The sequence below is a fragment of the Schistocerca nitens genome, chromosome 5 (assembly GCF_023898315.1).
Source record: "Schistocerca nitens isolate TAMUIC-IGC-003100 chromosome 5, iqSchNite1.1, whole genome shotgun sequence".
NCBI lineage: Eukaryota > Metazoa > Arthropoda > Insecta > Orthoptera > Acrididae > Schistocerca > Schistocerca nitens.
In genome coordinates, this window is record NC_064618.1 from 282,716,027 (window position 1) to 282,860,205 (window position 144,179).

Below are 144,179 nucleotides of genomic sequence, written 5' to 3' on the forward strand. Positions count from 1 at the left end.
TCAGACTGGAAAATTACAGTTTTAAGACACCCCAATCCTAAAATTAATAGCTGTGATCGAGGTTATTTTCAACAAGTTCCTTCACTTCCTACATCATCATGGATCAGTCCAATATAATATTGTTACTAGACTTAACTTCCAAATGATACAAGTCATGCATTTAAGAGGAGCCTTAACGTTGGGCTTTGTGTTTGTCTCATTTAAATGTATTTCTGGTCTCGTATCAAAGACTGAAGCACTGTTAAAAACTGGTCCTTCTACCATATCACTCAGTTTAAATACACCGTGTCATGTACAGGCGTAAATAAAATTTTGGCATTTAAATTACTGATCAAAGAGAGAGCCAAATTCGTAAGTCCATGTTGCAATTACAGTGTCAGCATATATGCAGATCGGTAATGCATCACTTCAGATAAAGAAAAAATAACGATTTTTTCCATTTATGTGTAAATAATACTTTAATAGTTCAGTTGTAATTACTGTTTTCAGTAAAGATACCCCTAAGCAAACGATGTCAACTTTTTTTAAAGAGACTTCTTCACTGTTGTCCACACTTGATTTTCCGAATTATACCTGTAGTTAAAAGCTTCGGCAAGTAAGGTAATTTGTTGATCTCCATTGAATCTTAAATAGTGTTTTAAAATGGGCAAATAAGTAAAGCACTCATAAAATAGTAAACAATTTATAGGTCAGCTTGTCAAACTTTCAAAACACACTCGAATTTAGGAATTTCATAGCAGAACTGTCATTGTTTTTTCTCGCTAAATTAGAAACACTTCATTATGTTGATGTGTAGATATCTAGAACATCCAATATAAAATACTTATGAGAGCGCAGAAGGAAAAACATTTTCATCCGTGTTTTGACACTTCGTTTTTTGCCAAATTCAGATATGGCGAACACTAAATGATATGATCTCTTGCCGGCACCCGCTAGAGCCATCTATCGGTAGGTCCGGTAGTTGAGCATCCCTCATTTCGCTAGCTTTAGACGCCTGTACCACGCAGCCCCAGAGGAAACACACAACCCAGCAAAGATAATACGACGAGGGCCAGAGTCGATGCAACGCGCGTAATCGTGGAAGGCGCCACGGGTCATATACTACACAGACTGTCGTAAACATTTACGAAAACTGTCATAGGAATAGGGTGTTGTGCTGGACGATAGTTTACATAGTAACACATTGTGTTTTTCCCTGGTAGGTGTTTCAATCTAGTGACTCATTTTAGAACCACACAAAGTAATGTACACTAGAAACAGTCTTAAGCAGTTTCCATTGTTTCCTACTTTTCTTGTTGTTGTGAGACGTGGTTGCATTTTGTGCTGCAAAGGCGTCGGCGTGTTACGACTGGTTATGCTGTGGCGGGAAGTTCTTTCCCTGAATGATTGCCGTTTGTGCCAGGCGCCAGGCTGGTCACGTCGGAGATGATTACGGATACATGTTGTTCAACGGGCTAGATGCAGCTTAAGTCCGCAAAAATTTCACAACATTCAACAATTTTTTCCATCTAGCATACAAAACTCACTAGAATAAAAGTTGTCACTATCAAACAAATGATTTTTGCTCAACAATGGTATTGTAGTACTTCCCTCATATATGGAATAATTTTAGACTTTTTAATGTTGTGTTCAGTTTACTTTATTGGCAAAATATATATTTACAAAACACAGCTCTTTTACTTGCATACTACATGAAATAATATCTGAAATTGCGTTTCAAATTACGAATTTAGTTTTTTAAACTTTTTAAACCTTATGTTTTTAACTGAGAAGCTGTTGGAGAGAATGGCCTGATTTTGCTTCATCCTGTTGATATTATGTAGTCACATATACTCAAAGAATTTGAAAGCTTTATGTTATTTAGTTTTTGAGTTATGGAGGAAACGTTTCAAGAAAACATGAAGTGTGGGAAAAGAGCGATAAATATTGTTAATACATTTTTATTACCTTTGTTGTTGTATCAACGTAAATCAAAAGCTACCAGTAGAGAAGGTTGTCCCTTCTTGCTTTCTTTTCTCTGCTGATTTCATTAACACTGTATGCACTTGGTCCAATGCCAGTTTGCAAAAGCTCCCAACTTCAACTCCTAATTGTTTAATTACTTCATTGACTGTAGTTACTGCATCTCTGGTTGCAATTTTAATAATAATTTTTCCAATAAATCCAATTTTGGCTCAAACTTTCTAAATTTTGCTGTTCAGTGACTCATTAACACTTGTATATTAGCTCCAACACATCTTTTTAAGAGCTCTGTGGCAACTAAATTTTTAAACACAGGCCTTTTACTTTCCATCACTGCAGTTAGTTAAGTACTTTTGTGCCTACAGCTATTAAAATTCCCTCATAAACTAAATGTTAATACGCACACCATGACTCATTTTCTTTGGGACAAAAATAATCCATTGACTTTGAATCAGAAAATAATTTGTGGTACAATATAGCCCATATAGCTGCTCTTATTTTAATAGCAGAAACATAATTTTCCGTGATTGTATTTCCGTAACATCAGATTATTGTATTAATTATAGCGTCTGTCAGTCTCTTTTTACCTCACAGAAGTGTTCCATCGCAAAGCTTTCTGCCCTTGTACAGTTTACTTCACACAAAATGGCTGTAAATATGAGATATTTTCCTTACAAACTGATGACTACTAGAATGAGAAATCTAGTTTCTAGACTGTATACAACGATACGACAAACTTTGTGAAACTCAAGGAAAATTAACAGTTACTCTGGAGGGACATGGCTCTCGACAGACAGATCGGAGGGCACTTCTTTTCTGTTTAATCAGTAACTCATAAAATATTGAGAGATTGCAACAATTTTTTCACCAAGAGTTCCTAAACTTTTGGAGCATAAGAAAAAAAATAATCTTGAAAAATCGACATTTTGAAAATCTGAAGCTGTGCATGTCCCCTTAAAAAACGCAAATTTCTCTACAATGTTTGGAGTGATGGTGTGGCCTAGTGCTGGACAGACATGTAGAGCTCTCTTGTTCACGGCCAAGGCTTTGGTAGTGTTCACAGCTGCGCGTAGAGTTCCATACCCTGAAGGTGTCTCACCTGGTTCGCTCGCGCTGCGTTATCCTGTGAATGAAGGGGGGGGGGGGGGACTTCCCCGTAGTCTATACGTGTCTTTGGAGCAGTCTCTCGTATTTCCGCGACATGTTGGGATCTGTTTGCCATTATTACCGTGGGCATTAGATCCCTCTGCCCGAACTGATACAGCAGCAGTGTCTTTTTATGTAGCAATCAGATACGAGAGGATTACCCCAGTTCTAAAGCAACTTTCCTGGTTGTTGACTGCATGCGTGTGGAAAACGGTCGGGGGGCGGGGGGGGGGGGGCAGGGGCAGTGTTCGCTGCTATACACAACACGACGAAGTTCAAGGGAGTTTGCTGTCCTGCCGCCTACTTGGAGGGTTATTTGAGACATTCTTCACTTCTCTAGCTGCGTGTTTTTGTAGCATTGTGCTACACACACAGTATCTTTGGTTGCAGGCATCAGAATTTCACTATCATGTCGTTATTCCCAATAATGTCATAACTAGTTCGCTTTAACACGTCCCAGCCCTATTTTTGTGGGGACGACTTTGCACGAGTTTATATGCTGTATTTCTGCTAGGAGTTCTCAACACGCTAACTTCTCCGAGATGATAGATGCACACAGTTCACCTAGATGTGTGGGTTGATTAACATTTTACGATACATCTAACAACTCACAAGAATGAGATTTAGAAATACTGGTCAGCTGACTCTCTAGGTTTTTTTATAGTGCTATGCTAAAAACAAAGTTTCTTTGGGTGCAAGCATCAGAATTTCGCTACGACGTCACACAATTTAGTAATGTAGTGATGACTCCGTTAGTCAATCGCTGTGTGCTATTTCTTATACACAGAGTACCTTGGTTGGAAGCTGGTAGTGCTTGTAGAATGTGGTGTGACGACATTATTTCTACAAACGTGATCGTTTCTAACAGATACACTCTAAGACAAAAGTAAAATAAAAATAAAACGGCGCACCACGAAGGAGTTATGCACATTGGTCACAATTCCAAATTCATACAGGTATCGACGGAAAACGCAAAATTTTAAACTCTGGCGGCTGATGGATGAATGAATAACGCTGCAGCAGAGTTTCACCAGGCAGCTGGCAAAGATAATAAACAGGGGCATGTCGATACCATTGCATGAAGTATTTCCGAATTTCATTCCGTGTACTCTGGCTTCCATGTTGAAGCTGTACTTCAGTCGCTAGCGTCGCGAGCTGTGAAACACAAGGTAGTAAGTTTGCATTCACCTTCTAGTAGTAGTAGTAGTAGTAGTAGTAGTGGTAGTAATAGCTTTATTCATCCACAGATCTCCTTTTACAAGGATATTGGACATGTCAAAGTATTTACAAGTTAAGATCAATTTAAAGTGAGCTAATTCTTATGCACATATATTTACAGACTTCTAGTTAGAGGCAATCATTAGATTTACTCCTGGTGTATAATACTATTTTACAAACAACTTATTAAATAATGTAATGCCACACTGTTCACTCATATCTCACTATCAGTCACTGGACACACTATTACACATTGTTTCATAACACTTCACTCACTACACACACACACACACACACACACACACACACACACACACAGTGGTGATCTCTGAGCCATTTTCTGTACCGCAATTTCCCATTTGCTATCCTGAAAAACTGAGTCAGCATCCCTCCATAATGAGTGAGATGTTGAGTTCATAGAGAGAAAGAGGTGTTAGTATTGTGCTATGCGTAGCTTGGGGGTAAGTATTTCTAGAAAGGAAAAAAGAAGACAAGAAACATGAAGGTCAAGGTGTTGTGTGAAATGTTGGATGTTTTATAATTATTTCTGTTATTATTATTTATTTGTATAATTTTTTTTATCAAATTCCTACTCTGTTTTATCTAAGTAATCCTTCAATGTATAAAATGTATTGCGTAACAGGTACTTTTTAGCTGCCTTTTTAAATAAGCGTATTTTTGCAATTTCTTTAATCCCTTTTGGTAATTTATTGTACAGTTTTATACCGTGGTAGAAAATGCTGTTTTTAGTTTTATGTTTATTTTTTCATAGTAAATGTAAGTTGAGTCTATCTCTTGTTGCATGGTCATGGACAGAGCTGTTTGTGCAGTAATTACCATTGTTATTTTTTATGTGTACAACTGACTGGTAAATGTATTCACATGGAGCAGGTAAAATGCCCTGTGTTTTGAGCAGATCTGTACAATGAGCTCGACTAGTATTTTTGGTTATTATTCTTGTGGCTCTTTTCTGGAATATGAAAACTGTATTCATTCTTTGGGCATTTGCTCCCCAAAAAAGAATGCCATAGCTAATAATTGAGTGTACATATGAATAATAAGTAACTAAAAGACACTGCATGTTACACACTGATCATAGGCTTCTATGGGCATAACATGCTGATGACATTGTGTTTGCAAGTACCTTTGTGTGTTCACACCGCTGCAACTGAGAATCAATGTTAATTCCTAGAAATTTTGCATTTGTTACACAGCCTATAGAGGTGCCATCTACATTTAATTTAACATTGTCATTTTTCCTTTTCAAACTGAAATTCATGACATTAGTTTTCTTTATGTTAAATGTCACTTTATTGCTTATTGACCAATCATAAACTTCATTGAGAGTTTCATTTACTTTCTTGGCAAGGAATTCTCTTGTTTTCTCAGTGACTGTAATATTGCTGCCATCAGCAAAGAGAATTTTTTCACCATGAGTAACACTACTGGGAAAGTCATTGATGTATATCGGGAGCAGTATAGGCCCTAATATGCTACCGTGCAGAACCCCTACATTAATGTATTTTGGTTCTGATAAGTGTTTTACTAAATGTTTAGATCTATTTGAAGTGTATGTTATCTCTACTCTTTGTACCCTATGTGTTAGGTATGATTGAAACCAGTCGTTAGCTACCCCTCTTATTCCTAATGCTTCTAATTTATTTAATATAATCTTGTAGTCGACTGTATCAAACGCCTTAGAAAGATGCAAAAATATGCCTGTGACACACTCATCTTTATCAAGAACATCAAGTACAACATTTGTGAATTCTATTACGGCTCACAAACTGTGATTCGCTTAAAAGATTGTATTTATTCAGGTAATTCATTAATCTGTCTTTCGTAATTGCTTCTATTATTTTTGATAATGCTGACAACAGGGAAATGGGCGTAGTTTAGGGAATGATTCGACGCCTGATTTTACTATTGTTATTTGACAGAGATGGTCTGATAATCCGAGATTTTTTACAGCTACATCACATTTTTCCCTGTCCATATTTGTGGCCACATGGTCAATTACTGATGCAGTCGTTGTAGTAACCCTTGTTGCACTATTGACCAATAGGGACATGCCAAAACTTTTCCTCCCACATTTTTTTCGCCTTTTGTTTTCTTCAAGATTCTCGGTCTTTCCTATTAATTTAAAATAAGCATTACCTACAGCAATCGATGTTATTTACTATAAATAATGTATTTCCTGCAATTTTTGTTGCAAAGGCCAATGACTGGAATGTGTTCCTACTAGCCAGAACTCTTAATGTAACTGCCACTCTATGTCAGAAGTTACACACTGAAAGTTTTTGCTGTAATGAAACGTTGTGTAATATTATATTCCTATCTTTTGTTTTTATGGACTTCCTCGTATTTGTATACTGTTAGTAAATACACTCTAAGCCAAAAAAAAAAAGCCATGCACAACAAAGTATCAGAATGGGACGGAAATCGGCAGATGTGAAGTACATGCACGGACAAACAAATGATTAAAATTTCAGAAAAAATAGTATGATTTATTCAAAAGAAAGAGCGTCACAAAGTGAGCAAGTCAATTACGCTTTTGGTCCATCTCTAGCCCTTATTCAAGCAGTTATTCAGCTTGCCATAGATTGTTAGAATTATTGAATGTCTTCCTGACGGATATCGAGCAAAATTCTGTCCAATTGGCGCGTTAGATCATCAGAATCCCGAGATGCTTGCAGACACTGCCCAAATGCTGTAAACTTTATTAACAGGGGAGAGGTTCAGTGACAGTGCCAAAAAGGTGATGTTGACACGAACGAAAACAAGCAGTAGAAACTCTCACCGTGTGTGGGCGGCCATTATCTTGCTGAAATGTAAGCCCATTCGGGTTGCAGAATACCGTCGATGTACCTCTATGCTGCAGATGACAACCAAATGAGTGCCGCTATGATGACAAATGGCGCCCACGACCATCACTCCCGGTTGTCAGACTGTATGGTGGGCGACAGTCTCTGGTTGGTATCGCGCCGCTGGCCAGGACGTCTCCACACACGTCTTTGCTGGCCATTGGGGCTCACTTCGAAGCGACACCCATCACTGAGACAATTATACTCTAGGCAATGAGATCCCAGGACGGATGTGCCTGTCACCACTGCACCGGGCTTGTTGGTGTACAGAGGTCAATGGCAGTTAGCGCAAGAGGCGCCTTGAGCTCGGCCCATTTATGTGAGACGTCTGTTGGTGGTCCTTCTAGTAAATGAAGTACTATTTGCACGTTGGATCGATGATAATGATGTATCCGGTGCTCTGAGTGCTTCTCTGACGATTGCTCCGTCCTCAGGTTCTGTCGTCTCTCTCTCTCTCTCTCTTTCTCTCTCTCTCTCTCTCTCTCTCTCTAAGTCGACCGCTTTCTTCTTGCCGCTTTTTTTGGCCATGGTTCATCCACTCTCGCCAACGTCGTCAAATAGCGGCATCGCTCCTATTCAAATGCTGAGCAATTGGACGATTACTCCAAACGGCTTTATTGGACACAACTATACGCCCTCTCTGTCACATATACTGTTCACGTGCCTGTCTGCGAGGCATAGTTACTGTCCAACAGTACGTTATACGCTGCAAAAACTGTATCTTCAACTGTCACTTTTTGCTGTTTAACTATGACGAAATGTACCAAAATGACACACTTTTGACAGATCAGCGTTGTAACGTAGCATTGGAGCAGTGTACTTTTATAGCATACTAGTTATATAAAAACATCAACTACAAGAAGCCTTCACCTACGGATATGTAGTGATAAGTCTCTTCATTATAGTAAGCCGTAGCTAAAATGATGGATCTTCGAGAGATCCTCAATTTGCTTATGCTTTGAAACATCTTAAATTCATACGACGTACTCTAAGACACAGGAATCCGACAAAATACATAGTATAACCTATACAATACGGCAGTTCCTCAGTTCTGCTTGTGAGGTAAAACCAAGTCACGTCTCGTTGCCCATGTTCCTCTCACGAGGAAATAATTTGACATGCCAGTTTCTTCATTTCGCGCTCCGCAATATGCTAGAACGTGGAATTCCAGGTAGTGACGTCACCAGTTCCTCGTCCAAGTACATACTGAATTCACGTGAGAGGAAGGTTTAAGTATACCTGCTAGTTCCATTCGTCTCATAGCAACAATGATCGAAACGCTCTGGTAACGATGCTGGGAATTTTGTAATTGATAATGGGCAAATTACTATTTTATTTTCTTATAAATAATAATGTAAATCTATGTTCAGTAATGGGTACCTAATATTTTATAATCATGTGCAATATGGTTCCGACCTACTGTAAGAGAGAAAGGGAAGACGGCATTCTATGACGTGGCATTTCCGGCGTGGCACTTGGGTGACGCCGCTTGTCGTCAACCACGTAAGATAACAGTATTGGCTGAACTAGGCAGCAATAAATAGGTCGGTCAGAAACAGTCTGGAAAGCTTGTAAAGGCGTTTCAGGGTAGGTTGTGCTGAGAAATAATATTTAAGAAAAAATTCCAGACAGTGCGCCGTTTTCGAGTTAATTAGCGTCAAAGCTAGCCAACCAGGCCACTGTGCATGCAAATCCAAGCAGCCCACCGGGGTCGGTGCCACCAAACGTGTTCTTCGTTTAGTTTCCTAAAACTGATCAACAGAGTCAAACAAAAACTGGACATTGGATCGAACTCGAGCTAAAGGCTGAGCAGGCTCGTGCACTATCATCTATGCTAAGAGAATAACTGACACTCTTGTATCTGGCGGTCCGTTCGAATTTACGAGTGCAACGGCCTGATTGGCTCACTTCAGCGTAAATTAACAATTATTTCTCAATACAACCTAACCTTCACCACCATTACAAGATTTTCAGACTGTTTCTGGCAACCCTGTGTGTAGTCAAACAAAATTTCTCGGGCGCTGCTTGGCCTAAAGACAAGGCGGCAGATCCCTACATAGTTTCGCAGCTTGACGAACAAAGCTGGAAAGCTATTAATTGAGGGGGGGGGGGCATTAGGAGCAAACACGTGTAGGTTGTACCTCCAGCTCTTTACATTAGTTGTTGCAATAAAAGCAGAATCCGTATCGGTATCCTCAATGATTAACATATCGGAAATGGCTCTCGTTAATTACAGTCAGTCCTAGTTTTTATACAGGATGTTTCAGAAGTGATGGTAAATAAATCACACAGGGAAAGTACAGACCAATAGTGGCTAAAAAGCTCCAATAAACATAGGTCCACAAATCAAACGTTGCGGTTCATCAGTGTCTAGGAACACATGTCATCTCTTAACGTTAAAGTAGGTGTTCGAATGTTGTCCATGCGTCTCAATGCAATATTGAACCCGTCTCTGAAATGAGTTGCGAATCTTCTCAGGCAGTCCTGGGGAATTCTATAAAAACTGGAAGGCTGCTTCAATCCGCAAGCGCAATTTCTCGAGAGAGTTGGGCCGTCATGCATGAACCACGTGTTCAGGTGTTGGTTCAGTGGGACTTCATCATGTACATCTAGAGGTACAATCGGCAGAAATCACATGTACTGCTGTCCTGTTAGTCTGTGTGGTAGGAAGTGTGATCCAATTATGCCGTATTCGAGCAGTCCTGCCCAGACTTACTACGAATAACACTTCTGATGTCGTGATATGTGTGTTGCATTATGATTGACATCGACCCAAATGTGACCGTTATTGTAGGTAAAAATACCACCACAGATAAATCCAGCCCCACCCGTGAACAAAATACTGCTTACAAACAGAGGATTCAGGTTACACTGTTGATGCACCCACTGGCAGAAATATTCTCTAGGAGGGAAGACCGCATTGTTGAGAGCTTGCACTAAATGGTTCAAATGGCTCTGAGCATTATGGGACTTAACATCTGTGGTCATCAGTCCCCCAGAACGTAGAACTACTTAAACCTAAATAACCTAAGGACATCACACACATCCATGCCCGAGGCAGGATTCGAACCTGCGACCGTAGCGGTCACGCGGTTCCAGTCTGAAGCGCCTAGAACCAACGGCCACACCGGCCGGCAGCTTGCACTAGCTAGAGATGATATGGATAGAGTAATTGCCGATGTAAAATCTGCCACACACGGCTATGACTCTGGAGACGCACTTGGTAGCAATCCTCCTTGTTGAAGTACTCGGACGTTTGTGTACAATGCACCCTTTCCTCAACATCGGGTGTTACGGATTTGTGTCGACCTTCTCGTACATGATGTGCGAAACTCCCGGTTTCTCTAAGGCGCTGACGTAACCGGCTAAATTTACGCCTGTCGAGCTGCCTGCGGAGAGGAAAAGCTTCTTCATACAATCGTGCAGCGTCAAGAGCAATACCATTTGCTTTGCTATACATGAAGAGCATATCAGTAGACTCTTCATTGGTGTAGCCTCAGTCCATTGTTCCCTCACGTTCGTAATTGATTGTGAGGGCGGTACGGAAGTAGTTGTGCATGCGTCAACAGATAGTCGATCCCAAACCTTGAGATACCAACGTACATACCGCGGTGTGCAGGAGCTTTTATAGCGGGTTCCAAACTCCAATTAATGCGATACCTCGACAGTTGTTCATTTGTGGACCCCTGTTTGTTGGAGCTGTTTAGCTAACTTTGACCTGTAGCTCCCACGTGTGAATTATTGACTATCGCTTCTGAAACACCCTGTATTTATATATTGTCGATCCGTTATTGTGAGGTCGCGTATGTGCGTAATACAGGTGTCTTCTCTGTTATCTCCACCACAGTTGGAGAGTAGAATATTAATATCTAACGAATTAAGAATAAAGTACAGTGTATTTGACGACGCTAGAAGATAAGTGAATAATTATATGGAATCTATTTTTTAAATCGTTATACGCTCTTTAATGCCAAAATCAGTAGTTGAGAAATCCTTTCACAGTTCACCATTGCAGCTATACATCTGCACCCAGATCCGACGAGCCCACGAGCAGCACTTCCACTGCAGCGAAAGGGACATCATCTGAAAGAAGTAGGTTAGTGGGTTTCAGATCGACAACCGGGAGAGGTGACGAACTTCTCCAAGGACCGCCTCGCTGTGTACAGTTGATCTAGTACAGTGGCATATAATGACCATTCAGATAGCCAAAGCACCGAAAATTAAAATGATAGAATCATATGATTAATTACATTATTACAGGCCCCGCGGGGTAGCCGCGCGTCTAAGGCGTCTTTTCACGGTCCGCGCGTCGCCCCCTGTCTCAGATTCGAGTCCTCCCTCGGGCATGGGTGTGCGTGTTGTTCATAGAGTAAGTTAGTTTAAGTTAGATTAAGTAGTGTGTAATCGTAGGGACCGATGACCCAAGCAGTTTGGTCCCATAAGATCTTACGACAATTTTTTTATTTTCTACAAAATCATCTACATTGAAATTCCATTCTTCTCTCCTGGAAAGCGAATTTGGTAACTATCTCCTTGAAATAAATGTTCGTTCTTTCTGAGTTCTCCTAGCAGGTGAGTGCCTAGAATCGCTCGGTCACAGCGGCCGGCCCACAAACGGGTGCTAAAATATCGATATCAGTTTTTTTTAAGGATGTTCTACCATGGCGCTAACCACATCACAAAGTTTAGTTCTGTTCCTGCGCACAGTGTTTACTAATTATAATAAGTAATTCCATCGTGTTGAACAGACGTCTGGAAGACAACTTTGAAAAATTTATGCAAAGATTTAACATATCTAGCAGATCCTGGAAAACAGCTACAAGTCCAGTTTACACTCCGGTATTTGGTTGTAAATTTGAGATAAAACGAGTTTTAGAACATGGGCGTAACCGTGAAAAGTTATGGCTTCAGGATGTGTGACTTTGATCAATGCCTGAGCACCATTAAGGTTTCTCGCCATCGTTGCTGCACCGTCAAAGTTTGTGTAATCAGTTTTTTATTACATCCCAAATCTAACAAGAAGTGGCAGATAAGTTCTGCAATTGCCTGGGCATGTTTGTCACAAGTTATATCACAGAACCCCAGGAATATCACCTTTACCTCTCTTCCATGTACATAACGAAGGACAATAAAAAACTATGCTTTATTTTCCATGTTTCAGGTCTAGTCAACCATAAGGGTTACAAAATAAACATCCGCAATTTCCCGGTTTTTTGGGGGATAAAGCGGTCGAAACTATGCTTGTATTGTATCATTCTGAATCCGTTTATAAATTGCTTTAAACTGAGTAAAGATTTCTATGTACTCAGCTAAAAGATTACCATACCCTGCAATGTACTTCAGTAGTACCACATAATTTCCATGATTAATAGAATCTGTTGTTTCGTAGTGTCATCGAAATGCCTACTCTTGTTTTCCCAGAAAAAAAGCGTTTTGAGGGTATCTCTGTTCAGACCTACCTTTTGATTGTGTCGCAATATTTCATTTTTAAGCTGTTCTCAAACGCAATTCCTATTCTATTTTCCCCTGAAACTGCTGTAGGGTCAAGTGGTCGTAGATGATTAACAGTCCATGCTCGGTTTTCGACCTCACTAAATTTCACAGATGCGTGAATCAAGTTTTTACCCAACTAGCGTTGTGGCCGAGCGGTTCTAGGCGCCTCAGTCCGGAACAGCGCTGCTGCTACGGACGCAGGTTCGAATCCTGCCTCGGGTATGGATGTGTGTGTTGTCCTTAGTTAGGTTTAACTAGTTCGAAGTCTAGGGGCTGATGACCTCAGATGTTAAGTCCCATAGTGCTCAGAGCCATTTGATCCAACTAGTATTACCATAATTTCCAGACAACATACATTACCGCTGCCGGTTAACCAGTCATATTTGGCATAAATAAACACTGAAAATGTTTAGTGATTTTATTGGTATTTTGAACCATGTTGACTAGTTATGGTGTTGGCCGTCCAGTTTCAGTTATTTCCTCCTTTTCTGAGAAAGGAAACGGCTTGGAGAAAAGATGTTTTATAATTCATGTATACATAGTTCTATATTCTGTTACTAGATACTATCTAGCGTCTTGGCATCATGACATACTTTCATACAGATTCGGCGAACATGCAAACTGAACAAAACAATGCTCAACTATTATTGATTCATTCCGTTACTCTCTTCTCTCTCTGTATTCTATGTTAGTAGCGCTTTTATCCGAAAACCACGCATGCGACCCAAAGCCAACAGAGGTGCGTACGCAAGTCTCTCGCTGCCTGAAGCTGTTCAAAAATGTGTGAATTCCTAAGGGCCCGAACTGCTGAGGTCATCAGTCCCCAGACTTACATTCTTCTTAAACTAACATGCTAAGAATTAAAAAAAAACACACACACACACACATATGCATGCACGAGTGAAGACTCGCACCTCCGGCGGGAGGGGCTGCGCAATCCGTGACATGGCGCCTCAAACCACACGGCTTGCCGGAACTACCTATGGTTGTGGCAGGGAAACGCGCACACGGCCCATGGCCAACAGAGCTGTGCAAGCAACTCTCTCGCTCCTCAGCTAACAAGGGAAACTTCCCATCGTTCACCTCTCAGATGTAGCCGTAAGATGGCCCACTGGATAGCCCGTCAAAGACTGAACACAGATCAAGCATGAAAACAGGAAGAAGGAACAGCTAAATAGAAACAGTGAGTGGTCCAAGCTCATGAAGAGTAATATAGAGGTAACCGGAGCAATCAGCTCGTCGTGGTTGTGTGGCTGTGGCGTTAGACTGAGGAGCGAGAGATTGGGAGTTCAAATCTCGCTCGTACACCAGTCTTTTTTTCTTCATAAAGTTATGAACTTTCCGTCCCGTTATTGACGTGTCAGTTCTCCTACAGTCTTGGCAACTGTCGCACTATACATTGCTTAAAGAATATGACTCATGTGGAAATAACATATTACCGTCGCAAGTAAATGTGGTGAATTGTGAGAGCAGGCGAGATAGTGCATATACCTCCCACAGAAATGAAAACAACAAACAAACGATTGTGAACTGTGTTACAAAAAGGAATTGAAGAGGCAAAACTTCCAAAACGGGGCGCAAGTCGTAACATGTGGTACTTGTGTAGAACAAATAGGAGGTACGTACGTCTTGAGGTCCCTTCCATAGACCTCACTGTAGCAAACGGACGTTAAACCACGACACAGACATACAATTGCGTACAGGGAACGGACCCGTCAGTGACCGGATGACCGTACCGACAGTTCATAATTCTGTAAAGAAAAAAATTTGGTGCACGACTGAGATAAGAACACGGATCTCCCCCTTTCAGTCCAACACCATAACCCCACAGACATAACGCCATGGTTACGAAAGTATACTCAATAAAGCACATCTTCAGCTTGGGCCGTTCAGTGTTTCCATTTTGCTTCTTTTTTCACAGTTCAGTACACCTTCTTGCTGTTTTCATGCCTGACCTGTGTTCAAATTTTGACTTGCTATCCACTGGGCCGTGTTACGACTAAATCTGAGGGTGCGATGGGTAGCTTCCCTTGTAAGCTACATGGACGTTGCTTCGGCGTTGCTCTCAGTGCTGTCATTAATGTAATGAACGTATGGCTTCTATGTGTTTCGAGTAAATGTGATGTTTGTATCAAGATACTGTTGAATAAACATGTGGTTGTAATACATAATATATGGTCACACTTATTGCTACCGAAGCAGTGCTTCATCACTTCCCCTGAATGCACCCCTCGGCTTTAGTACAAATAGTTGCTGACACCAGTCTTGCCAACGCAAGGAGGTTGTTGTTAGCATAGTTTGTAAATTCAGTTTAATCACGGTGCTTCAAAGGCATTTTGCTTCTGCAAATAAATATTAGGTTCGTGCATAAGTTCGTAGCGTTTTTCCATAAGTTTAATGAAAACAGATACACACAACGGGGACGTCAGTCATCACTGATATATTCTCCTTCAATATTTGCAGCACTGTACCAACGCTGGGATAACTCTTCGATTCCGCAACTGTAGAAATCACATGGTTTTGAAGCGAAGAACTGGTCTAGCCATGTTCGGAGCGCATATTCATCCGAAAAGGAAATTCCTTGAAGGTTGTTTGAAAGAGAGCGGATAAGGTGAATAAATGAGGGCGCAATTTCAGGTAAATAAGGTGGGTGCGGAAATGACTTCCCAAAACAACGCCTATATAGTGTTATCTATCAGCCTAGCAGAATGCGAGCGGCCTTTATCGTGAATTAGCATCATTTCCCGCAGCCTTCCTAGTCGTTGTTCTTGGACTGCGTCTGCAAGACGTCTAAGCTGTTGACAATAAATGTCAGCAGTGATGGTTACTCATCGGGGAAGCAATTCGCAGTAGGCCACACCGTCGCCGTTCCGCCAGATGTATAACATTATCTTTTGTGGATGCGCGCAAGTGTTTGTATGGGGCGTTGCTGCTTTGTATGGCAGTAACGATACAGGATAGGAACGGTCGGTGTTGTTCACGAGGCAATTGATGACGAGCGAGTTTTTTGTGACTTTGCCTTAGAGCATACGGTACCCATGCACGCGATTTTTGAACCTTCGCCATTGCACGCAAAGGTCGCACGACGGCGGAATGATCACGGTTCATCACAATTGCAAGTTCTCGCGTATACTGAGGCGGATCATTCTGGGTTAATGGGTTTAAACTATCTTTATCAAACACCGAAGGTCTTCCTAAATGCGGAGAGTCACTAATGTGAAAAGTATCTTTCTTAAAACGAGAAAACCATTTGCTTGACATGCTGTGTACAATGGCATTATCCGCATACACGGCGCGAATGTTTCTGGCTGCCTGCCTTCCTGTCACCCCGCTACAGCACTCAGACAGAAGAAAACGTCGAAAATGTCCCGATTTCTCCACTTAGCACTACTCCATTTTCTAGCGCCCACTGCTACATTCACTGCCTAAAAACGACTAAATGACAATACGTAAACTGAAATAGCAACTGTGAGGTGCAAATAAAAAATGATAATCGATAAATAAACCCAAAGTAACCGGAATATCAACATGCAAAACAAAAACGCTACGAACTTACGCACCAAACTGATAGTATGGCTAATGTCTTTAAATTCTTCCCGCTGACGCTCCTAATCATTTTAGTAACTATGCAAATGCCTCACTCAAGAACAATTTTAGGTATATTTCAATGGTCTTAATCTTTCGATCACTAAATTGTCTGGCTTGCTCAATATCTTTTTTTAAATGCCGATTTATTTCTGTTTAGGGATATTGTTTTTCTACATTTCTTGTTTAACATCAACTTAAACTAACGAAATAGCATGGCAAGTAGTTAGCAGAGATTTACAAACGGAATGAATGAGTGTGTGCTGTATGTTGTCTGATTGTGGCTACAATTTAAAGTATTGTTTCAATTGTGAGCTCATGTGTTTCATTTACTGTATCATTTGTGTCGTCTGCCTGCGTTGCCTAGCTACGTTGTATTGATCTTGTTGTTGTGTATTTTGAAGGAGGTTAGTGTAAGTGTGTTTTTAGCTCGACAGTGTAGTGGAATTAACGAGTGAATGTAGTTGGTTTTTTGAACTCAGTAGTGAAATGAAGATGAGTGCAGAAGAAACTAGGCTCTAAATTCATTGTACAGTGGGGACTTTAGAAAGAAATGTGACTGAGACAGATCATAGCGAGAGAAGTAAATATAGAGGAAACAAGTCACTCGAAAAATCTATTGGGAAACGATATGTTAATGCAATTGTATGCGAACGCTGAAGGACGATGCAGACCACAGAAACGTACATCTAATACATAACATGAATTCAGAACTTCAAGAGGCACAAAAAGCTTCATCTAATGATTTCAAACCGATGCGAGAAGAATTTAAGCTTAGATAATCAGTGGTTATCAAACTGTGAGACGCAACCCTACACAAATATATCATTGTGCGGCGCATGTTTCAAGAGATATGACGTCATAAATATGAGATTAGTAAAAAATACGCATCATACATGAAGTTTTAATTACTAAGACACTCCTACAGTTGAGCGCAAATATCTGTAGGCGAAAACAATGGCTGCCTGTAGAGCTATGAAGAGGCGTGGCGATAGAGACATTTACTGAATCGTGTTGGAGCTGCACCCAGTGTGCAGAAACTGCCCGGATTACTGGACTTACATATTTGTAAGTCAAGCATATATCTTTGTACGTTTGCTTCGTGATTTTTTCAAAGGTGTTTTCACGAATACAAAGAAATTAATTTTTTTCGATATTGCACCACAAACAGTTCATTTTTTTTGTATTCGTTTCTAATAGAAAATTGGCAAAATGAATACCAGGGCAAAGTAGGGTTTGTCAGCAGATAATTAATAAAAGGGACGGGGGAAAGCTATAGTAAATGAAAAATCTTTATTGAAGTTAAACATGAAATTGTATTGTAAACTATAAGGAACATTAATGTAGGTAGTCCTGTCACACAATTACATTTAACCATTCACAGTTACAAGTGATTTCACGAGCTGCCTTCCTGCAGTAGGCAAGGTATTACACATAACGAACGCGTGAAGAAGTTAAATAAACACAACTAAATTAAAAACCAGCCCCTAGAGAGAAAGCAAGAGATAGCTGAGAGATAAACCTCAGAAACAGAAAATGTGAGATACGGGAATCGAGATGCCTTAGCAGAAACAGCGTTGGCCCACTGCAGCTTATTGCATTACTGCCGTCGGATTCGTGGTGGTAAAGAGAGATGGGGCCCCTCCACGCCCGCACCAACGTGGTGACCAAACCAAAAGTTCTACTGTCACCTCCGTAAACATGTTAGTTATCTAGTAAGTGGATCACAGGATGCTGGGCTGTGAAGTTGTCCGTGCGTCTGGGTAAGGCTACGCGTTAACACGGTCCATCAGGTGATAGATAGTGGACGAAACGCGAGTGAGGGTAGCGATTTGAAGAGCAGAGGGAAAAAAGTGCCATGGATCGTGCCGTGGGAAAAAAACCTCTGCGACAGTGGGATGGGTAGTAAGAGGCTTACTAGCTGCGATAGCTCATGCAAGATTGGATTTGTTAGTATAGGTATCATGCATCATTACCGTGACAAGCGATGGCGATGTGTCCCAGTTGCTGCAGCTGCTACATTCCTGGAACAATCAAGATCGTTATACAGTAGTGGGAGATCGGCCATAGATCATCTCACTGTGTGGGGGATGTGTGCAGCTTGTTTGCATGCAGTGTACGGTACGGCTTCCCTGTGTGGTGCCAGTTATTCGGCAGTGTATTTCAGCTGGATATCCAGTAAATGCGTCTGATTAACAGGGGCTCGCCTGTGCCGTTATGTTTGCGTATACTTGGCCATAGATGTTATGTCCTTGCAAGTATGTCTTTTGGTCTTTTATGTTTCCATCTATGGTTGTGGTCGTAGTTCCCCAGATTCAGAATAAACGGGTTCTGCGAATGTCTGGAGTTTCCGTATAGTCTTGTGGTGAGTTTGTGGATTACCTCCGTGAGAGTCTCAAGTCGGTATTCCCGGTGAAGGTCCGCGATGCGTGTGTATCGTGGAGCATTGCTTGTGATTTTGAGTACTTTGTTTTGTATGAGCTGCAGACTGCGCAGGCGTGTAGGCGCAGCGTATCCCCAGACGGGAGCTGCGTACGTCATCAGGGGTCGGATAAGTGTCATGTACATGGACCTCGACACCCTTCTGTTCAGTGTGCTACGCCTGTTGAGCATAGGATATAGTTGTTTGAGCCTCGCGCTAGCTCGGTTGGTCATGTGTTGTATGTGGTCCCCCCAGAGTAATTTCCGGTCCAGCCAGACACCGAGGTATTTGACTTTCTCGCGGAAACGTGTTGGACGTGCATGTAGAGTTACTGGTCTGCAGTAGCGGTGTTTGCGCAGTTGCTTCGGTCTTTTAGTGAACAGAACGGCTTCGCACTTGTCGACGTTTACTCTAACACGCCATTTCTCCAACCAAGGCTCGACCACTCTGAGTGCAGTCTGTAGGCGTGACGTAATGTTTGATGGTTTCCAATCTTGCGCAAGGATGGCTGTGTCATCCGCGTAGATTGCCATCATTGTTTTGTGTGTGGTTGGGAGATCGTTTATGTAGAGGTTAAACAGTAGGGGCCCTAGGATGCTTCCCTGGGGTACTCCCGCGTGTATACCGTGTCGTGTTGATTGTTTTCCCTGCACGTCAGTGTTGAAACTCCTGTCTGTGAGGTATGAGTGTATTAGACGCAGCAGCTCGTCGGGGAATCCCGCGTCGCTTAGTTTGCGGATGAGGCCGTTGTGCCATAGACGGTCGAAAGCCTTTTCGATGTCCAGGAACACTGCCCCTGTAGCTTTGTTTATGTTGAAGCCATGTGTTATATGTTCAACGACCCGTAGGAGTTGTTGTGATGTGGAGTGGTGATCCCTGAAGCCGAATTGCTCCGGTCTCAGGATGTCATTTGTTATGCAGTGCCTAGTGATGTGTTTGAGAATCACCTTCTCAACAACCTTACTGAGCGAGCTCAGAAGGCTGATGGGTCGGTAATTTTGTGGGAGGCTGTGGTCTTTCCCCGGCTTCCTGAACATCAGGACCTTGGCCGTCTTCCAAAAGGCGGAGAAGTGTTGGTGTTTTAGTATGGCATTCGTTATGTGTGTTAGGTACTCAGTTGCTTTATCCGTGAACTCCTGGAGGACACGGTTTTGAATGCCATCATGACCAGGGGCTTTCCTAGCAGCGGAATGCATTATAGCCCAGGAGACTTCGGCTGTGCTAGCATGTCGAATATCGTCGCGCGATGGTTGGGCTAGAATGCGTGTAACCTCTTGGTCAGTAGCAAGTGTGAACGCTGGTTCTGATGGTACCAGGTTCGGTGTGAATGACGCTGCGAGTGTGCGGGCCATTAGTTCTGCTTTCTCTTCCGCTGAGTATGCAGGTCCGTCAGGCCCTTGAAGCGTTGGGGTGTATATTTTCTCCCTGGTGAAGTGTCGGGCTAGTTGCCACACGCCAGGTCGTTTGGTGTCCAGCCCTTCGAGTTTTTGGTTCCACTGTTGTGTTCTGTGTGTTTGTATTTTATCGTGTATGATGCCCTGTAGTCTGTTAATGTGCCGTTTGAAGTACGGGCGCCTGGTGCGCTGCCATTGTCTCCTGAGGCGATTCCTCATTGAGATTAGGCCCAGGATTTCCTGGGGCAGGGCCGCACTGCGTTGTTGTGAGGTGCGATCAGGTATGGTGCCTGCCATTGCGTCCTGGACGGCGTTGGTGAGGGTTTCTACTGCCTCGTCAATTTGTGCTGTTTCGTTAATTTCGTGTATAGGTGGGATGTGGCTATCAAGCGTTTGCTTGAACAATGTCCAATTCGCACGCCCATAGTCCAACATCTTGCGTTGTTCCGTGTGCTGCAGTGTTTCCTCAATGTATAGTATTACAGGTTGGTGGTTTGAGGGCAGATCGTTTTCAACGGCGACGTTGAGTGTCGCTGTAATGGCCTTGATGAGGGCCATGTCTATCACGTCTGGCCTGTGTCCCCTCTGATAGGGAATGAGCGTCGGTTCAGTCGGCGCTAGTAAAATGTAGTTTCTGCCTAGTGAATGTTCGTACAGTTTTTTGCCGTTGGGATTTCGTATGCGTGAATTCCATTCTGGGTGTTTTGCGTTCAAATCTCCAGCGACTATTACTCGCGGTGAAATGTTGAGTAATGTGCTGATATCGCGTGTTGAGATGCCTACAGGGCTGTTGTATACCGATATCAGTGTGGTGTAGGCTCCGTTGAACTTGACTCTGACGGCCGTAGCCTCGATTTTTTCCAGTTCAGGGAGCTCTATGTTTGTGTGCTCAATGTCTTTATGTATAACGATTGCAGTTCCACCTGCCACGGCGTCGCCCGGTCGGTCGATACGATAGACACAATAGCCAGGAAAGTTTAATTGTTTGTGCGGTTTAAGTTTAGTCTCGCTCAGTAGCGCGACAAGGATTCCCTTGCGCTCCATGAACGCGGCAAGTTCTGCCCTTTTGTTGTGGATCGAGTCTGCATTCCAGAACAGGATCTCTGATAGTGTGTGCGGGTCTGCGTTATGGGCCGGGTGTGGCATATTATTCATGTAAGAGTGTGAAAGAGTGTTGTGATGGCAGTGTGTATGACAGCCCAGTATTGCCCGGGTTCGGCGCTCATGAGCTGGGTGATGAAGTGTAACAACGGCCGTCAGCACCTTGGTAAGGATTTGAACGGTCGTGTGTCGGGGGAATAGTGTTTCCAGTATTCCCCCAGGTGGTGTGTTGGTGTTGGGTGTGGCAGCCTGAGGTGCTGTTGTGGAGTTAGCGGCCGCTTGTGCGGGTATTGGCGTGTTGTTAGGAGCGGCATTTATGCTTTGTGACAGAGGTTGTGGCGCCTGTGTTACTTCTGTGGTGAGGGGGATGGTAGTGTGAGTTACAGTCTCGGTGTCTTGTTGACCATTTTCCTGTGTGTTGCTGTTCTGTTGTTGTTGCGTGGCCTGTTGTGGTGATTTCGTGTTCCCCGCCCTGTGTTTGCTTGTACGTCTATTCCTCCTCTGGGCTTGGGGTTCGGGGGGTTCTTGTGTGGATGTGTTTTCCTGTAAATGGTGCGTTTCTTCGCAGCACGTGATTTCCGGGAGTGGGGTCGTGTTGTTTGGGGGCATAGGTGTTGGTACCGATGCTTGTTGGGTTTCAGGTGTTGCCTGTGGCTGTTGTGTGGCTGTTGCAGCGGTTGTTTCACGTATGTGTGTAGGGCGCTGAGGTTCCGCAGCCTGTGCCGTTCCGCCAGGGCGGGCAACCGTGGCAAACGTTACGCCGTTCCTTAGTGGGTTCGGCGCTGGCCTTGAACGTGGTATGTCGTACAGTACACTGCTTTTGTCTTGTTTTCTCTTCAGCGCCTGTTTGTGTGAGTTGCACTGTCTGAAGTTTGCCGCATGGGGCCCACCGCAGTTGGCACAGCGTCGCTGGTTTGGCTGTATTTGTGTGTACGTGTTGGATCTGTGATTGCCAGCGCATCCGCGGCAGCGATTTGCCAGGCCACAGCGGAGGGCCGAGCGGCCGAACCGCTGGCAGTTGTTGCATTGTTGGGGGACGTTGGGTGGTTCATAAAGTTTTACACGTACGTCCATCCGCAGAAAGCTCTTTATCTGCAGGATGGCGCGGGAATCAGCCGTGTCGGCTAACTCAACCATGTAGTGTGGTAACGGTGCGTGTGTACGGAACCCTGTCATCCGGGAGGCACTTTTACAGTCGAATCCCAGATAACAAAGGGCCGCATGTACTGTCTCGTTGGGGGTGCTGGGGTCCACTCCCTTGCTCACGTACTGCTGGGTTCTCTCGTCCAGCGTTCTGTACGTGTAATGTTCGATCTTCCGATCTTTGAGGAAGGTCAGAAGATCTTTATATTCGTTGTCTGTGGCAACGTACAGTGAGGCCCTATCCCCCGAGTACTTTGCATGTAATATGCTGTTTATGTGCCTTGCCGCGAATGCAGTGTTAAGGGCACTAAGGTTCCCATAGTTTTGTATAACAACTGGGGGGAAACCAGTCTTGTGTTGTGTCGGCACCGTTGTGGCTTTGTGTGCTTTGTTGTTGTTCGCCACAACTGTGTTTGCGTTTTGTTTTGTGTTAATGCTGCTAGCCTGAGATAAGCTAGTGGGTGTAGGCAACAGCGCCTTTCGGTTGCCTAGCGAGTTTGGTTGCTCGCTTGTTTGTGCTGGTGTTTTCTTGGGTCTGCGTTTTGGGCCCTCCACCTGCCAGGGCTCTGTGTAGTAGTTTTCTGTGTCCACATCCGCCGCCGCTGCCTCGATCTCTTGAGGCTGCGGCGTCGGTGGGAGAATGGTACATGACTGTCCAGTGACAGGTGAGTGTAACGTGATGTTGAGTGTAGTTGCTTTGGTGGGAGAGACGTCCGCCCCCAGTTACAGTAGCTCAGCTGTGCGGCTCGGTCGTTTGAAGTTTAGGTTGTAGGACCTGTTGAGGCGCATGGGCAAATGGTATCCCTACGTTGCAGCTTGCCCTCTGATCAAGCATCAAAGTAACGTCTCCAACCATAAGACAACTCTGTGTTTTGCTTTAAAATCTATGTTGAAAGCTCCAACAGCAAGTAGACGAGAAAAATAATCGTTACCGTAGTTATCGTATAAAGCTGTTATCGTATAAAGCCGTCTCTCTGCATTGTACTGTAAAACAACTTTGGTTAGACGTTGTGGTGACCTGTAAACAGCAGTCAATCAGAGTCGAACATTTCACGCCTGCAACGCAGTAAATTATTGCGAGTTGTCACCTTACATTGATGGGGCCGGAAGGAGAGCAGGTTTTTGTTCTCACACTCGCACAGCTGACGGTGGCTACTGGGCCGAGCGACTATTGCTGCGTGCTATACCAGTGAGTTACAATGCTCTCTACGAATCTGAAGTAGTATTAAAGATTAATCGATCTTTTCATGTTTTGTAAACCAAATTCCGTGGATAACACAACCACACTGTTAAAATTTCAAATCAATAACTTCAGTACTCCCGGAGATATAAATTTTTACGTATAACACATAGTAACCGTGCCGGCATTGTGAAACTGAGTTCCAACTGTAATGTATTCATCCTTTGTATCAACTTAAATTACTACGAAGAGGATAGGTTCATATAATCTAATTTTTTGAAATTTTCTTTAGTTTCATTACCATAGATTTCGGTCGTAATTAAAAGTACCAAGGAAAATCAATATTTCATTGTGTTTTGGTTGTGTGAGTGTTTTGCAGAGACTGAGGGCGTGAATAGAGGACATACGTAAAGTGAGAATGTGATATTTCATTAAAACTACGTAAAAGTATGAGTGAGTAGGTTGTTGTGCAATAGGGGAAACTGTGATGTATGTCCGAGTGAGCTTGATTTTGTAAAAGGCAGCCAAAAGGGGCGTTCAGTTTATTAAATTTATTAGTAATTTATTTCGTGGAAAGGCACGTGTTTTGTTTTCATTAAATTTTATTTTGTTTCGAAATTACAAGATTTCTGGTCTTCGTTACTTGTGGGAGTCTGATTGGCTGACATTAGAAATAACGCGAGTATACAACTGATTGGCTTCTTAACATACTAGCCAATAGGAATTGAGCATTTCCCGTGCTGTTGAGTAGGGCTTTGTGCATGAGATTTATGAGTCGACAGAGTCGATCGGGAGCCGTCTTCTGGTAAACAATCGCGCTGATCAAATTTGTACAAAAATGAAGAAATTCGAGCGTTTGATCAGTCTTCTTATCGTTGACGGAAAGATACTCTAGTATTGAGTATTTTGTGAAAGTTTGAGCTTTCTGAGTGGTTTATTTTAGGAGGTATCCGTGTGTGAACATTCCATTTCGCACATAAAATCTGCTGTCGTGTTTCGTGCAGTTTACCATACATTATGGCGAGCACTTCTGTACTAGAAGCCTACTGAACAATTGACTGTGTTAGCTCGCAAGTATTCGTGGGTCAGTGACTGTTTAGGACGTTCAACATGTGGGTCGGACTAAATATCTTCTGGCTGCTTTCGGTGTGAAATTGTAACAGACACAGTCAGTAACGTTGCACATGTGATGTCGGGATATTAAATACGGACTTGATAGCCATTTTTGTGTTTTAAAGACAATAAACCAACGTAACGGAAATTTTAAATTCATGAAAAAATCCCGAACGCTCGATAGTTGAACTAACTTTCAGGTACTGCCCATGGACTGGAGTTATAATACCTTTGCGTGGTGGGTATTTAGTCGAATTTTCGTCAACGCTGCTTTTGTCAGCTAAACCTGAAGGGGCAGAATCCCAAAAACTAACCAGGCATGTGGACTGACAGTTTAAAGGATAGTGAGAGACCAATCCGCCGTGCCACATGGACACAGTGGCCGTTTGCAACGCCCTGGTTATTTAAGCAATACTATTACATGATTCATGTGTCACAGAATCCCTTAGATAGAATATAAGCAGTAGATCCCAAGATTGGATCTGCATTAGCTGCTGTCGGACAATCTACTCCGTACACCTCATCAGAACTATAAGATTAAAAGAATCGCTACGACATTCCTAGGTTTCAACAAACAGCGCAGCATGGGAAGGATAGGATCTGCGATGATGTCCCTGGCAAAGGGACTGTAGACCTTAGTACGTGGCATAAATTTCACTTTGATACGTCTACCCGTCCCCGAAAGAAAAGTGGTCTTAGTAGACAACAAAAATTATTTTTCGTGTGATATAATTACAAACTAACAATTTTCGGGTTTTTTCCCCTACCTATACTGTGAAATCTTGCTTCTTGACAAATTTCATGGTTCTAGGTCAGCAGGAAGTATCCTAAAGGTTTTGATGAATGAGTTTGCGAGTATCAAAATATATTACATAAATAGCCGTATCTTTTGATTGCACTGACTTAGAAACTTGAAGTTTTTGCGCTGCCCAGGGACCGTAGACCTTAGTATGTGATGCAAATTTCAACTTGATACATCTTCACGGCCGTGACAAAAAGGAGTGTTAACAGTCGGCCTTACAGATATACAGCATACAGACAAACTGAGAACAAAGTGATCCTACAGGGTTTCCGTTTTTACTACCAGAAGTATGGAATCCTAAAAGCACCCCAGATGAATACAGTATTTCCATGTTTAGCCTAGAAATCAGGCGCTGACACTTTATAATCAGGTTTCATAACTTCGACATTTCACATTGCTGAGGATTCAGCACAGAAGAGTCGTTTTTATCAGAGATCTATGGGACTTCATTAGTTACGCTTCTTACTAGAATTTTAAGGAGTGTAAATCGTTAAGCGGTCTACAAATATCATCATTTGCTGAGCTTGACTTTTCGTGGAATGCAGGGTCTCAACAGCCCCATGCGTCTAGCACCCGAGATGACAGACATACACTATCTGATCAAAAGTATCCGGACACCCTAAGTAATATGGAATTCATGCCACGATTCGTGGACCCGACAGTGTAAAGTGAGGCGAGGAGTACTGTGTTGTCAGTAGAGAAGCAGTAATTGCAGAACGGATTCGCTGATGACCCAGCCGCTTAGCGCCCTCTACCATAAATCATCATAATAAAAAAATCAGAACGGCTCGCTCAAGAGATCTCAGTGTCTTCAAACATGAAGTAGTCATCGGATGCCGCCAGAGTAACAAATCCGTGAAGGACATTTCAACCTTTCTAAAGCCGTTCTGGTCGACTGCTGGTGATGTCACTGAGAATTGGAAACGCGAAGGAACACCACCACCTAAATCAAGACCAGGCAGACTTCATTTATTGCCGGACATGAACTGTCGAGTAATTGCAGAGAGCGGTTGTAAAAACCACATACAATCAATGGAAGGAATCACTCGCGGGTTCCAGCGTGCTATCAGCAGTCCAGCCACCACAATGACTGTGCATATGGAGTACAACGATTGAGCTGGCAATCATAAGCCACTCTGTAGCCAATGCTAAGCGACGATAGACGTGATGTCAAGAATGATGCCACTGGACAGTGGATGACTGAAAAAGTGTGATTTGGAATGATTTGGAATCACGCTACACCTTGTGGCAATTCGATGGAAAGATTTGGATTAGGCGAATGCCTGGAGACCGTTACCTGTGTGCACGATGTGTAATGCCAGCAGTGAACTATGGTGCAGGCGGTGCCACGGTATGTAAGCGTTTTTCGTGGTCAGGGTGTAGTCTACTTAAGAAACCGCTAAATGTGGAAGGATGTGGACACATTTTACGGATTTGTGTCTTGTGTGTAATAGAGGCACAGTCTGATGTTGATGGCTTCATCAGCATGACAATGCACCCTGTCGTAAATCACCCTCAATGAGGTAATGGTTTCTGGACAATAACATTTCTGAAATGGACTGGCCAGCCTAGCCTTGACCTGAACCCAGAGGAACTCCTTTGGGATGAGTTAGGTCATCGACTTTGCTCCGGACCCCAGCATCCGACGTCACTGTGTTCTCTACTTACAGCTCTCGTGTATGAATGGACGCCATTGCTCCACAGACATTCAGACACCTAACTGATAGTGTTCCCAGCAGAGAGAAAGCTGTCATAAAGGTTGGAGAGGAGGGGGGGGGGGCACACCCCATGTTAATGTCCACTAATATATGTCAAGATGCTTTTAACCAGTGTACTGTTTGGTGGGCTATTTGGGATCCTATAGACATGTTACATACCATGAGACAGTAAATCGGATTGTTTGCAACAAGCAAATATCCACATGTACTTGCGTCAATGTTTGGAGCAACATATTTTACACTATATGGTGTTCACTTTGTAAGGGGTCTGTAGGCCCTTACTATAAATTTGCACTCGGCACAGGTCGATAGGGCGAACAATCGATTGTGTCGTGTTGCGAGAGTGGGTGTGGAATTGAGCGACGGCCATGTTGCGGGTAGAGGTGTGTGGAGGCCAGTTGTTGAAATGCAAGGCTTTAACGGAGAAGGGAGTCGCCATCGCCGTGGTTAGACCCCTTTGTACTAGAAATAATACCGGGAAAGTGAAGAAGTATCATTACGGAAGTGGTCAGTGACATTTCGAGTGCCGATATTTTGGTTTCGCGTCTACTGCGCCGGCATCACCTTGGATTGCAGTGTTGGATTGCAGTTTTGGATGCAGTGATGGATTAGCGTGTGATGATAATGGAAAATGAAGAAGCCTGTGCTGAGATTAGCCGTAATTAGATATGTATGACGAAGGCAGTGGCTGTCTCCTCCTTTTTGTGTTTTTGAGACGAATATAGGTTCGTAATTAGTGAAACGGTGTTGGTGTTTTTCTTGTTACCAGACATTTCATTATTACAGTATTGAGAAGGACGAACTGGAAAGTAACAACTTCCGTAGCAGTCAATTCCGATTGCCAGCCCCATTAGGTACACGGTCACATTAATAATAATTATTGGGCTGCTATTCGATCAGATCAGGTCGGGATAAATAAACGGAGGTGTTACAACTTGCACTCCCAAAGTGGAAGACAGCAGACACGAACACCCTCTAGTGAAATGAATACTGACACATTCAAGTTAGTGAACATTGTTACAAACATTTATAGAAATGAATTGAAAACGTTCAGAGTAGCTATTAGAAACAGAGGTTTGATGGAGATTAACAGTGGTAGGAGGTTAACTGTATGAGAGAAAATGCGAGTGACCAAGCAAGGTGGTGCAGTGGTTCGCTCACGGGAGTCGCATTCTGGAGGACAACAGTTCAAACCTACATCTGGCCATCCCGATTTAGGTTTTCTGTGACGTTCCTGAATCGCTTCAGGCAAATGCTGGGATGGGTCCTTTGAAAGGGGAAGGCTGATTTTCCTCCCCATCTTTCCCTAATCCGAGCTTGTGTTTTGTCTCTAATGATCTCGTTGTCGATGGGACATTAAACACTAATATCCTCCTCCAAATGCCAATGAGAGGAGAGATGTGGATAGACATCAGTATAGCTGATCGTGAGGGATTGAGCGACTTGATGTGAAACACACGACAAGTAAAATCGTGTTTATAAGTTAACAAGTGTAGAAAAAACGCATGGTCTATGAAGCACTATGCTGTATCGCAGGCCTACACCTACTCTGCCAGCAACCCACACTACAGTCTCCCAAAAGGGTAGCCATCTTTCTTCCAGGCGACACATATTAGCCACATTTCGTATGGCCGCCAGGTGGCAACCTTGCCGCCATCAGATGTCGACGGCCCCACAGGCCTATTCCTTACTCGGGCCACCTGCCTGCAAATAGAATTAGCTGCTTTCTGGTGCCCAGGGTTGTATTTAGGCCAGCGTATGGACGCTGAAGAGCCAATTTACTCTGAGTAGGACACCTGGGCCATGTGCCGATCTCTGTCACTCACTCCAGATCTTCCAACGTGGTCGCACCTTGAAGAAGACGCGACCTTGGCACAGTGAACGATCTTACGACTTGTAATATTTCATTTAGCTTCATATATTTATATTCTGGACCGAGACTTTGATAGTTCCTTCAAGACTTTGATGATGGCACTCTCACTGATTGCCAAGACTCTTAGTAGTGAACTCTCTGTGTTGGCCTTCTGCCACAGCTCTGCTCAGTGTTCATTATTAAGAAGACTTCTTTTGCCTTGATTACTGGTTGCAAAACCAGCTACTGTCAGAGAACATTGTGTTGGTCTTGCCTCAAAAATTTTTGAGTTCAGTGTGTATCAGGGTTTTATTTTCTTCGCCACCTTCGGCAAACACATCTGTTGTGTAGCAGCATATGTAATGGTAAGTTACTTCAGTATAAATACATTAGTAACCAGCAACCAGTAATAGGATAGTGTGTTCAACAGCAAAGTATTGTTTGAATCGATGTTCTGCCAAGTTGCTCAGTAACTGTCACTCTGTAATTACGATATTAGATATGTCAGAGAAGTAGTATCAAATATTGCTGTGTAGAGATGTGATCTGTTATTTCACTGAGTAATTGAGTTTTGTGTATGACGGTGTTGAAAGATCTGGAGTGAGTGACAGAGATCGGCGCCTGCCCCAGGCGACCTACTCAGAGTAAATTGGCTCTTCAGCGCCCATACGCTGGCCTAAATACAACCCTGGGCACCAGAAAGCAGATGGTTCAATTTACAGGCAGGTGGCCCAAGTAAGGAAAAGGCCAGTGGGGCTATCGACCTCCGATGGCGCCAGGGTTGCCATCTGGCGGCCATACGACATGTGGCTAATGTGTGTCGCTGAAAGAAAGACGGCTACGCTTATGGGTCTTGCTGCCACAAGATACACTACTGACCATTAAAATTGCTACACCAAGAAGAAATGCGGATGATAAACGGGTATTCATTGGACAAATATATTATACTGGAACTGACATGTGATTACATTTTCATATAACTTGGGTGCATAGATCCTCAGAAATCAGTACCCAGAACAACCACCTCTGGCCGTACTAACGGTCTTGATACACCTGGGCATTGAGTCAAACAGAGCTTGGATGGCGTGTACAGGTACAGCTGCCCATGCAGCTTCAACACGATACCACAGTTCATCAAGAGTAGTGACTGGCATATTCTGACGAGCCAGCTGCTCGGCCACCATTGGCCAGACGTTTTCAATTGGTGAGAGATCTGGAGAATGTGCTGGCCAGGGAGCAGTCGAACATTTTCTGTATCCAGAAAGGTCCGTACAGGACCTGCAACATGTGGTCGTGTATTATCCTGCTGAAATGTAGGGTTTCGCAGGGATTGAATTAAGGGTAGAGCCAACGGTCGTAACACATCTGAAATGTAACGTCCACTGTTCAAAGTGCGAACAAGAGGTGACCGAGACGTGTAACCAATGGCACCCCATACGATCACGCCGGGTGATACGCCAGTATGGCGATGACGTATACACGCTTCCAATGTGCGTTCACTGCGATGTCACCAAACACGGATGCGACCATCGTGATGCTGTAAACAGAACCTGGATTCATCTGAAAAAATGACGTTTTGCCATTCGTGCACCCAGGTTCGTCGTTGAGTACACCATCGCAGGCACTCCTGTCTGTGATGCAGCGTCAAGGGTAACCGCAGCCATGGTCTCCGAGCTGATAGTCCATGCTGCTGCAAACGTCGTCGGACTGTTCGTGCAGATGGTTGTTGTCTTGCAAACGTCCCCATCTGTTGACTCAGGGATCGAGTCGTGGCTGCACGATCCGTTACAGCCATGCGGATAAAATGCCTGTCATCTCGACTGCTAGTGATACGAGGCAGTTGGGATTCAGCACGGCGTTTCGTATTAACCTTCTGAACCCACCGATTCCATATTCTGCTAACAGTCGTTGGATCTCGACCAACGCGAGCAGCAATGTCGCGATACGATAAATCACAATTGCGATAGGCTACAATCGGACATTTATCAAAGTCGGAAACGTGATGGTACGCATTTCTCGTCCTTACGCGAGGTATCACAATAACGTTTCACCAGGCAACGCCGGTCAACTCCTGTTTGTGTATGAGAAATCGATCGGAAACTTTCCTCATGTTAGCACGTTGTAGGTGTCGCCACTGGCGCAAACCTTGTGTGAATGCTGTGAAATGCTAATCATTTGCATATCACAGCATCTTCTTCCCGTCGGTTAAATTTCGCATCTGTAGCACGTCATCTTTGTGGTGTAGCAGTTTTAATGGCCAGTAGTGTAGCATGGCTATAGCATATGTCTCTTTCTACACACGACAACAGTTACTGTCTGTTCTTTCGAATTACTCATATTACAAGTATGAGTTCGAAGCTGACGTCCCCTTGCGTTCTTAATGGTCGACTGACAAAACAGCCTCTTACGGTAAACATTGCACTGTATAATTTGATCTGAAGATGACTGGTAAGCGCCAAGAACAATTATCAGATTTCCTATATGCGAAGTGGTTAATATAAACTTTACAAAAAAAAAAAAAAAAAAGACCAACATGTAGTAGTATCAAATAGTTTTTGCATGAAACCCGTAGGTAGCTGCGATGTCTTGAGACTCACTAAGTGGAGGCCTACTCATAAAAGATGGTTATAGTTAAAGTGCAGCTACCCACAAAGGTCCAGTGTGGATTGTAATTATCGTATGGCAGCGAAACTTGGCAGATGTTCTAACGCATTAATTTGGAACCGATTTATGCTCGAAAAAACTAGTTTCCATTTTGGCCACCAGGCGCAGATCTGGCGCTCTGAATGAAAGGAAGACGTACAGAAATATTTCCATATGTAATGGATTACGAACGGGATATGGACAAAAAAGTTCAAAAAATATGAGAAAGGTCGGTACATATGCAAGTACGTTTTTTGTTTAGCAATCACTTGCCTTCATTATGTAAAGAATTTTTTTCTATATGCCTTTCAAAATATATACTCAGTGGCTGAGCCTCTAATGTCTTTAGCTAAAGTTTCACATTGTTTAAAGAACGTTACTCATCGCTACCACTGCTATATACATGTGTTGTCAATATTCCTTAGAGCCAAATTTGAGTACTTGGTTGGTTATGCTGTTGTTATTTATTGCCCTCCCCTTCTTTATGATACTAGCATTACTGATATACTAGGCTTCCAATTATGCACTGTAATGAAACTTTATTTACATATGAAGGTTTCCTTTAAATACAATAATTGTTTCACTACTATAACCTAGATGCATATAAACACTAAGTGACATTTCAACCCGTTTCTGAGCATTGCATTTTGGCTTGTTTTAAGATTATAGATGTGATTTCCATTATGTTTATGATGTAATTGACGTTTGTTTATATACATTTCATCAGGTATATACAATGAATATTATAGTGTTTAACATTAGGGTTTTATAATGTTTTCTGCCTTGTATTGTAACATCTATGCTATTCTAAGCTTGGGCATAGCACCTTCGTTTTCTGGCTACATATGAAACTGTACCAAAGATGTTCACCAAAGATAGTTTAGTCTACATTACCAAGCAATTTGTCATCGAGATATTTCTATACTATATGACGAAAATATTCTTTTCAAGATCTTTGAACAACTTCTCAATATTTTGTGTAAGTAATACTTGCAGTCCTGATCTTCTCTTCAGTACTGCTCTGTATACATTTAGTATTCATATGTTTTCTGTATCATATATTTACATTCACGGTATGCACTACACATTTTAAGTAATAATTTATGCAATATAGTGGCTCAAACCATTTTAACCCCGTAAGTATTCATGTTACTTTGCACTACCTTTTTAAAGAACTGTAAACATTTCCTGTATGTTGTTGTTGTTGTTGTTGTGGTCTTCAGTTCTGAGACTGGTTTGATGCAGCTCTCCATGCTACTCTATCCTGTGCAAGTTTCTTCATCTCCCAGTACCTACTGCAACCTACATCCTTCTGAATCTGCTTAGTGTATTGATCTCTTGGTCTCCCTCTACGATTTTTACCCTCCACACTGCCCTCCAATGCTAAATTTGTGATCCCTTGATGCCTTAAAACGTGTCCTACCAACCGATCCCTTCTTCTAGTCAAGTTGTGCCACAAACTTCTCTTCTCCCCAATCCTATTCAATACCTCCTCATTAGTTACGTGATCTACCCACCTTATCTTCAGCATTCTTCTGTAGCACCACATTTCGAAAGCTTCTATTCTCTTCTTGTCCAAACTGGTTATCGTCCATGTTTCACTTCCATACATGGCTACACTCCATACAAATACTTTCAGAAACGACTTCCTGACACTTAAATCTACACTCGATGTTAACAAATTTCTCTTCTTCAGAAACGATTTCCTTGCCATTGCCAGTCTACATTTTATATCCTCTGTACTTCGAACATCATCAGTTATTTTGCTCCCTAAATAGCAAAACTCCTTTACTACTTTGTCTCATTTCCTAATCTAATCCCCTCAGCATCACCCGATTTAATTTGACTACATTCCATTATCCTCGTTTTGCTTTTGTTGATGTTCATCTTATATCCTCCTTTCAAGACACTCAAAGTTTTTACTTCTTCTCCATGAATTGTAATACCTACTCCGAATTTTCTTTTGTTTCCTTTACTGCTTGCTCAATATACAGATTGAATAACATCGGGGAGAGGCTACAACCCTGTCTCACTCCTTTCCCAACCACTGCTTCCCTTTCATGCCCCTCGACTCTTATAACTGCCATCTGGTTTCTGTACAAATTGTAAATAGCCTTTCGCTCCCTGTATTTTACCCCTGCCACCTTCAGAATTTGAAAGAGAGTATTCCAGTTAACGTTGTCAAAAGCTTTCTCTAAGTCTACAAATGCTAGAAACGTAGGTTTGCCTTTTCTTAATCTTTCTTCTAAGATAAGTCGTAAGGTTAGTATTGCCTCACGTGTTCCAACATTTCTACGGAATCCAAACTGATCTTCCCCGAGGTCCGCTTCTACCAGTTTTTCCTGTATACTCCATATAATTATTTGTATCTTCGGATAGCATCTGTGAAGATGGTCCAGACCGAAACCGGTAGATATTTGGGTTTAAAATAAAAACAGCTGATGGCGAAAATATGCATTTTATACAGTAAGGCATCATGTTGATCTTATTATTAGCCAACGCTTACACAGTTTGTTTAATATGACCAACAGAGACGTCGATGAGATGCTGCATCCGTGAGACGGGGTAACCAACAATTGCTTGCAGCAGTCCATTGGAATCTGAGCTACGTGTTCCTTTGTACTAGCCTTCAGATTATGTTGACCTAACACGTACCTGGCAAAAGCGTTGTTTTACGTCCCCTCGGAGCTAAAACTCACATGAATTCAGATCAGGTAATCTGCCGGTCATGCAGCCTCTGGGGATGGCGCGTTCTTGGAAGGTTGCATTAAGTAGATATTGCACTGGGCGAGCGACATGAGGTGTTGACTCATTTTTCACGGAGACAGTGGTGCCTAAACAGTTGTTCTATTGCAGAGCAGGAATCAAATGCTGTACAAAGAGGCCTCGATAACATTCAGACGTCACGCTACACCTTACAGGCCCAATAACTGTAATCTCTTCAAATAAGAACGAACAGAGAATAAAGTTGCCTTTGAATCCACACCACACAGTAGTATACGAAAAGTGCAGTGGGTCTTCGTACGCAACACCCGGTTTAACAGTACCCCAAATTCCGCAGTTCTGTGTATTCACTGTACTCCAAAGTCAACTTCGAGTCGTACCAAATACCGAAGAGCAAACCCAGAACGTTGCTACGGATCATGAGGTTTCAATTGCTGCAATGTTTGGATCTTGTACAGGTACCAGTGTAAAATACACCACAAAACTTTCCGTACTCTAAACCACCGGACAGTCAATTCTCGTGACACTGCACGATCAGTAGCACTGACCAGGGGACGTACTGCATTGTCAGTTAAGTTACAGCAACAGCAACCTCTTCAGTAATGTCCACCAGGATAGGACGCCTTCCTCTTCCAGGTACCACACAATAACCTCATCCGTAATTTCGAATTTCATTATCATCTTCTTTAAACCGTTTAATGACATCATGCCTCTCCCCAGACCTTTCAGTTCGCGACACTCTCTCAATGCCACAAGGTAATTGCTGTTGTTCACGTAAAACAGTTTCACTAACAGCGGCCTGTCTCTCTTCTTGATGCCGCACGGGATAGCCTCGCAGTCTGAGCCGCCTTGTCACAGCCGTGCGGCTCCCCTCCGTCGGAGGTTCGAGTCCTCCATCGGGCATGGGTGTGTGTGTGTTGTCCCTAGTGTAAGTTATTTTAAGTTAGACTAAGTAGTGCGTAAGCTGACCGATGACCTCAGCAGTTTGGCCCCACAGCTTGTCAAATGACAACTTGGATGTCATACCATCCAAACAGTGTACAGCGCCAGATTTGCATCCGACAACCACAACTGGAGCTAATTTTTTATTTCAGCGTAAAATAGTCCTGCATCAACACATTAGCACATCTACCTACTTTCGTTGCTATACGATAATTGCAACCCACACTGGACCTCTGTGAGTAGCTGCACTTTAATTATAAACAGCCGGTGTTACAGAACACAAATAGACCTTTTTGTCATCAGTCTCCTCACGCGTTTGCTGAGCTCATCACGATAATGATGATGATGATGTTTGGCTTGTGGGGCGCTCCACTGCGCGGCTATCAGCGTCCATACAAATTTTCAACTTTGTTCAGTCCAATGTCGACACTTTCATGAATGATGATGAAATAATGAGGACAACACAAACACCCAGTCATCTCGAGGCAGGTGAGCTCACCACGATTTCCTCTCTCGTGCAAACATTTTCACCTCAGAATAGCATTGAAACCCAACCTGGTAATTATTTGTGGGATAGAAATCTCTGCCTACCTCTGTATTTTGTACCTCCCATGATTCCTTTAGTACTGTGGAAATTATTCTTTGATGGCGTAACTCACGCCCTATCATCTTGTCCTTCTTCTTGGCAGTGTTTTCCACAAATTACTTTCTTTTTCAATTCTACTGTTCTATATGGAGATAATATTGGCAGAAAATGCACGTTAAGCTGTAAGTGTAGGTTATTTTCCTACTCGATGCAGGAAAAAGTTGAAGATGTACCAATGTAGCTGCAAAACGAAGGGCAGCGAGAGCAGTTCCCAGAAATCCACCGAACTAGAGATTAGCCACCCCCTTAAAAGAGCATACTGCTCACTTTGGACCAAGTTACACTGTGTAAAACTGGTGCCTGGCGGGAGTGTGATTCTCCAACACGGATATAACTCATGGCTGTGAACTGGTGTGGAGAAACCGAATGAGGCAGCACCGTTTTAAACAGAATGGAGGATTCAACCAGTATCTGGCCATTGGCGGCTTCTGTGAAATACCGGAATATTTCCTGGATCATAGACGATGTAGGCCGCACATGACTTCATTATAATGACACCGACACCTCGATCAACTGACTGGTGGCGACATTCATTAGAAGGCAGTTCTCGAATACTGTTCATTTTCTTTCTCTCTCTTACTTGTAGTATTTTTAGTAATGAATACTTCATTGCAACGATGATATCCTGTGAAGCATTTGGTTGCACCGAAAGACAATTGAAAAGAAGTAACATTTCATTCCACGGGTAAAGTTGTTTTAAAAATACAAAAAGTTACGAACACATTTTTCGAGTGGAATCAGTGAATTTACAGACTGAAGCTAACGAGTAATGTCGTTACCAAGGAGATGCATATAGTCTTCTACTTGAGCGTATTTATTTGCGGCTAGGTATTATTTGTGCCTAAGCGTTACTGAATGATGAGGATCATTGTACATGCAATTTCTCATAAAAATACGTGCAGAGCGTAATGAAATATTAATTGTAAGGATTTTTTTTCCCCCAACTTCATAACTTGCGTTTACATAACCGCAAAACTCGTTACAGTTTTCCTCTTATGAAGTAAGGAACGTTTAGATCCTTCATATCAAAAGGGAGAGTTTTATGCCAAACAATTACACGAAGTTATGAAACAAATATATTTCAATATCTTTGCAGAAATATTTCCACGGATTGAGTGTTGGATCCTCGGATCTAATACTCGTTGAATGACGAAAACATTTAAGATTCAACTTCCTGTAAGAGTTTTCTCTATAGTCAACTGGAACCTGACGATAAAAAGTAAGAGATAATGACAATGTCATACACAATGAAAGGCTACCTGTTAACGTTGCATGCAATGAAAATTAACACTTCGGGTGACTATATCAAAGTGATGATTTAATTCAGAAGGCAAACAAGATTTAGTTTACTGACAACATTAATATTTCCAAACACGGAAAAAAAACAAAAGAAACAAAGTCAGGTCTACTTAATCCTAAACTGATTATTTTCGAATAGCGTAAACAAGTAACAGGTGGTTTAATACCATAATGGCCAAGGGTTCAGGGTGGGAAGGGTGAGTTAAGTACACTGGCCCTAAAAAAAATGAGGATAACGCGACATTTATTTGTTGTGACGCTGAGCAGATGGTGACTGTTCAATCTACATTAGGCTATGTGGGTGCAGCAAGGAGCAAGTGGCAATTGGGGTTTGTGCGCCTAGACAAGGCCAGAGCAGAACTCCTTTACCCTGTTTGTTTCGTGCAGTGATGTAACTTGCAGCTAGCGAGTCGTTTGCGGCAGTGGTGAGACGTAAGGCGGCACCTGTGAGTCAATTGTACCAAGAAAGAAATGAAAAATCCTACGAATGTAACGATCAGGCAGACGGATTGCAATTTACTCCCTACTAGAGCCCTAAAATCACGGAAGATTTCAGTGTATGACACACCCGTTCGCTGGTCGTAGCAACGACCAATTCGGATCACTTATACGACAGAACGCACAAGGATGCCAAACGTCGAGACTGGTAAACCAAATCGAATAAGTGTGCCTTCAGCAAACGAGTAGTCCAAGACGTTTGAAGTCACACTGTCGGTACAGTGAAAACTTCACCGCAGGCTCTCCAGTCTAACTTATGTCAAGTTGAGTCAGTCTAATGATGGGTTCCAAGTACCATCAACACCGGCACATTATACGAATGACAACGCCTTCCGTTTCCACTTCAGCCTATCACAGAGCTTTAGAGGCGCTAAATTTCCCCTTCTACTCTACACGCCAGCACAAACTCACGACGAACTGGCGCAAAAGTTACGAGACCTGCATCTCTGAAAAAATAAGAAACCGCCAATTACAGCCATTTTTAAGATTCGCTGTGGGAGAAGATGTCTTTCCTCGAAGTCGCGTCGCTTCCCATGGCAGCAAGCGAACAGATACAATCTTACAGATCTGTATCTTAATTGCCTGTGCGTTGGAGCAAGTTAGTCCTAGCTATGTGGTGTAATAAAGATTCTATCTCTAAATGTTTCCCAGACACCAGCGTTTCCTTTACGACCAAGGCGGCCGATGGAAGTGGGTCACCGGCCCATTTGCAGTTTTCGGCGAACACGAAAACTTGTAAATTTTTATTAGGCGTAGCGCAGTCCACAATGCCTTGTTTACAACCCCAGTGTGTGGACGCGTCCCTTCAGTCCGTTGCCCGCAGCCACAGACAAAGATATGTTACTCTGTGCCGCAGCCCAGCTTTCGGCTGGCCCTGATGCAGGTAAAGGGGGCACTGTCCTGCTGGAAACCCGTCTCACCTAGGGGGTGCTCTGTCGGCACATTTGCAATCGTGGGACTGTCCGGCAAGGTCAACTAAGGGATGGCTCGCCGCCACTTGCATTCAACTTCAAACATGCCGTTTCTAAGAACCAATAACCATAAACATTCCTCATGCCTCTACCTCCATCAACGTCTGCTCAGGCTGTTACCTCTCGGGTCACGCACCGGTTGCGAAACGTTGGAACAAACAGTATGCATTTCAAACAAAATATTTATGAAAAAGAGGTGAGAGGGTAACTTGTGCTCGAAATATTTATGAAAAATTGCTGAGAGAGAAACTTGTCCTCTCTCACAACGTTTTCTAATAAATTATGTTTCTTTTATTGACATTTTTTCGGTAACTGAACTGGATTAAGCAGATGTCACAACACATAAATGTTTATCTTGTGTAACAACTGCGCGTCATAGATATAAATGGATTTCATTTCTTATACAAGAATAATAAAACATTTCACAAATTAGAAAACAAGATGTTCCCTACCAAAGTGACACTTCGTCTTCTTCTCCTGTGGAAGTGGTGAACTAAATGACTCCCACTGTAACAAAAAGCATAATTCACCGACACAGTTCTTTCGTTTGCGAAAACAAATAACCGGCAACACAATGTTTCAAACTGTTTGTTGCCCTTTCACCCAGTCAAATGCAAAAACGACCACCACCGCGTTAGAACTGGCACAGGTGTACTACACAATGAGTCGTTCAGGTATTAAAACCTATGATTGACTTCACTTATAAATGATAAAAACTGTATCTGTCGGCTCCACTTCGCATAGTACGTGACGACATTTTTGCCCTCCGTCACGTAACTTAGATGTTGGATTCAAACCTTTACATGGCAAACATCAGTGCGTGCGTGGTATTCAAGTGTGATAACAAGTATCGGAAATTTTGTTTTTGTTAATAATCTTTATTTAATCGTCAGCATCAGCTATTCCCACTTCAAAGTAATCTCCCTGAGATATAACTCACCTGTGTCAGCGTTTTTTCCAGTCTTGGATGCGCATCTGGACTCACTTTTCGTTATGATGTTCAACCGCTTCAGAGATTTTGTTTTTAAGTCATCAATAGTCGCAAAACGACATCCTTTCACGGTTCTCTTCAGCCTCGGGAATTGAAAGAAATCGCAGTGGACCATTTGTAACTAGCAGTTTCGACTTCTGCGAAAGAATCACCAACAAGCATTGAAAATGAAACTCCTGTACTGAAGATTTCATATTTATTTGGCTACTAGTTTCGACGTTACGTCAACGCCATCTTCAGGCCATACACTTTGATGATATCAATTGTGTGTTGGTGGGTACTAGAAGTCCGTGGTGAGACCAATACCTGCTCCACATGGATGGCGGGCAGTAACTAGTGTGACACACTGGTCTCACAGCGGACTTCTAGTACTCAGCCAGACACAATCGATATCATCAAAGTGTACGGGCCTGAAGATGGCGTTGGCGCAACGTCGAAACTAGTAGCCAAATAAATATGAAATCTTACATACAGCTGGAGGAGTTTCATTTTTAATAAAAATTATACCAGCTGATGTCCCACCATCATCCAATTTAAATATGGATATACGAGAACAAGCATTGAAGTGCGAGCGGGAGCATTATCGTGTTGCAGTTTCTACAAGTGGTTTTGCAAAAATTCTGGTTGTTTTCTTCGGAATGCTTCAAGCAAACGATGCATAACTTCCAGGTAGTATTGCATGGGGGCTTAATTATTTAAATGAAAATATTTTTAGTAGCTGTATGTCCGGTTACGAAGTCTTCTCGTAACCGGTTGGCCCTGAGTAGTATTAGTACGCAATCTGACTGCATAGAATAACAACAAAGAATGAAAGGAAATTTGCGTTAACACAATTGATTAATTAAGTCCCCAGCAACTATAAAAGCTACGAAACAACAAAGCACAAGTGTAACTGTTCTGTTTGTGTGGAAGTGTGATTCAACGAACACATCTGGCACGGTTCTTCCTCAATACGACAAGATATTTTAAACACCATTTACAATGAAGTAATTAAAAAATCCAGAAATATTATAATTGCATATAGAAACCAGAATTACAGTCTAATACAGGAACACAAGCCAGATCCTTTGTTAACTGAACCTGTGACCAAGAGGCTTTGTTATTTAGGAAATTTGAAATAAAAAAATTTTTGTTACCTTCATATATATTGACGAAAAATACGCTATGATTATTGCAACATCCCCAATCAAACAGCATCTGCTGTCTTGCCCAACAGAACAACTGCACATGACATACCCTCAACTAGTACTGCTATCGACATCCTCTCAACAAGCATTGCCCACGGCAACCTCTGAACTACTACTGCCCAGTGGAGGCGGCAGAATAATACTCTTTGGCGCAATCTCTAGCGCTGTGACTCAGTGTAGCCATCTTTCATATGCCCCCCCCCCTCCACGGGCTAGAATTTGATGGTATTTTTGCCAGCATTGGTGGTGAAAATACCACCAAATTCGTCCAAAAAAAAAAAAAGAATACAGACAAATATAAAAGATACTATTAATAAGTAAATATCACATAACGAAATAAATTTTGGCTTTGCACTGACCCTTCAATAACCTAATATATAAAATACAGTAAGGAATACAAATGCTTGCATACATGTAATTTTACATAATAGTTTACACAAGTATCATTCAATCAATGGCACCAGCAATGACGAATAGGTGTAGGTAAGAGTCTCATAACATTTCATAAAAAGTAAATACACAAAAAATCAGTTTATACAAATATTCACATAAAATCTTTTCAGTAGTTCACTAAACAAGTAGCACTCCTCAGAGTAGTTGACAGTTCCAACAGTAGCACCTAGCAATGGTCAACAGGTGCAAATAGCAGTCTCATAACATTTCATCAGCAGTATTTAAACAGCTCCAACAGTGGCACCCAGCAATCTTGAAGAGGTGCAGACACCAGCAAGTGACATTATCTCAGTATCAGCGGTTCCTTCAGTGGCACCCAGCAATGTTGAACAGGTGCAGACACCAACAAGTGACATCATTTCAGTAGAAGCAGTTCCATCAGTGGCACCCAGCAATGTTGAACAGGTGCAGACACCAGCAAGTGACATCATTTCAGTAGAAGCAGTTCCATAAGTGGCACCCAGCAATGTTGAACAGGTGCAGACAGCAACAAGTGACATTATTTCAGTAGAAGCAGTTCCATCAGTGGCACCCAGCAATGTTGAACAGGTGCAGACAGCAACAAGTAACATTATCTCAATAGAAGCAGTTCCATCAGTGGCACCCAGCAATGTTGAACAGGTGCAGACACCAACAAGTGACATCATTTCAGTAGAAGCAGTTCCATCAGTGGCACCCAGTAATGTGGAACAGGTGCATGTAACAGTCCATAATATTCACTATCACTAATCAAACAGTTCATCAGAGTTTATCATCAGAAATTAAACATTTCCAAGTGGCACCCATCAATGATGATAGGTGAAAGCACGAACAACAGTTTGAATGCACACACAATTGCTTTTACAAAATTATTATCAATGCTCTTACAATAAACATACAAATTATAATCAACACACAAATGATATCAGATAATTGTCATATTAACTATTACAAATACACAAATATCGGTCAACCTATAATAGTTATGGGTGTCAGTGCAAGCCACAACAAACAAGTAAAATAATATTTAGGAGGTAGGTCGGTACCAATTATTTGCGATTAGGAAAGGAAAACACACAAAACACACTCACTCATCTTTCTAACTGAATAGTGTTAACTGTGTAAATGCAATTCTGTCAAAAATTTGAGGTTCAACATGTGTATCAAGTAGTAGTGGCAGCAGTGTATAACAGTCAATAATGGTTAGTCAACGTCATAGTCATCATGTCAAGAACAATGTTTGCCAAGCCAAATCAAATGTACGGTTGCTGAACAACTGTCAGTGTTCCAAGATATGCAAATACTTCCTCTCTCCAAAAAAAGTATATACTGCTTATTGATTGAACAAAGTGTGTGTGTAGACAATCTTCCTTCTACTTGAGTGTTCTAGTCTGCCATCTTCATCCTCCTTGTTCCATATAAACCAACAAAAAAAAATGCTCCTCACTCACTTTACTTCTTATCCACCAAAACTCCAATAATCATCAGCATCACATAATCTTAATACTTCAATAATACCTCTTACGTCGATACATGTAAACCTTATCATCAATATCATTTACCTTACCTCTTGTCCACCAAAACTCCAATAATCATCAACTTCACACAATCTCAATACCTCAATAATACCTCTTCAGTACTTCGATACATATAAACCTTATCACCAATATCATTTCACTTCCATAACAACTCTTTCCTCCAGTCAGTCTCCACGAACAAGTACAGATAAAATCCTAGTGCAAACTTCAATTCATCATCCCATACAATCCGAAGACACTATGTCCACACACAACCTCTGTGTAATCCATCTGACCCAAATCTTCTACTCATTATGAATTATAAAGTACATTTTGGTTACCTTGTCCATCATTAAATGAAAGAAATGCTTACATGACCTCTAACAGCCATTAGTTTGAATAACTTTCAGTAAGTAAGTACGAGTACGGAGTGTGAATGATCGTAATATTTCACAGTGTGTACACCACTTCAAGAATCATGGCAAAACAGAAGCAAACATGTGCAGTATTTCTTGTGTCAAGTTTCACTTGCTATTTCAATTGCTCACGAAGAAAGCAGTGTAATAACTGTCAATGGTCTAAACCTAGTGTTGGTATGTCATGTCGTTAGCTTCCTTCCTATTAACATAAATTTATACAACTTCCATAAAACCTCCTGCTCATGTGACTTCAACGAAGTTTCTTGTACCAATGTCGTTCGTAGAATTATAGCAGTTCATTTCCTTATCTTAAAATATAAAGCACTGAGCGTAAGCAAAACATGCAATAGCGAGTAAATATACCAGTAGAGAACATAATGTCAACAAATGGACGCAGCACAATCCCTATAACGAGGCTCTGCCAAGCGAACAATCTATAATTAATACCATAGTGTGACCTAAACTCCATGTTAGTACACAGTATATCAGCATTTCTATATACCAAATTAAAGAGTAGTTATGACAACAAAACAAAAATGTGTAAATATGCAATCCATATGCAAAGCAGAAATATATATCTTACATAATAAACAGGTCATTAGCATCATATTAGCATAAGCAAATAATGTTCATATGTAATTTTAATAAGTAAACATAAAGGCGCAAGCAGATAAATCACAAAGTATAACTTACATACATAACCATATCAGCACAACTAATCAGGCGACAATTACAATTTAAATAAATAAGCACAGCAGGTACATAATAAAAAAATGTGACATCAGTGAAAAAGGTGTGCAGGCAAGCGATGCATAATATACATAAGTAACAACCTTGTTCATTAATCAATCATTGTCAAAATCAGTTAACACAAAGTATAAATCACGTAATCGCGAGCAGCAAATTACGTCTAAAGTACATACCTAAGTGGAAATATGTTACCTGAAAAATAAACTCAATTAATAGTTACCTTTTTAGTTTATTACTTTCTTCTTCGAAATTACATTCTTCCACAAATTTTCTCGATAGAAGTCCTCTTAACGTCGGACACAGACATAATTAACCTGAAGTTCTTAAATATTTTATACAACTGTATTCTGAAAAAAAAACTGAACGTTAATAACATAATTTATCAAGTCACTATAGCTTTATACTGAATTTAATCAGAGAAATTAGGCTGTGTATTTGTTTACGGCTGTCAGTGCATTCGCACTGAGCGCTCGATCAGCTGTAGCTACGCGTGACGTAGGAAGTAATTGTTTGCGGTCAACGACTGCCTTGTGCAGCGCGCAGACTTGACTGTTGCTTTGAGTATGTGCCGCCGCCAGAACACGGTGCGGTATCCTTGTATTCTATGCGTGTTTACGTATAACTCTTAGTTTCTCAAAAGTATGTCATTCCACAAAAATTTTAACGTTCGATATATGATGTATTCCCTTAGAGCGCCGAGATTTAAGAGTTTCTACTTCGACAGTGTTATCATGAATAATTTTGCGAACTCTATATGGACCGTTATAAAGCAGAAAAAATTTGCGACACAAGCCTTTTCCTTTGTGATACAAACGGTGAGACTTAATTAACACCTTTTGACCAACTGACAAGGTTTTTGAACGACCAGGACGTTTAGCTGATTTCTCTCTTATAGCAGCCGCAGATGCAATATTTTGTAGAGCCAAGTTGACAACTTCAGAATGCAGCAGTTTCCGTGAAGGCGGAAAAGGAACGATTTCAGAAATGCGATTTGTCGGTGCTTTATTTTTTAATATCAATATAGGCGGTAAAGAAGTTGAATCATTAGGGAGTTCATTCAGAATGTTTTGAAAAATATGAAGATACTGATCCCACGTTCTGTGATTCTGATGACAATAAAGTCGACACAATTTATTGATTTCCTTCATCCATCTCTCTGAAGCGTTAAATTGAGGGTGAAAAAGTGAAATGAAAATTGGTTTAATTTTACGACGCCGTAGAGTATGAAGCCAAATTTTAGAGCGAAACTGTGATCCATTATCTGATATAACCTTATCAACATGACCCACTTCTTTAAGAAAATGTTTGATGAAAACATTAGATACTGAACGAGCTGTTGCTTTGCGTAAAGGTGAAAAACAAACATATTTTGATGTCAATTCCACTGCTACCAAAATGTACGCAAAACCTTTAGTAGAACGAACCACTGGACGGAACAAATCGACTGCAGCCATCTCCTTTAATTTCGCTGGAATGACAGGAAACAACTGTGCTCTGTGAGAAATAGTTGGCGGCTTAGCCTTTTGACATAATTTGCATTTGGCAAGAACAGATCGAATACGTTTTTCTATATTACGGAAGTAGCAATTTTCTCGTAATTTATGAAAGCATGTTCTGGGACCAAAGTATGCATAACTGAAATGTGTATACCAAATCAATTTTTTAACCCACTCATTAGGAATGCAAACTAACCAAACAGAGTTGTCGACCGCTTTTCGTTTAAAAAGAATATAATTGCGAACTAAATAATACTGTGTAATCGCTACGCTTTCCTTTCTCCTCCACTTCTCCTTAATGTCCTTCCAGATTGCATCCTTGTTTTGCTCCTTAGCGATGTCCTGGAGCGAAGACGAAATAAAATTTTCAAACGCAGCACCTTGAATATACATCAAACAATAATTGTTTTCTTTTCAGTCCTCCTCAGCACTTTGTTTCAAACCCATAGGTGCACGTGATAAAGCATCAGCAATAATATTTGAAGAACCCTGTATGTAAACAATACTAAAATCAAATTCCTGTAGATACAGCGCCCATCGTGACAATCTTCCATGTGTTAATTTTGTTGACATAAGAAATTCCAGAGCTCGATGATCGGTGTAAACTTTAGTATGTCTGCCATACAAAAATATGCGAAATTTTGTGAAGGCCCATACAACAGCCAAAGCTTCAAGTTCCGTAATCGAATACTTCTTTTCTGATTTAGAGAGAACACGACTTCCAAATGCAATAGTTTTCTGTACTACAACGCCGTTTTCTTCTATCTCTTGAAATAAGTGTGCACCTAGGCCTTTGTATGATGAGTGCGTCGCCAAACAAAAATCTTTAGATAAATCCGGATGTGAAAGAAGTGGAGCAGCAACTAAAGCATCACGAAGTTGTTCAAATTCTGATTCAGCTTCCTCATCCCAACACCAATTAGAATTCTTTCCAGATAGTTCACATAAACGAGGTGTGGCCAAATTGTCCAATCTAACAAAGCGTCTATGAAAATTACAGGCACAAAGGAAACTACGAACATCACGTTTTGTGGTAGGAACAGCATAATTACGAATAGCGTCTAGTTTCTCTGGATCAGGAAGAATACCTGCTGTAGAAATAATATGACCAAGAAATTTCACCTGACAACGACCAAATTCAGATTTTTTCAAGTTCACTGTAATGCCAAGTCTTGCAAAAACACGTAATAATGAATCCAAAATTTTGTTATGCTCACTCCAAGAACGTTTAGCAATAAGAATATCATCAACATACGAAGTAATATTGTCACGAAGATAAACAGGTAAAATTTCGTTTAAACTACGAATGAATGCTGCAGAAGATATAGTAAGTCCAAACGGTAATTTTCGAAACTGATAACAGTTACCAAAGGCTAAAAGGCAGTGTATTTTCTACAATCAGGGTGAAGTTCTATTTGCCAAAAACTTCCGCGCATATCAATTGTGGATAAAACTTTAATTCCATGGAAATGTTGAAGAAGTTCATCTAAATTTTGTGGACGGTCAGTTTCAGGAATGATGGTATTATTTATCTGTCTGGAATCCAGAACCAAACGAATTGATAGATCCTTTTTAAGAACGACATGTAATGGGCTGGTATAAGGACTGACTGCTGGCTCAATAATGCCTTGATGTAACATGCATTGAAGTTCACTCTTAACCTTGTCTATATAAGCCAAAGGAATAGCGTACGTTTTTCCTCGAAATGGTGTGTGTTCTTTTACTTTAAATAAATATTGTAAGCCTTGTATAGTTCCTGTGTGATGACTAAATACTGTAGCATGTGAAGTCAAAATTTGGTGCAGTTCTTCTCTTGCAACGTCATCTGGAACTTCAGCTTTGTTAACCTTTTCATTAATTAATTCTTCGCTATTAATTAAATCATCCATCCCGTCTCTGTATCTATTGTCGTTGTCATGAATGAACACATTGTCGTCATAATGCTCAGCGAAAACATCAGAAGTAAGAAACCTTAAACATTTTGTGTCTGATTCAGATTTGTTAAACACTCGAAAAATTTCAAACATCTCGGCATTCCGGCAACAGTCAAGTTCACACTTCCTTCTTTAAAGTTTAAAATTGCCTTGTGCGTGTTAAGAAACTCCATACCTAATATAATTTGTGTACTGAGTAATGGAACAATAATAAAATTAGCAGAAAATTCATATCATTGACAAATGAAATTTAAGTTGGTCTGTTGTTTGACTTCCACACTTTTTCCAGAAATAGCTCCTCGAATTGTAATTTCAGAAACAGGTAACACAGGACAAGCAATGGTTCCTACACATATACGAAAAACTGATTCACTAATAACATTCAATGGGCTCCCAGAATCTAAAACCGCAGTGAACTTATTCTTACCCACACGTACTTCAATAATAGGATACAAAAATGCGTCTACATTATTTTCATTTTCGTCTAGCAAAATGTCTCTCATGTCTTCCAGGCGTACGTAGTGTAAAGTCGCAGTCTCATTACTTTCTGAACCGTCTATATTGCTGCCAGAAGCCGAAGCTACAAGTCATTGTCGATTGTTTGCGTCACGTCTTTGATTATTCGCGTCATTTCGCGGATCAATTTCTACGATTTGCACTTGTCTCTCTGAATTTCTGTCACGTGGGAGATGCCAATTAGGTCCCTCCTGTCTGTTACATGTAAATTCTTGGTTGTGTCTGTTATTAAAATTTCTATTTTCTTGTCTATCTGCATGACTACTTCTTGTGTAATTTCGACTGTCACTTCTGAAATTATTTTTATATCTACTACCCTGGTTATTTCTGTAGTAAGAATTCCTATTATTGTATGAATAATTTCTGTCTTGATGATACCGATTACTATTTCCGTATGATTGATCATTCCGGTAGGAATTTCTGTTATTATAATTGTTTGTGTAATTTCTATTAGACCGTCTGTTATTGTCATAAGGCTGGTTTCTATTGTCCTGTCTGTTTCGTCTGTCATTCTCAAAATTACCGCTATAACGTCCGTTCCGATCATTATCCCTTTTCTCTGAAAATCTATTGTGATTACCGTTACTGAAAAAATTACAAGAAGTCCCATCGTTGTTGTCATACTCAAGTTCTTGTAACAAAGTATTAAAAGTCTCAATGTCGTCTTTACATCTTCCGGCTAAATCAATTTGTCTTATCGATTGTAGCAGCTTAGTTAAACAAATGCGAATTAATTCAGTCGGGATATAAGGGTTGGAAAGGAATTGATTCTTTCGAATCATGTCTTCAAAGTATTCTGCCGGCGTGCGGAACTCAGACTGTTTAAAATTACACTAAATAATAAGACTATGTTTGACTCTGTCTTGCATGTTTTCGGGCCAATATGCCGATAGAAATGCATGATAAAAATCATTTAAATTATTACAATCTCTTATAAGTGCGCGCATCCGCGTCGCCCGTTCGTTTTCTAAATATCCACACATAAATTCCAGTTTGTGACTTAGTGGCCAATTTGGTGGAAATGCGTGCATAAATTGATCTAACCATGAACTTGGATGTATGTCATTCTTAGAATTGCGAAAGATCTTAAATTTCCGAACAGTTAAAAAGTGTTTATAGTCAAAGTTTTCGCCTCGTGGCGACAAAGACCTACCGCGTCTGTCCCAGTCCGAATGTCGATTATTGTCAAGTTCGCGCGCTTGGCTCTCTTTTGTTGCATCTCGTAAATGAAATAAATTATTTTCTTCAAAACCCGCTGCTATCTGTGATTCTAAACTTCTTCTACTGTCTTTTCCTAAGATTTCGCTTTCAATTTGTTTGACTTACTTTCGTAACGCCTCAAATTCCCTTTTAACGCGTTCACTAAATTTTCCCTGATTTTCAACATGTTTATTTATGTTCTCGTACTCTTCGGTTTCTGCAAATGGCAATGGACCTGTATCATCTGAATCTCTGTCCCCATTTAAACTAAGACTTGTCAATTTATCTGAAATCTCCTCAACTCTTTCCGATAAGTCACCTATTTGTTCTTTCTGTTTATTTACGTCTTCCGTAAGTGTCGCGGCTCGGGTTTCAGTATTGACACATTTAGTAGTTATGTGTTCATATTGTTGTGCTGGGTTATTTATTCTGTCATTTGATACAGATTCCTCGATTCTTTCAGATATTTCTTCCTTATCGTGTCCACGTTGTAAATTTAACTCTGAAAAATTTTGTTCTATCACGCGATCTCTTTCTTCCTATTCTCTATCCTGTTCCTTTTGTCTGATTTCTATTGAAATTAATCTATTAGTGTGAGCATTCAAAATCGGTTGTACTTCTTCTCTAATTTCTTTCTTTAATTCATCTTCCATGTTTTTAAAACATGCCCCTATTCGTGAGTCAAACAATGTTTCCATTGTTTCCATCTGTGATCCCAAATTTAATATAGCACCCATCAACTGCTCCATATTAACTGGTTCAAAATTCTTTTCGCCCCTAACATTTCCCGTAAAACTAACTTCCTTCGTCATAGCCGTAAAGCTATCTGTGTTCGATACTATTTCAGAATCTTCTACCGTTAATCTCGTATTCTGTGAATTTTTTGATTGTGAAAATTTTGAACTGGTTTCGGACCATTTTCCCAGCTTATTAAATTGTTTTCTACTTCACTATTCATCATACTGTTCTCCTGTGTTGGCGAGTTCGGCATGTTAACAATTTCGTCATTCTGACTATCCATCATTTTTGCCTTTTTTATCGATCGCATAATCATTTACAAAACATAAAAAACTCGTCACTATACGAAAATTACACACAATATAACACTTTATCACCACCAATACCATCCACACGAAATGCTTCCCGACAAACACGATTAACGAACAATTAAAACCTTCACAATTGCACAAAATTGTCAAACCCGTATACGACTCATAAAAAATTAAATTCCACAAAAAATCCGTCAGAGGAATGACAAGACAACTACAAATGTTCAATTAAAAAATCTATACATGCAATATAGGCTACCATTACTAAACTACAAATTACTACATTACTACTGTCTGCTATTTTTACTATCAAAAGAATTTCAAGGGACCATCTGAAGCAGCGGTCGCCACGTGCATGGGGGCTTAATTATTTAAATGAAAATATTTTTAGTAGCTGTATGTCCGGTTACGAAGTCTCGTAACCGGTTGGCCCTGACTAGTATTAGTACGCAATCTGACTGCATAGAATAACAACAAAGAATGAAAGGAAATTTGCGTTAACACAATTGATTAATTAAGTCCCCAGCAACTATAAAAGCTACGAAACAACAAAGCACAAGTGTAACTGTTCTGTTTGTGGAAGTGTGATTCAACGTACACATCTGGCACGGTTCTTCCTCAATACGACAAGATATTTTAAACACCATTTACAATGAAGTAATTAAAAAAACCAGAAATATTATAATTGACATAGAAACCAGAATTACAGTCTAATACAGGAACACAAGCCAGATCCTTTGTTGACTGAACCTGTGACCAAGAGGCATTGTTATTTAGGAAATTTTTCAAATAAAAAATTTTTTGTTACCTTCATATATATTGACGAAAAATACACTATGATTATTGCAACATCGCCAATCAAACAGCATCTGCTGTCTCGCCCAACAGAACAACTGCACACGACATGCCCTCAACTAGTACTGCTATCGACATCCTCTCAACAAGCACTGCCCACGGCAATCTCTGAACTACTACTGCCCAGTGGAGGCGGCCGAATAATACTCTTTGGCGCAATCTCTGGCGCTGTGACTTAGGGTAGCCACCTTTCAGTATTTCTTATTGACCGTACGGCCGCAAGGCAAGAACTCATGATGCACTGTCCCATTGCAATGGAAGAAAACATTGAGAAAAACCTTCACATATGATCGAACATACCGAATTTTTTCCAAATTGCGCTCTTCAGGCAGTTTCCAATGCACAACTGGGTGTTGCTTTCGACGGCATACCCGTATTTCCGTATTTCCTCACCTGCTATAACGTTCCCTAGAAGTTCTGGATCGTTGTCGACTTCATTCAGCAGTTTCTGAGTGATATCTAGGCGACGCCGTTTTTGGTCGTAATTCAACAATTTCGGAACAAACTTTGCTCCTACAGGTTTCGTTTTCAAAAATCCGAAAAAAATTCTTGGCGTGAGGCAAAAGATATGCCGACATAATCAGCAACTTCTCTGATGTGGGCTCGGCGATTTCCCAGAGCCATTTTCTTTATTTCTTGCACATTGTTGTCAGTGACTGGTGTGCCACGGCGGTCAGAGCGGTCGTCGTCTTCAACGTCTCCTCGACCCTCTCTGAAAAGTCTTTAGCACTCGTGACCTCTTATCTTACCCATAGAAGATTCGCCATGACCACAGTCAACATTTAGAATGCGGTGCTTCACTTTTCTTCCATTTTTCAAACAATATTTAATGTAAATTCTTTGATCCACGTTTTCGAAAGTAAAAATTCGCCGAGCACTCGCAAACACGTACAGCCTTTTCGACTGTCAATAATAAACTAAGAATTCAAAACAGCTGAAAATAAAACATATATCAGGAACGCGTGTATCAACGAGATAAAAAGACTGAAAATATGATGCATATAGCTCGTATCTGTTGTTCGTAAATTGTAATATCATGACATGTTCAATTTCTTTGCGAAAGTAATCAATTGATGAATAAAAACTACCACTACCAAGTGCCAACCGGTTTTATTCAATCAACGCATGAAAATAGGTCGATAGAACAAAATAATGGAGCTGTCGTATTTAAATAACGTCTCCTTGAGTGAAGTTGCCCGATGTGTTGGCGTATGAAGCGAATTATCCTACATGCTATTTTATGGTGAATAAATCCGCTTCAGTGGTACTTGATAAAACGTTTATTTAGATAAAATTGTACACACGAACTGTGTTTCAGGATGTAAATCCCATCTTCAAGCAGCACAGAATACAAGGGAAACTAAGGGAATAATATATTAAATTAATTAACATTAAAAGGATCCATACAAATGTGAGCATCAGGCCGTACCTCGATTGCGTAAGAGAAAATCGTACCAGACTTGTAAAAAATCCAGAAAATTTATCAAATGGCATGTTAGATCCTGTGCAGTTGAGGCCTGAAATGTTCTCAGTGTCAGCCAGTGCCATGCCGGGTAAACGGGGCCTAACCGAGAAAACCGTGTCTGTAACAGCAAATAAGTACTCATTGTCAGCGTAACGTAACCTGCGAACCAACACGAACGACTAGACTTGTGGCATCCGCTTAAGAAAGTAAAATGAAGGCGTAGCTGCCGTATAACACCAACCTGTGAACATCAAAAGTAGCTTACGATGTAACTGCTGCATGTCGTGAACGCCCAACAAGACCGGCCAACAGACTGCCTCTTGAACCGCAACGATGCGCCTCGGTACACACATGCGTCAGAGAGTGGCCCCCGCCAGAACTAATACCGAGGGCGGGGAACTAAGATGGGTCTGGTGCAGAGTAAACAACACGAAGTGGAGCGAGTTGGACACCTATACTTCTAAGGCTCACAAATTGGCATTCTACGGCGTCTACGCCTTCATTTTATTTTCTTAAACCCATGTGTAAGTAGGCTGTTTATGTTTTCTTATTGGCAACGTTGCGTATGAAAATCACAGACTGCACACAGCACAGCCAGTGATTTTCATACGTAACGTTGCCAATAAGAAAACATAAACAGCCAAGGGGATGTTTCACATGTCATACGTCTAGTCGGTCGTAATTGGTTCATAGATTACATTAGGCTGACAATTAACGTTTATTTGCTGTTACATTCACGGTTTTCTCGGTTAGGCCCCGTGTACCCGGTGTCGTACTGGTTGACTCAAAGAACCTTTTCAGCTCTCAGCCGCAAGGGATCTCGCTTGCTACTTGATAAATTTCCTGGGTTTTTTACGTGAGTAGTACGATTTTCTCGTACGCCATCAAGGTAACACCTGATTCTCACATATGTAAAGACAGTTTTAATGTTAATTAATTTTATGAAGTATCCGTCTCATTTCCCTTGTTTTTTGTAGCACATGAGGATGGGATTTACGTCCTCAAACCCGGGTCGAGTGTAGAATTTGTCAATTACAATTGGAGTGGATTTATTCACCATGAAAAAAAAAATCATCAACTGTTGTCCCCCAAAGAGTCTATCCTACATGCCTACGAAGAATCATATACCGCTCGCTCAGGGTAAGAACAATGGTTAGAAGAAGATCGTATCAGGAACAAATGCGATAAATCGGATTTCCACGGAAGTGAGAAGTTGCCGCGATCCTTGGCTTTCTTCGCTTACATCCAATATTTCCCCACGGCGGTTACTCGCGAATTACCACTTAACCCCCTCCATCGTCCTCAAAAACGTACATCTCATCGCCCTCAAGAGAACACATGATGGTTAGACCAATAGACTTGCTTCTGCGCAAGACCAACACTACATGGCTAGTACGAACGTGAAACTATATACTTACAGAAGTTCAACATTCCAGACATGATAGCATAAGTAAAGGCAGCTGTAGATTATTTAACGATCCTCCTACGGAACAAATGAGACGATAACATTCCATGGCCAGAGAGTAGGCACACTGCAGAAATTTCTGTTTCATACTCCAGTGAGAAATTTTACGAACTGAACGAGGGGGTAAAGTTTTCGACGTTACGTTCTCAATATAGAGTCGCGGGACTTGAAACGTGTCCACCTATACATATTAAGGTTCTTCGTGGCTTCCTTCAGTCAGCTGGAGCGAATTCGCAATACTTAATTCCTCAACCACAGTCGGTAGCTTGATACACACTGACGCTCTGCCACTAATCTATTTCTCGTCGAAGAAGGTTGAATTCATCTCGCTTACTTCTTTGGTGAAATTTGTATTCGTATCAGGCTCAGTGTGCTTTGCTGTTGACTAAATTTGTTATACCCGCTCCAGTCACATTAATGTGACCACCGTCTATTTAGACGTCAACGTGCGGTACCTACTCCCAGTTGGCAGCACTAGCGGTCAAGGCTAAACAGTGCAGTCGTTGTCGTAATGTGGAAACGGAAGGATTTATCACACGTTCACAACGCCATGATTTTCGGTTTTCGGGTGAAGGATGGAAGAATTTCTGAAATGGCTAAGTTTGTGAAAGGTTCGCATGCTGCCGCGGTTAAAGTATACCGTGCATGGCAAAATGGCAGCTGTGGTGTACCACGGGCCATAGGTGACATGGGTGATCGACGGGTGCGGACATGTGTACGGGCGAACAGACGTGCGACTGCTGAGCAGCTGACTGCCCCGATGAACCAAGGGGCTATCAACAGTGTCTCCTCAAAGACCGTTCGGCGAACGTTGCTGCGTTCGGGCCTCTGCGGGAGGCACCTGGTTCATGCACCGATGCAACGAAGGCTTGGATTTGCGTACCGATACTGCAACATCACACCTACGAGCGCAATGGTATCTACAAGAAGGACGACGCAACGTGTCACGCAGCTCGCAGTGTTCGTTCGTGATCCAAAGAGCAGCAGGATGAGCTTGACGAACTCCACTGGCCACCAGACTTCCCGAACTGAAGTCCAGTCGAGAGTCTGTGGGACCATCTCGATAGAGCTATTCGCGCCATGCATCTTCAACCGAGAAACCTAGGGTAGCTCTCCACGACACTGGAGTCAGCATGGCTCCACATACCTGAATACCTGTCGGTGCCTTCCAGAACCTCACTGACTCTTTTCCCTGCACGTCCGCGCTGAAAAACGTGTTTATTCAGGCTTCTGACAGGTGATGGCATTAATGTGACTGGACATTATAGAACTAGTGGAATAACGGGAATACAATTTATTGAACTCACGCTTCCTTTTATTTTTATCGCCGCAAGAGAAATTGTTCCCCGGAATTTTGGTACTAGGTGCAATCGTGCAGGCTGCAGCTTTTATAGCGTACAGCCCTGACCTCAGGAGACATTGGGTCCCCTGGTTTGAGAATCCGCCGTCAAGGGACTTGTAAATTATTGATGGCCCCTGACGAACAAATCTCTTGACCTTGTAGTCCCGTTGAGTGTGCGGAGACTAGTAGATCAGTGCTGAAGTGGAGGCCACTTGAGTGTAAGCTATTTTCGCCAGGTGCACATGTCACCATGTACTAATCAGTTCCAAAAAAGTTCGCTCGTTATTGCTTGTAATTCTCCGCTGTGATTAAAATTTGTATGTAATCTTCTGAGCATAGGGCACAATAAAATCTCCCAGTAGGATAATGTGTCGGCCTGCGGAGTCGTTGATGAAAAGTTCCCATCTAGGCGTCATATCCAGTGGGCAAAGAGGGTGGGTATATGTCGATAAAAAAAGTAGATCTTGTATTTGTGCTGCAGTTCCTTTACCTTTTGTACAAGCGGTAGCGTTCGCACACAGAACCTTCTTCGTATGAGTGCTGTCCTGGTCTAACTCTCTCTATTAATCACTGGTTCGTTCCTCTTCGCGAGTAAATATTACTTAGAACTAAAGATCTTTGGGTCAGACACTATTTGCTTTACATTTTAGAGTAGCTAATAAGTATGTCTGTATCTTCGAGGCAGCCACCCTGAAGTGTCACTACCCGCCGATAAAATTAGGTTTCCATCGTAATCAGAGAACTTTATTATTTCTATCGTTTCCTCAGTTCGATATTCCACGTGGGTACTGTCTGCGATACAATATTGGCGTTGACCATCCTCGAATCCGTATCCATTTTCCCTTCTTTTCTGCTAGTTATACTTGTTCGCCGAATTTGCCGTTTCCTTCCCTTTGTGTCTGGCTCGGTTTGTTTGTGACCGATTCGTTTGTTTCGATTCTGCCGCACTTTGACTACCTTCAGGGCGATTATAATTAAAGATCCAGATTCAAAACGCTTTAAAAAAATTTACCGCTGCTCAGAATAACGGCAAATTTGAAGAAATACTATCGAAGAACGGATAAACGTTATCGAAACAAAGCAAAAATGAACGAAAATTTTCCCTTTAGGTGGCGCTCTAAGCGCCATAATATAATGGGTTTGGCTACAAATGACAGACGAATCGCAGCGCAACGGCTATGTTGTGAGTTACAGATGAAACCAGTCGTAATGTGCAATGTACATGACTGCACAAGTTTGGAAATCTTCAATTGTGGCACTGGGTTAGACCACCTACCACAGCGAGATCGTACCACATCGGATCGGAAAATGGGTTTTTAATTGTCCCGAGGCCAAATACGGCATTAAAAGTAAGAGTGACATCAGTTTCTAACTGCCGTGAAACTAAGAAAAAACTTTTTAAATATGGTGCCCACCGTTTTCTGACACAAGTTGAAATCAAGAAACACCACGCTCCACAACAGGTATGAGTGTCTCATTCAGAATGCGATGCGCAATGCATTGCTTTAGTTCAGCTACGTTTGTAATTGGCCCATTGAACACTGCATCACTCAGATAACCCCACAGTCAGAAGTCACACGGCTTAAGGTAGGTGACACGGATGGCCCGGCTGCAGGGAAGTGACGGGTGATAATTCTAGCACTTCCAAAATGCCTCTGGAGCAGCTGCTTCACTGGCTGGGCAATGTGCGGAGGAGCTCCATTTTGCATAAAAATGATCCTATCCACACGTTCACACTGTTGAAGGTTTCAAATGAATTGGTGCGCAAAAGAGTCTCATAGCGTTTACCAGCGACAGGACAGATAACAGAACCTGCTGGACCAATCTCTTCGCAAAAATATGGTCTATGACAAAAGATGCCGTCAACCCGCAGCATATGCAACAGCTGTGTAGAATGAAGTGGAACCAGTTGACATACAAGCCGATTTTCCGTTGTCCTTATCCTACAATTCTGTGCACTGACATGTCCTTGGAGATGGAAATGGGCTTCGTCTCTGCACAGAATATTCCATGGCCATTCATTGTGCACTTCCATGAGAGCAAGAAATTCAAACATTTGTCTTACTGGCAGGTCAGCATGAAGCAACTCCTGCAGATGGGTAGTCTTATATGGATAACAAAGCAAGTTGTTTCGTAAATTTTTGTGCACCGTGTTCACAGCCATGTTCAAAGTTTGGGCAATTTCCTTTGCACTCCATGACTGCACTCCACCATTTGACCCATCCTGCAACGCTGTGACCGCCGGTCGTGGTGGCCGAGCGGTTCTAGGCGCTGCAGTCCGCAACTGCGCGACCGCTACGGTCGCAGGTTCGAATCCTGCCTCGGGCATGGAGGTGTGTGATGTCCTTAGGTTGGTTAGGTTTAAGTAGTTCTAAGTTCTAGGGGACTGATAACCACAGCAGTTAAGTACCATAGTGCTCAGAGCCATTTGAACGCTGTGACCATATATTCTACTGACATTGGATCAATTGTTTTCCTCCCTCTGCCATAATGTACTTCAAAAGAACCTGAATTTCGTAACCGTTTTCTACAGACCTTTGGCAGATATCAAACCAACGACCTTTTCCATGCTGCTGAGCGTTCTGAACTTCTCCAGATACTCACCGTCGTCTTAAAAGAGCTTTACCAGCAGCGCGCAATCCTTCCTTGAGACAATCACGTCGAGCGTCTACACGCAAATTCAGGAACAGTTATGTAGCCTGCGTCTTTTATTCTGCCACTTACAGTGCCATCTAGTGGTAAATTCCCCCCCCCCCTACCGTTTGCACCTTCTTCCATAACATTCCATTCAAATCTGAAGTAATTCTGAGCAGTTTTGAAACTGGAACTTTAATTGCCACGTACATGTAATTTCTTGTGCTTTTGGAACTTTCAGATGTGGATATGTCCGTCTTAGTACACTGCCACTAACATATTTGCCGCAGTTCCACATTAGTCTTCTCCACATTCTTTTCTTCTGGTAGATGTTATTTAGTCAAATAATGATTTATATGTTCTTTCAGTAGCGTATTAAGATACGAACAACAAAAGCTTTAATTGACATCAAAAGTAGTGGCTCACTGGGCATTTTGGCAGAAATCACTGACTCATCATCCATCAGCACTTGCTTGTCGAAATCAGCATTTCCTTATAGTCAAGGTCATGACATCATGGCATCCTACAACAAGGCACAGTCATTCCAGGAATCCTGAATTCGTATCGGCACTTTCGTATTGTCAAGGCCACCCCCACCCCTGCCTCCTGCCACATCGACTCCCACTCCACCCCACTCCATGAAGTCAAAATAAATGAATGCTTTATTTGGATGTCTATGTATCTGCCTACTGTATAACCACTAACGAGAGCCGCTCTGAATTATTTATTAATCATGAACTGTTGTGGAATCGGAAATAAACCTAAAAATTCAAAAAAATGAAAAAGCTGTAGGGTTCTACAGTTCCTAGGCAATTAGCTTTGTAGTGAGGAGATCAGACGCTGTAGTTGTTGGCGAGGTAAGATACTTTGACAGTTTAAAATAATGACATCATAGCACAGCCTGCAAAAACATATGTTAGTCGAGTGGCATCAAATCTGGTTGTATAATTGGTAAATTGGACACGCTGGCATAATATGCATCACACTGGTGTGACACTGCGTCAATGCCAATAGCTAATTTAGTGTCCAAAAGTACCTGAATTATTTATCAGTCAAGCGCTGTTGCTCTCCATTTTAGGCCTGTGCTCTGTAGTGGGGAGATCAGTCATTGTAGTGAGAAGCACCATATGCTGTTCAGAAGACACTTTGCTGTAAGTTTAATATTTAAAATGTCACCTGCTATAATTACAGCATTTTTAATTCGACAGATATTACACGGTGCGTGTTATCCTTGGACCATCCTTCTCATACCAATGCTTCAAGCCGGCCGAAGTGGCCGAGCGGTTCTAGGCGCTACAGTCTGGAACTGCGCGACCGCTACGGTCGCAGGTTCGAATCCTGCCTCGGGAATGGATGTGTGAGATGTCCTTAGGTTAGTTAGATTTAAGTAGTTCTAAGTTCTAGGGGACTGATGACCTCAGAAGTTAAGTCCCATAGTGCTCAGAGCCTTTTAGAGCCAATGCTTCAAACTTTCACATCAAAAAAATAAATAAAGAAATGAAAACACTCACAGTTTTAACACTTATTTCATCAGGTCGCTGCTTAATAGCCGACGACCACTCACTGAGGGATGTTAACTTCGCCTCCTGCATGCTGTAATTAGACCACGCTGGTCCGGACACGATTTCAGAATGGTCACATGATCATTAGTCATGCCTTTTCATCAGTAGTATTCGTTATTAATATTCAACCAATTTCGAACATTTTTGGTTGTAGGTTTTAAATAACCATGCACAGTGCTCTCTTGCTGCATTTGTGTCTTGACAGTGACGACAGTTGTTGAAGACATCAGATGTATGTGTTACCGGCCAAACCCGATTTTAGGATGAACTAGTTTCGCCTGGGTCAAACTCGTTCATCCAGTTACCGATAGGATAAAACAGTTTAGCCTAGGTCGAATCGGTTTATCCTAGTTAGAATTTATATGTGGCTAATTCACCGACATGTACCACAAGGAACGAGCGTAAGTGGGGAGGTACGGGACGTGGACGACCCACCTCATCCTGGTCCAGTGGATTTGCGGCTGCTGCTGTTCGATCTTGTAGCGGAGTTGCCGTGTTTGGTGGAGGCGGTATTAGTCTCACGTGCTCGGCGCTCTCGTCACCGGTAGATCCTAGGTCATGTAGCTCAGTTCGACTAGGAAATCTCGGAAGTGGGCAACAGACGGAGCTATGTGGCCCACGGCGACCGGCGGTCTAACCGGCTGAGCTACCCAAGCACGACGCACGACGTGTCCTCACATATGAAGAATACGTTATTACACTTGTAGGTGATTTTGGGGTACACAGAGTGCGAAATTTAATACACAGTAACAACAGCTCTAGCCCGGCAGGGCAATGGGTTGAACCGAGCTTGGACGAAAGGTGCGTGTACGCCATTCCATGCCTCCTCAACTCTATGCCAGAGTGCATCAATCATGCCAGTCTCTCTGAAACCCATGACCAGATGTTCCAAGTGGGCGGGAGATATATGATGGCCAGGGCAACAGTCGAGCACTGTCTATGTCGAGGTAGGTCAAGACAGCATGGGCAACGTGCAGTTTTGTGTTATCTTGTTGAAAGATAGTGTCAAGTGGACCACGAAGATAGGGCACAGCCACCATCCTATATTCGTTAGAAACGTATCACTCCCTGTCTAAATCGTTGGCCTGTATCCAACGATTCCATACTCGCATGACAATCTCGTATCTGGAAGAATGCGAGCGACCTATCATGGAACAATAAACTCCAGTCTCGATAGGCCACGATTTTCCGACAGGCGCTACTTACATTTAGTATAACACGATCTTCTCACACAAAAAATAACACTCAAATGCTGTTCCTGAATGAGAAACCCTCTGTGTGATCTTTCTTTATACTGGGTGTTCCATGGTACTTATAGAGTTTGCAGAGGGAACTTAGTAAATCAAGTTTTACATAAGAATCCATTTCCGGAAAAGGTTCGTTTCAATATTACAAGGAAAACAAATTGAACAGATTTTGCTCCTGCAAATTGAACAGATTTTGCTCCTGATTCTGTGATATTACAACAACTTTTCGATATGACGACTACAAAGTTCGGTGTACACAGTGTATCTGCTGCACAGCAAGTTCGTATAAACTCTGTCCAACATGCATGGTGTATGGTTAACCATTTCCGTCGCAGCAATGATCCGTGTAACCAGATCTTTCTCTGACTGAACAGGGGTCTCATAAACAAGATTCCTCATGTTGCTCCACAAGAAAAAGTCCAAAGCAGTTACATGTGGGGATCTTCGTGGCCAAGTATGTGGTCCAACTCGACCGATATACCTGTCCCCATTAACTATATTCAGATGGTTTCGGACGCGAACTGCACAATGTACTGCCGCGCCATTGTGCTGGAACCGCAATTCGTGCCGAATGTCCAACGGCGCATCTTCCAAAAAGTCCTTCAGCACTTGTTGCAGGAATATCAAGTACCTCGCAACCATTAGGTGGGGAGGAAGGATGTGTGGCCCTATCACACGACCATCGCAGATACCTGGACAGACATTCATGCCGAAGGTGTGCTAAAATCTTTGTGTACATGTGGGTCTGGGATTTTCTTGATCCCAAATGTGGCTATTTCGAGCGTTCAAAACACCCTGCCTGTTGAAAGGCGCTTGGTCAGTGAACAAAATTCGCCTTTGAAATTGAGGAAAGTTCCCACAACGGTAAAAACCAAGTACAGAAAGTGACACGCATCACAAATTCCCCTGGGAGCATGACATGCACTTTCTGAGAACGGTATGAGTGGAGCAACTGTTCATGCAGAGCACGCCAGACGGACGACTGAAACACATGCAAGTCATGTGAAGTGGCTCAAGTACTCGTCGATGGGTGATCTTCGACTTGGTGAAGCACTTCCTCTTCCAGTACGACACTGCGCCACCTTCTTGGACCACCACAGTTTGCTCTTGCGCTTGTGAATTTTACGCTTTCCCGCAGCCGTTGTACTACTCTGGCAAACATGGAATGAGATGCAGTCACACGATTTAGACAGTACTCGTCATAGAGACGTCATAGAGACATCCTTTACGGCGAGGTTCACCGTAAATTAACGGCATATCGATGTACTCTGCGAACATGTACTCAGGCATTCTGCTACTGCAGTACTAGTCGCCGTAACGCATCACAAGGAAGCATGAAAACAAGGTAGGTGGAAACAGAGGACATCACGTGACACTGCATCATCGTGCCGTTCATGAATGTGGGTAGCCAACCATAACAGGCGATCTGAATAAGTAACATACAGTGAGCGATTGAGTAGCTCTTGTTTTCCTAACAACATAAAAACAAACCGTTTCCGGACATGGGTTCCTTTGTAAAACGTGATCTAAGTTCTCTCTACAACCTGCAGAAGTGAGTAACATGAATTTTGAAACATCCTCTAATTGTTGTTGTAGTTGTTGTGTTGTTCTTGGTTTGATGCAGCTCTCAATGCCGCTGTGTCCTGTACAAACCTTTTCATCTCCCAATAACTATTGCAACCTACATCCTTTTGAACCTGTTTACTGATTTGGTTTCCTTTTACGACCCCTCCTCTCCCCCCCCCCCCCCCCCCCCATTAATGTCACAGGATGTGTCCCAACACCGATGCCTTCTTTTAGAAAAGTTGCGCCATAAATTCTCTCTCTCCCCAATTATGTTTAATATCTCCTCATAAGTTACGCGATCTATCCATCTAATTTTCAGCATTCTTCTGTAGCACCACATATCAAAAGTTTCTATTCTCTTCTTGTCTAAACTGTTAATGTTCATTTTTCACGTCAATACACGGCTACACTCCAGACAAATACCTTCGGAAAAGACTTTCTAACACTTAAATCCATTTTCGATGTTAACCAATTTCTCTGCCTTAGAAACGCTTTTCTTGTCATTTCCAGTCTACATTTAATATCCTCTCTGCTTCGGTTATCACCAGTTATTTTACTGCCTAAATAACAACCACTTTTAATGTCTAACTTGTCAATCTGATTCCCTCAGCAGCACCTGACTTAATTCGACTACACTTTGGCTTTTGTTGGTGTTCATCTAATATCCTCCTTTCAAGGCGCTATGCATACCGTTCAACTTCTCTTCCAAGTCCTTTGCTGTCTCTGATAGAATTGCAAACCTCAAAGTGTTTATTTCTTCTCCATGTGCTTTAATTCCACCCTTTACTGCTTGCTCAATATACAGATTGAATAACGTCGGGGATAATCTCCAGCCCTGTCTCACTCCCTTCCCAATTACTGCTTCCCTTTCATGCCCCTCGACTCTTACAACTGCCACTTGGTTTCTGTACAAGTTGTAAATAGCCCTTCGCTTCTAGTATTTTACCTGTGCTACCTTCCTAATTTGAAAGAGAGTATTTCAGGCAACATTGTGAAAAGCATTCTCTAAGTCTACAAATGATGTAAAAGTGGTTTGCCTTTCGTTAACCCATCTTCTAAGAGAAGTATTAGGGTCAGTATTGCCTCTTGTGTTCCTACATTTCTCCGGAATCCAAACTGATCTTCCCCGAAGTTAGTTTCTACCAGTTTTCCCATTCTCCTGTAAAGAATTCATGTTAGTATTTTGCAAATATGACTTATTGAACTGATATATCGATAATATTCACATCTGTCAGCACCTTCTTTCAATGAAATTGGAAATATTACATTCTTCTTGAAGTCTGAGAGTACTTTGCCTGGCTCATACGTCTTACACACTAGGTGGAATACTTTTGTCATGGCTGTCTCTCCCAAGGACATCAATAGTTCTGACGGAATGTCGTCTACTCCCGGGGCTTTGTTTCGGCTTAAGTCTTTATGCTCTGTCACATCCTTCTGGCAGTTTCGTATTTCCCATGTCATATTCACCTACACACTCTTCCCTTTCTACAATACTGTCTTCAATTTCATCTCCCTTATATGGCCCATCAAATACACTCCTTCCATCTTTCAGTTTTCCATTCATTGCTTATGACTTGTTTTCCATCTGAGCTCTTGATATTCACACAATGGCTTCTCTTTTCTCCAAAGGCCTTTTTAATTTTCCTGTAGGTGGTTTCTATCTTTCCACTAGTAAAATATACTTCTAAATCGTTACATTTGTTCTCTAGCCATTCCTGCTTATCCATTTTGCCCTTCCTGTCACGCTCGTGTTTTAAAGGTTTGTATTCTCTTTCGCCTGCTTTATTTTCTGCATTTCTATATTTTCTCCTTTCACCAATTAAATTCAGTGTCTCCCGTAATATCCAATAACTTCTATTAAGCTTTGTCTTTTTACCTATTTGATCATCTTTTGCCTTCACTGTTTCATCTCTCAAAGCTACCCTTTTGCCTTCTATTGTATTCCTATCCCCTGCAGTCAATCGTTGCCTAATGCTCCCTCTGAAACTCTCAACAACCTCTGGCTATTTCAACTTATCCATTTTCCAACCTCCTTAATTTCCTAACTTTTTGCAATGTCTTCAATTGTAATTGCCATTTCATAACCAATACGTTGCCCCTGGAAATGTCTTACATTTCAAAATCTCTTTTCGAAATATCTGTCTTACTGTTAATACTTTGTATACAGAACGTAAATGGCATTACTTCTACATACACTGATCAGCCAGAAAATTATGACCACCGTCCTACTATCGATATAAACCCGTCCAGGCGATAGCAGCGTCCCTTGGAGAGGGATGACTGCTAGTAAGACTTATGCACGGTGCATTTAGCATCAGTGAGCGCGCAATCCGAGTGTATAATGTGCGAGGTGCGTGATCTCTCTGAGTTTGACCGATGGCAGATTGTGATGGACCGGAGGCTCAGCAAGAGCATTTCGAAAACTGCACTACTTGTCGGGTGTTCGAGGATCCCTATGGTGAGTGTCTTCAACACGTGACGAAATCAAGGTGAAACCAGTCCAAACGCCGTGGGGTTGTGTGGCAACCACTCACTGCTAATGTCGGACGTCGTAGGCTGGGCAGACTGGTAAAACAGGACAGGCGGCGAGCTGCGGCGGAACTAACACTATACTTTAATGCTGGGCAGAGTTCAAATGTGTCTGAACACACATTGCGCCGAACACTCCTAAAGATGGGTCTCTGCAGCCGACGACCCATGCATGTGCCAATGTTAACACCACAACATCAGCAACTACGACTGAAATGGGCACGTGACCATCGGTACTGGGCGTCGGCGCATTGGAAAAGCGTTGCATGGTCTGATGAGTCCCGACACCTCCTTCATCATGCCGATGGGAGGGCGCGAATCTGTCGTCTTCAAGGCGAACAGCTCCTTGAGACCTGTACTACGGTACTGAGACAAGCTGCCGGCGGCTCCATTATGCTCGGGGAACATTCACGTGGGCATCCATGGGTTCAGTGGAGCTCGTGCAATGCAACGTGACGGCAAAGCAGTGTCGTTGCAGACCACGTACTCCGCTTCATGACGATCATGTTTCCCGACGGCAGTGGCATTTTCCAACACACTAATGCGCCATGTCACAAGGCCAGGAGTGTGATGGAGTAGTTCGAGGAATACAGTGACGAGTTTCAATTGGTGTGCTGGCCCCCAAGTCGCCAGATGTGAATCCGATGAAACTGATCTGGTTCAAATGGCTCTGAGCAGTATGGGACTTAACATCTGAGGTCATTAGTCCCCTAACCAAACTAAGGACATCACACACATCCATGCACGAGGAAGGATTCGAACCTGTGACCGTAGTGGTCACGTGGTTCTGGACTGAAGCGTCTAGAACCGCTCGGCCATAATGGCAGGCGAAAGAGATCTGGGATGTGATTGAACGTGGCGTCAGAGCTGATCGCCCCCCTCGGCGAAATTTACGGGAATTAGGTGACTTGTGAGTACAGCTGTGGTGCCAATTCCCTCCAGCGACCCATCAAGGCCTCATTGCTTCCATTCCCCGACGCGTCGCCGTTGTTATCCGTGCCAAAAGTGGACATACCGCCTATTAGATAGGTAGACATAATGTTCTAGCTGATCAGTGTAGTTCTGTGCGCTTACAGTGAAATGCTGACCATTTCCGCATCAAAACATGTACTACACTTCATGCCAATTTGAAATTTTTTGCAGGCTGTTTTCATGGCGCCGCAGTTGTTAGCGTCCAGCTGTGTATTTTGGGCTTATCAAGTGTTTTACAGATATTTAAGCTCATAGTCCGTTCTTGTCTGATTGCGAAGCACGTACGTAAACCCATAGAGATAACTTACTTATATCTTAGGAGATCATTCATGATTTTGTGATTTGATCTTTTTACTAAACAAGTTTCGCGGTCATTTACGCAACCGACATTACCCAAGCGCCATTAGTTCGCGATATCGCAATCCGGCACAATTACAACAGCACATTTTGTAAGAAGTGCCACTTGTACCTCGCACTATTGAATTAATTTCTTATCAAATACCGTATTTTCCATTTCTATACATTTTCAAGTGTTCATTTCCTATATTTGCAATTCCTTTTATTTTTATTTATCTATTTTTTGTGACCTATGACTCGGGTTGTGCACTGTTGCTCCTAATGTAGTAATAGAAGGCCAGTAGATCATTAGAGGCGAGTAGAGCATACGTCTTTATAAACTTCCTACTATTGCAGACTAATTTCGCATTAATTTATTTTATCATCGGACTCGTTCAAGTACTCATCACCATCATGTTATAGTGGTTATTCTACATTGGTGGCTCTACGGTCACAGTTATCTGGAGATGTTCAGTACGAAATCACTGAAAACAGACAAGCGTCCTTAAACTTTAATTAAATAAATTTCAAAAACTTCATTGTCGCTGGTTGCTCCACCTGCCAGTAGGTCAGGCCTTCATTGATCTCCTGTTACCAACTATTGCGATAAGCGTTAGTCACATATCAGGAGAATAACACAAAACATCCACCGCGAAATTCCAAAGGTTGAAGTATACAACTAACATCCTACATCCACAGAGTAAAGTACACTACTGGCCATTAAAATTGCTACACCATGAAGATGACGTGCTACAGACGCTACACCTACAACGTGCTGACATAAGGAAAGTTTCCAACCGATTTCTCATACACAAACAGCAGTTGACCGGCGTTGCCTGGTGAAATGTTGTTGTGACGCCTCGTGTAAGGAGGAGAAATGCGTACCATCACGTTTCCGACTTTGATAAAGGTCAGATTGTAGCCTATCGCGATTGCGGTTTACCGCATCGCGACATTTCTGCACGCGTTGGTCGAGATCCAATGACTGTTAGCAGACTATGGAAATGGTGGGTTCAGGAGGGTAATACGGAACGCCGTGCTGGATTCCAACGGCCTCGTATCACTAGCAGTCGAGATGATAGGCATCTTACCCACATGGCTGTAACGGATCGTGCAGCCACGTCTCGATCCCTGAGTCAACAGATGGGGACGTTTGCAAGACAACAACCATCTGCACGAACAGTTCGACGACGTTTGCAGCAGCATGGACTATCAGCTCAGAGACCATGGCTGCGGTTACCCTCGACGATGCATCACAGACAGGAGTGCCTGCGATGGCGTACTCAACAACGAACCTGGCTGCACGAATGCCAAAACGTCATTTTTTTGGATGAATCCAGGTTCTGTTTACAGCATCATGATGGTCGCATCCGTGTTTGGCGACATCGCGGTGAACGCACTTTGGAAGCATGTATTCGTCATCGCCATACTGGCGTATCACCCGGCGTGATGGTATAGGGTGCCGTTGGTTACACGTCTCGGTCACCTCGTTTGCAGCAGCATGGACTATCAGCTCAGAGACCATGGCTGCGGTTACCCTCGACGATGCATCACAGACAGGAGTGCCTGCGATGGCGTACTCAACAACGAACCTGGCTGCACGAATGCCAAAACGTCATTTTTTTGGATGAATCCAGGTTCTGTTTACAGCATCATGATGGTCGCATCCGTGTTTGGCGACATCGCGGTGAACGCACTTTGGAAGCATGTATTCGTCATCGCCATACTGGCGTATCACCCGGCGTGATGGTATAGGGTGCCGTTGGTTACACGTCTCGGTCACCTCTTGTTCGCACTGACGGCACTTTGATCAGTGGACGTTACATTTCAGATGTGTTACGACCCGTGGCTCTACCCTTCATTCGATCCCTGCGAAAACCTACATTTCAGCAGGATAATACACGACCGCATGTTACAGGTCCTGTACGGGTCTTTCTGGATACAGAAAATGTTCGACTGCTGCCCTGGCCGGTACATTCTCCAGATCTCTCACCAATTGAAAACGTCTGGTCAATGGTGGCCGAGCAACTGACTGGTCGCAATACGCCAGTCACTATTCTTGATGAACTGTGGTATCGTGTTGAAGCTGCATGGGCAGCTGTACCTGTACACGCCATCCACGCTGTGTTTGACTCAATCCCCATTCGTATGAAGGCCGTTATTATGGCCAGAGGTGGTTGTTCTGGGTACTGATTTCTCAGAATCTATGCACCCAAATTGCGTGAAAACCTTATCACATGTCAGTTCTAGTGTAATATATTTGTCCAATGAATACCCTTTTATCATCTGCATTTCTTCTTGGTGTATCAGATTTAAAGGCCAGTAGTGTAGACATAGACGCTACCAACCTAATTTTTATATTGGTCCCTATAGCGATAAAGAAAATGTTTAATAGCAGACAGTGCATTTCCTTCAAATACGTAGAATGATATTCAGTTTTTGCTATGAAACGGCGTATTAATTTTAATCTCAATGGAGTTTCTAGCAGTAAGCTGATGCTGTAGTTTGCGAGATGTCGTCATTACATTGAAAGAGTTTTCCTTTCAGGCCTTCATACCTTTATCGGTAAAAACGGAACCCTTATAGAATCAGTTTGTTATCCGTCTGTCTGTCAACCTGTAAATACTCCATTTCTCAGGTATCAAGTTGAATATTTACGTCATTTACGAAGGTCTACGGTCCCTTGACGGTGTAAACAATGTAATCTTCTAGGCCATTGTAATCAAAAGATACGGTTATTTATGTTACATAGTCTGATACAAGGGAACTCACTAATCAAAACCTATAGATGAACTGTGCATATAGATAACTGAGCTTGTACGGAACCCGTAGAGCGTGTGTTCTACTCGCATTTGTCCGTTTTCTTCCATCAGAGACACCAAAAACCTCGAATTGTCTATATTACTAAGCAGCTAACCCGATTCGGTTGTGTGTTGCCTACGCAACGGCTTCCAGGAGCAACAAAAATTTGATTTTCATTACTTCGTATAATAACTGACCGAATTTGAAAATTTAAAATGCTGTCTCAATCTGCTCACTAAAAGGTAGCATCTGACGTTAAAGGTTTGACGCAGTAAAACAAGTATCACGGGTAGAAACTGCGTATATGTCTTGAGGGAGCGCACCTCATGGCGCGCAAATACCCGGACTATATTCATCCAGTATTTGAGAGTGTGAGAACTAAGCGAGTCAACAAATTTTACACCTAATTTCAAACCTTTACGGAACTTTTTCTCGCTGACACTTACCATAAAATAATGAAAGGAAAAGGTTTCAAAAATGGTTCAAATGGCTCTGAGCACTATGGGACTCAACTGCTGTGGTCATCAGTCCCCTAGAACTTAGAACTACTTAAACCTAACTAACCTAAGGACATCACACACATCCATGCCCGTGGCAGGATTCGAACCTGCGACCGTAGCAGTCGCCCGGTTCCGGACTGCGCGCCTAGAACCGCGAGACCACCGCGGCCGGCGGAAAAGGTTTATCGCTTACTCATTTACACTGTTCACGCAAAAAATGTTCAGCATTAGGAACGACGTTTCAGTTTATTACTTCTTCACTGCTAATTCTTTTCGCAGGTATCCAGATATACAGCTGAATATACCTGCAAAACTTTATGATTGTGCGACACATAGCTCAGGGGATATGACTAAGTTCAGACGTTTTCTAAACTTTCTCCCGCTTACATGCTTAACGTCAAATATTTAACACATTTGTGCAGTAATGACATGTTTCAAGCTGATTCATACTTGGAACTTCGATTCCTTAAGGAAACAGCGATGGGGCTTTAGTTTTTATCTTAGAATTATCGTACTTGTAAACTTTCAGATTCTCTGTGTACACTTAACTATGATTTGAAACAAAAAACTTCATATGGGCATATGTCGTATTCCGAATAGTTTCCGAGGCAGAACACATTGTTATTTATTGTATGTCTTATTCAGAGCCTTTTTAGGTTTGCACATGTACTTATACAACAGTTAGTAAACATTGCAACATACATTTCACAAAGTATTAATTGAAAATACATGTTTTTTCACAAAGTATTAATTGAAAATACATGTTTTTTTAACTCATTCACCTCTAAGCATTATTATGCACATCATATGACAGCAGTTTCACAGTTCACAATAAGTGTTCAAATATCCTGATAAGAGCAGCAACATCATGATGCGACCAAGTCGATTATAGAAATACTTCATACGAGGACATGACAGCAATTCATTTGCTGTCAACGTCTTCGTATGAAGTATTTGTATAACGATTGGAATTCACGATATCAAGTGTTTATGGCGTTACACGATACGTTCGTTATTTGGATAAAAGCGGTTGGGGCCTGAAGACGGCAAAATGAATTGCCGAAACTGGTTGCTTTCAGAATAAAATAAAATATCTCAAGTTATAAGGCTGTTGATGAAGGTTATTGACATTGAAAAACATCAAATATCCTGTCTATGGAAAACTCTCAAATTTGCGGTTCAATAAAGATATTCCATCTTCGACTTTTGATTCGCTCAGTCGAGGGAATTTTTCAGTCGATTGCTTATAGGACTCACCTTCGTAATTCACATTCCTTACAGAGTGTTTCATGAGTTCTACAAAATCACCTTTGAACGCTACATATAGACTAATTACAATCACAAAGTAACGTACTGAACTCGTTTGAACTAAGCATTGAATAATATCTCCCTGACATTGTTTGATTTTTGCCACATGCAGCGTGATACAGCATAAACCTCAAGGTTTTATGGAGCTCACAACACCTTCAAATACTACGCACAAGATATTCATACTCTTTCGCTCGATATGTGCATATTCTTAGTCCTAACAAAAACTGACACGACTCTTTTGTACGAAATTTAATGTAGTTATTTTTATACAGGGTTACGTGTTCACTGGAGGCCACGGTCTTAAAGTTGTTCAAGCAAAACGCGTTCGAATGTCAGTTTAAGTTTTTCTTGAGTAATTCGAAAACTACGCCCTCTAGCGAAAATGAATCCCAGTACAAAACGTAACTATATTAAATTTCCTACAAAAGGGTCCTGTTCATTTTTTAGAACTAATAGTTTACGCATATCGAGCGAGAGAATATCAAAATCTTGCACTTGTATTTGAATGTGTTGCAAGATAGAAAAACCCAGCAGTAGGAGCAACTGCATAACCCTGTATAATAATAGTAGTCCCCCCCATGAACCATGGACCTTGCCGTTGGTGGGGAGGCTTGCGTGCCTCAACGACACAGATAGCCGTACCGTAGGTGCAACCACAACGGAGGGGTATCTGTTGAGAGGCCAGACAAACGTGTGGTTCCTGAAGAGGGGCAGCAGCCTTTTCAGTAGTTGCAGGGGCAAAAGTCTGGATGATTGACTGATCTGGCCCTGTAACACTAACCAAAACGGCCTTGCTATTGTGGTACTGCGAACGGCTGAAAGCAAGGGGAAACTACAGCCGTAATTTTTCCCGAGGGCATGCAGCTTTACTGTATGATTAAATGATGATGGCGTCCTCTTGGGTAAAATATTGCGGAGGTAAAATAGTCCCTTTCGGATCTCCGGGCGGGGACTGCTCAAGAGGATGTCGTTATCAGGAGAAAGAAAACTGGCGTTCTACGGATCGGAGCGTGGAATGTCAGATCCCTTAATCGGGCAGGTAGGTTAGAAAATTTAAAAAGGGAAATGGATAGGTTAAAGTTAGATATAGTGGGAAATAGTGAAGTTCGGTGGCACGAGGAACAAGACTTTTGGTCAGGTGAATACAGGGTTATAAATACAAATTCAAATAGGGGTAATGCAGGAGTAGGTTTAATAATGAATAAAAAATGGGAGCGTGGGTAAGCTACTACAGACAGCATACTGAACGCATTATTGTGGCCAAGATAGACATGAAGCCCATGCCTACTACTGTAGTACAAGTTTATATGCCAACTAGCTCTGCAGATGATCAAGAAATTGATGAAATGTATGGTGAGATAAAAGAAATTATTCAGGTAGCGAAGGGAGACAAAAATTTAATAGTCATGGGTGACTGGAATTCGACAGTAGGAAAAGGAAGAGAAGGAAACGTAGTAGGTGAATATGGATTGGGGCTAAGAAATGAAAGAGGAAGCCGCCTGGTAGAATTTTGCACAGAGCACAACTTAATCATAGCTAACACTTGGTTCAAGAATCATGAAAGAAGGCTATATACATGGAAGAACCCTGGAGATACTAAAAGGTTTCAGATAGATTACATAATGGTAAGACAGAGATTTAGGAACCAGGTTTTAAATTGTAAGACATTTCCAGGGGCAGATGTGGACTCTGACCACAATCTATTGGTTATGTCTGTAGATTAAAACTGAAGAAACTGCAAAAAGGTGGGACTTTAAGGAGATGGGACCTGGTTAAACTGAAAGAACCAGAGGTTGAACAGAGTTTCAGGGAGAGCATAAGGCTACAATTGACAGGAATGCGGGAAAGAAATACAATAGAAGAAGACTGGGTAGCTTGAGGAATGAAATAGTGAAGGCAGCAGAGGATCTAGTAGGTAAAAAGACGAGGGCTAGTGGAAATCCTTGGGTAACAGAAGATATACCGAATTTAATTGATGAAAGGAGAAAATATAAAAATGCAGTAAGTGAAGCAGGCAAAAAGGAATACAAACGTCTCAAAAAAGAGATTGACAGGAAGTGCAAAATGGCTAAGCAGGGATGGCTAGAGGACAAACGTAAGGATGTAGAGGCTTATCTCACGAGGGGTAAGATAGATACTGCCTACAGGAAAATTAAAGAGACCTTTGGAGAAAAGAGAACCACTTGCATGAATATCAAGAGCTCAGATGGAAACGCAGTTCTAAGTAAAGGAGGGAAAGCAGAAAGGTGGAAGGAGTATGTAGAGGGTCTATACAGGGGCGATGTTCTTGAGGACAATATTATGGAAATGGAAGAGAATGTAGATGAAGATGAAATGGGAGATATGATACTGCGTGAAGAGTTTGACAGAGTACTGAAAGACCTAAGTCGAAACAAGGCCCCAGGAGTAGACAACATTCCATTAGAAATACTGACAGCCTTGGGAGAGGCAGTCCTGACAAAACTCTACCATCTGGTGAGCAAGATGTAGGAGACAGGCGATATTCCCTCAGACTTCAAGAAGAATATAATAATTCCAGTCCCAAAGAAAGCAGGTATTTAAAGATGTGAAAATTACCGAACTATCAGTTTAATAAGTCACAACTGCAAAATACTAACGCGAATTCTTTACAGACGAATGGAAAAACTGGTAGAAGCCGACCTCGGGGAAGATCAGTTTGGATTCCGTAGAAACCATGGAACACGTAAGGCAATACTGACCCTACGACTTATCTTAGAAGAAAGATTAAGGAAAGGCAAACCTACGTTTCTAACATTTGTAGACTTAGAGAAAGCTTTTGACAATGTTGACTGGAATACTCTCTTTCAAGTTCTGAAGGTGGCAGGGGTAAAATACAGGGAGTGAAAGGCTATTTACAATTTGTACAGAAACCAGATGGCAGTTATAAGAGTCGAGGGACATGTAAGGGAAGCAGTGGTTGGGACGGGAGTGAGACAGGGTTGTAACTTCTCCCCAATGTTATTCAATCTGTATATTGAGCAAGCAGTAAAGGAAAGGAAAGAAAAATTCGGAGTAGGTATTAAAATCCATGGAGAAGAAATAAAAACTTTGAGTTTCACCGATGACATTGTAATTCTGTCAGAGACAGCATAGGATTTGGAAGAGCAGTTGTACGGAATGGACAATGTCTTGAAAGGAGGATATAAGATGAACATCAACAAAAGCAAAACGAGGATAATGGAATGTAGTCGAATTAAGTTGGGTGATGCTGAGGGAATTAGATTAGGAAATGAGACACTTAAAGTAGTAATTTTGCTATTTGGGGAGCAAAATAAGTGATGATGGTGAAAGTAGAGAGGGTATAAAATGTGGACTTGCAATGGCAAGGAAAACGTTTCTGAAGAAGAGAAATTTGTTAACATCGAGTATTGATTTAAGTGTCAGGAAGTCTTTTGTGAAAGTATTTGTATGGGATGTAGCCATTTATGGAAGTGAAACATGGACGATAAACAGTTTAGTCAAGAAGAGAATAGAAGCTTTCGAAATGTGGTGCTACAGAAGAATGCTGAAGATTAGATGGGTAGATCACATATCTAATGAGGAGGTATTGAATAGAATTGGGGAGACCAATTTAGTACTGGAGGGCAGCGTGGAGGGTAAAAATCGTAAAGGGAGACCAAGAGATGAATACACTAAGCAGATTCAGAAGGATGTAGGCTGCAGTAGATACTGGGAGATGAAGAAGCTTGCACAGGATAGAGTAGCATGGAGAGCTGCATCAAACCAGTCTCGGGACTAAGACCACAACAAAAACAATAATAATAGTAGTACATACGGTGACAAAAAACTCCTTGTTTTCCTTTATGGTCGAAATTCTTTGCACAACGAGGAAAAGTTACAACTTTCTTCTCGATATTCCTTAGCAGCATAATGTGAGTGATGATAATTAGAAAACGAAATTTACACTGTACACAGTCCATCTTGACACTGAAAGCCGGCTGGTGACACTGCGGGTACGCTTTGCAGTCAAGAAAGTTCACAAGCGGAGGAAAGACGAGCGGTGGATCATTCTAGCGACAATACGGGTCCCGAATGTGGAAATTTGCTGACATAAGCGACTTTCACAAAGGGCAGAATGTTGTGGCCGCGTGCATCTGAAGAGCTGCGAAGCTGATCGGCTGTTTGTGTGCTGGTGTCGTGGACGGAGAAGGACGGCGAAAACACGAGTGGGCGACAAGGTGGTGGACGTCAACGGCTCATCGCAAAACAAGGACGTCAAAGACACTCACTCTCTCTCTCTCTCTATAGAGCATGATAAGCAGCAATCTATGTGGCTGGCGATATAATACAATACTGCTGCAGACGCCAAATGTTCCGGAGCACACCGTTTAGCGCACATTGATGAACATAAACGGCCCGTGCATTCGAACGTCAAAGCTGAGCGTGCCCATTCCAACATGCTGCTGAATGAACAGAACTGTGCGGCTCGTGCATACGGCACGCGTGTCTCAACATGGTACACCCGATTACAGCGCACTCCAGCGCCGGTTGTACGCTCTCTCAGGCTCGCAAATCACACAGTTTGTTTATAGCATCGAAGAGCGTAAAATTCCTATATCAGCTTCATTAAAACGCACATTTCCTCCCGTGTACATATTCCAGTGATGTTGATATGTGCCGGCCGAAGTGGCCGTGCGGTTAAAGGCGCTGCAGTCTGGAACCGCAAGACCGCTACGGTCGCAGGTTCGAATCCTGCCTTGGGCATGGATGTTTGTGATGTCCTTAGGTTAGTTAGGTTTAACTAGTTCTAAGTTCTAGGGGACTAATGACCTCAGCAGTTGAGTCCCATAGTGCTCAGAGCCATTTGAACCATTTTTGTTGATATGTCATACATAGATGAAAACTTCAATATCCATGAACATGCAGTAGGGTAAAAAAAAAGGAAATTTCCAAATACAGTCATTAAGGACATCAGGTTATGAGTGTTCCGTCACGAATAGTGTGACACAAATTTACGATAGTCTCCCACGTAAGTTGACAATTACATCAACATTCTCACTTTTCAATAAAACTCTAAGGTCATTCTTATTTCATCACTGTTTAGTAGCAGTATCTTTAGGACATGTGAAATACAAGCCTTTAATAAGAAAGGGCAATATATCTCGCTGTAAGTAGTGCAAACTCTCTTGCAGATAAAAGCAATCGAACAAACACTCATGTGTGTGTGCGTGTGTGTGTGAGAGAGAGAGAGCAAATGTATACATAACAACGAATATTGTAGAATAAACCTTTAATAAAGTAATAGTAAAGTCTCAAAACCTATCAGAAATCACAAAGGTGAGTAAAAACAATTAAGATTTGTGAAACGTAAACCTGCAAATTATCACACATCACATTGTAATTCTGTGTCTGTATCCACTTCCATATGCTGAAATTCAATACCATGTGACTTTATCTTGTACGTGTCTCTCTTCTGAAGGCTTCAGTCGAAGGTACGTTAAAATGAAGCTTAATTTTCACGAAACGTGGCAAGAAAAATGCATTTTTGATGGCTCTGCCTTTAAAAGACATGCTTTCACAACACACGAGTTACAATTAGAAAATCCTTTAACCTCCAATATGATATTTTCCGTCATTTTATCACAAGCAATCGTACCAATAAACAACAGGTTTCTGGTGCTTTGAAACGCCATATGTTAACATGAAGTAAGTTGTTACACACACATCTCGGTTCAGAGAGTTCCGGAACCTGTAGGGAAATTTGGAATAGAGATCAACATAAACATCACTTCCGCCCTTTTTATTGCTCACGAAAACCACACATTGCATGTTGTACCCCCATAGGCCAACATCGAGACCTTCAGAGGTGGTGGTCCAGATTGCTGTACACACCAGTACCTCTAATACCCAGTAGCACGTCCTCTTGCATTCATGCATGCCTGTGTTCGTCGTGGCATACTATACACAAGTTCATCAAGGCAACTGTTGATCCAGATTGTCCCACTCCTCAATGGCGATTCGGCGTAGATCCCTCAGAGTGGTTGGTGGGTCACTTCGTCCATAAATAGCCCTTTTCAATCTATCAAAGGCATGTTCGATAGGGTTCATGTCTGAAGAACATGCTGGCCACTCTAGTCGAGCAATGTCGTTATCCTGAAGGAAGTCATTCACAAGATGTGCACGATGGGGCCGCGAATTGTCGTCCATGAAGACGAATGCCTCGCCAACATGTTGCTGATATGGTTGCACTATCGGTCGGGTGATGGCATTCACGTATCGTACAGCCGTTACGGCGCCTTCCATGACCGCCAGCGGCGTATGTCGGCCCCACATAGTGCCACCCCAAAACAGCAGTGAAACTCCACCTTTCTGCACTCACTGGTTGCAAAGATGGACCTCGCCATGGACGTCGGGAGTGAAGTTGCGCATCATGCAGCCTATTACGCACAGTTTGGGACGTAACACGACGTCCTGTTGCTGCAGCACGAAAAGCATTATTCAACAGGGTGGCGTTGCTGTCAGGGTTCCTGCGAGCCATAATTCGTAGGTAGCGGTCATCCACTACAGTAGTAGCACTTGGGCGGCCTGAGCGAGGCATGTAATCGACAGTTCCTGTCTTTCTGTATCTCCTCCATGTCCGAACAACATCGCTTTGGTTCACTCCGAGACGCCTGGACACTTCCCTCGATGAGAACCCTTTCTGGCACAAAGTAACAATGCGGAAGGCATGGCATCGAACAGCGCAATTGACCGTCTAAGCATGGTTGAACAATAGACAACACGAGCCGTGTTCCTCCTTGCTGGTGGAATAACTAGAACTGATCGGCTGTCAGACCCCCTCCGTCTAATAGACGCTGCTCATACATGGCTGTTTACATCTTTGGGCGGGTTTAATGACATCTCTGAACAGTCAAAAGGACTGTGTCTGTGATACAATACACACAGTCAACATCTGTCTTCAGCAGTTCTGGGAACCGGGGTTATGCAAAACTTTTTTTGATGTGTGTATAAAACCACCATATATGGGCGTCAACTGAAAGCCAACATAGCGTCTTCTAACTCTGAAGACAGTGTGCGTGTGACGTCATGGCGTTCTTCCATTTCATTGGCCTATGTTGAAAATAACTTTCAGAATATCTGCTTGATATTGCTCTACACCTTGAGAAAAAGGCCGCCCCCGGTAGCTCAGTGGTCAGCGTGACAGAATGTCAATCCTAAGGGCCCGGTTTCGATTCCCGGCTGGGAAGTGGGCGTTGTTCTAATCATCATGATTTCATCCCCATCGACGCGCAAGTCGCCAAAGTGGCGTAAAATCGAAAGACTTGCACCCGGCGAACGGTCTACCCGACGGGAGTCCCTAGTCACATGACATTTACATTTTACCTTGAGGAAACACTCGAATGTGCTTTTTCCGTGCTATGGAGCCAGAAACTCGGCATACTCAACGCTGAAGTTCAAATGCACGGTCAGTGTGTCGATGGCTTAAGGTTACGCAGCAGATTACAACTGCAGTGGGCACGGGATCATCGGCTTTGGACCGTGGATTAACGGAAGCGTGTGTCGTTACACCAGGTCGACGATTGTGTCCGAGTACGGCGTGATCCACGTGCACGGGTGCTCGGAACGCAGGCCGGTTGTGGCAGGATTATGCTGTGGGGACATTCACTTGGACTTCCGTCGGACTTGTGGTAGGAATCGAAGCCACTTTCAACAGCTATGGACTACGTGAACATCACTGCGGATCACCTGGAGCGCTTCATGCTAACTCCGTTATGGCGATGGAGTCTTTCAGCAGTATATCCGTCCACCTCACTAGGCCAGAAAGGTGCTAGAGCGGTCTGTGGAGCATAACAGCGATGTCTCAGCCACCAGATGTGCCTCGCCTGGACCCGATGGAGTACATCTAGGACACTGTAGGGCGCCAGCTGCGCAGCCGCCAATCACCAACTTGTGATTTACGGTAATCGTGTGACCAGCGTGTGGACGGTCTGGTGTTGTATACCTCCGGAAACCTACAGAGGAACTGTCGAAAACAATGCGGCATTTGTTGTGGGACATCGCCACATTCGCATTAGATTCGTGAAGTTCCACTAGGTGGCGACGCTATACGTAGCCTTCAAAATAGCGCCTGTAACGGAGGTGCGGTCCAAACTGAGAACTGTCATTGTGTTTCTTTTGATGGAAAACTAGAACGTCGCAGATGTATACAGGCCCTTCTAGAGCGTCTACGGAGACCTGGCAGTGAACGAAAGCACGTTGAGTCGCTAGGCGAGGCGTCTGTCATCATCTGAACAAGGTGGCGCTAACCTGTCGAACCCCCCGCGTGCCGGCCGGCCGCACGCAGCTGTGACTCCCGCAGAGTTGGAACTTGCGAACACTCTCAATCGAGGTGAGTTCAGCGAGTTCGTTGCTACAAAAATCCAAACGAACTTCTCCTTCTCCATGGCAACACAAGGCCTCACATAAGTCTGCGCACCCGAGAAGAATTCACAAAACTTCATTGGACTTTTCTTCCTCATCCACACTGCAGCCCTTAATCTCGCACTTTCCGACTTCTCTGTCTTAGGCCAATGAATGATGCACTCTGCAGGAAGCATTACGTGGATGGTGGAAAGGTTGTTGATGTAGCAAGACGCTGGCTGTGACGTCGATGACTAGAGTGGTACCAAGAGGGTATACAGGCCTACCATAAGGTGGCGCAAGGCCGTCACATGTGTTGAAAAATACGGTTCTGAAGCCAAAAGAGTTGGGAGAAATATGGTATATTCAATCCTGAATAAACCGAAATTGGTTTCATCAAGAAAATGTGTTGCATTATTTACTGAATGCCTCTCGTATTTCTTTTTCTGATATTGCGACTGATAACAATACGACCATCTTCAAGATGAGTCGGTGGCAGAATTTAAACCACTCGGCGTAGTACTGTAGAGCAAACGCGCGTGCGTCAGAGATAACATTGTCAGCAACAGGGTCTTCAGTCGCAGATCAAACTTCATGTATCTAAGAGAAAAACAAAGGAAGCAAATTTAGAGATCTTCAGAATTAAGTGATTGATTATCAAAATAGATGGCATGCGCCGGAGTACCAGGCAGTGAAGACTCAGAACGATAATTCCTTCGAGGGCGCAGACGTGACAAGTGTGGTTCCCATGATTTGTCCCGCTGGAGCCCTCGGCTCCGTTCAGCGCATTGTCTGCTAATTGTATTTCCCTAGCTTGCTTGATCACTGAATCCCAAGAGGATGGGCTGGAAACATGTATCCATCAAAATACCACCTGGCCCCTGGATCCCTTTACCAGTACTACAAACATTTTTTCAGCACAGTTATTCTGGGAGTTGTAAATGCCAATTACGAGTTGTTAATGCTGGATGTCAGGACGAATTAGATAACGGTGTCCGCCCCCGGTAGCCTGGGTTCGATCCAGGCTGGGTCGGAGATTTTCTCCGCTCAGGGACTGTTTGTTGTGTTGTCCTAATCATCATCATTTCATCCTCATCGACGCGCAAATCGCCGAAGTGGCGTCAAATCGAAAGACTTGCACCCGGCGAAGGTCTACCCAATGGGAGTCCCTAGTCACACGACATCAGATAGAGGTATTCTTTGTTATTCGAAGTCTGGAGACTTAGGAACGCCTCCCAATCAGTGTCATCTCTGCTTCGTTTGTGTTCGCCAGGGATGAAGCATTTGAAATGACAGATAATTTATTGAAACCATACAGTCAAACAGGACTGACTATGGAACAAAGACTTTCCAACTAACAGTCTCAGTCGTAAAAGAAGATTGGTTTAACGTCCCGTCGACATCGAGGTCATTAGAGACGGAGTACAACCTCGGCTTGCGTCAAGGATGGGGAAGTAAATCGGCCGTGTCCCTTCATTGCCTGCAGCAATTGCTTGAGGAAGGGGAAATCTGTATCTTACTGCCACACAGGTCAAACAGACAGTCACAATGAGGAGAGACATATAATACCAAGATCATGGAGAGAAAAAGGCGATTTAGTTTTTTTTCAGCACACAAACGCAAAACAAACCCGTAAGAGTGTATCAAAATAATCAGATATACTGTCCGTAATTACTTGAATATCGAGGATAAAGCGTCTTGACAAGGTAAAGTTTGTTAGTTGTATTTGAAAGGATTATGATAACCTGGCATGTATTATCCAGTTCTCACGTGCTCCTGATATTTATTATTTACAGGTATAGTCATTTAGTGTTGTGCGTTTCACATGAATATAAGAAGGCGATTTCATTGTATTGTATTGTATGGAATCGGGGACCTAGAAATGACGGAGAGGCTTCGACCTCGCCGTAGCCCTCGGTGGTACACAACCCCACGACAGGCTACAGCAGTCCACTGTCCACTCATCCTGTGCGGTTCGGCACTTAGTGAACCCCCCCAAATGTTTGCGTGCTAAGAGAGGCAACTGGAAGCTGATTAGCAGAGGATTTGCCTTGGATGTGGATGTGGTTATTATTTTGTATTCTCGGCATAAAGGAATGGCTCGTTATCTTGAAAATTCGACGCCAAGGAGCGATTTTATAGAGCATTCGAACATCAAGAGCAATGAGTACAGTTATCCGCCATATGGCTGCCACCAATAATATAAAAGGACTAGCAAAAGTTAAAGTTAAAACCATAAAAGTGAAGTTGGATAGGCTTTTACTAAAGTATCCTTAGCTTATTACAAAATATAGTTTTGTAGGATTACAGTGCAAGATTGTGTAAATATTATTATCTAGAATACCTGCTTCACAGGTGACAAATAGGCAAATAAGTTAAGCTCAATTTAAAAATATTGTCGTTTTGATTTCCTTTTTTGAATTTTATTAAGCCGAGTGTTGTATTTTATTGTCTTGCAAAGTAACTTATGAACTACTCCAAGTAAAGTGAATGGTTAGCTTTTTGAATTAGTCTTTTCTACTGTAATAATCAGAGAGCATTGACTAGTGAAACTATACTAGGTTATGGGACCCCATCATATTCACCACCTATTAGAAAAAAATTGAATTATTACTGTTGCTAAGGAAAACTGATATATGTAGAGGAGTTTAAACAGCGTATGTATAATATTATTCTTTTTTTTTTCATGTCAGTTAAGATAAAAGCCTCTCATGTCCAAATTAGTTCTATACTTCATGCAGTAACATTTCAGTATTTGATTAAGTAATGATCTTGAGTGTAGCTGTTATTAGTATGAGCTTGGGACAAATTTGCTTCATATAATTCACTGGTGTGTGCGTTATTGGTAACTGCTGCTGCACACAGTTCAGAGTGCACTGTGTCAGTTTGTATCCTGTTTGCTATTCAAAGGGAAATATGAACGAAAGTAATTTTAATAACCAATATTCAATTTTCTTAAACATGTTTCCAAATTCATTTGCCTAATTGGGCTGGCGACTGTTCATTTCTTTTTCAACCACTTATGGTTTTACCACTTTCATTAACTCCCAAGGTTAAAGTTCGTTTAATTTTTCTGTTAATTGCACCATATTCAAAATTATAGTCCGATATCTTTGTCCATTAGACACACTCGCGGCAAAATTCGAAATCTTCTCAGAGGGTATCGTTAGCATGTTTCACAGCACATTAGTGTTATATCTTGATGCCGCAGAATGTGTCCTACCATCCGATCCCTTCTTCTAGTCAGGTTGTATGACAAATTTCCCTTCTCCCCAGTTCAACTCAGTACCTCCTCATTAGTTAGGTGATCTACCAATATAATCTTCAGCATTATTCTGTAGCACCATATTTTAAATTCGTCTATTCTCTTCTTGTCTGTTTATCATACATGTTTCACGTCCATATATGGCTATAGTCCATACAAATACTTTCAGAAAGGACTTCCTGACACTTAAATCTATACTCGATGTTAACAAATCTCTCTTCTTCAGAAACGCTTTTCTTGCCATTGCCAGTCTCCATTTTGTATCCTCCTAACTTCGCCCACCATCAATTATTTTGCTTCCCAAATAGCAAAACTCATCTGCTACTTTAAGTGTCTCGTTTCCTAGCCTAAATATTTGGCATCACATGATTTAATTCGACTACATTCCATTATCCCCGTTTTGCTTTTGTTGATGTTCATCTTGTAGCCTCCTTTGAAAACACTGTCCATTCCGTTCAATTGTCTTTGACAGAATTACAATGTTATCGGCACACCTCAAAGTTTTTATTCCTTCTTCCTGGACTTAAATCCCTACTCCAAATTTTCTTTTATTTCCTTTACTACTTGTTCAATATACGGAATGAACAATACAGGGGACAGGCTTCAACCCTTTCTCACTCCCTTCTCAACCACTGCTTCCCTTTCCTTAACCTATCTTCTATGACATGTCGTAGGGTCAGTATTTACTCGCGTGTTCCTACATATCTCCGGAATGCAAACTGGTGTTCCCTAAGGTCAACTTCTATCAGTTTTCCCATTCTTCTATAAAGGATTCGTGTTAGTGTTTTGCGGCCGTGACTTATTAAACTGATAGTTCGGTAATTTTCACACTTCTCAGCACGTGCTTTCTTTTGAATTGGAATTATTATATCCTTCTTCAAGTCTTAGGGTATTTCGCCTATTTCATACATCTTGCTCACCAGATGGAAGAGTTTTGCCATGGCTAGCTCTCCCAAGGCTATCAGTAGTTCTAACAGAATGTTATCAACTCTCGGGGCCTTCTTGTGACTTTTAAGTCTTTCAGTGCTTTGTCACAGTCTTCACGCAGTGTTATATCTATCTTCTATCTTCATCTATGTCCTCTTCCACTTCCATAATATTGCCCTCAAGTACTTGTATAGTCTCTCTATACACTCCCTCCACCTTTCTGCTTTCCCTTCTTTCCTTAGGACTGGTTTTCCATCTGAGTTCTTGATATTCATACAGGTGGTTCTCTTTTCTCCAAACGTCTCTTTAATTTCCCTGTAGGCAGCATACGTCTTACACCTAGTGATATATGCTTCTACATCCTTGCATTAGTTCAAATGGTTCAAATGGCTCTGAGCACTATGGGACTCAACATCTTAGGTCATAAGTCCCCTAGAACTTAGAACTACTTAAACCTAACTAACCTAAGGACATCACACACACCCATGCCCGAGGCAGGATTCGAACCTGCGACCGTAGCAGCCCCGCGGTTCCGGACTGCAGCGCCAGAACCGCACGGCCACCGCGGCCGGCGTCCTTGCATTTGTCTTCTAGCCATTCCTGCTTATCCATTTTGCACTTCCTATCGATTTCATTTTTTAGACGTTTGCATTCCCTTTCACCTGCTTCACTTATTGTATTTTTATATTTTCACCCTTCGTCGATTGAATTCAATATCGCTCTTTTTACCCAAGCAGTTCTATTAGCCCTCGTCTTTTTACCTACTTGATCGTCTGCTGCCTTTTCTATTTCATCTCTCAAAGCTGCTTATTCTTCTTCTACTGTATTCCTTTCCTCTGTTCTTGTCAGTTGTCCCCTAATGCCCCCTCTGAAACTCACTAGGACCTCTGGTTCCTTCAGTTTATGGAAGTCCCATCTCCTTAAATCGTCACCTTTTTGCAATGTCTTCAGTTTGAATCTGCGGTTCATTGCCAATAAATTGTGGCCAGAGTCCGCATCTGCCCCTGGAAATGTCTTATAATTTAAAACATGGTTCCGAAATCTCTGTATATATGTACAGGGTGAGTCACCAACTATTCCCACCAAGAATAACTCTGAAAGCATGATAGGAGTTGAAACCTTTGTGGGCCAAAAGTTGCATGCGACAAGGGGACCATAACATGACGTTAATTTTTTTTTTTTTTACTATGTGGGGTCGGTTCAGAAATGTGAAAGTCAACTTTGTTTCTTTAAATGTGATGCTATAGTTTGGTACTAATTTCCTGATTACGGCTATCGAGACGAATCCAATGATGTGTAACAATTAGGTCTTTGAAGGCCAACGACGGTCACAAAAGTGGCATGAACGTCTGTTTACAGAAAGTGTTCGAAGCGATGTCAAAAATGGCTCTGAGCACTATGGGACTCAACTGCTGAGGTCATTAGTCCCCTAGAACTTAGAACTAGTTAAACCTAACTAACCTAAGGACATCACAAATATCCATGCCCGAGGCAGGATTCGAACCTGCGACCGTAGTGGTCTTGCGGTTCCAGACTGCAGCGCCTTTAACCGCACGGCCACTTCGGCCGGCTGAAGCGATGTCCATTGGTATCAATGCAGTGCTGCAATCTTCCTCATCGATTGAGTGGTATTCCTTATCACATCGGTTCTTATCGAAGCACATGCTCTGACAATTCTCTCTCACATATATTCAGGTGCAGTTGTAACGTCTTTACAAACAATGTCTTTTACGAATCCCCACCAGAAAAAAATCCAGAAGCGTCAAGTATGGCGTACGAGCCGGCCACGACACATCTCCTCCGCGTTGGAAATTGTGTCTGAAACTCATTTCTAGGCATTAGCGAAAAATGTGCCGGAGACCCATCATCTTGCTACCACATTCTGTTCCTTGTTCCTGAAGGTATTTTTTCCACAGACCTAATGTTTCTTGCAGCAATGTGGTGTACTTCCTACCATTAAGATTTCCTTCGATGAAATAGTGGCCTATAATTCTATCCTTCAGAATCCCACACCATAAATTCACCGATCACGGTTTTCGGTGTGCAAGTTGCGGCAGCCAACATGGATTTTCAGTTGCCCAATAATGCATATTATACAAATTAATATTTGCAGGGTTCGTGAATGTAGCCCCGTCAGTAAATAAAATCGAATTAATAAACGTGTCGCAGCGCGGGATTAGCCGAGCGGTCTCAGGCGCTGCTGTCATGGACTGAGCGGTTGATCCCGGCGGAGGTTCAAGTCCTCCCTCGGGCATGGGTGTGTGTGTTTATCCTTAGGATAATTAAGGTTGAGTAGTGTGTAAGCTTAGGGACTTATGACCTTACCAGTTAGCCGGCCGCAGTCGCCGAGCGGTTCTAGGCGCTTCAGTGTGGAACCGCGCGACCGATACGGTCGCAGGTTCGAATCCTGCGTCGGGCATGGATGTGTGTGATGTCCTTAGGTTACTTAGATTTAAGTAGTTCTAAGTTCTAGGGGACTGATGACCTCAGATGTTAAGTCCCATAGTGCTCAGAGCCATTTTTGAACCTCAGCAGGTAAGTCCCATAACATTTCGCACGCAGTTGAACGTGTTTGAATAAATGTGTTGTTCCTCTGAATCTGAAGTTGAGCGCATCGACAAAATTCAGTGCGATGCATGCAACCCGTACCAGTCAATTCTTGGTGGAGACTGATATGGTAAGGATGATATTTATGGCGATGCAGAACATGAACAACACTGCTCTGTCTCATGCCAGATTCCCTTGCGATTTGACCCGAAGTAACACTAGGATCTCGAACCACAGAGCAAGAGCACAAATTTCCGTTTCTTCGTTAGTCACTTTCCTTTGCCGGATATTTTTACGATGCACTAAAGATCCAGTTGTTTTCAAATTATTATAGACATATTTAAATGTACGACGTGTAGTATGAGTACGTTGAGGATATACATAGATACATAGAATTCCCTTAGTGGAATATTAGTCTGTTGTGCATTGGTATCCTCTCTGGTGGTAATTAGCATCCCTTAATTATTATTTTGCTCAGTGACATTATAAACTGAATTTCCGTAACGAGCCCGATTCACAGATCAACTTTAACACTAACATTAATTGAGTTACTACAGAACATTGATAACAATTTATTTCACCAGGTAAAATGAATAGGGTATACTATTATACAGGGTGACCCACTAATTATTGCCAACTAGATAAATTCCGAAATTATAATACGAGCTGAAACGTTTGTGGGACAAACAACGTACTCATCCTACACGTCGTACATTTAAATTTGTCAATGATAAATTGAGAACAACTGGATCTTTAGCGCATCGGAAAAATATCCAGCAAAGGAAAGTGACTTACGAGGAAACGGAAATTTGTACTCTTGCTCTGTGGTTCGAGATCCTAGTGTTACTTCGGGTCAAATCGCAAGGGAATCTGGCATGAGCCAGAGCAGTGTTGTTCATGTTCTGCATCGCCATAAATATCATCCTTACCATATCAGTCTCCACCAAGAATTGACTGGTTCGGGTTGCATGCGTCGCACTGAATTTTGTCGATGCGCTCAACTTGATTCAGAGAAACGATACATTTATTCAAACACATTCAACTGCGTGCGAAATTCTCATTTACGGAGAAAGCCAAACAAATTCTGTGAGAGCGAGAGACTTATACGCTGACAGATATCCTCAACGTACTCATCCTACGCGTCGTACATTTAAATATGACTATGATAAATTGAGAACAACTGGATCTTTAGCGCATCGGAACCATATGTGACAAAGGAAATGGAAATTGGTACTCTTGCCACTGTGATCTGAGATTCTTGTGTTGGCTCGCGTCAAATCGCAACGGATTCTGGCATAAGCCAGAGCAGTGTTCTTCGTGTTCTGCATCGCCATAAGTATCATCCTTACCATATCAGTCTCCACCAGGAATTAACTGGTACGGATTGTATGCCTCGCACTGAATTCTGCCGATGCGCTTCAGATTCATAGGGATGACACATTTATTAATTTGATTTTATTTACTGACGAGGCCCTACATTCTCGAACCATGCAAATATTAATTTGCGTAACATTCGTTATTGGGCAACTGAAAATCCATGTTGGCTGCCGCAATTTGCACACCAAAAAACGTGGTCGGTGAATATATGGTGTGGGATTCTGAAGGAGAGAATTATAGGCCCCTATTTCATCGATGTAAATCTTAATGGTTGGAAGTACACTACATTCCTACAAAAAACATAAGGTCTGTGGAAAAACTACCTTTAGGAACAAGGAACAGAATGTGGTAGTAAGACGATAGGTGTCCGGCACATTTTTCGCTAATGCCTAGAAATGAGTTTCAGACACAATTCCCAAATCGTTGGATTGGATGCGGAGGAGATGTTCAAATGGTTCAAATGGCTCTGAGCACTATGGGACTTAACATCGATGGTCATCAGTCCCCTAGAACTTAGAACTACTTAAACCTAACTAACCTAAGGACAGCACACAACACCCAGCCATCACGAGGCAGAGAAAATCCCTGACCCCGCCGGGAATCGAACCCGGGAACCCGGGCGTGGGAAGCGAGAACGCTACCGCACGACCACGAGATGCGGGCGCGGAGGAGATGTGTCGTGGCCGGCTCGTACACCATACTTCACGCCTCTGGATTTTTTCTTGTGGGGATTCGTAAAAGACATTACAAACAAAGACGTTCCAACTACACCTGAAGATATGTGAGAGAGAATTGTCAGAGCATGTGCTTCGATAAGTACCGATGTGATAAGGAATACCACTCAATCCATGAAGAAGACTGCAGCACTGCATTGATACCAATGGTCATCACTTCGAACACTTTCTGTAAATGGACGTTCACGCCACCTTTGTGACCGTCGTTGACCTTCAAAGACCTAATTGTTCCACATCATTGGATTCGTCTCGATAGCCCTTATCAGAAAATAAGTACCAATCTGTAGCATGCGATTTAAAGAAACAAAGTTGACCTTCATATCTTTGAAGCGACCCCACGTAGCAACAAAAAACTAACGTCATATTGTGACCCCCGTTGTCCCATACAACTTTTGAACCACAAACTTTTCAGCTCGTATCATACTTTCGGAGTTATTTTTGGTGGCAATAGTTGGTGACTCACCCTGTATATGTTCTATTCGTTTATTGCATAGGCACGCTGTACCGTGTGCAATTTAAACATTTGGCCCACAAGAATCATACTCTCCTGCCTACTTCAACTTTGGAGTGCGTTTCCAGCTGTGCACCATTTCACTCACACACTGAGCTGCAACTGTTATCCATACCACAGTAGAACCGCCTCTGCAGGAAATGAAGAACGCGTACCGCATTATAAACAAGGTGCCACTCTTGTCGTGCGATGGTCTTCTCGTGGGACGACATGCGTAATCAAAACTAAGAGTGAAGAGTGAATAGTTCAAACGGTTCAAATGGCTCTGAGCACTATGGGACTTAACATCTATGGTCATCAGTCCCCTAGAACTTAGAACTACTTAAACCTAACTAACCTAAGGACAGCACACAACACCCAGCCATCACGAGGCAGAGAAAATCCCTGACCCCGCCGGGAATCGAACCCGGGAACCCGGGCGTGGGATGCAAGAACGCTACCGCACGACCACGAGATGCGGGCGAAGAGTGAATAGCGAAAGTACAGAATAATACCAGGGTCTTTCAATAAGCAATGCAACATTTTTTCTGATACCAGGTTGGTTTTATTCAGGATTCCAATACACCATTTATTGCCCGCCTACTGGATACAAAAAGTATTTTTCAACAGAATATCCGTTCAATGCCACCTTACTTGGATGGGCTGTATGCTCGCATGGTACCACTCGATTGGTCGAAGTCTGAACCAATGCCTGGCTGTATCAATAAATTCCGCACCATACACGTACCGCATCCCGCGGAGTGCATCCTTCATTGGGCCAACCAACTGGCACTTGGAAGGTGCGAGATCCTGGCTACAGGGTGGAAGAGGAAGAACAGTTCAGTGAAGTTTTGTGAGCTCCTCTCAGGTGCGAGGCGTTGCCACCCAGCGGTCATACATCTTTGAGTACCCCAACTGGTGGGCGAATGTGTCAGCACCACCAACAGAGATGTCCAGTTGAGCAGTGAGGTGTCTGATTGTGATCAGTCGTTCACCTCGAGTGAGAGTGTCAGCACAGTCCAACATGGCAGCAGTCACAGCTGTGTGCGGCGGATAGGCACACTAAGATCGAACTTGTTGCGACAATGACAGACGCCTCGCCCAACGACTCATTGTGCTTTTGGTCACTGCTAGGTCTCCGTGGACATTCTGCAAGCGGTCATGAATATCTCTTAAGCTCCCGTTTTCCACCAAAAGAAACTTAATGACACCTCTCTGCTCTAAACGCTCCTCCATTGCAGACGCCATTTTGAAGGCTACGTATAGAGCTGCCGCCTGTCGGAAATTCATGAAACTATAGCGGCTGAAGCAGGACTATTCCACGATGGTCCACAACCAATTACGAAGGTTTTCAATCGAAATTAGCAGAGGGATAAAACGTGTTATATTACCTATTTAACGCCAATCGTAGAAGTAAAAAGTATCCGTAAACATTAGTCCACGAACGAACCACTAGCGAGATAATTAGCAATGTATATTTACAAGCCACCAACGTCTTCACTATGAAATAGTGCCCTTATTAGCCCAAATGCAATTAAAATATAAACTATTTAGTTAAATCGCACCTAACTGGGCTCAAATTTCACACACGGTCACTCTGATCGAAAGAACTACAGCACTACTTCAGCGCATTATATGGTACTGTACAGTGGACCCTATTAACATGAGGTCTCTCATATTTCATCATCACATTTGGATACTACACTACACTCGTATCTGCAGTGAATTACAAATTATTTCAAACAAATCTTGATCATTTCATAATGTTTGACAAGAGTGTATCCCACGCCCGGGTTCCCGGGTTCGATTCCCGGCGGGGTCAGGGATTTTCTCTGCCTCGTGATGACTGGGTGTTGTGTGCTGTCCTTAGGTTAGTTAGGTTTAAGTAGTTCTAAGTTCTAGGGGACTGATGACCATAGATGTTAAGTCCCATAGTGCTCAGAGCCATTTGAACAAGAGTGTACAATTCAGTGGTCCAGTTTTTAAGCGCATCGACGGGAGTACTGTGCACATCGGTTCCTGTGTAATCGCCAGAAGAAGAAATTCAAGGATCTAACAAGCATGATCCATGGCTCGTGGAGAGGACTGGATGCACGTCGAACCGTTGTAAGATTTTGTAAATTTGTGGTAAGATCTTATGTGACCGAACTGCTTAGGTCATCGGCCCCTAAGCTTATACACTACTTAATCTAACTTAAACTAACTTACGCTATGGACGACACACACACCCATGCCCGAGGAAGGACTCGAACCTCCGACGTGGGGAGCCGACCGGACCGTGACAAGGGGCATCAGACCACGCGGCTACCCCGCGCATTCATTGTAAGACCTATCGTCGCAGATCATCAGCGAGACAGCAACGTTGGTACTGTCCAAGGAGCTAAACTTCGCCTTTAAGCATCTCCATGGAAGAAATTATTCAGTCTGTCGAAGCGCCGCCCCAATAGGTTCCACAAGTTGAAGTCGAAAAGATAAGACAAGGAAGAGAATTCTACAAAGTGTGAAACAACTCAAAAATAACAATGCAATGTGAATCGAGAATGACCAATTTGTTGATCTATCTACAAGGAACTTAGGAGTGATCCAAAGTCGAAGATTATTAGAAAATACATGAGCCTTAATAAAAGACTCCACAGTTGATCATTATAATGTAAGGGGACTCATCACCAAAGTTCCGGCAACACCAAGAATTTGTGGACTACTTTATGTCCTTAAGGAAATCTGCCCCCTCACGCCTAGCGGAAACAAGATCGTTCACCAAACTGCAATACAGCGAACTATCTCGCTAGAAAAGTAAGTCCTCTTATGGGACACACACAGTCGCATGTGAACGACTCCACTCACTCTGTTCAGCTTAAAAAGGAGCAACACGTGCAATGAACTGATAGATTGGTCAGTTTTGACATCAAGCCTCTTTTCACCAAAGTACTAATAGAGGAGACTACTAGCGTTATTCAGGAACGAATATCACCAAATAGTTTATATTATAAATGCATTTGGCCAGATAAGGTCACTATTTCATAGTGAAGACAGTGGTGCCATTATGCTTATCGTCAATCTACTTCACTTGATGTCTCAAATACTACGAACAAACGGATGGAGTGGCAATAGGATCCCCCATCTTTCCGATTGCAGTGAGCACCCTTATGTAAGCATCTGAGCAAACTGCCTCAAGCTCCGTGCAATGTTGCCCACGCCCTTGGCTGAGAAACATAGAAGACACAGTTCTCATCTGCCTGTATTGAAAGGCAGAGCTGCATAAGTTCCTTTAGTATATTATTAACCTGCATAAGAACAACCAGTTCACTACAGCCCTGAAAGGAGAGGTGCGAGCCCGTTCTTGGACGTGATAGTCTACATAAGTCCCAACGACAAGCTGACTCAAACAGAGAAAGGAATACAGTAGAAGACGGATAGTTAGCTTTGAGCGATGAAATAGTGAAGGCAGCAGATTATCAAACAGGTAAAAATACAAGGCCTAGTAGTTATCCTTGGATATCACAGGAGATACTGAATTTAACTGATGAAAGGAGAACACGTAAAAAAGCAGCAACTGAAGCAGACGAAAGACAACAAAAACGTCTAAAAATGAGACTGATGAAAAAATGCAAAAAAGGTTAAGAAGGAATGGCTAGAGGACAACTGTAAGGATATGGAAGTATATATAACTAGGGGAAAGACAGATACCGCCTATAGGAAAATTAGAGAGAGGTTGGGAGAAAATAAAAGTAACTTTGTCAAAATCAAGAGCTCCGATGGCAAACCAGTGCTAAGCAAAGACGGGCAAGAAGAAGGTTGGAAGGAGTATACAGAGGGGCTGTACAAGGAAGTGTACGTGAAGGCAACGTTATGGAAAGAGAAGAGGGCATAGATGAAGATGAGATAAGGAGATATTATACTGCGAGAACAATTTGACAGAGCACTGCTACACGTAAGTCGATACAACGAGCCCTGAGGAGGAGGCATTCTCTCAGAGCTATTGTTACACACGGGAGAGTCAGCCATGACAAAACTATTGCACTAGGTATGCACTATGTATGAGACAAGGCAAAATACCCTCAGACTTCAGTAAGAATGTAGTAATTCCATCTCCAAAGAAATCAAGTTCTAATTACCGAACTATTAGTTTAATAAGACATGGTTGGAAAAGACTAACATGATTCTTTTCAGAAGAGTGGAAAAACTGGTAGAAGCCGACCTCGGGGTACGAGTTTGGATTCCGGAGAAATTCAGGAACACGGGAGGCAATACTAATCTTGCGACTTCTCTTAGAATATAGGTTATGAAAGAAAGACCTACGTTTCTAGCTTTCGTAGTTTTGGAGAAAGCTTTTGACAATGCCCACTGGAATAAACTCTTTCAAATTCTGAAGATAATGGGGGTAAAATACAGGGAGCCAAAGGTTGTATACAATTTGTACAGAAACCAGGCGGCAATTACAAGAATCGAGTGGCATGAATGGTAAGCAGTGGTTGAGGAGGGAGTGAGATAGAGTTGTAGCCTATCCCCAATGTTGTTCAATCTGTACACTGAGCGAACACTAAAGAAAACCAAAGAAAAATTAGGAGAAGGAATTCGGGGAGAAATAAATAATTGAGGTTTGCCGATGAAATTGCAATCCTGTCTCACAGAGACAGCAAAGATCTTGGAAGAGCGACTGAATGGAATTGGCAGAGTGTTGGAAGGAGGACAATTAACAAGAGCAAAATAAGGGTAATGGAGTGTACTTGTATTAAATCTAATGATGCTAACGGAAATAGATTAGGAAACGAGACACTAAAAGCAGTAGGCGAGATTTGCTGTTTGTGCAGTGAAATAACTGCTGACGGCCGAAGGAGAGAGGTTACAATATATAGACTGGAAACGGCAAGAAAAGCGTTTCTCAAGAAGAAAAATTTGTTGACATTCAATGTATATTTAACTGTTAGAAATTTTTTCTGACGGTATTTGTCTGAAATGCAGCCTTGTATAGAACTGATACGTGGAAGATAAAAAGTTCAGATAAGAAGAAAAGTGGTGTTACAGAAGAATGCTGAGGATTGGATGGGTTGGATCATGAAACCAATGATGAGGGACTGAATATAATTGGGGAGAAAAGAAATTTGTGATACGGCTTAACTAAAATAATGGATGGGCTGAGAGGACACGTTCTGAGGCATCAAGCGATCACCAATTCAGTATTGGAGGGAAATGCGGATGGGTAAAAGCAGTTGTTGGAGGCCAACAGATGAATACAGAAAGCAGGTTCAAAAGGATGTGGGTTCCAGTACCTAATAGGTCATGAAGAGGCACAGGATTCAGTAGCATGGAAAGCTGCATCAAACCAGTCTTCGGACTGAACACAACAAAGCAACAATACATATTTTAGCTACCTTGCATACACTGAAGCGACAAAAGTCATGGTATAATTTCCAGTATTGTGTCAGCCCTCCTTTTGCCCTGCATAATACAGCAGCTCGACGTGGTGTTGACTCAAAAAGTGGTTGGAAGTCCTTCACAAAAATATTAAGCCATGCTGTCTCTATATCCGACCATGCGAAAGTGTTACCAACATCTCCATTACATCCCGTAAAAAATTCGATGTGATTCATGTCGGGCGATATGTGTGGCCAAATCATTCGCTCCGGTTGCCCAGAATGTTCTTCAATCCAATCGCGAACGATTGTGGCCCAGGGACATGGCACATTATCATCCACAAAAAATCCATCGTTTTTTTGGGAACATAAATTCCATTAGTGGCTGCTAATGGCCTCCAAGTAGCCGAACATAACCGAGGACCCAGTCCATTCCAAGTTAACACAGCCCACACCATCATGGAGCCAGCACCAGCTTGTACAGTGCCTTGTTGACAGTTGGGTCCATGGCTTCGTGGGGTCTGCACCACACTCGAACCCTATCATCAGCTCTTACCAATGGGACTCGTCTGACAAGGGTGGTCTAGGGTCCAACCGATATGATCCCGATCCCAGGCCATATCATGCTGTTAGTAAAGGCACTCGTATCGGTCGTCCGCTGCCATAGCCCATTAACGCCAAATTTTGTGACACTGTCCTAACTGACGCGATCGTCGTACATACCACACTGATTTCTGTTATTGCTGCACGCGCTTTTGCTTGTCTGTTAACACTGACGACTCTACACAAACACCGCTACTCTTGGTTGTCAAGTAAAAGCTTCCGGCCAGTGTGTCGTCTGTTGCAAGAGGTACTACCTGAAATTTGGTATTCTCGGCACACTCTTGACACGGTTGATCTTGGAATATTGAATTCCCTAACGATTTCCGAAATGACTAGTTCCAACTACCAATCCGCTTTCGAGGTCTGTCAACTCCTTTGTGCGGCCATAGTCACGTCAGAAAAGTTTCATATGAACCACCTGAGTACAAATGACAGTTCCATCAATGCACTGCCCTTTTATACCTTGTGTACGCAATACTGCCGCCGTCTGTATCTGTCCATGTCACTATCCCATGACTTTCGTCATCTCAGTGTGTACACACGGAGTATTTAGGTGCACACAATTAGGTGTGCAACTTTGGATTTAAGGAATATTTAAATGAATGTCTACCTGATAGATTAGCTTCTGCACTATTTCTTCCCCTTTTCACTCATCTCCTTTGGTTACTTTTAAGTATTAGAAGGCGCGATCGCTACTACGATCTTCCTCTGTTGTCCGGTAAATCCAGAAGAGTGTATTGCAATACTGGGAGCAGAGTCGATCTGCAGTGCAGTTAATACTGTAAAATGAAGGAGAAACGGGAGAAAGGAAAGGAAAGGGAAGGGACTAATGGCATCAGCTGCATCGGAACTGCGGAGAATCAGCGGCGACGAGTGAAAATGTGAGCTGGGCCAGTACTAAAATCATTAGCCCCACCCCTTTCCTTTCCATTCTCCTTCCTCCCCCTTCAGTTTACATAATAAGTATCACGGCTACGGAATTTGCTTGGTGTCTGTTTTTTCGGACACCATAGTTTCATATGTCAGAGTCGCCTCAATGGGCAATGAATGTACACTGAACATTCAAAAAAAAAAAAAAAAAACTGGTACGCCTGCCTAATGTTGTGTAGGGCCCCCACGAGCACACAGAAGTGCTTCAACACAACGTGGCATGGACTCAACTTATGTCTGAAGTACTACTACAGGACATTGACACCAGGAATCCTGCACGACTGTCCATAAATCCGCAAGACTACGACAGGGCACAGACATCTTCTGAACAGCACGTTGCAAGGCATTCCAGATGCGCTCAATAATCTTCATGTCTGGGGAGTTGGGTGGCCAGCAGAAGTGTTTAAACTCAGAAGAATGTTCCTGGAGCCACTCTGTAACAATTCTACACATATGGTGTGTCGCATTGTTCTGCTGGAATTGCCCAAGTCCTTCATAATGCACAATGATCGTGATGCAGGTAATCAGACAGGATGCTTACATACGTATCACCTGTCAGAAACGTATCTAGGCGTATCAGGGGTTTCATAACACTCCAAATACACACTCCCCACACCATTTTAGAGCCTCCACCAGCTTCAACAGTCCCTGCTGATACGCAGTGTCCATGGATTCATGAGGTTGTCTCCACAACCGTACACGTCCATCCGCTCGATACAATTTGAAACGAGACTCGTCCGACCAGGCAACGTGTTTCCAGTTATCAACAGCCCAATGTCGGTGTTGACCAGCCCAGGCGAGGCGTAAAGTTTTGTGTCGTGCAGTTATCAAGGGCACACGAGTGAGCCTTTGGCTTCGAAAGCCTATATCGATGATGTTTCGTTTAATGGTTACCACGCTGACACTTGTTGATGGCCCAGCATTGAAATTTACGGCAAATTGCGGAATGGTTGCATTTCTGTCACGTTGAACGATTCTCTTCAGTCGTCGATGGTCCCGTTCTTGTAGGATTTTTTTCCCACCGCAGCGATTCGGAGATCTGACGTTTTACCGAATTCCTAATATTCACAGTACACTCGTGAAATGGTCGTACGGGAAAATCCTCTCTTCATCGCTACCTCGGAGATGCTGTGTCCCAACACTTGTGCGCCGACTATAACACCAACTTCAAACTCACTTAAATCTTTATAACCTGCCATCATGGTCAGACAGAGATACCGAAATCAGATACTGGATTGTAAGACATACCCAGGAGCAGACATAGATCACAATATAGTAGTGATGAAGAGTAGGCTGAAGTTTAAGACATTAGTCAGGAAGAATAAATATGCGAAGAAGTGGGATACGGAGGTACTAAGAAATGACAACATACGGTTGAAGTTCTCTGAGGCTGTAGATACAGCAATACGGAATAACTCAGTAGGCAGTACTGTTGAAGAGGAATGGACATCTTTAAAAAGGGCCGCCACAAAAGTTGCGAAGAAACCATGGGTAACAGAAGAAATACCTCAGTTGGTCGATGAAAGCAGGAAATACAATAATATTCTGTGAAATTTAGGAATAGAGAAATAAAAGTCGCTGAGGAATGAAATAAATAGGAAGTGCAGGGGAGCTAAGACGAAATGGCTGCACGAAAAATGTGAAGACATCGAAAAAGAAATGACTGTCGTAAGCACAGACTCAGCTTACAGGAAAGTCAAAACAACCTTCGGTGACATTAAAAGTGAGACGTGGTAAAAACTGCTGTTTTGAAGTGCGCGCCGCAGCACGTAGTGTGAAGCAGTCGCCCTCCGTTTCTGGCGGTGGCGCCGCTGTGGCAATCGCAGCTTTGGTGTCTCCCTCTGGTGGGAAAGGGGAAAGGTTGCCTGTTCACGTGCATTTAAGGGGCGCTATGAGCTCGCCAGGGGGTCAGTCTGCGTCAGTCTCCGTCCCCAGCTTGCTAATCTATCTCTCGTCCGCATTTGTTAGGCAGTTAGTGTCTGTCTGTCGTTCGGAGTGCTAGTATGTCTGTAGTTCGGATCAACCTTTAAAACCGGCAAAATGAGAGTCTTTCCACTCCGCCAGAAAGAGAACTCAGTGAGTGGTCGCCCGGTCGGGGCTTAGTTCCTGCAACTGAGTCTGCGCGTTAGGTCGCCAGTCTGCTCGAGTTTGCTCAGGCAATGATCATTGGCGGTTGGATCTATGAGTTGGTCGGTCGCGCACTGAGACACAAGATGATTTGTCCGTCTTGAGCGTCGGCGTATGTGAGGTCGCCACGTGAGTCCAGTGGGCCGCGGCGTATAGCGAGGGGTAGTGACTTTGCGGTCGACACGAGAGCAACAGGAGTCAACCCACGACATCAGTCTGGCCGGTGCGAGCTGCGACGCCGTGAGACGGGAGATCGGCGCGCCTTCCTGCGTCCGTTGAAGCGCCTGGCAACGGACGGTTCGGGAGAGCGATTTGGGGGTGCTGCGCCAGATCTTTTCGAGAAATCGCAGTTTATTAGAAGTTACGTGATTGTTGATATGTTCTTTGATTTACTCTTGTTAAATTCTACTTGTTTTCTTGGTGAGGTCATCAGCCGTTTTGCCTTAGGGTCGTCCCACCATTCTTCTCCGTTTCCCCATCCGCGGGAAGGTGGTTGTTTATAAATTGAGTGGTTCGTTTTTCATGTGTGGAGTAGGGGCGGGTTAGAGCAACCGGCGGTTCAGGTTGTTCGGTAATCTTCCTATCAATCTACCGTATGTTAGTAGCTCCCTCTGTCATGTTTGTCGGATTTGGTGTGTTAACGAATTTATTGCTTGGAGTGTAACGGCCTAATACCTGAAATATGTTTTGATCTTTGGAAACTTTGATATTATTGCCTATGATCTTGAGAGGCGGTATCTGTGTACTGTAGAGCATCTTAACTATTGTTTGGCCAACCTTGTAGAATTTTATATAAGATTGCATTTCATGGGCTTTTATTTAAATGATCATTTTAGTATATAAAGTTACCACCCTTTCACCGTAAGACTTTTCTTAGAAGTTAAAATCAAGTTGCACATTCGGTAGCAAAGTTAATATTTTAATTGTTAGTGTTTTGTACCATTTCCATCGCTCCTATGTGGGGTGCATAGTTTGTGTACTTGTGTAAATTGTTAAAACTCTTAGTTTAAAGTTATCTGGTGTGTTGCAGACTTGCACCAGTGTGGTCTTTCAGAGGCGGTTGTGAGCGGTCGTAACTACGGCCGTGTCAAAAGGAGCGGAGAGGTTCTCTGCCCAAAAGCTCATGCAGTCAAAACTTGTTTCTTTCTGCCTCTGAATAAATAGTATCTTTGATATTTATAGGGTGCTTTCTTTTAAAAAATGCTTTTAGGCACTATTAAAGTGAATAAAATTCCCATTTGTTAAAAGGAATTTGGCTATGATTTCATCAGTAACTCCCTGGCAACTACTTCCATGTTTACATAGTGTGATTAAATGTATTAATGTTCTTCATGAATCGCTAGTAAATAAAATAAATTCTTAAGAATATTCTTTGAAAATAAATCACGGGTCAAAAAGCAAGGGTGATAACATTAAGAGTGCAACGGGAATTCCACTGTTAAATGCAGCGGAGAGAGCGGATAGGTGGAAAGCCTCATGGGGGTGAAGATTTGTCTGATGTGATAGAAGAAGAATCAGGAGTCGATTTAGAAGAGATAGGGGTACCAGTATTAGAATCAGAATATAAAAGAGCGTTGGAGGACTTACGATCAAATAAGGCATAGGGGATATATAACATTCCATCAGAATTTCTAAAATCATTGGGGGAAATGGAAACAAAACGATTATTCGCATTGGTGTGTAGGATGTATGAGTCTGGCGACATACCATCTGACTTTCGGAGAATGTTATACACACAATTCCGAACACTGCAAGAACTGAAAAGTACGAGAAATATCGCACAATAAGCTCAACAACTCATGCATCCAAGTTTCTGACAAGAATACTGTACAGAAGAATGGAAAAGAAAATTGGGATGTGTTAATGACGATCAGTTTGGCTTTAGGAATTACAAAGGCATTAGAAAGGCTATTCTGATGTTCCGGTTGACAATGGAAGTAAGACTTAATCAAGACACTTTCATGGCATTTGTCGAGCTGCAATAAGCGTTCGACAATGTAAAATGGTGCAACATGCTCGAAACTCTAAGAAAATTAGGGGTAAGCTGTAGGCAGAGACCGGTCATATACAACGTGTACAACAGCCAAGAGGGAATAATGAGAGTGGACGACCAAGAACGAAGTGCTCGTATTAAAAAGGGTGTGAGACAAGGATGTAGCCTTTCGCCCCTACTGTTCAATATGTACATCGAGGAAGCAATGACGGAAATAAAATAAAGGTTCAGGAGTGAAATTAAAATTCAAGGTGAAAGGATACTAATGATACGATTCGCTGATGACATTGCTATCATGAGTGAAAGTGAAGAAAAATAACATGATCTGCTGAACGGAATGAACATTCTAATGAGTACAGAGTATGGATTGACAGTAAATCGAAGAAAGACGAAGGTAATGAGAAGTAGTACAAATGAGAACAGCGAGAAACTTAACATCAGGATTGATGGTCACGAACTAGATGAAGTTAAGGAATTCTGTTACCTATGCAGTAAAATAACCAATGACGGACGGAGCAAGGACATCAAAAGCAGACTAGCAATGGCAAGAAGGCCATTCCTGGCCAAGAGAAGTCTACTAATATCAAATATCGGCCTTAATTTCAGGAAGAAATTTCTGAGAATGTACTTCTGGAGTACAGCATTGTATGGTAGTGAAACATGGACTGTGGGAAAACCGAAACAGAAGAGAATCGAAGCATTTGAGATGTGTTGCTACAGAAGAATGTTGAAAATTAGGTGGACTGTTAAGGTAAGGAATGAGGAGTTTCTGCGCAGAATCGAAGACTGAAGGAATATGTGGAAAACACCGAAAATAAGAAGAGACAGGATGATGGGACATCGGTGAAGACATGACGGAATGACTTCCATGGTACTGGAGGGAGTACCAGCTTCTTTGGCGCTTCAGTGTACAACCTTCAGTACAGTTGCACATTAGCGTTCGACCTCCACCAGGAATCTAAAATTAGCGAGCGTGGAGGTCATGGATGTTGGATGCGGATAGATGCTGTTAGGTGGGAATTTGAGGCGACCGGGGAGCGTACCGAGATAAACTGTGCATTCGCGATAAACACTGTATCCGGGTGCCGCAGTGGTTAACGCAACTGCCTAGTAAGAAGGAGATCCAGGGTTCGAATGCGTGTCTGGCACATATTATCACTCCTCGTCGTTGATACTGCACAAAGTCCTGATGCAGGTGATTTCAGCAGGCTATTCCTTTTCCTTTCATTTCTCCTCCTTCCACTTCAATTTACGTAATATGTATCACACCTACGGATTCCATGTGGTGTCTATTCTTTCAGACGTGTCCAAAAGAACAGATACCAAGCATTCATATAACTGATTCGCCTCCATGGACAATGAATCCATAAAGTGGCATGTTTACATTCGATCTCCAAAGCGGGGATCTACACACATCAAAAAAAAGTTTTGCATTATCCCGCTTCCCAGAACTCCTAAAGACAGATGTTGACTGTGGATGTTGTATCACAGACATAGTCCCTATCACTGTTCAGAAATGTCGCTAAACCCACAGAAAGATGTAAACAACCATGCATGAGCAGCGCCTATTTGACGGAGGGGGTCCGACAGCCCCCATTAGTTCCAGTCATTCCACCAGCAAGGAGGTACACGGCTCATGTTGTCTGTAGTTCAGTCATTCCTAGACGGTCAGCAACGCGGTTCGATGGCGTCCGCATTGTTACTTTGTGCCAGGAAGGTCTCTCAACAAGGGAAGTGTCCAGACGTCTTGGAGTGAACCAAAGTGATGTTATTCGGACATGGAGGAGATACAGAGAGACAGGAACTGTCGATGACATACCTCGCTCAGGCCGCCCAAGGGCTACTACTACAGTGGATGACCGCTGCCTACGGATTATGGCTCGGAGGAACCCTGACGGCAACGCCACCATGTTGAATAATGCTTTTCGTGCAACCACAGGAAGTCGTGTCACGACTCAAACTGTGCGCAATAGGCTGCATGGTGCGCAACTTCACTCCCGACGTCCATGGCGAGGTTCAACTTTGCAACCACGACCCCATGCAGCGCGGTACAGAAGGACCCAACAACATGCCAAACGGACCGCGCAGGATTGGCATCACGTTCTGTTCACCGATGAGTGTCGCATTTACCTTCAACCACACAACCATCGGAGACGTGTTTGGAGGCAACCCGGTCAGGCTGAACGCCTTAGACACACTGTCCAGCGAGTGCAGCAACATGGAGGTTCCCTGCTGTTTTGAGGTGGAATTATGTGGGGCCGACGTACGCCGCTGGTGGTCATGGAAGGCCCCATAACGGCTGTACGATACGTGAATGCCATCCTCCGACCGATAGTGCAACCATGTCGGCAGCATGTTGGTGAGGCATTCGTCTTAATGGACGACAATTCGTTCCCCCACCGTGCGCATCTTGTGAATGACTTTCTTCAGGATAACGAAATCGCTCGACTAGACTGGCCAGCATGTTCTCCAGGCATGAACCCTATCGGACATACCTGGGATAGATTGAAAAGGGCTATTTGTGGAAGACGTCACCCTCCAACCACTCTGAGGGATCTACGCCGAATCACCGTTGAGGAGTGGGACAATCTGGACCAATAGTGCCTTGATGAAGTTGTAGATAATATGCCACGACGAATATAGGCATGCATGAATGCAAGAGGACGTGCTACGGGGTATTAGAGGTACCGGTGTGTACAGCAATAAGGACCACCACCTGTGAAGGTCTCGCTGTATGGTGGTACAACATGCAAAGTGTGGTTTCCATGAGCAACAAAAGGGGCGTAAATAATGTTTACGATGCTCTCGTTTCCGGTTTTCTTTATAGTTTCCGGAACTTTCGGAGCTGAGGTTATGCAAAACTTTTTTTGATGTATGCATAATTAGCGAGCATGGAGGGCATGGACAGGAACGGCAGATAGGTTGCGCTATGTGGGAATGTTAGTCGGCCGTGCTGCGCAGCACGATGAGCCGTACATTTACAATAAACTACGTCCTGGTGGTGCAGTGGTTGACGCGACTGTCTAATAAGCAGGAGATCCTGGTTTCGAGTCCCGGCCCTACACACACGATCACTCATGGCCGCTGATTCTGCACATAGTTCCCATGCAACTGATATCGTTAGTTCCTTTCCTTTCCTTTTACCCCATCCCTCTTCTATTTACATAATATGTAACATACCTGTGGAGTCTGGTGGGTGTCTGTTCTTTCAGACATGTTCACTTAATACTGTGTTTCTCCGAGCAAATGACTGTCGCAGCACCAGTCTTAAAGTTACGCAAGACTTGCCAGACATCGGTGAGTGGCAGAATATGTCAAGTAGCATTAGATTCCATTAAATTTTTCTTTGTTATGCACGGTGACGTGCTGTAAAAATTTCGCTCTTAAATTATTATTGTAACGCACAACATCTCCTTTCCTTTCACCCCTGACAATCAGTCAGTCAAATAAGACGAATTTTACTTACGCTCCTTTCAGTGAATTATTCATCAGTTGTGAATATAGCACAAAAGAGTCAAGTAGCGTTGCTCCAGTAGTATTAGAAGGTCGTTTGCAATAGTGGCCGTAATGTTGGTTAATGATTTTACAGCATGACACGGTCTAAAACACAGATGAATATTGTAAAATGAGAATGATTTATCGTTTTCGAAGGAAGTGAGACAACGGTACCAACAGGGCAAGAGTTCAACCTCCAGATAGCAAGAAACAAAATAGATTCTTATCGTCCAGGTAAGTAAGAAGTCCGACGTAAACACGAACTTTAACTACGAGTAAGCCATTGTGAAGTAACTTTAAGCAACACTAATACTTGAGATAAGAACATCGAGGGCTCTCGCATTTCACAATCGAAAACTAATACGGTTATTTCGCAAGCAAGCACAATACTGTGAATTAAAATTTCGATGCTGTTTACTTAAGATATGTCATACATACTGTATGCCCTTTCGTAATATGATCACCTGAAAATGCCGTGTCCGAACGACCTGCTTTGTCGTATGTAATATCAGCCGCACTATCTATTTTTAGTTCGTACTCGCATCCAGTAACGCGACCTGTGATGTATAAGACCGGAGATATGTTGTTATATTTCGACGATGAAAATTCGTTTAAACATATCGGACATATTGTTGTCTTCTTTTCAGCTTTGCACCATAAAATTGTGAAATAAATGAATATTTTAATATACATTGAAATGGCAGAAATTTCGTTCTAAAAGTTTTATGTCTTGACTGTTTTCCTGCTTTCAGCGGCTCTCGAATTCTGTTGCAGAACAAGAATTATCATTATATTCGTTTAAACATATCGGACATATTGTTGTCTTCTTTTCAGCTTTGCACCATAAAATTGTGAAATAAATGAATATTTTAATATACATTGAAATGGCAGAAATTTCATTCTAAAAGTTCTATGTCTTGACTGTTTTCCTGCTTTCAGCGGCTCTCGAATTCTGTTGCAGAACAAGAATTATCATTACAACGTGGAGGAGAAAAATAAGTTAATTTCTAGTCGTTTCTAAATATCACCAGATATAAAAGTTTTTGTACATACGAAGAAAGACTTGCATTTGAGCGCAACTAGATCAAATCCCCATCTGGTCAGAATGCTTTACATTTTCCATGTTTTTCCTAAATCACTTGTGGCACCTTGTTTCTTCATCTTGCCCCTCCTATGAATTACTGAGAAAGTTCACAGCGCATTCATCGCGTTATGGCTAGTTATGGAGAGAAAGTGGGTCGCGAAAGGAATTGCTGGCACTGTTCGTGTTACCAGCAAATTACTTTTGGACAAGCACAGATGATGTGGTATGTACTAATGGTATGTGGTTGCGAAGGTTATATGCAAATTGCTTCTAAATTCTCAGTACATGTCATGATTGTGGGATTCAGCCAAGACCTAAGATATATACATCCGACCCACAGACCACTTCTGCTGAATACCTGGTTGCGGAGACGATTGGCTGGACTCTCCATATTATCTGCAAATGTCTACCGCGACATGAGAGAGAACGTTTGATAAGATATACTGGCTGAAAACTACAAAACCATGTCACAGTAAATACAGGTCTTCAAAGGCAGCATTCTATGACCTTATTTGGCGGACTAAAATTGCCTATCTTCTGTGCTAAAAAAAGTAAATAAAAAATAAAAAATGACTCCCCCGTATTCTGGGTGAATCATCACTGTGTTTACTAGATATGACAAAAAGAGCTGCATTGGAGTAAATAACCGATTACTGAAAAATCACAATAATCGGTATTTAGGAGTTATTGTAATAACTGACAACACTGGGTGTCATCCGTTAACCGAAGTGCGAATTGATTATGCAAAATTCGTATTGTCGAAGAATTAACCAGTTACTTCCATATCGTTACAAATACTGTAATACAGTATTCTTACATTTGTGGAAATATCATTCTCTGTTTTCATTGGTACACACTCTAAAGTGTCTCAGCTTATTTTCATAGTCCCTATGCGATATTACTGTGTTGCCACCACAACCTCAAAATGATACGTACGGAATGTAGGAAACAGTTTAAGTGCCACTTCTGACAACAGCTTCACAATTGGGGGATTAGGGACAGAAACAAATCCAGCCCAAAAGAAATCAGCAATGAACGTCAACAGAAGATAACCCAAAAAACTTATTTCGATAGAACTGAAGTGAATTATATATCAATAAGTATTTCTGTTTTGGACATACATCAATATGACTTTATTTCTGTTCTTGACTAATGACGTCTCGTTTAGGATAATAGGACACCTTCTCTAAACTCCCTGCGTTTTATATACCCAATAGAGATGATTTTTTTAAGGAAATAAGCACCCGGAAAGTACTATGTAAGAAAATGAAACATCTACAGCCGTCCGTATGATGTCGTTTGTTGTATGGCTAGCTGTTTCGGTGCTTCACTGTACTGTCTTCAGGCCTCGTTGTGTCTCCAATCATCAACTAGCAGTAGTTGATCACAAACACTCAGTCCCAGAGCAAAGAACATCTCCGACCCTGCCGGAAATCGAAGAAGGGACTCAGCGATCTAGAAGCAGCGGTGTTGACCACGAGTTGTGGATTTTGTAGTACATACATAAGCATCTGAAATATACAGGGTGAGTCACCTAACGTTACCGCTGGATATATTTCGTAAACCACATCAAATACTGACGAACCGATTCCACAGACCGAACGTGAGGAGAGGGGCTAGTGTAATTGTTTAATACAAACCATACAAAAATGCACGGAAGTATGTTTTTTAACACAAACCTACGGTTTTTTTAAATGGAACCCCGTTAGTTTTGTTAGCACATCTGAACATATAAACAAATACGTAATCAGTGCCGTTTGTTGCATTGTAAAATGTTAATTACATCCGGAGATATTGTAACCTTAAGTTGACGCTTGAGTACCACTCCTCCGCTGTTCGATCGTGTGTATCGGAGAGCACCGAATTACGTAGGGATCCAAAGGGAACGGTGATGGACCTTAGGTACAGAGGAGACAGGAACAGCACATTACGTCCACATGCTAACACCTTTTTATTGGTCTTTTTCACTGATGCACATGTACATTACCATGAGGGGTGAGGTACACGTACACACGTGGTTTCCGTTTTCAATTACGGAGTGGAATGGAGTGCGTCCCGACATGTCAGGCCAATAGATGTTCAATGTGGTGGCCATCATTTGCTGCACACAATTGCAATCTCTGGCGTAATGAATGTCGTACACGCCGCAGTACATCTGGTGTAATGTCGCCGCAGGCTGCCACAATACGTTGTTTCATATCCTCTGGGGTTGTAGGCACATCACGGTACACATTCTCCTTTAACGTACCCCACAGAAAGAAGTCCAGAGGTGTAAGATCAGGAGAACGGGCTGGCCAATTTATGCGTCCTCCACGTCCTATGAAACGCCCGTCGAACATCCTGTCAAGGGTCAGCCTAGTGTTAATTGCGGAATGTGCAGGTGCACCATCATGCTGATACCACATACGTCGACGCGTTTCCAGTGGGACATTTTCGAGCAACGTTGGCAGATCATTCTGAAGAAACGCGATGTATGTTGCAGTGCTCTCCGATACACACGATCGAACAGCGGAGGAGTGGTACTCAAGCGTCAACTTTAGGTTACAATATCTCCGGATGTAATTAACATTTTACAATACAACGAACGGCACTGATTACGTATTTGTTTATATGTTCAGATGTGCTAACAAAACTAACGGGGTTCCATTTAAAAAAACGTAGGTTTGTGTTAAAAAACATACTTCCGTGCATTTTTATATGGTTTGTATTAAACAATTACACTAGCCCCTCTCCTCACGTTCGGTCTGTGGAATCGGTTCGTCAGTATTCGATGTGGTTTACGAAATATATCCAGCGGTAACGTTAGGTGACTCACCCTGTATTCACAATTGCGAATACGAACATCATTCATCTGTACATTGAGATGACAAAAGTCATTGGATGCCGGTATTCACGTATATAGATGACGGTAGTATCGCGTACACAAGTTACAAAAGCACATTGCAGTGGAGAATCTGTCGTTTGTACTCAGGTGCTTCGTGTGAAAATGTTTCCCACGTGATTATGGCACACGAGGGAATCAACACACCTTGAACGCCGATTGGTAGTTTGACCTATACGCATGGGACATTCCGTTACGGAAGTCGTCAGAGAATTCAATATCCCGAGATCCACAGTGTCGGGTGTATCTGCCGAGAATACCAGATTTCAAGCATTACCTCTCGTCACCGTCAACGCAGTGACCGACATCGCCTGCAGCGCCTCTCCTGGGCTCAAAACCATATCAGTTGGACCCAAGACGACTGGAAGACCGCGGCCTTGTCAGATGAGTCCCGATTTCAGTTGCTAAGCGCTGATGGTAGGATTCGAGTGTGGTGCAGTCCCGTCGAAGCCATGGACCCAAATTGTCAACAAGACACTGTGCAAGCTGGTGGTGGATCCACAATGGTGTGGGATGTGTTTACATGGAATGGACTGTGTTCTCCGTTCGGCTAATTGGAGATCATTTGCAGCCATTCATGGACGTGGTGTTCCCAAACAATGATGGTTTGAAGAACATTCTGGACAATTCGAGCGGATGGTTTGGTCACCTAGATCCCCCCGACATGAATCCCATCGACCGTTTATGGGACTTAATCGAGAGGTCAGTTCGTGCCCAAAGTCATGCACAGGCAACACTTTCTCAATTGTAGATAGCTGTATAGGCAGTATGGCTCAATATTTCTGCAGGTTCCTTCCAACGACTTGTTGAGTCCATACCACTTCGCGTTGCTGCACTATGTCGAGAAGAAGGAGATCCAACACGATACTAGGAGGTATCCTGTGAATCTTGTCACCTCAGCGAATAAGGAAATGACGGCAATGAAAATTTGTGTCAGACCAGGACTCGAACCCGGATTTCTCGCTTTAATGAGCCGTCGACTGAATAGCTTTGGGTATCGGTGCACGACTCACGACCAGACACAAACTTTCATATGTCTTCGTCCCTGCATCACAACCTGTACTCGAACATACATTATGTAATTCCCGTACAGGGGAGGACATTTTAATTGAAAGCCGCTGCCTGGTATCGCGGATAAATACGATGTTGCAGTGCATGTATTGTAAAGAAGAACATTGCATCGTTCTCTTTAACAACCAACGACACAGGCATTGCAATATTAGATAGAACAAGTGCCGCTCTAGCACGGCGCGATTCTTGAACGTATCAGAGCCGGCCGGAGTGGCCGCGCGGTTCTAGGCGCTACAGTCTGGAACCGAGCAACCGCTACGGTCGCAGGTTCGAATCCTGCCTCGGGCATGGATGTGTGTGATGTCCTTAGGTTAGTTAGGTTTAAGTAGTTCTAAGTTCTAGGCGACTGATGACCTCAGAAGTCGCATAGTGCTCAGAGCCATTTGAACCATTTGAACGTATCAGACAAGTCCATGTTCAAAGTTTGGCTATTCTGCTGAACACCTACGGGACCGCCACTGCTGGAGCAGCGACCTTAGCGCAACTGGCTGAGGTGGCAGACTAGAATATTCTTCATGCACTACATGACAGTCTCGTTATGTACGAGGCGTATTCCGAAAGTAAGGTCTGATCGGTCTCAAAGTGGAAACCACAGTGAAAACCAAAAGTGTTTTATTTGCAATAGTTTGCCACACCTTCCAACAACGTCTCTACAAAGTCGCCGCTCCGACTGAGACATTTATCATAGCGCTGTACCAACTTTCCAGTACCCTCGTCATAGGCAGCCGCAGCCACTTTTCTCCGTTTCTCTACCCTGATCTGCAATGCGTTGTCTGTGCCAAAATGTTGACTTCATAGCCATCGGCTAATGTCCAAAATGTTGACTTCATAGCCATCGGCTAATGTCAGCAGAGATGAAAATGAGAGGGAGCAATGTCCGAGTTGTATGGATGGTGACCAAACTCTTCCCATTGGAAACGCTGCAGGGGCGTCCTCATTGCCCCTACAGAGTGCGGCCGAGAACTGTCTTGAAGAAAGAAATGCGTGACAGTTATGTTGTGTAGGCTGCATCTGATCAGAAGAAATCTTTCACAGGTACTCATAATTGGCGGGAGACAGTTTTCTAGGCATCTTTACTTGCCCACTGTGCGCTCAGAACTGAAAACACAGATGTGACACGGTCAACGGGCAGACTAGAGACACTGTCCAACACAACTAAACAAAGCTTTACCGGATTTTTACTGTAGTTTCCATTTCACGACCGATCGGACCTTACTTTCGGAATACGCTTAGTACGTCAGTAACAGGCTAACCTGATTCATAGTTCACGGTGCACCGCTCCAATTCAAAGTTACCCATCTAGTGTCTTCCAAGCGTAACAAAAAATTTATTTTCAGTATTTCATATCATTGTTGACCGAATTTAAAAATTTAAAATGCTGCGATAATCTGCTCAGTAAGAGGTTCTGTCTTATGCAAAGGTTTAACACAGTAAGGCAAGTATTTCAGTTAGATACTCTGCTCATGTCTTGAGGAAACGTAACTCAAAATGGTTCAAATGGCTCTGAGCACTATGGGACTCAACTAAAAAAATGGTTTAAATGGCTCTGAGCACTATGGGACTCAACTGCTGTGGTCATAAGTCCCCTAGAACTTAGAACTACTTAAACCTAACTAACCTAAGGACATCACACACATCCATGCCCGAGGCAGGATTCGAACCTGCGACCGTAGCAGTCGCACGGTTCCGGACGGCGCGCCTAGAACCGCGAGACCACCGCGGCCGGCGGGACTCAACTGCTGAGGTCATTAGTCCCCTAGAACTTAGAACTAGGTAAACCTAACTAACCTAAGGACATCACAAACATCCATGCCCGAGGCAGAATTCGAACCTGCGACCGTAGCGGTCTTGCGCTTCCAGACTGCAGCGCCTTTAACCGCACGGCCACTTCGGCCGACCGAAACGTAACTCACTGCGCACAAATACCTGGATTGTTCCTCCAATGTTTGAGAATGAGATTATGTAGCGAATTCTAACACACTTTATGCTAATCTCAAACCATTTATAAACTTTATCCCGCTGACACCCCTCATAAAATGATGAAAGAAAAATGTTTACTGGTTACGGCATTTTCGCTGTTCGTGCAGTAAAACTTCAGCATCAGAAATGAAGTATTAATTTATTACTTCTTTACTATTAACTCTATTCGCAGCACATTTTGCAGAAATTGTGAGATGGGGTGGTTGTGGTTGTAGTAGTGCATACCCCTAAGATGCAAAATTAAACTGCCTATGATCGCAGAATGGATGAATGTCCTTATTCAACCAAGCAAATTTACTTTTGAAAGGTAATGAAACAAATCGCGCAATGGATAACGTCTTATTAAACTTGAATTTAACAGGGGAAGGCCGACCTTTAAAAGTTAACAAAGAAAATAGTTTAAAAATGCTCTGATCACTATGGGACTTAACTTCTAAGGTCATCAGTCCCTTAGAACTTAGAACTACTTAAACCTAACTAACCTAAGGACATCACACACATCCATGCCCGAGGCGGGATTCGAACCTGCGACCGTAGCGGTCGCGCGGTTCCAGACTGAAGCGCTTAGAACCGCTCAGCCACCCCGGCCGACAAAAATAGTCCTCTGGGCCAATAAAAACTTAACAGCCAAACATGAAATACACAGGTCAAGCGAAAAACGAATCAGAAATTGCTGATGAAAAGTGAACTCTGAAGAGCACTCACCGTTCAAAGGTACAAAGTGCATCAAACAACCAAGTGCGATCATCAACTACTGAAACGACTGCAAGGTTAACAAATACGGCGCCCCCTGAATTATGCCAGGGATAAGCACTGACGCCAGAATGTCACCAAACTACTTCCAGTACTTCTGACAGCGTGTGCGTCGGCCGTGTGCGGCAGTTAACAGCGTCCGGAACTCATCTTCGCGTGCGCGCCCCCAGAGGCTGCAGCAAGACAGCCCTTATGGAGGCAGAAGGCAGAGAGAGTCCATACCAAAATTTTGTCTTCTATCTGGTTTTGGAAAAGCTCCAAGTCACCCACCAGTGACGGTAATGATCCCGAGCGCCGTCCAATCTCTTGCCAAGTTTCGCCGAGATTGCGACCAATGCACCAATGACATTTGAACGTTTCGACAGAGCGTCTGCAAGGGGGAGACTTTTCGTTTCATTTTTACACGGGAGCGCAGAAAATACTGGTATAGGCACGCGTATTCAAATACACATGCCGGCCGCGGTGGTCTAGCGGTTCTAGGTGCTCAGTCCGGAACCGCGCGACTGCTACGGTCGCAGGTTCGAATCCTGCCTCGGGCATGGATGTGTGTGATGTCCTTAGGTTAGTTAGGTTTAAGTAGTTCTAAGTTCTAGGGGACTGATGACCAGAGATGTTAAGTCCCATAGTGCTCAGAGCCATTTTTTTCAAATACACAGTTATGTAAACAGGCAGAATATGGCGCTGCGGTCGGCAACACCTGTATATGACAACAAGTTCAAATGGTTCAAATGGCTCTGAGCACTATGGGACTCAACTGCTGTGGTCATAAGTCCCCTAGAACTTAGAACTACTTAAACCTAACTAACCTAAGGACAGCACACAACAACAAGTGTTTGGCGCAGTTTTTGGTCGGTTACTGCTGCTACAATGGAAGGTTATCAAGATTTAAGTGAGTTTGAACGTTCCGTTATAGTCGGCTCACGAGCGATGGGACACAGCATCTCCTCCAACATGTCTGCGGCCGGAAAAAGATACTGCAAGAATGGGTCCAACGACGACTAAGAGAATCATTCAACGTGACAGAAGTTCAACCCTTGCGCAAATTGCTGCAGATTTCAATGCTGAGCCATCAATAAGCGTCAACGTGCGAACCATTCAACCAAACATCATTGATACGGGCTTTCGGAGCCGAAGGCCCGTTCGTGAACCCTTGATGACTGCACGACACAAAGCTTTACGCCTCGCCTGGACCCGTCGACACCGACATTTGACTGTTTATGATTGGGGATATGTTGCCTGGTCGGACGAGTCTCGTTTCAAATTGTATCGAGCGGATGGACGTGTACGGGTGTGGAGACATCCTCATAAATCCATGGACACTGGATTTCAGCAGGGGACTGTTCAAGCTGGAGGAGGCCCTGTAATGGTGTGGGGCGTGTGCAGTTGGAGTGATATGGGACCTCTCATACGTCTAGATACGACTCTGACAGGTGACACATACGTAAGCATTCTGTCTGATCACCTGCATCCGTTCATGTCCATTGTGCATTCAGAAGGACCTGGGCAAATCTAGCAGGACAGTGCGACACCCCACGCGCCCAGAATTACTACAGAGTGGCTCCAGGAACACTCTTCTGATTTTAAACACTTTCGCTGGCCTCGAAACTCCCCAGACATGAACATTACTGAGCATATCTGAGATGCCTTGCAACGTGCTGTTCAGAAGAGATCTCGACCCCCTCGTACTCTCACGGATTTATTGACAGCCCTGCAGGGTTTATGGTGTCAATTCCGTCCATCACTGCTTCAGACATTTTATCGTATTGTATTGAACTTTGAACCTAGAAACGACGGAGAGGCTTCGTCCCCGCCCTAGCCCTCAGTGGAACACAACCCCACAACAGGCTACAGCAGTCCACTCACCCCACCGCCGCTCCACACCGAACCCAGGGTTATTGTGCGGTTCGGCCCCAGTGGACCCCCCGGGAACGTCTCACACCAGACGCGTGTAACCCCAAATGTTCGCGTGGTAGAGTAATTATGGTGTACACGTACGTGGAGACAGTGTCTGCCCAGCAATCGCCGACATAGTGGAACTGAGGCGGCATAAGGGTACTCAACCCGCATTCGCCGAGGCAGATGGAAAACCGCCTTAAAAACCATCCACAGACTGGCCGGCACATCGGACCTCGACACTAATTCGTCGGGCGGATTCGTGCTGGGGACCGGCACGCCTTTCCGCTAGGAAAGCAGTGCGTTAGACCGAACGGCTAACAGGGCGGGCACTTCAGACATCAGTCGAGCCCATGCCTCGTCGTGTTGCGACACTTCTGCGTGCTCGCGGAGTCCTTACACGATATTAGGCAGGCTTACCAGTTTCTTTGACTCTTCAGTGTAGATGGGGACAGGGCAGAAGCCTAGCCACGTCTCAAAGCAGCCGTTCTGACGCTGTGTCTTTCAGTTCCCGGGGCAGGCTTCCAACCGCCGCTTTTTTTAAGTAAAGGATATATTCCTTCACTAGGCCTTGCGTCTTCGCACGAGCGCTTGCTGGCCGGCGGAAGCGCCACCTCCCGTCACGTTAACATGGTCAGCTTCAAACCGGCGGTCAGCTGTGGCCCTAAAGCTCACTTTAAGCTACAAATTTATGGCTGTGGTGAAGTTCAGTTGCTTGCTACCCTCTGCCATCTGTCTCTGCTAAGCTGTTTTTCCGAATAAACGCAAAAATACAGATTCTCACAACCAAAAGTGAACAGCTAATTCAGTTCCTAGCTTGACCGTAGGCAATATGTGTAGTTACATACGTATTTCGCAAACAATTAATAAAATGATCCGGGCTATTACGCTGTGGTAGAATGGATTTCACCACCGTCTGCGGAGGACATTTTCAAGTAGTATCGTAGCTTCGTTGAAAGTCCGATTCGCAACTTGGCTCGCTACTGACTAAAGCAAAATTCCACTTTCGCGAACTCCCCCGCAGTGGCGTGACGTCACATGTATTGAATACGCGAGCGCAATTGGCCGTTGTCGACTGCCGTCGCCCTCTGTTGCTATCCTCCCATAGTGGAAGACACGTACACATGTTCTTTAGTCTTCCGCAATGGGAGGATAGTAACGGCGGACGACGGCAGTCGACAACGGCCAATTGCGCTCGCGTATTTAACACATGTGACGTCACACCACTGCGCGGCGAGGCCTACGAGAAAGACAGGCCGCGGCGCGTACGTCACGAAGGTAGGCCTGCGCTCGCTCGCTCGCTCAACTCAGCAGACAAACTAAGTTTCTACACCTGTAAACTCGTAACTACACTCCTGGAAATTGAAATAAGAACACCGTGAATTCATTGTCCCAGGAAGGGGAAACTTTATTGACACATTCCTGGGGTCAGATACATCACATGATCACACTGACAGAACCACAGGCACATAGACACAGGCAACAGAGCATGCACAATGTCGGCACTAGTACAGTGTATATCCACCTTTCACAGCAATGCAGGCTGCTATTCTCCCATGGAGACGATCGTAGAGATGCTGGATGTAGTCCTGTGGAACGGCTTGCCATGCCATTTCCACCTGGCGCCTCAGTTGGACCAGCGTTCGTGCTGGACGTGCAGATCGCGTGAGACGACGCTTCATCCAGTCCCAAACATGCTCAATGGGGGACGGATCCGGAGATCTTGCTGGCCAGGGTAGTTGACTTACACCTTCTAGAGCACGTTGGGTGGCACGGGATACATGCGGACGTGCATTGTCCTGTTGGAACAGCAAGTTCCCTTGCCGGTCTAGGAATGGTAGAACGATGGGTTCGATGACGGTTTGGATGTACCGTGCACTATTCAGTGTCCCCTCGACGATCACCAGTGGTGTACGGCCAGTGTAGGAGATCGCTCCCCACACCATGATGCCGGGTGTTGGCCCTGTGTGCCTCGGTCGTATGCAGTCCTGATTGTGGCGCTCACCTGCACGGCGCCAAACACGCATACGACCATTATTGGCACCAAGGCAGAAGCGACTCTCATCGCTGAAGACGACACGTCTCCATTCGTCCCTCCATTCACGCCTGTCGCGACACCACTGGAGGCGGGCTGCACGATGTTGGGGCGTGAGCGGAAGACGGCCTAACGGTGTGCGGGACCGTAGCCCAGCTTCATGGAGACGGTTGCGAATGGTCCTCGCCGATACCCCAGGAGCAACAGTGTCCCTAATTTGCTGGGAAGTGGCGGTGCGGTCCCCTATGGCACTGCGTAGGATCCTACGGTCTTGGCGTGCATCCGTGCGTCGCTGCGGTCCGGTCCCAGGTCGACGGGCACGTGCACCTTCCGCCGACCACTGGCGACAACATCGATGTACTGTGGAGACCTCACGCCCCACGTGTTGAGCAATTCGGCGGTACGTCCACCCGGCCTCCCGCATGCCCACTATACGCCCTCGCTCAAAGTCCGTCAACTGCACATACGGTTCACGTCCACGCTGTCGCGGCATGCTACCAGTGTTAAAGACTGCGATGGAGCTCCGTATGCCACGGCAAACTGGCTGACACTGACGGCGGCGGTGCACAAATGCTGCGCAGCTAGCGCCATTCGACGGCCAACACCGCGGTTCCTGGTGTGTCCGCTGTGCCGTGCGTGTGATCATTGCTTGTACAGCCCTCTCGCAGTGTCCGGAGCAAGTATGGTGGGTTTGACACACCGGTGTCAATGTGTTCTTTTTTCCATTTCCAGGAGTGTATTTGTGCACGTACAAACCAGAATTGCATCTTCTACTGGAATCCGCTATTATGGAGTACTACTGTCAATAGTCCTACAATGATCGGAAGTCCATAGGACTACTTATAATTATCAAAAAAATGGCTCTGAGTACTATGGGACTTAACTTCTATGGTCATCAGTCCCCTAGAACTTAGAACTACTTAAACCTAACTAACCTAAGGACAGCACACACATCCATGCCCGAGGCAGGATTCGAACCTGCGACCGTAGCAGTCCCGCGGTTCCGGACTGCGCGCCTAGAACCACTAGACCACCGCGGCCGGCTATAATTATCAGTTGCATAAGATATGACTTCTTGTATTTCAATGAGGACTGTTAAGCAGAAGAGACTAAACGCTGTAAACAAGCCGTTATACCATTTATGTCGAGTATTAATTCTAAATTAAATTTTGTTGTAGTACTGTTAATCAGCAAGACTTCATAACAGCAGATTCCAGTAGAAGATGCAATTCTCGTTAGTACGTACACACCCAGCTGCGAGTTAACAGGTTTAGAATCGCATTTTGCCTGCTGAGCGAGCGACCGTGTTCAGGCCTATCTTCGTGACGTACGCGCCGCCGTCTGTCTTTCTCGTGGGCCTCGACTGCGCGGAAGCTCGCGGAAGCGGAATTTTGTTGTAGTCACTAGCGAGCCAGGGTGTTTATCGCACATTCAACAAAGCTACCACCCCCTTGAAAATCTCCTCTGCGGATGGGAGTGAAACGTCGCGTTTTAAAGTGAAATCCAATCGATCACGACATAATAGCTCGGAACATTTTATTATTTGTGACATTCCCGGCCGTAAAAGATTACATTTTACAATTTCGGAAGCAGTAATCCGAATTACGAAAAGAACATCTTATTTAACCATTCATTACGTCAACAGACCTGGAGAGTGCCATGAGAGCATACAAATTTGAATACAATTATGTAGGGCGGCGCTACATGAATAATTAAGCCACCTTACAGTATCCACATATATCACCGAATGTACCTGTAAAATTGTATAATCGTACGACACATATTTCAGGAAATGCGACATCATAAACATTGAGGTGTGCGAGAAACTAGCTTTTACTTTAAACAGAGCACAATTTATCCAGACTGCACTCATCCAGTGTTCGATAATGAGACCACTTAACAAACTTTTAATATAATTTCAAACGATTTCAAATTTTTTTCTCTCTTACCCGCGTAATGTCAAACATTTAGCAAAATAGTTCATTTTTAAATTAATCAGACGTTTGAGACTGTACCATTCTTTAAAGAATCGAGGACTGGAGCTTATTATGTTTATTCTAAACTGCTCAAAGGAAGCTTTGCTTCCCTGCATATGTGCAAATATGTGTATGCTAGAATTTATAGCCTCATACATGTTAGCCACAAAACATATTTATGTAACACCCATCAAACTACATAAACCTATAAAGAATGAAATAGGTATATACCAGCGAAAAAATGATACTGTTGTAATACTACACATATCAAAAAAAATTTTGCATCACCTCGATTCCGAGAGTTCCGGAACCTGTACAGAAAATTGGAATAGAGATCAACATAAACATCATTTCCGCCCTCTTTATTGCTCATGCAAGCAGCACATTGCATGTTGTACCACCATTCAGCGAGACCTTCAGAGATGGTGGTCCAGATTGCTTTACACACCGGTACCTGTAATACCCAGTAGCACGTCCTCTTGCATTGATGCATGCCTGTATTCGCCGTGGTCATACTATCCACAAGTTCATCAAGGCACTGTTGGTCCAGATTGTCCCACTCCTCAACGGCGATTCGGCATAGATCCCTCGGAGTGGTTGGCGGGTCGCTTAGTCCATAAACAGCCCTTCTCAATCTACATCAGGGTTTATGTCTGGAGAACATGCTGGCCAGTCTAGTCGAGCGATGTCGTTATCCTGAAGGAAATCATTCACAAGATGTGCACGATGGGAGCACGAACTGTCGTCCATTAAGATGAATGCCTCGCCAACATGTTGCCGATATGATTGCACTATCGGTCGTAGGATGACATTCACGTATCGTACAGCCGTTACGGCGACATCCATCACCACCAGCGGCGTACATCTGCCCCACATAATGCAACACCAAAACAGCAGGGCACCTCCACCTAGCTGCAATCGCTAGACAGTGTGTCTAACGCGTTCAGCCTGACCGGGTTGCCTCCAAACACGTCTCCGACGATTGTCTGCTTGAAGGCATATGCGACACTCATCGGTGAAGAGAATGAGATGCAAATCCTGAGCGGTCCATTCGGCATGTTGTTGGGCCCATCTATACCGCGCTGCATGGTGTCGTGGTTGCGAAGATGGATCTCGCCACGGACGTCGGGAGTGAAGTGTCGCATCATGCAGACTGTTGCGCACAGTTTAAGTCGTAACACGACGTCCTGTAGCTGCACGAAAAGCATTATTCAACGTGGTGGCGTTGCCGTCAGGGTTTCTCCGAGCCATAATACGTAGGCAGCGGCCATCCACTGCAGTAGTAGCCCTTGGGCGGCCTGAGCGAGGCATGTTATCGACAGTTCCTGCCTCTCTGTATCTGCTCCATGTCCGAACCACATCGCTTTGGTTCACTCCGAGACGCCTGGACAGTTGCCTTGTTGAGAGCCCTTCCTGCCACAAAGTAACATGCGGACGCCATCGAACCGCGGTATTCACCGTCTAGGCATGATTGAACTACAGACAGCATGAGCCGTGTACCTCCTTGCTGGTGGAAATACTGGAAATGATCGGCTGTCGGATCCCCTCCGTCTAATAGGCGCTGAACATGCATGGTTGTTTACATCTTTCTGCGTGTTTAGTGACATTTCCGAATAGTGTAAGGGACTGTGTCTGTGACACAACATCCACAGTCAACGTCTATCTTCAGGAGTTCTGGGAACCGGGGTGATACAAAAGGTTTTTTGATGTGTGTATATGAATATCTGGTTTTTTTTTTCTTTGTGAAGTTATTCATGTAATCCAAATCTACGTAATGACGTTTTGCCAGAGACATTTGCTAAAGACCCAAAACGGACTGTACCACTGTGTATCTTTAAAAAAAATTGTACTACATTTTTCTCGGCATGTTTAGGCGCCTTTCATCGTCTTGCTAAGTAATAATCTATGTTTCTGTGTACTATAATTTTTGTCTGAAATAAATGGTATTGTTATAACTGTGTATGTGGAATTCTTGTAGTAATATTAGATCAGATTATCTCCCATGCTGATACTATAATTTTGTATGAATTTTTGGATTTCTTCATAGGCTATAAGAAAAGGATTGGTGACGAATTGTTCGAGGATCTAATGACCAAACGCTTTACACCTTTTTTCGTCATGGATGTTTCATCGCTAAGCAGGACCTTCCTGAGATCGACTTGCTGATCATTCCTTTCAGTTCTTTGCGTATATTTTTTTACTTAATAATTTTTGTTACTTTGATCGGTCGTTACCTTCGAACAATGACGTCGGCAGTTGCTGCAATAACCTGGTGTGTGTAGCCTCACAATTCGAATGGGCGGTGGCCTGATGTATTACGGTAATTCGTAATTATCTGTTATCATCAGTATTCATTATTTTCTTTTGTCTAAAATTTTGGATCAGGTTTATTGTCACTGCAGGTTTCTCTTTCTTGTTGCGCTATTATACTAAATTCAGTGCTTTGATAATCATATTTAATTATTGCCTTGACTTTGTGAGGAAACTTTCATTTGAAAATATCTCAGCTTGTTTTTTCTTAATCACTAAATTATCTGGAAGAGAAACACTTCAGATTCAAGAGGACTGAAAGAAAAAGCCGTATGAAACTAAAAAATTTCTTTATTTGGAAATATAAACAGAACACTAATCGTAATAAATGTAGTCTGTTGACTGGTGGATATCTGTCATACCAATATCTGGTAACTTTCAATAGAGCGTCGGGTCATCTCGTGCATGCTTAGATCCTCCACAAAGCGGTTGAGACAATGCTGCTCAAGCTCGTCCACTTTTCGGCTGCGCCCTTGCTTAAGTTACGTAGTGTATGTTTGTGTGTTATAGTGTATGTGTCTGTGTGCGTGTGTGTAGAGTGTTTCTGCTGCGACACGTTGCTAGATTCAATGACTCCAATACATGCTCAATCGGATTCACGTCAGTGAAAACTGCAAGCCATTCCAGTCGGCTGATTCTGCCTCCTGCGAAAGCTATTCACGAGATGGGTCGTGTATGATCATACATCCGTCACGAAAGGACTGGACAAGTTCCTGTCCAGAAGTTGTACAACCCTTAAATAACCCTCGGCGCCGATGAAATACATCTGACAGCCATACATGACACTCGCCCGAAACATCACTGACTCGTCTACCTGTTAAAGTCATGGGGCTGCGTGCATGAGACATGCTTTGGTACTCCTCAACGCTCTTGCAGGCGCGGACTCCGCGTCAGGTGGAACGACCCTCAGGCGGCGTAAGGTGGGAGGAAAGTGTTCGCTCTTTCCTCTTCCAGTTGTCTTGACTTTTCCGAAGCTTTCTGATCGCCGAAGTTACTTTAGCACATACTTACGCGCTTCTTCTCGGTTTTTATTTCGGTTTGCTTTGTGGCTTTGTTGTTTCGCTGTTGACGGTTCTGGGTTTTCAGTCTTTGCGTTACTCTCTGCTTGCGCGTTCATATTTGTGTACAGTTTCTGCCGTCGACCAGTCAGTCCTTTCGGACACTCCCCGTTTTCTCAGAAACTGACTCCTGGCATTCCCTCATCTGTGTAATCCGTTACTAAATAAACTCTCCATCTGTTGGTGAAAACGCGACGCCATTGATCCCCGATCCATTTCAGGTGTTGCGTTGCCCCCTACGGTGCTGCGGTGACGGTTGTATTTTTGGTTCCAGTGGATGCCTAGAGGCTATACTGACGCGATTGCATACGTGTGGGTCGACACTGTTCCTCCAGTTGCCAGCAGGAAGGTAAAACGCAGTTGTTTACCATTCTCCTCGCAGTAGCTACGAGCCAAAATTTATAGGCAGATAGGTAGTGAACTGGATATATATATATATATATATATATATATATATATATATATATATATATATATATATATATATATATGTGTGTGTGTGTGTGTGTGTGTGTGTGTGTGTCTGTGTGTGTGTGTGTGTGTGTGTGTAGCTAATAACGAATAAAGATACTTCCAGAAATGCTTCTTACAGAAGGACAGAATGGGTTTCGGGTGGGGAGATCGTGCTTAGACAGTGTTCATCCAATCTACTAAATTAATGAAAAACAGAAAATACAACCGTTACACGTATATATGTTGCATACAAGCATTTGATAAAGTTAACAGAGTTAAATTCTGTGAAATTTTAGATAAGAACAGTATTCCTCAGCATCTAATATGAGTCATGGGAAATACCTTTATCTGCAACAAGATCAGACTATAAAAAGGAAGTCGGTTTGTGAGAATTACCTCTCAAGGGGTGAGATGAGGGTGTCCTTTACCACCCTCATTATCTGCTCCGCCGAAAAAAAAATAGTAGGCCTACATCTGGAAAGACGATGTCGATTTCGATGCGATGATGGCATATGCCACCTGGGGGATAGTAGATGTACTGATAATGGTTTCAGCGTCGTCCGCCAACAGAAAACGTAGTGGCATAGCTACCAGAACACAATCTGCGTCTACCCTTTCATATGGAATGCTGACAGCCAGGAAGCTCAGTGTGGTGGAAACATGTGAAGCACGCAGGCAACCATGCTACGGAGACGCCCTCGTGCTTCCTACAGCCAACTGAGCAAGTTTGAAAGGGGTCAGATTGTGGCTTTTCTAGTGGCAGGATGGTCTTTTCGGAGACTGTATACCAATTAGGTTCCTTTCGGAATATGCTGATGCATTGGCTCCACACTTAACAATCATATACAACCGTTCGCTCGACGAAAGATCCGTACCCAAAGACTGGAAAGTTGCACAGGTCACACCAATATTCAAGAAAGATAGGAGTAATCCAGTAAATTACAGGCCCATATCGTTTACGTCGATATGCAGCAGGATTTTGGAACATATATTGTGTTAGAACATTATGAATTACCTCGAAGAAAAAGATCTATTGACACACAGTCAACATGGGTTTAGAAAACATCGTTTCTGTCAAACGCAAATAGCTCTTTATTCATACGAAGTTTTGAGTGCTATTGACAAGGGATTTCAGGTCGATTCCGTATTTCTGGATTTCCGGAAGGCTTTTGACACTGTACCACACAAGCGTCTCGTAGCGAAATTGCGTGCTTATGGAATATCGTCTCAGTTATGTGACTGGATTTGTGATTTCCTGTCAGAGAGGTCACAGTTCGTAGTAATTAACGGAAAGTCATTGAATAAAACAGAAGTGATTTCTGGCGTTCCCTTTTGCTTTTCTTTATCTACATAAACGATTTGGGAGACGATCTGAGAAGCTGTCTTCCGTTGTTTGCAGATGAAGCTGTCGTTTATTGGCTAATTAAGTCATCAGAAGATCAAAACAAACTGCAAAACGATTTAGAACAGATATCTGAATGGTGCGAAAAGTGGCAGTTGACCCTGTGTTGGCCGGCCGAAGTGGCCGTGCGATTAAAGGCGCTGCAGTCTGGAACCGCAAGACCGCTACGGTCGCAGGTTCGAATCCTGCCTTGGGCATGGATTTTTGTGATGTCCTTAGGTTAGTTAGGTTTAACTAGTTCTAAGTTCTAGGGGACTAATGACCTCAGCAGTTGAGTCCCATAGTGCTCAGAGCCATTTTTTGGCCCTGTGTTCGAAAAGTGTGAGGTCATCCACATGAGTGCTAAAAGGAACTCGTTAAACTTCGGTTACACGATAAATCAGTGTAATCTAAAAGCCGTAAATTCAACTAAATACCTAGGTATTACAATCACGAACAACTTAAATTGGAAGGAACACACAGAAAATGTTGTGGGGAAGGCTAACCAAAGACTACGTTTTATTGGCAGAACACTTAGAAAATGTAACAGACGTACTAAGGAGACTGCCTACACTACGCTTGTCCGTCCTCTTTTAGAATACTGCTGCGCGGTGTGGGAGCCTTAGGACTGACGGAGTACTTCGAAAAAGTTCAAAGAAAGGCAGCACGTTTTCTATTATCGGGAAATATGGAAGAGGATTTGGGCTGGACATCATTAAAAGAAGCGTTTTCGTTGCGACAGAATCTTCTCACGAAATTCCAATCACCAACTTTCTCCTCCGAATGCGAAAATATTTTGTTGACACCGACCTACATAGGGAGGAACGATCACCACGATAAAATAACGGAAAAAAGAACTCGTACGAAAAGATGTAGGTGTTCATTCTTTCCGCGTGCTATACGAGATTGGAGTAATAGATAATTGTGAATGTGTTTCGATGAACCCTCTGCCAGGCACTTAAATGTGATCTGCAGAGTATCCATGTAGATGTAAATGTAGATGTAGAATTGCCACGTAAGTTGAACGTGCTGCGTCAGTTGTGGAACGATGCTGATATTAGTGGTCGATTGAACATTCTCACACTCACATATAAGGTTCTGGACGTCTAAGCATAGACGCCCGCCGGAATCGTCGAATTGAAAGGGCCGCAGTGGCAGATCGTACAGCTGCCACAGCACAGATAAGAGTGCTTGTGAGCCCAGACGTGTCAACACGAACTGTCGCGAACCGGTTATTATCAGTGGGAGTACAGGCCCGCACACATCTAGCCTGTCTTTCACTTACGCCACAGCTTCAAATTGCACGGCTCGACTGATGCCGCCAGAGGTATCATTTCGAAGTTGGAATGCCGCACCATGGTCTTCGGCGATGAAAGCCGATTCTGACTGCACGCAAGTGACGGTCGTTTGCGCGTACGACGTAGACCTGGTCGGCGCTGTGTCGTACAGTGTATTCGTCCAAAACACATTGGCTCCACCACAGGCCTTATGGTCAGGAGAGTGGTAAGCTCCAACTCTCGTTCGCCTTTGGTCTTTCTGGAGAAGACGCTAACCAGCGCTCGATACGTGCAGACTCGCTCTTTCGTCGTTCTTGCAACAGGAAGGTGACGTGTTGTTCTAACAGGGCAGTGGTGGCCCACACACTGCCTGTGAAACTCTACGTGCTCTGCGAGACGTTCAGAATCTTCGCTGGCCCTGGGCGATCTCCGGACTTGTCTCCAGTCGAACACGTGTGGGTTATGATGGGACTCGTCAACCTTTACATAACTACTCGAACAAGTCGAGCAAGCATGGAATAACGCATCCCAGGACCGTATTCACCATCTTTACGATCGACTGGATGCCAGAGTCATCGCCTGCATTACCACCTGTGGAGGCTATACCACGTATTACATACGCGTTTCAGCTTGGATAATTCGGAACCGCTTGGGCTGTTGATCTGTAAATGTAATCATTTCATGCACTCCATATGCACTGCTACAACAATAAATCTTGAGCCAATTGAAAACCTCCAAAAGGGGATAATAATTTTTTGCGGTAGTGTAACTTACACATGGAATACGACGTGAAGACTTGCCAGAATAAAGTGGTATACCATTATAAGATTAATAATAGAGTTATAAATACACTCCTGTTTGCAGATGATCAAGTAACCTTAGAGGACTCCGAAGATAAATTACAGAGAGGAAATGATTATAATATGACCATCTCTAAGGGTAATACTAAGATAAAGGCATTCCATGGTAAGGAAAATTTAAGAACGAAAATGATAATTTGTGATAAACCGCTAGAACAACTAAATACTTTTAAATCCCTGGGATGTCAGATCTCATATATCATATCCAATTATGAAAAAAAGTAATTGTCAAAAATTTTGACAGTTGGTGAGCACTACAAATCACACTCTCCTCAAAAAACATTAGAGACGATACTATAATTTTATAATGTGTGCCAGTACCAGTTATAATGTTTAGGTCAGAGACTTAAACTGTAAACGCCAGTTAACAGAGGAAGATTGAAACAACAGAAATGAGACTTCTAAGACCACTAGCTCCTTACAGACTCATAGGGCGGATAAAGAATAGTGGCTTCATAAATAAATTGGGCGTCAGAAGATAGAGGAGTACAGAAATCAATGACACAGGCACATTCAAAAGATGTGAGACGTACGATTGGGATTACAGCTTGATAATAAATTCAACTGAGAGGAGCACACCACACAACTGCTGAAGCGTCTTAACAAATCTCTATTTGCAATGCGAATTGTGTCAGACATAGAGGATATAAAAATGAAAAAGCTGGCGTACTATGCTTACTTTCATTCCATAATGTCATATGGGATTATTTTTTGGGGCAATTCATCAAGCCAAGCTACAGTTTTCCGGGCACAAAAACGTGCAGTAAGAGTTATATATGGTGTGAACTCAAGAACATCTTGCAGAAGCCTGTTTATGGAACTAGGGATACTAACTACTGCTTCCCAATATATTTATTCCTTAATGAAATTTGTCATTAAAAAAATATCACTTTTTCAAACCAACAGCTCAATTCATGGAATCAATACTAGAAATAAGAATAATCTTCACAAGGATTTAAAGTCACTTAGTCTTGTACAAAAAGGTGTGCATTATTCAGAAACACACATTTTCAATAACTTGGCAGCAGCCATAAAAAGCTTAACAACCAATGAAATTCAGTTTAAGAGAAGCCTAAAGGATTTATTGGTGGCAACTCCTTCTACTCCATTGATGAATTTCTCAGTAGAACCAACTAATTTGTGTGTATATATAAATAAGTACCATATAACATCTGCACAATTTCAGTGCAGTAATGTGTTCATTGTAAATAAGTATTTAGTAATTCTATTACACGTTTATTTCCTTATAAATAAATAAAAAACTTTTTTTATTTTAAACTCAGTGCATTAGTATTTGTAAAATGATTTTTTCATATAGCGTTCATTAAAAAATGACGACCATGCCACTTGGGACCTCTGGAATGGTACGTTAGCTTATTTGTTTGAGTTGTAAATATTTGTCATGTATTGTTGTTTTTCTGACATGTTCTACATCCTGGAGGACCTCCTCACTACGGATCAGTTGGAATGAAAGTAAATCTAATCTAATCTAAGCTAATCAAAACGAAGACCTAAATTAATAGATTATATGTGACAAGGGAAAATAAAATGTTGGGCGTCCGGAGAAGAGATTGAAAGATCAGCTGCAGTCTACTTCAAACTGGAACTGGCAAAACTGCTTAAGCCCAAACTGGACGTGATGATGACGTTGTTCAAGTGCCGATATTATTGAGAGCGAGAGACCACTACAACTCGAGTCATATCTTCAATACTTAGTTTTTCGCTATGTCGACTGAATGTCCGAATAACGTCACTGTAATGTACGCCTATTTGGGGGACTGCCTTTCTTGCCATAAATGAGAATGCGCACTCGGTCTTACCTTGGAACGACCCTTCGATAAATGTTGACAGAATGAACAACGTACGCAAGCCACTGCTAGTTCTGGTCAAAACACTATTGCGAAATACATTTACAACCAAAGAGACACAATCTATGCCAATCAGGGGAGTGGTGAAGCCTTTTCTTGAACAGCTTATTATGAAAGACAGTAAAAATAAATGATGCAATTATTAAGAGAATCATATCATCCTGAATCACAATCGTAATAGGCTATGTAACTGTTAGCTTCTATCGTCTGTTAACACTTGTAAAGCGTCGTACTGGAATCATCCCAAACCTTTATCATCCAAATATGGAAAAGCAATGCTACGAGTATAAATAGAAAAAAACTCATCACCATCCAATGTAATGGAGAAATTAAGCTCCTTTGTGAAGTCTTTTCTAACAATTGCACAAGCACAGGGAGTTTGATGTAAAACAGATAAATAAGGTTGGCTAAAGATTAAAATGCGAAGCTTTCCTAATTACAATGAAGTTATGAGAGATCTTAAAGCAAGCCGGCAGTGAAATGTCAATACAATACTAACAGCCAGATCGAAGTCGAAATTGCAACGCATAAAGCGTTTAAAACTACCTGACGCACAATGCATGGCCGATTTTCTGTATAGTTTATATAATGTTAATTTAAGTAATAACAGACTGCATAACACACTTATAGACCAGGTATTATTCAAGCTGTAATTTATTATTATTCTAACTACAATATAGGGATGAGTGTTATACCTTGAGTATAGTATACTAAGCAACATGTGACGTTTGCAGATCGTAGTTGTATCCTAGTGACGGCTTTTAGAATCACGTGGTTGAATACGCACTAGAAACAACCTTAAGCAGTTTCCGACTTTTTCTACCGCTTTCGTGGTTGTAAGAGAAGAGGTTGTGTTTTATTCAGCGCTTGTAAATATTAGGAGCTCTACTCATATAAGTGGTGTTTAATATATTAAAGCTATTTGGAGGATATTCTCAGTTCGTAAGTTACAGCGTTTTATGGTGAGTAAAATTCAGTGTATTTTTAAAACTAGTTACATCATTTTACATGGATGTTTAAGCTATAGTTTGTCGGGCGTGCATCATGTTGTATCTTGAAAGGAAGAAGGTGATATTAGCAAATGATCTGAATTTCTGTAATGTTTTAACAATTTTCCCTACCCTGAAAACGGAAATTTATGTTACTTGCCAATGGCTTCTATTTCAAAATATCTTTAACCTGCAACTGATTTTTGACAATACTTCTTCTTAATATGATTTCATTTATTGTAGCGGTGTATAGAAGATAAGCTGTTAAATATAGTATTCACAAGATTTTCTAGATCGCAACACTTTTACGTTTAGGTAGAACATTTGTTTCTATGTACACCACTATATTGTATCTTAAATCGGTTTTTCATATTATGCCTTACTTTTCTAGAACAATTTTTGTGATTTCAGGAAAAGACTGCAGTACACATAGAGGGTGTGGTACCGTCCAAAGATCGTTGATCCATACCGCAGTCAGCAATCCACGACGATAGTACAGACATTAGCGACGACTCGTTCTAGTCTGCAGTGACAAATGGAGAGGCTAAAGAAGACACATCCTCCCTCTCATTGTCAGTGCAGCAGCGCCCTCACACGGAGGTCAATACAGAACCAAGCACGGAAGCGCTCTGCCCCACTTGATGACCTCAGCTGAAGCACTCAGCATCATCGAGTAAGACTAAAGATCATTCAACTGTCAAACAGAAATGTACTCCTGTAAATCATCAATGATAAAATCAACGACATTCGCAAAACTTATTTATTTCTAAAAAGTAAAGCGCAACCTAGTTTCAGGGCATATGCTCCATCTTCAGCTGCATCTGCAAAATTATAAATCAGTGCGTGTACCAGATGGTTGAGATAATCAAAGCTGAACAGAACCAACAGAAATTCTTAGGAAAAACACCATACATTAAAATCTGAGTCCACAAAAGATACATAACTAAGGTTAAAATATGTTAAAACAGTGCATCCCTGGTACATGGCATGCAACAAAATAGCCTCTTCAATCGTAGGTCTGCCAGAAAGCCTCCCACATAAGAAAAAATTGTTCAAATGGCTCTGAGCACTATGGGACTTAACTTCTGTGGTCATCAGTCCCCTAGAACTTAGAACTACTTAAACCTAACTAACCTAAGGACATCACACACATCCATGCCCGAGGCAGGATTCGAACCTGCGACCGTAGCAGTCGCGCGGCTCCGGACTGCGCGCCTAGAACCGCGAGACCACCGCGGCCGGCCCCCACATAAGAGGACGTACATAAAATGACAAAAGTCCCAGCTAAAACAGCGGAAACCGTTAAATGAAATAAAGTAAATAAAGCATTAACGCCCCGACATGCCGAGTCCCCAAGACAAAACCTACAGCTGCCTGGGCTTAAGGGCGTGCCACACGTATGAAGACAGGTAGCTGGTCTTTCGAACACTGAAAGGTCCAAAAGTGGATGTTATAGGGACTGTGCACCTGCAGAAATGAGACAAAAGCAATGTAACCCCCTGGGTAAAGTTTGCGTCTCACCAGTGCTGCATAGACACCTATCAGACCCGTACGTAGGAAAACCCGAAGTTGAAACGCCAGCGAGAGCGGCCGTGTACCCATAACGTTAGCGAGTGGACAGCCTCCGCCATCTGACGGTCAAAATTTTGATTAATGTACCCGCCAACAACAGTCTAAGAAACAGCAAACTTCATGCTCTGCAATGAAAGCTAACTTCTCTCATGCATCACTAATTACCGATTACCGCGTCTGCACGTGAATACGTTGCAAACCGACCAATAGGGTCAAACCAAAGTAAATTGAGGTAATGCCTGCAATTTCGCTCAAGAATTCACATAGTATGCTTAGATAGCATAAGCCCAAATTTTCACTAATTTATGCATGTACAAAGTTGTGGAATAACTAATGACATTGGAAGAAAACCTATAAAGCACATACAGCCTAACGGCAATTATAGTAGAATGTGCTAAGTTAGAACACTACTGATCACAGTAAGAATCACTATTTTGCACTTCGAGAGAACAGTTGCACATCGAGGGAACAGTTTGTTAATGGTGCAAGCGATGCTTTAATAAACAGTAGTCAGTAACAATTGTAAATAATAGAGCACTCCTGTGGCAAAGGATTGAACCAAGTTAAGTAAAACATTCATGTAATAAAGTGAACTAATATTTCATATTTTGCAGTTTCAATGAGCCATCTCCCAGAGCAATCAAAGAACTCACAGTTATCGCCGGACGATTGTAGTTTTTTCGTATGGTCATAGCAAATACACTACTGGCCATTAAAATTGACACACCAAGAAGAAATGCATATGATAAACGGGTATTCATTGGACGAATATATTATACTAGAACTGACATGTGATTACATTTTCACGCAATTTGGGTGCATAGATCCAGAGAGATCAGTACCCAGAAGAACCACCTCTGGCCGTAATAACGGCCTTGATACGCCTGGGCATTGAGTCAAACAGAGCTAGGGTGGCGTGTACAGGTACAGCTGCCCATGCAGCTTCAACACGATACCACAGTTCATCAAGAGTAACGACTGGCGTATTGTGACGAGCCTGTTGGTCGGCCACCATTGACCAGACGTTTTCAATTGGTGAGAGATCTGGAGAATGTCGAACATTTTCTGTATCCAGAAATGCCCGTACAGGACCTGCAACATGCGGTCGTGCATTATCCTGCTGAAATAAAGGCTTTCGCAGGGATCGACTGAAGGGTAGAGCCACGGGTCGTAACACATCTGAAATGTAACGTCTACTGTTCAAAGTGCCGTCAATGCGAACAAGAGGTGACCCAGAAGTGTAACCAATGGCACCCCACACCATCACGCCGGGTGATACGCCAGTATGGCGATGACGAATACACGCTTCCTATGTGCATTCACCGCGATGTCGCCAAACACGGACGCGACCATCATGATGCTGTAAACAGAACCTGGATTCATCCGAAAAAACGACGTTTTGCCATTGGTGCAGCCAGGTTCGTCGTTGAGTACAGCATCACAGGCGCTCCTGTCTGTGATGCAGCGTCAAGGGTAACGGCAGCCATGGTCTCTGAGCTGATAGTCCATGCTGCTGCAAACGTCGTCGAACTGTCCGTGCAGATGGTTGTTGTCTTGCATACGTCCCCATCTGTTGACTCAGGGATCGAGACGTGGCTGCACGATCCGTTACAGCCATGCGGATAAGATGCCTGTCATCTCGACTACTAGTGATACGAGGCCGTTGGGATCCAGCACGGCGTTCCGTATTACCCTCCTGAACCCACCGATTCCATATTCTGCTAACAGTCATTGGATCTCGACCAACGCGAGCAGCAATGTCGCTATACGATAAACCGCAATCGCGATAGGCTACAATCCGACCTTTATCAAAGTCGGAAACGTGATGGCACGCATTTCTCCTCCTTACACGAGGCATCACAACAACGTTTCACCAGGCAACGCCGGTGAACTGCAGTTTGTGTATTAGAAATCGGTTGGAAACTTTCCTCATGTCAGCACGTTGTAGGTGTCGCCACCGGCGCCAACCTTGTGTGAATGCTCTGAAAAGCAAATCATTTGCATACCACAGCATCTTCTTCCCGTCGGTTGAATTTCGTGTCTGTAGCACGCCATCTTCGTGGTGTAGCAATTTTAATAGCCAGTAGTGTAAGTGAATGGCTGCAAATGGTCTCCAAGTAGCCGTACATGACTATTTCCACTCAATGATTGGTTCAGTTGGACCGGAGGACTCAGTCCATTTCATGTAAACACAGTCCATATCGTTATGTAGCCACCGCCAGCATTCACAGTGCCTTGCTGACAACTTGGGTCCATGGCTTCGGGGAGTCCGCGCTACATCAAACCCTTCCATCAGCTATTAACAACTGAAATCGGGACTCATCTGACTAGGCCATGGTTTTCCAGTCGTCCAGGGTCCAATCGACGTGGCCACAAGCCCAGGAGAGGTGCTACAGGAGATGTTATGCTGTTGGCAAAGGCACTCCTGTCAGTCGTCTGCTGTCACAGTCCATTAACGCCACATTTCGTCGCACTGTCCTACCGGATACGTTAGTCGTACGTCGCACGTTGATTTCTGCGGCTAAGTCACGCAGTGCTGCTTGTCTGTTAACGCTGACTACTCTACGCAAACGCTGCTGCTCCCGGTCTTTAAGTGGAGACCATCGGCCACTATGTTGTCCGTGGCGAGAGACAATACCTGAAATTTGGTATTCTCAACACATTCTTGACACTGTGCAGCTCGGAATATTGAATTCCCTAACGGTTTCCGAATTGGCCTTGCGTCTAGCTCTAACTACTACTCTGCATTCAAAGTCTGTTAATTCCTGTCGAACCGTCATAATCACTTCGGAAACAATTTCACATGAATCACATGAGTGCAAATGATAGCTCCGCCAATCCATTGCCCTTTTGAACCCTGTGTAAACAATACTACCACCGTAGATGTGCATATCGCTATCTCATGCCTTCTGTCATCTCAGTGTATATCTTCTGTGCTATTTACCTCGGTTGCTCTGGGCAACATCGTATTTTCTTCTATTATTTATTCGAAAGTGTTCTTATTTCTGCGGCAGCTCTCTTCTTTAACACCTCTTATTTGCGTCCTTTCTCTGTCGCCAAAATGAAGTGTTTCGCGATTGGTTTTGCATTTTACTCCATGTACTATCTGTCTCCCTGATGCGTGTCTGTTAACTTTACCTCGTATTTAATTTCCAGTCGCGATTCTCGAAATTAATTCCCTTCGTGGCCCTGCTACGCAATGCCGCAGAGCTGTGCTGTCCACACTTTGTTATTATGTGTGGGTGCTGGAAGACAGTTACAATCTGTCGAAGTTGCTAAATGGCGTGAACAGCTTAGCAGTAACTGTTCTGTTAGTGCTGGGCAGACGACAATTGCGCTCGAATGGGCTCGAGATTTCCTGATATGCCCCAGCGTTCGATATAATATCTAGCTTTTTGAACAATCACGTGAGATTTGACTCGTGCGGCGAGAGTGCTAGGGATACGCAACAAACTACGAACTAGCCACAGCAGTAGTCTATTTCTTTAAATAAATTTCACAATCTCTTGAAACAGTGGAGGAAATAGCATTAAATCGCACCATTGCACAAACTTATGTTGTGTTTGAACAAATTTACAGTATGGGTTCTCATACAGCATGCATAGATATACAGACATTTACGCCAATTTTTAAAGTAACAGGCAAAGACGAAAATGTTTTCCTCCAAAACATATAGCTGGATTGTACACAGCACAATATTTTATTTGATAATGAGAGGCGGTATTGATCTACCAAGCAGGTTGCAAATGAGAAATTCAATCCTTGTTCACATATTTGAATAACAAATAAAACTTTGCCAGATTTTAATCAGTTCGAAAAACAAGACGGCGGCATTTAGATGAAACAACAGTCAAGACAAGTAATCAAGAATTAAATGTCGACCAAACGAAAAGTATCGTAATACAGTAACTGTAATTTTCATCGCGAGACTAAATTACGGCGAAATCACCCATCTTGGGGATATTACCAGCAGACCTCATCAGATCGCAGAACGAGCGAAAGCTCGAGAATTACACAGAATCTTGATTGCAATCTTTTATTTATTTGTTCGTAACAGCTGTTGGGCGCGACCTGCAGCCTAGAAGTTATTTCAGTCCGTGTTTCACAGTATTTTTTTTAATATCCACACTGCATTAAAAACGCTAATACAGGTTGTTGTGATAGTGCCAACAAGTCACTAAATCGTAGGTTAATCGAAAGAGCGAACAGAACCAGAGATTTCCCGAACTGTGGCGTAAACTCTTCGAACAGTTCGAGTCGTTTTCAAACACATCCCTATATTCTGTATTTATGCCCAATCCTATTCGTATACAGCTTCAGTTACTATGACTGGTGAACAGATCTCTTTTACTTCGTAGTTCTTGACAGACTATTACATACCTGTCTCCTGTTTTGACATTAGCAATCGAGAAAGAGTAGCAATTCTTACGACGATTCTTCCGTTGATTTTGATCACTTACATTCTTGCGCGCGTCTTTTTGCTCCTTGACCTCCAAGGCTCCGCCATGGCATGACGTCAAAAGAACAACCGCTAAATTGTGACTGGTAACAGTGCGCTTATTGTTTCAATCGATAACTACCACGGCAAAGCATAACTTGAAATGTGCGCAAGTAAATATCTGTCCAATCATTCACTCAACTGCTTTAGAAAACAATATTATCTTGTGAACAGAAACAGATAGAAAGGTACAAGAGCAATGCAGCAACATCATTCATTTGAGAAACGAACACTGTATTTATACTCTGTTCCGTATTGGCACTGCCACTGTCTGTGGCTGTTTCTATTATGAGCGGATGTACTGTCTTCTAAAGATAACAGCAACTGTTAATCATTTACAACCGGTTATGAATTATGTGCCGGTCGGCACGAGTTGGCTAATCGATAGTGAATATGGATCGCTTAGCTTTGAGAGTCGATTGCAAGAGGGATTGATGAGGTAGGCGGCATTGGCAGGTGGATGGGGAACCGCCAAGTGGCAACAGTAAAGGTCGTCTGTGCTGATGTCTGAGCTGCAACAGTGGACAGGGAGTCAGTTCACTATGTGAGAAGCCTTCTTTAACCACTGGTACCTGTGAGATACAAAACAGAATGTATCATGGGCTTTAGTGGTATGTGGATCTCTAAAGAAAATTTGTGATGTGAAAGTGGACTCAAATTCTGAACTAGTACTGCTGGGCCGATTTGAAGGTGTAGCGAAAGTCTGTTCCTTAGCACGATAATTCTGAGGATGCTTGACCGCCATTATTGTTACCCTTGAACAGTGTCTGCGAATCTGTCACGTCCTGTCGGACTGTCACGTTGCCTTGTGTTTGCATTTGCTCAGAAGTATCCATGCGTCAAGGGAAGATTTTGTTGTCCCTTTCAGGTAATTAAGCTGTCAATAGAATGGCGAGGAGACTTCTGGCCAGAAACGTTGACTCAGCATCCGTCAGAACTTTTTTCCAGTGTTCTATTACAGCTGAGACAGTTGCACATGTTATATTTTGCCGACAGCAGCATCAGCTCTTCCTTATCTTGAAAGTCATCCCAGAAATTATGACATCCAGCAATACGTCAAGTCCAAGGAGGGGAGGGAGAACCCATGCAACCTCCAACACCGACGCTCCTGCAGTCAATTTGCAAGAATCCCCCCCACCCTGAGCCCCCACTCCCTGCAGCCAACGCCGTGCGCGTTGTCAGCATAAAGTGCAGCACAGTGTTCACATTTTCATGGGAGTGAGAGTCGACTGTAGTTCACATGCTTGTCATATTTCACTGACATCAGCACCAGCATCCAGCCACGAGCACCCCCACCCCCTATGCTTCTGCAATTTGGATAAAGCACCTCAGTCCCGGTGCGTGTTATATTTCGCGGACGCCTTCGTGTCTCTTAAGGCCATACGACGAACACAGACACTGCAAGCACTTGTATTTTGCAGACACCACTATCAGTACTTTCGTATCATTCTAGGGATGCAAACGCCTCACACCCACATGGGCCCTGTGCTTCCGCTCCCATGACTTCACGATACTATCAAATTCAGTAGGTATTCATTATCTATAATTGTTGTTATATTTTGTATGACCTTATACTTAGCGGTTTTTGTTACTATCACAGCAGCAGCAAGCTGTAGGTTTTTCTGTTTTTTAATATTCATGCGCAGTGCTTTCTCACTGCATTTCGTGTAAAGTGTCGGTGCTCACACCAATCGGCGCGCTACGTCTGGCTCTGAGGCCCTTATCAGGCATGCAGTGAGATATCCAGCGTGCCACATAAATGTCTTACCCACATGAGCAGAAACGCAGGTAAGGTACACCACTGGCCGTTAAAATTGCCACACCAAGAAGAAATGCAGATGATAAATATGTATTCATTGGACAAATATATTATACTAGAACTGACATGTGATTACATTTTCACGCAATTTCGGTGCATAGATCTTGAGAAATCACTACGCAGAACAACCACCTCTGGCCGTAATAACGGTCTAAATACGCCTGGGCACTGAGACAAACAGAGCTTGGATGGCGTGTACAGGTACAGCTGCCCATGCAGCTTCAACACGATACCACAGTTCATCTAGAGTAGTGACTGGCGTATTGTGACTAGCCAATTGCTCGGCCACCATTGACCAGACGTTTTCAGTTAGTGAGAGATCTGGAGAATGTGCTGGCCAGGGCAGCAGTCGAACATTTTCTATATCCAGAAAGGCCCGTACAGGACCTGCAACATGCGGTCGTGCATTATCCTGCTGAAATGTAGGGTTTCGCAGGGATCGAATGAAGGGTAGAGCCACGGGTCGTAACACATCTGAAATGTAGCGTCCGCTGTTCAAAGTGCCGTCAATGTGAACAAGAGGTGACCCAGACGTGTAACCAGTGGCACTCCATACCATTACGCCGGGTGATACGCCAGTATGGCGATGACGAATAAACGCTTCCAATGTGTGTTCACCGCGATGTCGCCAAACACGGATGCGGCCATCATGATGCTGTAAACGGAACGTGGATTCGACCGAAAAAATTACATCAGTAATTCTCTGCCGTAATGCTGCGGTGTTGTTCACAGGTGTCTGGTATACATCTACATCTACATGAATACTCCGCAGATCACATTTAAGTACCTGGCAGAGGGTTCATCGAACCACCTTCACAATTCTCTATTATTCCAATCTCGTATAGAACGAACACCAATATCTTTTCGTACGAGCTCTGATTTCCCTTATTTTATCATGGTGATTATTTTTCCCGATGTATGTGTAGGTCGGTGTCAACAAAATATTTTCGCATTCGGAGGAGGAAGTTGGTCATAAATTTTGACAACATAGTCTACAGAGAGCAGCGACCTGAAGTTATATTTAACTTAAAATGAATAGTCGAGATCGCAGTTATATTTCTTTATTGACCGGTTTCGGCTTATATGCAAACCATCTTCAGATTTATTTATTTATTTATTTTGGCTCCATATAGCTGGTTTTGACGACTCCCAATGTTTCTGGAGGCACCACGAGAAATCCGAGGAGTCGTCAGCTTCAGCCATAGGGGGCCAAAATAATTCTGAAGATGGCTTGTATATAAGGCGAAACCGATCAATAAAGAAATATGATTGCGATCTCGACTGTTCATTTCAACTTAAGAGGAAGTTGGTGATTGGAGTTTCGCGAGAAGATTGCGCCGCAATGAAAAACGCCTTTGTTTTAATGATGTCCACCCCAGATCCTGTACCGTTTCAGTGACACACTCTCCCCTATTAACGATAATACAAAACGTGCTGCCCTTCTTTGAGCTTTTTCAATGTACTCCGTCAATCCTATATGGTAAGGATCCCACACCGCGCAACAGTGTCCTAAAACAGGACGGACAAGCTAGTGTAGGCAGTCTCCTTAGTAGATCTGTTACATTTTCTAAGTGTCTTGCCAATAAAACGTAGTCTCTGGTTAGCCTTCCCCACAACATTTTCTATGTGTTCCTTACAATTTCAGTTGTTCGTAATTGTAATTACTAGGTGTTTAGTTGAATTTGTGGACTTTAGATTTGTCTGATTTGTCGTGTAAACGAAGTTTAATGGATTCCTTCTAGCGCTCATGGGGATGACCTCACACTTTTCGTTATTTGGGGTTAACTGCCAATTTTCGCACCATACAGATATCTTTTCTAAATCGTTTTGCAATTTGTTTTTATCATCTGATGAATTTATTAGTCGATAAACGACAACCTAAGACGGCTGCTCAGATTGTCTCCCAAATCGTTTACATACATAAGGAACAGCAAAGGGCCTATAACACTATCTTGGGGAATGCCAGAAATCACTTCTGTTTGACTAGATGACTTTCCCTCAGTTACTACGAACTGTGACCTCTCTGACAGGAAATCACGAATCCAGTCACATAACTGAGACGATATTCCACAAGAACGCAATTTCACAACCAGTCGCTTGTGTGGAACAGTGTCAAAAGCCTTCCGGAAATCCAGAAATACGGAATCAATCTGAAATCCCTTGTCAATAGCACTCAACACTTCATGCGAGTAAAGAGCTAGTTGTGTTTCACAAGAACGATGTTTTCTAAATCCATGTTGACTGTGTGTCAATAGAGCGTTCTCTTCGAGGTAGTTCGTAATGTTCGAACACAATATACTGTATGTTCCAAAATCCTGCTGCATATCGACATTAATCATATGGGCCTGTAATTTGGTGGGTTACTCCATCTACCTTTGTTGAATATCGGTGTGGCCTGTGCAACTTTCCAGTCTTTGGGTACGGATCTTCCGTCGAGCGAAGGGTCGTATAATTATGATTGTTAAGTATGGAGCTATTGTATCAGTATACTCTGAAAGGAACCTAATTGGTATACAGTCCGGACCAGAAGACTTGCTCTTATTAAGTGATTAAGTTGCTTCACTACTCCGAGGAGATATACTGCTAGGTTCCTCATGTTGGCAGCTGTTCTTGATTCTAATTCTGGAATGTTTACTTCGTCTTTTTTTGTGAAGGCATTTAGGAAGGCTGCGTTTAGTAACTCTGGCAGCACTGTCTTCGACAGGCATTGATTGTGTCTTGCCTCTAACATACTTCACATACGACCAGAATCTCTTTGGATTTTCTGCCAGGCTTCGAGACAAAGTTTCATTGTGAAAATAAGCACTGAAGCCCGCGCTAAATTTCGAGCTTCTGTAAAAGATAGACAATCTTCGGATTTTGTGTATGCTTAAATTTGGCATGTTTGTTTCGTTCTTGCTGCAACAGTTTTCTGACCCGTTTTGTGTACCAAGGAGGATCAGCTCCGTCGTTTGTTAATTTGTTAGTTATAAATCTCTCAATTGCTGCCGATACTATTACTTTGAATTAAGACACACCTGGTCTAAACTTCCATTGTTAATTTGGAAGGAGGTGAGATTGTCTCTCAGGAAGGCGGCAAGTGAATTTTTATCTGCTTTTTTCAATAGGTATATTTTTCGTTTATTTTTGGAGGATTTGGTGGTTACATTATTCAGTCTCGCAAGACAACCCTGTGTCCACTAATCCCTGTATCCGTTTTGATGTTCGTTATTTACTCAGGATCATTTGTTGCTAAGAGGTCAAGAGTGTTTTCACAATCGTTTACTATTCGTATGGGCTCATGAACTACCTGCTCGAAATAATTTTCAGAGAATGTGTGTAGCGCAATTTCGGATGATGTTTTATGCGTACCTCCAGATTTAACCATGTATTTTCGCCAACATATCGAGGGTAAACTAAAGTCACCACCAACTATAATCGTATGAGTCAGGTACTTGCTTGTAATAAAACTCAAGTTTTCTTTGAACCTTTCAGCAATCGTATCATCTGAATTGGGAGGTCGGTGAAAAGATCCGTTTATTAATTTATTCCGGTTGCGAACAAGGAGCTCTGCCCATACTAATTCACAGTACCATAAGCTGGGGTTGCTTTGGCCCTTTGGGGGGAAACTTTGGCCCACTCGTCGGAAAAAGTTTAACATTTTTATTCCCACGAAAGTAACATCGCTAATGTGGAATTAAGAGGGTGGTATGTATTCACAATGTGAAACGAACGATCTAGAAGGCTGTGAGTTTCACGAAGTGAAATTGTGTTGGCACCACTGGAATTATTATCGATTGTAAAAATTTTAGCGGCTTTTATATGTCCAAAGCTTCTGCCTGGAGAGATCACACCAGTTAAGCTAAATATAAGGCAAGTGCAATTTTGCGTTCTGCCTTTATTAGATAATATGGCGAGAAACTGCCGTTTGTGTGAAAAACAATTTAGATAATATAATTAAGTGTTATGTAAAATGGTGCACGTTTTTGCAGAATTTTGGGATACTTTGGTCTGTGGCAAAATAACCCCAAAGTATTCTGTATATATCTGTATCTCATAGGTAATAATGCTGTATTTATCTTTTGTTTCAGATATTATGGTCTCAAAATGCCTAGAGAATATAAAAAAGAACTTGGATCACGAAATTACGTGAATTATAAACGGGAAATTTTGGAAGAGTGCCTTGAGAAGATAATGTCAGGTGAACTTTCACAATGAATGCTGTTGCATTCACAATTCCTTGCAGTACAATAAAAAAATATACTAAAAGGACGACATCAATAACACATCCCACAGTATATAATGATGCCAAGGAACAAAGTTTCATCCACCACTTGATACAGCTGAGTGAGTGTGCTTACCCAATCACTGAATTTGACTTTCGAATGACAGTGAAGGAGTACCTTTCAAGAGACGGTGCTATTGTTGAACAATTTAAAAATAATGTGCCAGGTTATGAATGGTGTTAATCATTTCTGAAAAGATATAGTGAACTTACTACTAGAATGAGTAAAAATACACTCCTGGAAATTGAAATAAGAACACCGTGAATTCATTGTCCCAGGAAGGGGAAACTTTATTGACACATTCCTGGGGTCAGATACATCACATGATCACACTGACAGAACCACAGGCACATAGACACAGGCAACAGAGCATGCACAATGGCGGCACTAGTACAGTGTATATCCACCTTTCGCAGCAATGCAGGCTGCTATTCTCCCATGGAGACGATCGGAGAGATGCTGGATGTAGTCCTGTGGAACGGCTTGCCATGCCATTTCCACCTGGCGCCTCAGTTGGACCAGCGTTCATGCTGGACGTGCAGACCGCGTGAGACGACGCTTCATCCAGTGCCAAACATGCTCAATGGGGGACAGATCCGGAGATCTTGCTGGCCAGGGTAGTTGACTTACACCTTCTAGAGCACGTTGGGTGGCACGGGATACATGCGGACGTGCATTGTCCTGTTGGAACAGCAAGTTCCCTTGCCGGTCTAGGAATGGTAGAACGATGGGTTCGATGACGGTTTGGATGTACCGTGCACTATTCAGTGTCCCCTCGACGATCACCAGTGGTGTACGGCCAGTGTAGGAGATCGCTCCCCACACCATGATGCCGGGTGTTGGCCCTGTGTGCCTTGGTCGTATGCAGTCCTGATTGTGGCGCTCACCTGCACGGCGCCAAACACGCATACGACCATCATTGGCACCAAGGCAGAAGCGACTCTCATCGCTGAAGACGACACGTCTCCATTCGTCCCTCCATTCACGCCTGTCGCGACACCACTGGAGGCGGGCTGCACGATGTTGGGGCGTGAGCGGAAGACGGCCTAACGGTGTGTGGGACCGTAGCCCAGCTTCATGGAGACGGTTGCGAATGGTCCTCGCCGATACCCCAGGAGCAACAGTGTCCCTAATTTGCTGGGAAGTGGCGGTGCGGTCCCCTACGGCACTGCGTAGGATCCTACGGTCTTGGCGTGCATCCGTGCGTCGCTGCGGTCCGGTCCCAGGTCGACGGGCACATGCACCTTCCGCCGACCACTGGCGACAACATCGATGTACTGTGGAGACCTCACGCCCCACGTGTTGAGCAATTCGGCGGTACGTCCACCCGGCCTCCTGCATGCCCACTATACGCCCTCGCTCAAAGTCCGTCAACTGCACATACGGTTCACGTCCACGCTGTCGCGGCATGCTACCAGTGTTAAAGACTGCGATGGAGCTCCGTATGCCACGGCAAACTGGCTGACACTGACGGCGGCGGTGCACAAATGCTGCGCAGCTAGCGCCATTCGACGGCCAACACCGCGGTTCCTGGTGTGTCCGCTGTGCCGTGCGTGTGATCATTGCTTGTACAGCCCTCTCGCAGTGTCCGGAGCAAGTATGGTGGGTCTGACACACCGGTGTCAATGTGTTCTTTTTTCCATTTCCAGGAGTGTATTAAAAAAGTTAGAGCCGTGTTAAATGAAAATGACCTTAACAAATATTTGACACACCTAGAAACTACACTGAAAGATGTTCATCCTGGCAACATACGGAACTTTGATGAAACTAATTTGACAGGTGACCCAGGCACTAGTAAAGTGTTATGTGAAAGGGGAATGAAATATGTTCAAACTGTTTGCAGCCACAGTAAATCTACGATCTCTCTAATGTTTTGTTGCAGTGCAGGTGGAGAAATACTGCCTCCTTATGTTGTCTACAAAGCTGAACATTTGTGGAGTACCTGGGTGGAGAATGGACCCTGGGGAGCATGGTATAATCGCACAAAATCTGGATGGTTTGATAGTGTAGTGTTTGAAGACTGGTTTAATTTTCTTGTGTTGCCTCACTTATGTCGCTTACCAGGAACAAAAGTATTAATTGCCGACAAACTTTTGTCTCATATAAGCCCATCAGTTATAAGTTTGTATCAAGAATATGACATCATATATATTTGCCTTCTGCCAAATTCCACTCACTTGACGCAGCCAATTGAAGTTGCATTCTTTTCTCCCATGAAACAGGCATGGAGACATTCTCAGGTCGTGGAAAGACTCCTGTGACAGCGATTCCTACTCAGTCCTTCCGAAAGATGTGTTTCCTACTATGCTCTCAAAACTGCTAGGTGCGCTTGAAGAAAATCAGTCTGAAAATTTGAAAGCCAGTTTTAAGAAGTGTAGCATTTATCCCATAGATAAATCGTAACTTTTGTCCCGACTACCAGGATTTCATGCTGTTGACAGCTCTCTTGTTCAAAATGTTCAAATGTGTGTGAAATCTCATGGGACTTAACTGTTAAGGTCATCAGTTCCTAAGCTTACACACTACTTAACCTAAATTATCCTAAAGACAAACACACACACCCATACCCGAGGGAGGACTTGAACCTCCGCCAGGACCAGCAGCACAGTCCATGGCAGCAACGCCTTAGACCGTTCAGCTAATCCTGCACGGCAGCTCTCTAGTGGGAGACGCATTTTTAAAGGCATTGTATGACAAACGAAAAAGTGTATTAGATGGCACATCGATAAGAAAACAGAAGGAAAATTGATGTTACTGCAGGGAAAAGTATAACACCAGAAGACATTGTACAGCCCTGTCATAGCAGAGATGTAGCTGATAGCATCAAAAGAAAAAGGGGAAGACCGTGCAGGACTTTTTTCGACTCAGATTCTTCAGAAAATGAGGATGCAATAGTGTTAGATTCTGATGCTGAATCTGAAACTTTATCAGATTTGGAAGGTGACATCCAGCAACAAACAATTTTGAAGAGAAAATTATCAGTTGGGGAATATGTTATAGTTTTGTGCAATCATGAAGAATGTTCTGGAATTGTGTCAGAGGTGAGTGAGGAAGGAGTTAATGTAAATTGCATGGAAAAGACAATATCATATTACATGTGGCCAGAACAAAAACATGAACTATTTTATCCATGGGAGGATCTGGTGAGAATTACGAGGTGCATTCAAGTTCTAAGGCCTCCGATTTTTTTTTCTAATTAACTACTCACCCGAAATCGATGAAACTGGCGTTACTTCTCGATGTAATCGCCCTGTAGACGTACACATTTTTCACAATGCTGACGCCATGATTCCATGGCAGCGGCGAAGGCTTCTTTAGGAGTCTGTTTTGACCACTGGAAAATCGCTGAGGCAATAACAGCACGGCTGGTGAATGTGCGGCCACGGAGAGTGGCTTTCATTGTTGGAAAAGCCAAAAGTCACTAGGAGCCAGGTCAGGTGAGTAGGGAGCATGAGGAATTACTTCAAAGTTGTTATCATGAAGAAACTGTTGCGTATCATTAGCTTGATGTGCGGGTGCGTTGTCTTGGTGAAACAGCACACGCGCAGCCCTTCCCGGACGTTTTTGTTGCAGTGCAGGAAGGAATTTGTTTTTCAAAACATTTCGTAGGATGCACCTGTTACTGTAGTGCCCTTTGGAACGCAATGGGTAAGGATTACGCCCTCGCTGTCCCAGAACATGGACACCATCATTTTTTCAGCACTGGTGGTTACCCAAAATTTTTTGGTGGTGGTGAATCTGTGTGCTTCCATTGAGCTGACTGGCGCTTTGTTTCTGGATTGAAAAATGGCATCCACGTCTCATCCATTGTCACAACCGATGGAAAGAAAGTCCCATTCATGCTGTCGTTGCACGTCAACATTTCTTGGCAACATGCCACACGGGCAGCCATGTGGTCGTCCGTCAGCATTCGTGGCACCCACCTGGATGACACTTTTCGCATTTTCAGGTCGTCATGCAGGATTGTGTGCACAGAACCCACAGAAATGCCAACTCTGGAGGCGATCTGATCAACAGTCATTCGGCGATCCCCCAAAACAATTCTCTCCACTTTCTCGATCATGTCGTCAGACCAGCTTGTGCGAGCCCGAGGTTGTTTCGGTTTGTTGTCACATGATGTTCTGCCTTCATTAAACTGTCGCACCCACAAACGCACTTTCGATACATCCATAACTCCGTCATCACATGTCTCCTTCAACTGTCGATGAATTTCAATTGGTTTCACACCACGCAAATTCAGAAAACGAATGATTGCACGCTGTTTAAGTAACGAGAACGTCGCCATTTTAAGTATATAAAACAGTTCTCATTCTCGCTGCTGGCGGTAAAATTCCATCTGCCGTACAGTGCTGCCATCTCTGGGACGTATTGACAATGAACGCGGCCTCATTTTAAAACAATGCGCATGTTTCTATCTTTCCAGTCCGGAGAAAAAAATCGGAGGCCTTAGAACTTGAATGCACCTGGTATGAATCCACCACGACCATTCAAACATGGATGCTTTCAGGTGCCAGGGCTTCAGTTATTTATTTAATGTGTCTCAACTGCATACTGTACTGTAGCTTAAACATATGATAATCCCTTTGTAAACACTGGAGAACATTTTCTAACCTTGAAAGGGAATGTAAAATGCTAAAATATTGTATGCCATCGTATTTACTGTAAATTTATTATATTTTATTATGAATAAAGTTCAAGATTTCCTGCTCTTCTTTTCAAAATTAAGTGTTTTATTTGTCCGTCATGCTCCTCTTTGTCTACACTAGAGATATTTATTAAGGTTACTTTGATACAATAATGTTTAATTCTTTTTTTTTTTTTTTTTGAAATGATTGAGTTGGTCAAAGTATTCCTGAGTGCGGGTAACATTGGCAAACTTTTTTTATAGTACCACAGCTACAGATATGATGCATTCATTTAATATTTGTATTAAATGATAGCTCAAGTCTTTGACAATGCTAGAAAAAAGTATTTGAAATTTTCTCAACGTTATTATCCTTTATTTTCTTGCCACATATGAAAAGACAAGCAAAAATTGGACCAAAGTAACCCCAGTTTACGGTACTATGGACATAATCACAAAGGAAGAAAACTAGTGGCATTATAACTGAGAATCGTGCATGCCAATTGATGGAACCATCAGGTCCAGTCCATCTTCCC